General features: G+C 37.9%; 5 protein-coding genes across 10 annotated transcripts in view; 3 read left to right on the forward strand and 2 right to left on the reverse strand.

Annotated features, from left to right (window-relative positions):
- Window positions 1-14,169, forward strand: part of ttc12 (tetratricopeptide repeat domain 12) — a 24,644-nt gene extending 10,475 nt beyond the window's left edge. The window contains exons 9-20 of one of the 2 annotated variants that reach the window (XM_016670167.1): window positions 1,468-1,537; window positions 2,306-2,394; window positions 3,260-3,431; window positions 3,834-3,929; window positions 4,781-4,844; window positions 4,928-5,062; window positions 5,220-5,312; window positions 5,777-5,845; window positions 8,320-8,421; window positions 9,469-9,568; window positions 10,631-10,859; window positions 13,904-14,169. In XM_016670167.1, coding sequence (XP_016525653.1) covers window positions 1,468-1,537; window positions 2,306-2,394; window positions 3,260-3,431; window positions 3,834-3,929; window positions 4,781-4,844; window positions 4,928-5,062; window positions 5,220-5,312; window positions 5,777-5,845; window positions 8,320-8,421; window positions 9,469-9,568; window positions 10,631-10,859; window positions 13,904-13,982 — 1,298 coding nt within the window. In that variant the 3' untranslated portion in view covers window positions 13,983-14,169. Of the gene's footprint in view, window positions 1-1,464; window positions 1,538-2,305; window positions 2,395-3,259; window positions 3,432-3,833; window positions 3,930-4,780; window positions 4,845-4,927; window positions 5,063-5,219; window positions 5,313-5,776; window positions 5,846-8,319; window positions 8,422-9,468; window positions 9,569-10,630; window positions 10,860-13,903 lie in introns of both variants that reach the window. The other variant, XM_016670166.1, reaches the window with a different exon arrangement.
- A 1,337-nt stretch (window positions 14,170-15,506) lies between these two features.
- LOC107835918 (uncharacterized) lies at window positions 15,507-31,161 on the forward strand. Its single transcript, XM_016670157.1, has 6 exons — window positions 15,507-15,673; window positions 16,618-21,865; window positions 23,807-24,040; window positions 24,846-25,002; window positions 27,988-28,096; window positions 28,355-31,161. The coding sequence occupies exons 1-6, from the start codon at window positions 15,628-15,630 to the stop codon at window positions 28,540-28,542; spliced, it is 5,982 nt and encodes a 1,993-aa protein (XP_016525643.1). The 5' UTR covers window positions 15,507-15,627; the 3' UTR covers window positions 28,543-31,161.
- Window positions 31,162-34,568: 3,407 nt separating this feature from the next.
- On the forward strand, window positions 34,569-44,216 carry ankk1 (ankyrin repeat and kinase domain containing 1). Its single transcript, XM_007549391.2, has 9 exons — window positions 34,569-35,316; window positions 35,818-36,100; window positions 36,167-36,318; window positions 36,676-36,725; window positions 37,547-37,702; window positions 38,290-38,414; window positions 38,951-38,984; window positions 39,944-40,184; window positions 41,775-44,216. The coding sequence occupies exons 1-9, from the start codon at window positions 35,132-35,134 to the stop codon at window positions 42,820-42,822; spliced, it is 2,274 nt and encodes a 757-aa protein (XP_007549453.1). The 5' UTR covers window positions 34,569-35,131; the 3' UTR covers window positions 42,823-44,216.
- A 17,027-nt stretch (window positions 44,217-61,243) lies between these two features.
- drd2a (dopamine receptor D2a) lies at window positions 61,244-112,278 on the reverse strand. 3 transcript variants are annotated; one of them, XM_007549392.2, is made up of 8 exons: window positions 111,773-112,278; window positions 85,295-85,605; window positions 76,381-76,490; window positions 68,457-68,593; window positions 67,234-67,442; window positions 66,316-66,402; window positions 65,052-65,436; window positions 61,244-62,763 (listed from the first exon to the last, which is right to left on the reverse strand). In XM_007549392.2, exons 2-8 carry the CDS (start codon window positions 85,571-85,573, stop codon window positions 62,567-62,569), a joined length of 1,404 nt encoding a protein of 467 aa, XP_007549454.1. In that variant the 5' UTR covers window positions 85,574-85,605; window positions 111,773-112,278; the 3' UTR covers window positions 61,244-62,566. The 3 variants fall into 3 exon arrangements, with proteins under 3 accessions (XP_007549454.1, XP_016525729.1, XP_007549455.1); XM_016670243.1 differs by lacking the exon at window positions 111,773-112,278 and adding an exon at window positions 110,739-110,834; XM_007549393.2 differs by lacking the exon at window positions 111,773-112,278 and adding an exon at window positions 93,528-93,598.
- A 23,650-nt stretch (window positions 112,279-135,928) lies between these two features.
- scn3b (sodium channel, voltage-gated, type III, beta) overlaps window positions 135,929-144,179 on the reverse strand; it is a 10,953-nt gene continuing 2,702 nt past the window's right edge. For 2 of the 3 annotated variants that reach the window (XM_016670232.1, XM_016670231.1), the window contains exons 6-8: window positions 140,620-140,758; window positions 138,081-138,164; window positions 135,929-136,840 (exon numbers count right to left, since the gene is read on the reverse strand). In XM_016670232.1, coding sequence (XP_016525718.1) covers window positions 138,101-138,164; window positions 140,620-140,758 — 203 coding nt within the window. In that variant the 3' untranslated portion in view covers window positions 135,929-136,840; window positions 138,081-138,100. The remainder of the gene's footprint in view (window positions 136,841-138,080; window positions 138,165-140,619; window positions 140,759-144,179) is intronic. The other variant, XM_016670233.1, reaches the window with a different exon arrangement.

Raw genomic sequence — 144,179 nt, forward strand, 5'->3', positions numbered from 1 at the left:
ATAACTTTAAGCAGTCATTTTAGTTTTGTTTTGATTAAATATACTGCTAAAAAAAATAAAGGGAACATTTCACTTTAATTTTGTGTGTGGCTCCAAATCCAGGCCTCCATTGGTTAATAAATTTGATTTCCATTGATGATTTTTGTGTGATTTTGTTGTCAGCACATTCAACTTTGTACAGAACAAAGTATTCAATGAGAATATTTCATTCATTCAGATCTAGGATGTGTTATTTGAGTGTTCCCTTTATTTTTTTGAGCAGTGTAGTTTAAATTAAACACAACATGCTTTGCTAATGAATAACGTCATTATATAAATCTCCCTTTAAAAGACTGCTGCCTTTAAGGTGTAGTTAGCTAACATTAAAATTAAAATTAAAATTAGCTATTAGATTAGTATAAATTAATAAATGACTTACATCCATGTAGCCAAATAGTTTTTTTTTTTCACTTTCATACAGTATATACATTGATATTCTATAAATTAGAATATGGATTCCTTTGCTTTTTTTTGTCAGACTAAATGTACCTTTTAATAATCACAACCTTTAAGCAGGTATTAAACATACTTTTCATAATGTTTTTTTTTATATTTTGCTACACTTTATTGTTCTGATGTAATATTTTTAATGCCATTTAGTTGATTTTTTAGTGTGTAGGTAACTGGAAACATTAACAGACAGACTGTGCGTTTTATTATTTTTTTTAATTCCTGCTCATCTTCAGACAGATTGTGTTTTTTTTTTTGTTTTTGTTGAACAATAACTTTAGGCTGTCAGCTGAATAAAAAGATAGACAACAAATTATATTCAGTTCTTGAAACTGTGACCTTGAATGGTTAAAAGAAAGCCAGTTTTAAATATGGTAGAGGCATGATCAATAATTGACCGAAGCTCCAATGGCCAAAGGAAACTCATTGATTATAATGTTCCAGCTTTGTTGAACCTTCACGTTTTAAATTTCTGAACAAAGAACATTTTTCTTTTCTTTTCTTTTTTTTAAAGAGGAGACTTTGTATCTTTTTAATGAGCGAACCTTTGAACACTGGCAAAAACACACCCTCTGTTTTTAGTTAAATTATTCTAACCTTCAAGTCTTGCTGTAAGTGGGAGCTAGCCATTTTTTAAAATCTGAATCCTCTCTTTTAATCATTGCTGATATTAATATATCAAACAATACGACTCACGATCATTAAAATGCTCCTATAGCTCACAAGTTTTCCCGCTGAAGTGCTCTGTCCTCTACTTTTTGGACTTCGTGTATCATTAATAGCAGGACGGAAAGCTCCACCAGTTGTATGCTGCACACAATTTACATTCTCCTTTTCTTTTCCAACACTGAATCTCATCCAGTGAGCAAAGGTAAACCGAACAAGGAGAAAAGTGTCGTGTTTCTGTAAAGCCTCTCTGCCTCTGGCTAATGAATGGTTTTCTGTCTTCCTTCGCTATCTGCTCTTCTCTCCTAACAGGTGCAGGAAAGACTCTCTTCAGACTGAACAATGGCTTTAGTATCATCGGCAGCAATGACGTGCTGAAGAGGTAAAGAGACCACTGGGAGAGGTAGCCCTCAATTCTCAGTGGAGCTTTGACAGATGGACAGAGAGATGGGGACACACAGAGACGATGATGGCCTAAACTAGAAAGATCATTCACCTTCCCCTCTGTCTCTTTCCAGCTGTTTGTGTAATAGCCCCAGAAATAAAAGATGATCACTCAGGAGATGGAGCTGAGTGCTGCGCTGAGGAAAAGGCCATGTGTTTTTGTCCTAGAAAGTGGGAGTGTTTTGTACGAGATAAGAATTATTAGTCCCTCATGACAGATCACTAAGGATATTATTAACTTGTCACTGCTCTCCATGTTGTCATTATTAGCGCTGTCATGAATCACGTTGGAACACAGTGTCCGGGAAGTACAAAGGGGTAGAAAGCGCAAAAAATAATAATAATAAAAAAAAATATGTCGGCTTAATTTTAGCTTCAATTTGTCAGGGAGAACGGTGAAGTGAGGGAGATACACCAGTCAAAACCAATCAAAACATAACAAATGAGGCCATATTCAATATTTCTTCCAGCTATTCCATGATCTGTCACTGCCATGATGTTAAAAATGTCCAATGATTAGATATTCAGCGGAAACTGGTACAGAACTTAAGTTTCATTTCACATTGAGGTCACATGTTTCCAGAACAGTTTTCCTGGAACCCATTATTTTACTCTTTCTGCAGAGTTTCCCGGACTGAAAGTAATTTTTATTAGTTAATTTAATCATAAGAAGGAAAACTTGAAATATGAGTTGTTTTCTTCACAGCTGCTTGCTGCAGGAAACGGATGATCTGCTCAGCCAAGAGTTGTGTGTGTCAGTGTTGAAACTTTGGAGGATCGTTTGTCATGAAAATGGTAGGTGCCCAAAAGTTTCCATTGCTCTAAATAAATTGGAAATACAAATATTATCCTGTAATTTGCTGTGATTTCTCAGCTTTTCAGTGTTTAGTGAAGTCATTATTTGTTTCTATGTGGTGTTTCCTGTTTTGTACTCAGTTTGGCTTGTTGTGTCAATGCCAATGAATAATTGAAGTCACATTTCGACTACGTGAGGTCACATGTTTCCAGAACTGTTTTCCTGAAACCTTAACTTTTCCTATCTTATTTTACAGTATTTCCACAGTGAGTTCAGACTATAACCTAAAGATCTGCACCCATAACTTTTGATTAAATCCACATTGATTACATATAAAGATTAAATAAAATAATTTCTACCTGAGGGGTTTCAGAGAATTGTAATGATCCACACCTGTGCCCTATTCCTGGATGCTTTACTTTGCATCTCACAATTTAAATATCCTAAAGTGTTATTATAACATTACCCTTTTATGTCTTTAAAATGGCATGGAGGAGGGTTTAAGTCCAATTCTGCGTGCACAAACCCTGAAAGTGGAAGTCGGCAATTCTTTTCATCTGTTTAATTTATGTTTCCACAGAGGATTCTGCTAGAAGTTTATTGAATGTAAACCATTCAATATGTTCTGCAAACACATTGTGTTTGCAGAACTGAATAAACATTATATTTCATACAGTTTAAAGTTTTCAAAACTGAAAAGTTTGGCCTCGGAGATAACTGGGACAAAGCAATGTGATTGGTTTGCTCAAGGTGAAACACACCGATGTAGCAACATCATCGTGTTTATGCATTTGAAGTCAGAAACTGTCAGCTCTGGCAAGCCCATTTCTCAGCCAGGTTTTTCATTTTCATTTCTCTCGACAGTTCAAGAAAACCAGAAGATCCTGATGAAATGTCCTCTTGCCAGACAGTCTGTTGTGCAGCTGTTAACGTCAGACCATGGCGAAGTTGTGAAGGAATGCCTGGAATTACTGAGTTTGTACTCAAACACTTTGTATGGCAGACGTTTGGCCATCGACAACCTAGACCTGCACATGTAAGACTTTTATTCTTCCTATCAGTTTACGCCTCTCGCCACGGTATTTGTTACAAAACAAAGATGCAGTGCAGGGGCCAGTTCAGACGTCTGTGAAAGGAAATTAAGGTTCGCCTTGGGCTACATGTTCACCATTGCCAGCTTTTGTACTGAACTTCCTACCCTTCCAAGAGGTTTTCTGTTATTTCTCTAATAACAGTGCTTGGTCGTTTATTGGTTTGTCTTTGTATGCACTTTGCCACCTAATTAGTTTTTCAAAGAAGCAGGAATAATTAGTTGAATGTTTATTTAAATTCACAATCATTAAAATTACCTGCAAATTCCCTTTACATTAATTATGGAGAACTGCATATGGGATAGATATTATTTGGTATGATCCCCTGTCTCTTTGTCTCTTTAAAGGTTAGTGAGAAACCTCATGAGGTGCATCTCTGAACCAAAGCGGCAGCAGGGGATCACAGCAGTCTGTATTCTGGAAACCTTTGCTGCCGAAGATGGGTAATAATGCTGCACGTCTCATCAGATGTCTCTGGCTTAGTTCTCGTACTGACAATGCAATCTCAGATATTTAGAAAGAGAGGAGTCAACTGTTTTTCTGCACAAGTTATGTCCTTATACTGCATTTTAAAATTGTTTCGTAGTAAGAAGCAGTCCTTAAAGGAACACAGTGTGTGGCATTTTTAATAAATCAACAAGTGCCATCTAGGTGTTATTGCCACATAAAGACAGAAGACGTTCTCAACTTGTTTCTCTCTCTGGGATCTGCTGGAAACAGACATGAAAGTTGCATCTCAGGCTCTCAAACACAGCAGGAAATAAGTCGAGCTGTCCCGCCGTAAAATGGGTGGATCAGTTTTCCTTCACTGTAGCTCAGAGAGGGTTTTAATAAAATGTGTATCCAAAAGAAATGTCCCCTCCATTGTAGAAACTGAGCTGAGTCAATGTAGGTATTTTGTCGATGTGTAGAAAGCTCATTGAAAAAAACAAACAAAAAACAAAACACTTTCTATTTGAATGCTGATCTTTATGCACTAGAGCTCTTATTTATAAAGATTTTAACATAGGCAGTTGCGTAGGGAATTAGGTTTACATCTCATTAGTTAGACTTGCTAAGTTCAGTAGTTCAATTCAAACAGCGAAAGTCACTAATTATTGTAGATTCACTACAAACAGAGTAATATATTATTAAAAACTGTCTAAATGTTAGGATACCATAAAAGACCAACAGAAAAATGCGCTTTAATGTCCATGATGATGGCTTTCAAAATCATGGAGAAGACTTCACCGTGACAACAGACAGCCACTGTCAGAAAAAGATAATTGCTAGAAATGTTCTTGTTTTCTTGCAGATTTCGGTTGAAGCTAAGAAACATGTCGACAGATTCTGTTGTCGTTCCACTCAAGACAATACTGGCAAGGCTTTGCTGTCTTAAATTTCATTTTATACATAGTTACCTGAGTAAAAAATTAAATGGGATTACCTCATTATTTTACAGGGAAGCATCAGCAAGTCTAATCAACAGGTCCTCACATCCCTCATATCAGCCGTCGGCTTTCTGGCAAAAGATGAAGTCATTCGTCAAAACCTCGCTCATCGGCGAGAATGTTGGGAAGCCTTCCTCACTGCTATTGTAAGCACACAGCTATAATCTGCTAACATTGTTTGGAGAAGTGCAAATTGCCGTTCACTGTGTTAGATTTAGATCCTTAAAAGAATCTAACACATCAGCAAAGTGTTAATGTGAGTGTTTTTAAAGTTATTTTAGGTTATGCTCTGCTTCTCTGCAGAAGCAGTGTGGTTCATCTGAGTACAACGACGTTATTCACCTTATGCTGGGCTTGATTATCAGCCTGTCGACAGTCACTTCCTTGACTATACAGGTAAGACAGTTAGCTCGAGAGATGTTTATTTGAGAAACAGTGTTGTTATGACTTAGTCAGGAGCATGAAGGACTTGGTTTCATTTTTGTGCAAAAAGCCACTGGACCAGTGAGGCAAGTGTAGTCTAAGCATACAGCGCACCTAGAAAGTTGAAGCTACTTCCAGGAGTTGAAGATACTTCTGTAATTTATCTAATTACATCCAGGCTATCTCAAAATCAGAGTACAACTAACCAAAACACAACAAATATTTAGTCCTTTAAACCAGCTGTGCCTTTCACCTGAGTGAAAATAAACCTCTAAAAAGAAATTTTACAGCGTCACATTCAGTTGTCCGATTCGTACATCTTAACACATAACTTGAAATTGACTCCTAAATCAGAGGCCATGTATAAAATGTGTAACGTGTGACTTCAGTCATTTAAAGGTGCAGTGTGTGAAAACGAAATTTGTCCTCTTTTAAAGGCGCATGCTGTTTCGCTCTGTGACTGCTGCCTCGACCTGCTGGAAAACGCTGACGAAGGAATTGTAACTGTAAGGAAAAATTACATAAGAATCTTTCCGAAAATGGATAAAAATTCACCTAACCTAATAAAAATGAGGTCAGGTGAATTTGTCCAAGTAACAGATGCAAGTTTTAGTTGTGCTTGAGGTGTGATTTTAGAGGAAGCACCTCTTTCCTGATTGGTGCCTCTCAGCCAGTGTTGATGCAGGAATGGCATTTCTGTCCAGTAACATTGGGTTGTTCCTCAAACTCCTAACACATTTCTATTCATCAGAATAAAAAGTGTGTGTCAGATTAATAATACATTGAGAGAGTTGGGCAGTTATCTCAAACACACATACTGTAATGACTGTGTGTCACAATTTGAAACAGAAGCATATTATCTACTCAGCCACATATTGTAAGAAGTGTTTTTGAAACAGGCAGAGCAGGTTAACGTCGACTTTCTTCAAAAGTCTGGTTGGTGTCAGGAAACCATCATTCTGACAATACAGGTCAAATATTCAGGCATAGCGATGGCAGTCATTTTTGCAACTTCTCAAGTTACATTTGACCAAATATTAGTGGGGATCAATGTACAAATTTACTGTATGGATAACAAAAAATATCAAAATGATTAAAATGTGGCTTTGATGAAAATTCTAAATGCCCATATACAAGAATGGCTCAAATGCATATTTAAAATCCTAATTTAATAACATTCATTCCTAAAATTTGTGTATTTAAGCCTCTGACTGGACATGGGATTTTTTTAAAGTTCCATACTTTTGTAAATTCACCTTCATTCAGGTAACCCATGTGTCTCAGTTTTTGTGTTCATTCATTACAGGAATGTTATTTTTTATCAAAGGCATATTGTCTGACATTACTGCATATTGCACCTTTTGCAGTCAACCATCTAACTCCAGAGCAACATTCATCCAGTGACACCCATTCATTTGTCAAAATGGAGACTGGTAGGCAGCTTGTGTTTAAGTGCTTTGCCCAAGGGAATTTCAACAGGTGACGGCGATGAAGCTGGATTCCATCCTACAACTTTACTTTAAGATGGCTATTCTTTCTACAAACATTAATCTGCAGTCTGAAGATGGTAGATAGGGGTGATGATTAGCTGGGTTTAATTTTAGTGTTGATCAGAGATAGAAAGTTTTCTCAAATGTTTTTTTTTTTTTTTTTTCTCCTGTGGTCCTGTTGAACTATCTGACCTGCCCTCCCCCTTTGACAAAAGTGTTACTTTAGTTCTTGTAGAGTAGTGAGAATGAATTAAAGACGTCCTACATATTTTTTTTACGCCATTATTTCTTTTCCCTCTGCTGGAGCAGCGCTTTATTTACCTTCTTTTCTCTTTGATTCCCCGTGAAGGTTTATCATGAAAGCACAGCAGAGCTGTTTTCCCCCTGTCTGCTACATTAAGGAGATAGCTTTGATGAGAAGAATCTAAAAAGCGTGTGTGTATGCACGAGATAAGAAGTGTCAAAAAAATGTGGTGTCACTGTAACGGATCTGAACAACGACTCAAAGCGCTTTTAAAAACACATTAACACTACTCCGACCCTGCAAACCTAGCTGATTACATATCTTCCTACTGTCGTAAGAATAAGGATTTCTTTAACAGGTTACAGTTGAATTACCGGGAAATCTGATAAACGAGGTAACTTTATCATGTCGCTGGAACTCTGTCTCTGGTTTGTCATAAGAAAGATGTTTTCTTTATAATAAATCAAAGTTTTTGCAAAGGTAATTATGGTAGAAGGATTTAGAGGCTTTTTTAAAATTGTTTTTATTAAGTCATCAGTATTGAGAATGTACTTTGTCTTAACAGTTTTACTCAGATTGTCCGTTTCCTCTGTTTCCAAGAATAAAGTCTACTTTTTCACTAAAATAACACATTTGAAATTACAAATGTAAGCCATTTTGTCCTTTAAGGAATCGGGATGAAATGCATGCAGCGGTTTTAGAGTGAAAACTTTGTTATTGGACAGGTTCATTTGCATGACACACTGGATTACACATATGGCTCCAAAATAAAAATTGGTGGTACACTTTGACTGTGTGGTGCAAATGCACTCTTTGAGCCTTTTGCATATTTTCTCATTTAACAACATAGTGACTACTTGACACCTTTTTGATAGGCAGAGAGAATGATCCCAAGCTTGAGGACACCAGTAATACTAATAAAACGAGACTTATTAGTTTACCGTGTCCTTGTGGTTAAATTTCCTTCATCATTTAATCAACTATGTTTTTTCTGTTAAGTACTTCGGATTGTAAAAAAATGCATTTCTTTCATTTCTACAGCAAAGTCCTCATGCGACTGCTCACTAATAATACAGCCTCTGAGGTCTTTACAGAACAGTTTTCTTAATATTCAGGTTGAATTGCACTGAGGTGACTTGTTTCACTCCCTTTTCTATCGCCTTTATTTTTGCTTTGCTTTTCCTTTCTCTTTCTTCATCTTCTAGGAGTTTCTTTTCTAATATCAACACTCTTCTTTACTCTCCAGAGAGCCATGGGTGTGTTGAGCACCATCCTCCCTCAGTCCTCTGAAGCTGTTCAGCATGCTGTTCGAAGGAAAGTCATTCACACCATATGCTGGCTGCTGAAGGTATTTAACTGTATAGACGGTTAAGTCTGTTTTTTTTTTTAACTACTTGGAATAGCTTAATGAGGCTTTCGAATCTTGAGATGACACATTTTTAACACACACACACACTTAGGCACGTATTCTAAGAAATCTGTGCAGCTTTCAGTAAAAGCTGTACCAATATAACAAAGACACAGCTCACTTAAAGAAAATGAACTTCACTTCAGACTTTTACAAAAGAAAAACCTGATGGAAAAAATTTACATAATTTTCTATGTTGCTTACATTTTGTCTAGCAGACAGCAGGGGTTTAACATTAGAGTGGAAAATAGTGCCTAGTTCAGGGGTCAACAAGTCAAGTCCTGGAGAGCCGTTATTACGCAACTTCCCGCAATTGATCTTGTACGTAAACTCTGTCTATTACGGTTGTTATATTTGGGGATGTCAAGAGGTGGCGCTCTTGCCCCCTTTACTGTAGTTTCCCATGTGCTCAAGAAGAAGTCGTGAGATAAGAGAAGAAGTTTGGGTGAAAGTTAAATGTGATGCTCTGCTACCTATTGTGGGAAAAACAATCTAGGTTCAGAAAAAGAGTCTTGAATAAATAAACCAAGAAGATGGTGAAAAAGAAATGGTTTAGTCACGCTTCCCTTATTCTACTCATGAAAGAGCTGCACACACAGAACCTGTACTCTGCCTCTCTCTCTCTCTCCGTCCTTTGTGTTCATTTGATTGCCAAAATATGCAGAAAATTATGCAATCTTCCCACAGATAGCTTAGACTCTTTTTTTTTCAAGTGGTACCTAATATGAATATAACACTGAAGGTCAAATTAGAATGAAAAGACAGAAAAACTAGTTAAATCAATTTACAGAGAAATAGCTAAAACAATAAAATAGACTGAAAAACTGTCATCTTTAGCATTTATATAATAGCTGCTTGAAACATGTAAGATGAAAAATAATTTTATTCATTTTGTTGTTCATGACATCTGACTTTTCATCTAGAGTCAGTATAGAAAACATCCTGGTTGCTTATTCATTTTTTGTGTGTGTGTGTTTGTTTATGAAGAGAAAAGGTCAGACTGCCACCAAATTTGCCGTGAAGACATTGACGGTTTGCACTGCAGTCGGCGACACGGCAAGGGAAGAGCTGGTGAAGACTGACAAAAGTGAGGAATGATTGACATGTTAGCATTAATAGGCTCTTTGATTAGTGTGAATACTGCAGTATACCTCTGAGACTGAACTGAAATAAACACTTGTTGGTTAACTGTAGCTGTAATCAGATTTTTACATGAAATGTATAAAAATGCACACAACCTATTTTTTTTCTCATGATATTTAATCAGACTAAATGTTTACGGTTTTAGGATTTTTAGAATTCAAACAATTAGTTATATTAATTTAAAAAAAAAAACAAAGCAAGATATATTTTTTTTAATTCTCAAAAGTTCACAGACTAAGATTCTTATGGCTTTAAACAATTTGGGAAAGCAGAGACTTGCAAGCTTCTGATCAGTTAATTCAATCATATTGAAGATAACTTGAAATGCAACAGTAATATCATAACGTAACATCTCAAACATACTGCTTTGTTGTGTTTCATTATAGAAAAATCAAAAGAAATCTGACCAGATATCAGAAAAAAAACCAAAAAAAAAAAAAAAAACCTGGGGACATCCATGAGTCTAATTCGGTAAAATTTCTAGATGCTTGAAGCTTCCGAATTCGTAAACAGCATGAAAAAATGTCCAGCCATTGTAAGGTTGAGAACAACAACAAAAACTTGTGAAGAAGCTGGCAGATGATAAGACAGAAAAGAATAATGTGCGAAAATATTGAAGCAAAATTTGAAGACATTAGCCTGGAAATTGAAGCTTGGGTTAAGATAGATCTTTCAAACAAACAAACAAAAAAAAATCACCCTGAAAATACTCCCAAATGAATTAGTGACGTTCTCATGATTGGGCTAAAATTCCAGCAAACTGCTGTGAGAAGCTTGAAAGAGTCCCTAAACATTTGACCCAAGTACTGAGAAAATGTAATTAATTTTCTGACATGGAAAACAGTTTAAAGAAATTCTAAAAGTTAAAAAAAACAAAGCACAATTCTAGTTCACCTAAAAAGAAAGGAAAGGTTTCTTCTGATTTCCCTCCATCTGTTTATTAATGGTTGTGACTTTCATCATTGTATGTTTTCCTGATTTGGTTTCCACCTGTTATTTCGCGCAGAACTCTCCATTTTACGTCGTTTGCTGCGTTCCAACAGCGATGAGGTGATTTCAGGAAATGCAGCTTTGTGCTTGTCCCACTGCTTTGAGCTGGAAGGAGTTGCCACCCACCTGCTGGGTACTGATATTGTGCTGCTTCTGCTGCGGCTCGCTGCGGGGGAGCCTAAGAAGACAGCTGTGCAGCAAAATGCAGCCATTGCTCTCAGCAAACTGTGCCGATCTGAGCCCAGGTAACACGTCACCTCACAGATCACTAAATATGGTTTACATTCTGAAAGCTAATGCTATTAAAGTTTGAAATGGTCTCAAAGTGACGACAGAGCTCTGGCTGAAGAAGCTAAACATAAAACTAATGTGTAATTTTGGGCTATTACTACTTTCTGAGTGCATGTCTCTTTAATATTCTGAATTGTCAAGACTTAACACACATCTCTTTTCATGAATAATGAGTAGGTGTGTTTGAACTGTGCATATTTTTAGACCTTGCAGCTTGATTCTATTAAAACCCATCTTGTAATGAATAAAATGCAGAATAAAGATACATTAGTAGGGCTTTCTCTGGATTCCTAAAGTACATGCAGTTTGTTTGTTTTCCTAAATATAGTCAATCAAATAACAATTTCATCAGCGTTTTTAAAAAAAAAAAAAAGTTTATTTGCAGCTGAATTAAAATGTTCACAAAGGCAAGAGCATTCATTTCATTTCCTTGGATGGCAACCCACCCATTCTCAAAACGTGGAAATGTTTTCTTGTGCTTTTTGAAAAAGGGGGAAAAAAAACAAAAAAAAAACAAACAAACAAAAAAATCTATTTATTACTGCTGGTTAGCACAACTGACTGGCAGCTGTAGTTTGTTTCTCCCTTTCCAAATCCTAGCAGGCTACTGACTAAAGAGAGGGAAAGAGATCAATTAAAAATTCTGCATTAGTTTTGTAATTAGTCTCCTCTGGCTCTGTTCCCTGGATTATTTCCCCATGTCTCTTGTGTCTACTGCTAGGCTTAAACCACAACCCGCCATGTCAAAATGTCAGAGGCTTTTGTCTTGGCTTTGAAAAGATTTCTTGTTTATTTGAAGTGGAGCTCCTGCTGAGTACTTCTGAGTGGTCAGTGTCTTATCTGCAGTTAGCAGGCGACATTGTGATCTTAAGCTAGCGAGTTACTAGCATCTTACTCAAAGAAAGCAGCTCAAATGTTTTCTTGTGCTTTCAAAAACAATTGAAAAGGTTTAATATTACTTATAATGCAAGAGAGAACTGTTTAAATTGTCTTCGTTTTGACTGCCATAGAGCATCTTTGCTGCTATGCAAATGTTGCTTAAATGTATCCTGACACTTATAAGAGTCTCGAAAGTTGTCAACTAATTTCTGTTTCAACCGTAATCTAGATCTGTGGGTGGATTCTTAGATTATCCTGGCTGTGTATACCTTCAGTTCTGGGAATTTTTTTTACATTATCAGGTAGTAAGTAATTGAAGATGAGAATTTTATACAGGTTGCAAAATTTTATTTTTTGTTTTGTTATTACACAAAGTTGTCTGCTGAGCAGTTGTCTTTTCTTCCAAATAAGTAATAACCAACACCAGATGTTTACATTTATGCGGATCCAGCTGTAGTGTCGTCTATTATGGATAAAATAGTATTATTTGTCTACTGTGTTAAAATTTCCTATGCTTAGTTTTAACAGCTTAACCTGAAATCAACATTAAAACCTCATTTTAAGTGACCATTAAACTTTTGATTGCATTGGTAATTTCAGAAGAAACACTATTTTTTGATAATAAACAGCTTTACCAGACCACTTGCCATTAGTGATCGACCATACAGAGTTAATCAGTATAATGATCTTGTTGGTTACGATAATCTTGGAACACGTTTCTGATATATGACCATAAAACGATCATAAGCCAGATGCCGCAAAATACAAGTAAACAGCTGGAACTGGTAGCAAATGAAGTCTTGTCTGCACAGCGACTCGTCCCAAGTTGGCCCAGCTACAACCAATTTTGCATTCTCCTGTTGTTCCTTTTCCTCTCCAGGATTTTACCTGTCAAACACGACGCACACGTTTCAGTGGGTATGCTGTTTATTACCCAACCGAGGGCAGGAGAAGAACCCGTTACCACTTGGTGGTTATTTAGCTCAGTCTGGAGTGTCGTAGCAACCATCAGACGCAGACCAAGTGCAGTTTGCATACATTAACCATGTTTCAGCAACTCCCACTGGATGCTCATCACACACGATGGCCGCAGTAAATTCTTGGTCTAGCTAAAATCACGGTGGAGCGTTGTCTTTGGAATATCAAAGACAACGCTCTCGTTTGTGTATCTGCTAAAAAGAGTTTTCATCCTCGCAATCAAAGGAAACGGCACTGTGCATAACAATGTGGTCTCATACCTTTTTCTGACTTATTTCTCTTGCATATTGCATCGGAGGTTTCTGATCTGATCTGTTTGCTGATCACACAGATATGGTTATGCATGCTCGCATGAGTTGAATTATTGAATTTCACCTGAATTATGTTGCAATTGGATCAACATTGTATTCCATTACACAGTCACTGAAATCTGGACAGTTTTAATTGGACAATTTGGGAAGCATATAAACACGTTCAGGAAAAGAGAGATTCTCTTTCTACGAGATGAATGTGTGTTAGTGAGTTCTTCCAAACTTTCGGGGACGCTCGGCTAAGTTCCAAGCTGTTACAAACCCTTTTAGAAAAAAAAAAAAAGGCAACTTTAATATCACTCTGTTATAAATGATAAAACAGGTATGTTGGCTAAAAGGATTTCTTTGCTGAATCGGCAAAACTTGTAACAGGATCAAAGTCTTTTCGTTGTGCCTCCTAACACGTTGCTTCTGCATTGGCCTGCCTTTGACCTCTACATGCAAGCCGTCGTCCCACTTCAGCTGAGAAAGAGTCTCTCTTCCTATCGTGTACATTCAGTCAAATGTTGTGAATAACAAGGCTCAGGGACAGACTGTCAGACTTGCTTTAATGGTACAAGAGCATCGCTTGATATTTGAGAACAGCCAACACCATTCTGTGTCATTCTGTAATAAATGCTCTAATCTGATGTAAGTGTCCTTACGTCAGTGTCCTTTTTGAAGGCCCTAAATGCACCTTGGGGCTGATAGGCTTGGACTTTGTTGAGGATGAGTTGATTGCTCTGTGGCGAAGGTCACACAAGTGTTTAAATTGAATGCCAGCACACTGGACACTCTGTCAAAATATTTTCTTTAAAAAAAACCAACCTATTTTTTCTTCATATTTTCAGACATGTGCACAAACTTCGAGAGCTTCATGGTCTTGAGATTCTGCACTCCTGTGTGAAACTCATCAAAGCAGAGGAGTAAAAATACAATCTGAAATGTTTTGATATGCAGCAAAATCTCTTGTTTTCTTGTGTTCAGTATAGAAAAGCATTTTTTTAACTCGTTCATACTTATTCAAATGAAATTGCATTGAAGATGTTTTCTCATCATTAATGATTCTGATGTAAAGGTTTTATTTGTGACCTAAAGAATTAAAGATATAATTGATTAAGAATATCTTCATGCTTGTAATCATTCTGTCTACATTAGCAAGATCACGTCCATTAGCAATGCTCTTTGTTTCATGACATTTCTGACTAGACGTTTTTTGAATATATATATATTTTTAAAATCAATGTTATGTCTTTAATTAGGGAGCAAAAAAAAATATTTTGCGTTTTTTGCAGAGTAACCATTTGTTTGGAGGCTCTGTCTTTAAAAAATAAAAGATGCATACAATGCTAGATATTTGTATTCGTGTGTCTGCTATGACAGTACCGATCCGAAATTTACATAAGTCTTGAATTTCATATTAATTTGGTGCTACACCATATTAAACTGTCAGGTTTTGGAATGATTATATTTACATTCAAATTAAATTCTAAACACAAGAATTGGATTCAAAAACGTGAAATCACTGTTTTATATCCTTCACTAATTGCAGTCAGATTACACACTTGTTTTACCCCGTCAACAGCATTTGTGGTAATTGAATCCGAACGTTTGATCACAACTGTTTAGAAAATGTAGAGGAAATTTAAACTGGCAGGCTAGCTGGCATGGCCAAGTATAGGTTATACATTTTAAATCATTGTCTTTCTTGAAGCTCAATAGTATTTGGCTTTATCTTTTCTAAAGTCATTTTAACTCTGTTTGGATTTTTCATACTGTTGGAACTCCCATCTGGGGATGATGATGATGATGATGATGATGATGATGATGATGATGATGATGATGATGATGATGATGTAGAGTTGACTAGACTGTAGGCTGTGAAACTAATAAAGAAGCTAAAGTAAGGTTTCAGGTTGGGCCCTCCACCCCTTTTTAAAAAGTTATAAACCATGCTGGAAACTCAGTTCAGTGCCGGACCAACTAATTGAAATATGTGTAGCAAGAAGGATGTCAGAACCTTGTTAATGGCAAAAAAATAAATAAATAAAAATTGGTGCTTTTATGCAATAAAAAAAAAGACATTTATTAATATTTTATGGGAGAATGTCTGATTATATGAATTAAGGAAAATCCACTATAAATTCAAACTAGTCTCACAAGATGTCTATTTTTAAAAATCTCTTAAGCTGCATAGACATTTTACCTCAGGAAATGGTTAAATAAGTATATTGCAGTGGACGAATGAATGACCATCATGTTAACGACACATGTTGATCAGTCACTGAAATGCCACACTTTGCAATCATTTTTTATAATAAACTTTTGTTGTAGTTCTTTATCAGTTACTTTTGATTAATATTTTCTGAATTCATTGACGCTGTAGATCATATGTAACTGAAAAAAAAAAGCTACAGAGAAATGTGATCTTTGTGATAATGACGTTCAAAGGACAGCCACCTTGCAAGTGACGACACTATCAGGCTCCATGCGGATATATCTGCAAACAGCTGAAACCCTGTGCATAACGGACCACCAACAGCTTTATAGTGACTGCTAAAAGACAAAACCCGAAATGTGGAAGTTTACCTCCCTTCCACTTGCTGTTTTCCTGCTTACAGGTATGTAATATTTTTGATATTAATTTGGGGTGAAGATAGAATAAAATGACCTTTTGTTTTCAAATGATCTTTTTAGCCTTTGTTAAATAGTAAGTTGGTTGGTGTTGCAGGTTTGTTGAATGGTTGTTGATTGTTTTACTTGGCAGATCTAGTTCTTAGGCTTTAACTTTGTAAATTTGGAAACATCAGGAACAGAAAAAAAAAATGTCAACAGATCCAACGTTATAATTTATGCATTTATGGATTCATGTAGAAATTGTCATCCTCCACTTCCATCTAATTTACAGTGTAATGTGTAACAACAAAATGTAACGTAATCACAAAACCGCCTGGTGTTAGCACCACAATTAATAGATAAATCACCAGACATTTAATAATCAGCTAATCAGTCACACACCATCTAGTATCTGTCACCAGTTCAGTAAATTAATTTCAGTCACAGCAGGATTTAAATAATTTAATATGCTGTCAAGGCTCTTGAACGTAAACCAATAAGATGAAACGTCAAATATGAACAAATATGTCATTTAAGAAATAATTATATTCACGTTTCACATAGTTTTCTTCCTTCTTATAGAAAATCACAGAAGCAAAGAGCATTGTGATTTTATTTTTTTTAATTTACAGCTCCAATGCATGGAGGCCGTAGGAACCATTAAATTAATGTGATCAGTGATTAAAAATGAATAAAGTGCAAGTGATTGCCACTGGGGAATTTGTATGATTAAATATAGTAAATCAACACTGGAGATATTCCCCTCTGCTACCCATGTTTGCACATACCTCACCTATTTTTATAACATATTTCATAATATGTTTTTTCCTGCATCAGCTCTTTATTTCATTTGCGTTTCATTTTTATTTGATACGACTATTACTAATACAAGTAGTAAAAAAAAAAAGCCTTTGAGGATAAACTTTGATTGACATGTTTTATTTTTTAGTAGTTGGGGGAGACCAAGAAGATTTCCAAAGTTACCTCCCAGAACAAACAAAAGGCACTGCTGTCACAAACTCTAGGCTTTTGGAAAAAACAATCACAATTGTTCGTGGCACAGAAGCAGCACCTTCACAGACGACACACCGAGGCATAGAGGAGGAGCCGACTGCCGAGTTTCCAAAGGCAAACGTGTTTGACACAAAACTAAAGCCAACTAATGAGGGGATGCCAACCGCATCGTTAGCCACTACTTTACAAAGCACGGGAAATATTCTCTCCAGTAACGTGCAAAGCTCTCTAAAATCATCAACTGCTTTCCATTCAGAATCAAAAGTCCCACTGAAGTCTGATTACGCAAAGATCGTTTCGTCTTCCACACCAACTGCATTGGTGTTGAATGATACCTTTGAGCCACGTGTCCATTTGTCTGCCAAGGCAGTCAAAGCCCCTCCATGGTTTTCTGTGCCGCTTGCAACCGGGAGCCGCAGAAATGCCAACTCTGTTATTCCCACATCTGCTGATACAGGACTTTTACTTCCAATCCCATCTGCATCTCCTCCTCGTGTAATTGATAACCTGACGGAGCTGTTTAACAACAGTGATGATTTACGACCTCAAGAGAAGAGCATAAGAAAACTGGGAGAGAATGAGGATCTGCCTAGTACAATGCAGTTCATCCTCCAAGCTGATCCAACAAAAGATTCAATGAAAGGAAATGATGTGACAGACTTGTGTTTGACCTGTCTGAAAGATGGAAAAGCAATGTCCAGCGAGAAATTTGCAGCCAGCTCTACTGCTTCATTAAACAGTTCCCATTCGTTTTCAACTGGGAAAAGCAAAGAGGCCAAAGAGAGCAACATTTTCAAAAATGCAATAAATTACAACCACACATCTCTTCCTTTTACCCATAATAAGACTGAGAGAAAAACTGTTTCTTTTTCCTCTCATATTGCTGCTGAACTGTCATCTGAAAAACACAAATTCACAACACTACCACCAAGTCGTACCCATCCCAGCAACATCTTTGTCACAGCAAGTCCAAAGTTAACATCCATTTCGCAGTATCCCTCATCAAAGCCCTCTTACACCGGCCAGAAACCAGTAAAACATGGACACCAAGAGACATTTAACGAAAATGTCTCCATAAGGGAGCCTCAGTCAAATCCGATGCCTTTCACTCAGAGCGAGGAAAAGGCTTCCCACAGTCTCTCAACAAGCTTGAGAAATCAGGACATCAGCACTGGGCCAGTGAGCAATGCGCCTTTCTTTGCTCCCCTCAGCAGTTTTAACAGTCCTCTCCTGAAAGGTCGTGCTCATGGCACTGCTTCACATCCTACAAGAATGAACTCGATCGAAGCTCTTGCTGCAGTAACACCCTTCACCCTTCGCAGGCCAACTGTTTCCACAGTCAAAAATCTCAAGTCTGGTTTTCTGACAGGAAAAGCTGGGACTTTCATCTCTGTGTCCAACAGCCAAACAAAACCTAAACCTACGTCTCGGGCCGAACAGTCGATATTGACTTTGTTACCGAAGGATTTAACAGTTAGGCTTGCATCTGTCACTCATAAACAGTCTCCTGCTAATCTCCAAACAACAGCGAGTACGACAGCTGTGACCAGAGTACAAACTTCAACTTTTCCTACAAGAAAAGTTAGGCTGAAGGTCTTTGACTTTGACGTCTCTCAGTCGGCATTAACAGAACCAAAAAGTATGTCTTTCAATAAGAAACAGATAGAAACTCAGTCAAAAATCACTGAGGGGAGGGATTTTGAAGGCAACAGGCCTGATAGCAAATTAATAGACTTACACAACATTCACAGTCTGACGCTTAGAGATGAGAGAGAAAGCATTTTGAGTGTAGTTACTGAAAACAAGGACAAAGACACTCTTCAGTCCAACAGCAGCCACGGCAGAGAAATTACAAAAATGTTTCTCAAAGAGGATACAATCCTGGAAAACAAAAGGGAGGGATTATTAAGATTAGATGATCCTGAAATTGAAAAACGAGCAGCAGAGATAAAGCAAAGCAGATACAGAGAGGCTGGAGAAATGAAAGAGTTCATCAGCAAGACAAGCAGAGAAGAGCATGTACTTCTGAGACATGACAAACATACACAACACAGTGAGGTCAAAGATGAGAGAGACGCCAAAAGAGAAGGTGTGACTAAAATAAATACGCAGAATTCAACCCTGGATGCTACTGGAAAGCAGAAACAGTTTTTGGAGGAAAACGGAGCAAAGGCTGGAAGTGGGGAGGACAGAAAATTTAATAAGGATATTGGGAAGGAGGATGTGACAAATGTTCCCCCTGAACAGGCAACAAATTGGAAAGAACTTAACGGAGACAAAGAGCGCATTGTTGAAAAGCTGTCTCCCTGTCCTGGTTTGATTAAAGAGTCGGACAGCTCTGAGCTCAAGGGTATTCATCTGGGTGAAAATGCTTCACAAATAAGAGACCTAACAAATAAGTCATTTTCTTTCGAGGTGACAAGCAATCACCAGCTGCCACACCCATCTGTAAGATCACCAGATCCAAGGGAGGAGGAGCTTCCAAAAGAAGACATTATGTTACCACCGAAGGAAACAAGTTCTCAAGAGTTTGAGGTTACGCTTCCTGCCACTGCCGCGTCAAAAATGTCTGGATCTATTTCTGTGTTTACGCCACTTATTTCCCCAAGCGGGAGGGCCGCTAACGCAGCTAAACTGCCTTCACTCACAACCCGATTTCAGAGAGCCGAGTCCCACTTTACCGTGAGCGGTTCTCTCAATGCATCAATTATTCAGAGCAACACAGATCATAAGCATAAATTGAACTATCCTGTTCAGAGGACCGAAGCAGTTTCACACACAGCGATCGAGCAAGAGCATGTGGAATATGCCACGCCATCCATACACCAGCAGATGTACGATGATTCATCCGCAAAGACACCCACAGTCGCAGTCTTGTCATTTAAACCCCGCATCTCTGTGGGCCCATTTCAGCCTCACCGAGGGCAGTCTGCTACTCAGAGGAGTCACTCCTCCTCCTCATGCCCTAACATAACTCCAGGCCAGACATGTCTCTCCAGGGTGTCAGAGCAGGCATCGCATCCAGACACTTTACATTCTCCCGCTGCGCAAAACAAGCAGAGACTTCCACAGGCGCGGACCACGTCGTCGTCCGCCATCCCTGCAGCAGGAATCAATGGCTTGTCTCCCGAAAGCGTGTCACCGATGATGAAACCGAGGACGTTAAGTGGTGACAGGTTGACTGTAACCTACGGATTGCAGAAGCTGACTGGATCACAGCAGGCCCACTTTGTCCCTGGATCCAACAGCAAAGAGTCCTCGTTAGCGGCCGCTGGTGAGACAGAGGCTGTCTCACCAGCAGCAACAAGTCAAAGAAAAAAGAAAGGAGATGTTATGCTCATGATGACATCCGTTGTGAGACATTCAGATGGAGTCGCGGGTGATCAACGTACGACTGTCGGGAGTAAACATGTTGCTAATGACACTGATGAATTCAACTCCACTTCCCTTCAGACTAAGAATGAGACTAAACAGAGTGACCTTTCTACTGCTGGTGGCAAAGATGAAGCAAACAATATAATTATGACTGCGAAGCATCATCAGCACTTTGAAACAGCCGTGCCGTACACTGCGATGGCTACAAATGGGGAATTTGGGCATGACACAAATGATGCTGACACGATCGATCGAGTTGGCACCGGCACGATTTTCCAGACGGGTAATCTTCCCGAAAGGCCTAAAATACAGTCTGACGAAGAGCCTAACTCATTGTCTGATATTGAGCATCGCTTGGCAAAGACAAATGTAAGGCACGACAACCAGCCTCTGTCACAGCAGAGTGAGGGTAACAACTCAGACCTGATTACAAATATGAATTCAAGCACTGACCGTGCGATCCACAAAATTACGCGCCAGACTTTTGACCAGGCAAGACACATTGCTTCTCAATTTCAGACAAACGCAAATAAAACCGCTGACTTTGTCTCTCTGACAGAGACTCCCGCTGAGTTCAGAGGCTTTACATCTCTGCTGGTCACCAGTGGGACTCTGCCAGACAGTAGGAAGTTAACTCAGAATGCAGCTGAGCACAGATCTCAGCCCTACGCTCGTCCTAATCCTTTGACTCAGAGAGAGCTTCCCATAACTCACACTTCTGACAAGCTCACCCCCGCTGTTTTGAGAATAAAAACAATGGAAGCACATAGTGTGCAGGAGCAGCCAGAGGAGGAGATTCTTGCACGAGCTGCTGAACAAGGCCAGCATGCCCTGCTTTCTACGACTGCATTATCACACGATGTTAATATGGCAGAGTCTGGCTTTTCAGAGTCATATGTCCAGACACCTGCAGCGTCTGAACAAATGAGCTATTTATCACTTAAAGGGATTAAATCAGTTCCTCTGCCTGTGAATATTTATGGAGAGCACTCACAAGACCGGGTAGAAAAACAGAAGAACCACACGTTGCCCAAAAGAACCTCAATAAGCCAAGCATTCTTGGGTCATGTGACAGATTTTCTACCTCTTGCAGAGATCCCACCCACAGAGTTTGTTAATACAACCAGTTGTAGCAGCTCTGGCTGTACAAAGTCTGGTGAAACTACTGAGGCAGTCGTGATTGATCCCACAAAGGAAATGTTCGAAACTCGATTCCCAGAAAAAAATAATTTCCTGGCCCAAAACGCTAATAAAACAAAATCCGGAAGCAACTGGAGCTTTCATCGCTCGTTACCTGAAAAATCTGCACCCCAGGCTGTCGAGCTCAAAGTGTTGCATTTCTCAGTCACCAGTAAATGGGAGCAGGACTACACCAGTGATGACACGGCATCAACAAAGGCCAAAAGTACATCAGATGAAACTGTTCATTTGGAAAGAAAAGACGCACCTCAGTGGACTCGGTTTGTGACGACAACGACACAAAGACGCTTTCAGAACACCTTTGGAGTTGTCGCAACAGAGGGCACACTGTCTGAGTCTGGAGCGGCTGCTGTGGAAACCACAATAAAGTCCACTGAGAAGACGCTGCCTGTTGAAGGAAACACCAAAACACAATTAGACAGAAGAGTAGGCAGAGCCAGGATGCTGGCAGAACAAAATGTCAGTAGGTCACCGCGTGCCCATGCTAAGGACAAGACGGCAAGCCTGGAGTCTGGGAGCAGGCTGTTAGTGTCAGAGCCGCAGACTAAATCAGAGCTCCCAAGGCTGAACCAGAGGAGAAGGACGTCACCTCATCAGTATGTCTCTGGGTAATGTTGTTACGTCTTCTACCATTTCTATTATTAACCTGGTAACAGATAAAACGAAGGTAGAGAGGCATTTTATAGTAAGTATGCCAGATATTCTAGCAAATCCCATTGATTCATTGTATTTCATTTGCAGGTGCATCTGTAGAAATTACAGTATTGTCCAAAAATGTACTTATTATAGTAATTTTAAAAGCAAGGTGTGAATTAAAATGTACACAGTGACACATTTTACACGTTCGTCTTTATTTTGATCTTTAATTAAAAAATATTTCTCACATAGCTCAAATATAAAACTGCACAATTTTTTATTTTACAAAAAACAAAAAAAAAAGGTTTATCAAAAAATATTTTTGATGCACGGTACAGCAGTTGCACAAAATGAGCAGCAATCCAATGATCTTTAGAGCAGTTTTTGGTACTTTCTGCATTTTTGGTCAGCAGCACTAAATTGTGCTTGAAATTACAATCATCATGTCCACTAAGCAGCAGAGGGAATCATGAAGTGATTTAAAATGTGCTGTTAGACAGCTGTAGACCAACGTCAGCAGATGGCACGGCTGTAGTTTTATTTTATTTTTAATTTTTTTTAATGATTTTTATCCATCCGCTACTAAATTCAGCAGGTGGGAAAATTCTACCGTTATTGTATCAAACATCTCTGAATACAGACACAAGCCCATCACCGATGTTTTCATTTCCTCTGTGAGCACAGGAAAGTAAAAATAAATAAAATAAAAATGAAACGGCTCTCTGTGGATCCTCCCTGGGTTTACCTTGAGGGGGTTGAAATACTTGAACTTTTGAAATGGGTTTTGGTCAGACTGCACTGAGAGCTTGGTAAACATTTGGAACAGAGCTGAGCTGTTGACTATCCTATAAATTACTGTCATAAATCATTTTAACCACTGAACGCAACAAAGTGACAAAGTAAATGCACTTATCTTAGATGTTCCCACTCCTCTCTCAACCATACTAAATGACACAACCAACTGCAAAGAATAAATAAAATCTCTTAACAGGGAACTATAAATTAAATCCTGATAATCTTACATGGATTCTGCGTTCAGTTTTCACTGATTTCAGCATCAGTTGTTTTCGTTTAATTTATGAAGCAGCGACTCTGTTTTTGTTTTGTCTGAAACAAACTTCCCGCTGATACAATCCTAATGACAATGCATCTTTTGTTTATTCTCTGCTCACTTACTCTTTTATCTTCTGGTGCGTCTCTCAAGGGCAAACGCAAGAATGCAGTCAATAAAACAGGTAATTTCTGTGTTGAAATAACTGGCACGCCACAGGAAACTCTGCTGGAGCTTCACAACAAACATTATATAAGAGAGTGGAAACCGTGCTGTGAAATTGTGCACATCAAAGTGTTTTGGCATCTGCCATGTACTGGTGCATCTCAAAAAATCTGAACGCTGCATGAAAGTGTAGTAATCCCTGCCATTCGTCTCAGAAATCGAAACAGTCATTTTTAAAGGGATTCATTGGACATTATGACATTTTGTTCTTATTTCTCCTGAGTAGGTGTTGTCTGTCTGGTCATTGTTTAATTACGATGATGAAGAAAAAAAGCAACTGCTAAATATTATTAGTGTTAGCATGTTAGCTTGATGACATCGCCATTTGGGTTAGCTGCCAGGTTGTTGGTCGACTTTCTTTCTGCAAAGAGGCTTTTTGGTGGGCGCCAAATTTTAAATCCATGCACTTCATGATTACCATTCGTCCTACAAGGGTGTTTATGGTGATGGATTGTATGATGCTTTATCTGTAAAGTCAAATGTTGCTGTATGAAAGGAAATATGGCAAGATACAAACTATGAAAAAGGTGAGAATAAATGAAATTGTTTTGTAATATTTCACATAAGTGTAACTTAAAATAGACGACAAATCCCATTACAAATCGCGAACAATAATGAGATATTGATCCACTGCTAGTGTGACAGAAATTTCAGATGACATCTGTGGCAGTGGAAACTACACCGCAGAAATGAGGCTGAAGATGGGAAGAAGTGTGGAGCCTGGCGATGTGGTGCCGGCCCGAGGGAACCTCAGAGCGATCATCAATCTGAAGACAAACAACAGTCAGATCAACCTTGGCGTCACCGCCTGTTGCCTGTCACCAACACGTCAGCCGGACTTCAACGACTCCACCCGCTGCCTTTTTTTCAGGTAAGCTGGAAGGAGTCAAAAACAGCGGATGAAAAGATTTTGTGTTGGTGTTTATACTGTGAGCTTAAAAGCTCACTGAGAGCTTTTAAACTGGGACATTTTAGTCAAAAATTGTGTATATATGAGCTAAATATAGATGGTTTGATTTTCGATGGTTGTTGGAACACAAGAAATGTTGCTCATTTACAAAAGAAGTGATATCTCATAAAGGTAAATCTCTTCAGACGACAACAACAACATATCTTAATAGCTAAATATTTTTAGTCAACACGAGCTGCTTGACGTTGTCTCGTGCCAGCAGTTATTGCTATCCTGGAGACTCAGACACGTCGCTGTTAAAATGCACAAACTAGTATGTCGACGCGCCAATAAACAAAGAGTTCATATTTGTTTCAGCAAGAAAACAACAGCGTTACAAAATGTTCTCTCTTGAAAAGCAATTTTGATGTTTCATTTTAGGGTTAGTCTTAAGTACTGACCCCTATGTTGTAAGAAATCCAATTCAAGTATAAGATTTTATAACGTTTTCCAATATTGCTATCAGCATCCTTACTAAATGTGATGTTACCAATGTCAAACCATTATAACTCTTAACGCTGACTTTTGCCTGACATGATTTGTTTGCCATTAAGCTTTCACCTCTCACCACTATTAAATATTGATCATTTTTTTCTGCACTGTGTTGCCGCCTTCACGTCTGCTAGTCAGTGCGGCTTTGGCTTCTGGAGACGGCCGAGCCTTCGGTTTGATTTCAAGAGAAACGTCTCAACCAAGTTTATAAAATCCACTTGTGCTCGTCTCTCAGGCCAGGAGCGGAGCCGCCGGGGATCACGCTGCTGCCCAGCGCCTTGTCAACCAGTGCCAGCTTTACCATCAGTCTCTTCCAAATGATTAATTACTCAGTGGTGTACCTACACTGTGATCTCAGTGTCTGCCTGAGGAACCACTCTGACTGTGAAAGGGTAAGATTGCAGTGGGTTCACAGAGCACTGCGGTGCAATGAATGTAAGGGGAATGAAGGAATGAGCTGAGAGTGATTTAAATGTAACGGGCTAAAGTGTGACGCTACGGAGCGTGGAGAATGACAGACGGAGAATAAACTGGCTTTGGGGAATAAATAAGAAAGAGATAAAGGAGGGGAGACAAAGGTGGGTTGATATGTGCTAAAATATGCAAAGTTGAATAGATTTTTGTAAATCAAAAATGAAATGAAATATGTAGCTGGTATAAAAAAAAAATCTTGTCATAGCAATTCTCTGGAAGCTGATTTTCAAAACGTTTAGCAGAGTCTAATGTTAATGTTCTGTCTGACAGCCAAGGACTCAGTTTAAAACATGACAGTAGGATGAAAGAGAGCTTTGCAAAGTAACAGAAACACTTTCTTTTAATTTTTTTTTATTTTTATGAGCAGCAAAGGATGCGGATGCTTTGACAGAAACTTCTATAACTCAGTGTTGTTGCAGTCACTCGTCTGATTTAATAGAAAACTGTGAATCATCTGACAAGCACGTCTTTTAGGCTAAATGTGAAGCCGGGTGAAAAACTCTGGAGACTCATTCAGAGGTCTATTTTTAAAAGGGCGCTTCTACACATCTCAGAACAACCGAGTCTCGAATGCTGCTATGGTCTCAATGTGAATGTGATGGTTAGTAGTTATGCATGTTTCTGGTTTGATTAGCTGTTTTAAATCACTTTCACTCTTTTACACATTTAGACATTCTTAAAAATACACACAAAATTTCCTGATGCGTTAAATCTGAATACATGCAAAAATAGTTTTGTTTTTTTTGCTTTTTCTTTGATTTGCATACAAATAATTCAATATGTGCCTGACTAAACATCTATGCAAGCCAAATTTTTCTATGTGATTTTTCTATCCACTTGGTTACCTAAAGTCGTGTACATAGCTGAGTTTCTTACCCGTATGGATTGGACTTTGCCATTTATCTCCAATCTTGTGTGGTTTATCTATCAACAGGATCTCAAGGGATAGTTTTGAGGGGATGGAATCTGTTCTGGGATCCTCAGGGTCTCATTTTACTTTTTTTCGCAGATGACCTGGCTCCATCAGTGTCTTCAAACAAGATGTTAGCTGAGCTGCTAGTGTGAAGCAGCAAACATTAGTCAGCTCCTTTTCGCAAGAGGGAAAAAAAAAAGGTGGACTGGTCCCTCTGGGTTTGGGATTAGTCTCTTCCTCAAGCAGAGCAGTGCCAAGTTTCCTCTCGTGTCATTCAATGAAAGATGGAGCACAAAATGTGTAGGTAGATGAAATGCTCTGTGTATTTTTAATGATTTGGGATACCCCAGAGGAGAGAGGCATGTTTCTGTCGTAAACCTGTTTTCCTTGAAATCCCCCTGAGATAAATAAACAAGAAACAGATTGATAGAGATAACATGGACAATTTTATACGCCTGAATAAGCCTGTCGTCTACTGGAATATTTACTGGTGTCAGAACTGATATGTGAGAACAGCTGTGTGAAGATCTACTTGATAACAAAGCAAAAATTTAAAAAAAGGAGACTTCATTTTGGCTCTGAAATCATAAGAAGATCAAAAACCTTTTTGTGGAAAACAAGTAAACAAAATAAGTTAGATTTTTTGACATTTTTACAACAGAGTATTGTGCAGAGGGTGGAAATCAGAAGAGTACAAATGAGTATATAAAGTAAACCAAAAAAGGTCATTCCCAAAGCAGACTCTTGGCTCAGACCTGTGATCCGACCGCTGTTCCTGAAAACACCAGATTCATCTCTGTGATATGTTATTCTTTTCATAAAGCCATATTCCCAAAGTCTTACCTCATCTCAAAAGCAGCTGTGAAGCTGCACAATGAGGGATACATTTTTAAAACAGAGTAAAACAAACAATAAATTATTAGAAATGATACAGAGAGAAACTGGCATTTCAAAGTGAAACATCCAAGGTTTGTTTTCTTTCAATCTCATTGTTAATTTTAGTTGTTGTTTAGTATCTATTTCTATGTCTGTCATTTTCTGTGTGACTAGATCACTTGAATAATTTCTCAGACACAAACATTCTCACTGCACTTTTATACATGTCGCTTTGAAGAAAAAATATTTACTTGTTGCATTGACAGAGTCACGCCTAGAGCCCTGAGTGTTTTTTTCATGTTTAGCAGTCAGTTTTAAATTTGTGCAGTTTTTTTTCCTCCTTCGGTGATTAATGTTCACATCATGAAACAAATTTTATGAAACAAAGATAACTTGATGGGTTTTTTTTTATTAAAGTAAAATATCTATCCACAGCAGCCTGCCACTGCGTACAAAGATAATTGCTTAAACTTAATCTTTGATTAACTACATTCTTCGTGATTCAGCCAGAATGCTAGAATCACTTAAATTGCTTCTGTCTGACAACATGAAAGAGGTCAAAACATCTCAAAAAAGCAAAAATAACACATTTAACAGCACTAGTAGAGGTAGAAGGTAGGTCTTTTCACATGGTATTCACAGACATAACATATGAGAAATTACAGTTGCTGGAACTGTATGACGCTTTTCTATGGAAAGTCTGATCATCAGGAACCTTGAGGTTATTTGGGAAATGATGCAAAATGCACCAACAACCTGCAGGTGTGAACAAACAAACAAAGATATTCCTTTTTTTTTTTTTTTTTACATTGTTTCTTTAAAATTGTGTGTTTCTACTGATTCTTTTTAATAAAATTACCCTTCTATTTATAATTGCACATGATTAAAAGAAAGCACCACCTATTTTCCATGTTGTCTATCAAATAGAGGCTTCAACAAACAGCCTACTAAAATGTTTTAAAATACACACTGATAAATATTTATGTAGATTGTTATTGCATTTCTCTTGTTATTGAAAGCCAATACAAACATCCTTCTTCATGGGTTACAGCTCCTCCATCATATCTCCTACTCTTATGTATGTTTTTTTTATAAATTATTATTCTTTCTGCAGCAATGCACTTCTGAAGGTGCAGACACCGTCGCGGCCAATCTTCGAAATCGCATATCCTTTGGGCCGGTGTTGAAACAAGCAAAAAATTCAACCTTCCCCACGGAGATAGGTAATTATTAGCCGAGTGCAAAAAAAACCCCAAAAAAAACAATAAACAAAAAAAAAAAAGACAATCAATCTGAGATAACACACCATGAACTGGAGATGCTCCAGGAGAGGAAATGAGAGATGACTGTGCCATTTGTCAACGGAGTGTGAAGAATGGAGCCACAATGTTAAGTGGCTCTGTGTGTCCAAATATATACACTGCGCATTTGTGAGCTCACCAAGAAATACTTTTTGTCTATTTTTCTGTGGGACTTTTCAGATCCATCACAACTGGATCTGGTTTTGGTCTTTGTCAGCCTGGTGGTTGGCGTCTCCCTCGTCTCTTTGCTGCTGCTGCTGGTGTGGCTGGCCTACCATCGGCGGGCCATCTGGCTGCTCCGCTCCGCGGCTCCGTCGCCAGCCTGCTGCGGCTGCCTACGCCCGGGAGGCGACTTGATCTCACCGTGACCAAGGAGGAACCGCTGCCAATTATGCTGATCAAGTCCCCACCAAAATAGCTGCAAACAATTACATTAGTCAACAGACAGAGGGGGCAGTCAATCATATTAGGCGCAGAGCAGAAGCGGCCGGTCTCACCGCCCGGCGTAGGACGGAATACACAATGAGGTGCAATCCAATTCACACCTCCTCGCACAGGTGACACAGCTGTTGCAGTCAAATTTCACACTTAACCATGAAAAGTCTATTATCATCTGCTGAAAATAAACAGCAGCTCTAAATAGAAAAGCTGCTCTGATCCCTTCTCTCACTGGGTGGAAATCAATAGGCCTGCCTATAACACTTGGATGAATGGATAACTTGGAAATAATAGTTTGATATGATGTATGCATTTGTGGTTTAAAGTCGTTATTGAGCTTCTTTGACAAATCGTTATGGGAAAATGTCACTTTCAGCTTAGCTGTTGCCGCAATACTTCTGTAGTGTTTGCAATGTTATGTCATAATATGTCATACAGTAAGTGACATGGATGGCTTGTTGATTGTGTACACTTGCAACAAGTAACCAGGTCCTTAATCTGAATTCTTAAAACTAACATTTAAAGTGTTATGGTGTGAAATAGTCTTTTTTTTGTGATGTTTATTTTCACTTTTTGGTATTTTTATGTTTCAGCAGTTCTTGCATCGATGAAGGGCTGGAGAAGCCTTTCATTGATGCACCCAACCACAACCACCCAGCAGGCAGAAACACAAACCTAAAGCCTGTTCTGGACAAAAAAAAAGACAGTTAACGTAAAGAGCAATCAGAAACTAATCATACTGATTCAAAAGATAGATGGATCATATGTTTTTCATTATCACTAAAACAACAAAGGGTGTTTGAAAATCTCAAAGATTACCAAATCAGAATCTTGCAGTCCAAAAAAACTAAACAAATGCAAAACCAGACCAATGTACTGTTGGTAGCCACAAGTCAATGAGCTGGACACATGGACATGAGACACAGAAATGCAAAACTCCTGCCATACCCCAAGTTGTGGCACCCTGGGCAGTGAGCCCTACCAGAATTAGCACCAGGATGTACCTCGCCTGGTCTTAATGTTGCTTTTTGTTCATTAAATGTTTGAGGCTTTCACACAGGGGGAAAGCCTGTGTGAAACTGTGAGTGGTTTTGCGGTGAAACCAACATGTAGCCTGCAGTCGCAAATGAATACGAACAAACAGAAAACTTACAAAAAAAAAAAACAGGAGCAGGTTTGAGTTATGAGTATAGATTAGTAATGGGTCGTAACAGAAAGAACCAGTGAAGAACAAAGCAAGCCAGGGACCTTTTACATAAAGAGGAGGGAGTGGAAATGACAAAAGAACCAGGACAAGCAACTACAGGCACACAGATGTAGGTGGGGAAGGAGCTGATAAGGACAAATAAGGAAATGATCAACAGCTGGGGCGGGGAGCAGACTGGTAGGCTGAGGTGAGGTGAGCAACAAACAGGAACGAAGAGAAGTGAAAAGAATACCTGAGCCATAAACAGAAATAAATACCAATCTAATGAACCATATCTAAAAGACAAACAATGAGAATAACTGAACTAACACCAGTAACAAGCAAAAATGCAAAAAAAAAGGGAAAAAAAGGAAAAACAATCGAATCAGGAAGTTAGGGGTAATCTGAAAGCACACGGTAGTCCACCAATTTATCTGGGAACATCTGAGTAAAGGGGGTTGAATACAAAAGCCCCTAAGATTGAGATTATGTATATGCTAAATAGGATTTTTCCCATTTTGGTTGGATGTAAATCACACAGCAGCTTCATTGACTGGATTTTACTGTTTTTCCAGGCGAAGATTTATTTATTATTTTTTAAAAATATGTCTCAGATATGTTGAGAGTTACAAAAAAGTAAACAAGCCCCAAAGTCCTAGTCACGTTACACACTCATACACATAAAACACAAAACTCATCGCCCTTTTAACATTTCTCTTCATCTAGTTATGTTTGCCAACATCTACGCTCTGAGCATATGGACCGGAGAGACTCGAGTTAAGCTATTAGTGGACACGAGGGGCGATGGAAAAAGCCTGTAGCTCTACCCAGTCAGCTTAGCTAGTGTGGTGGAGCCTGCTAATGCGATTGGCTGACCCTGAGAGATGTGGCTTCCATCAATGAAGACAGACTTTCTCCCCTCAGGTAGCCTATCAGAAACCTGATCACGACTGCCTGGTCTTCATTGGAACATCAATCCGTGGGTCTGTCCTAAATAATAGTGGGAGTTAGTGAAGCATGAAACTATGGCTGTCAGAGAATGTTAAATTCATCTCCCCCCCCCACCCACCGCATACATAAGGCGAGTTGAAAGGTTTTATGTTTAAGAGTTCATTATTTTCACCAGAGTTGACTCTCAAATTAGAAGTTTTCTATTCATGTTGTGTTTTTTCTTCTGGGGGGACATTTTCCAATTCCCATTATTTGTTCCACAGTGTGTTGGTGCAGTTGCTAATCTCTAATCAACAAAAGCCAAACAGTGATTTATTTCTAACTTTTTGGGTTCTAGGTGTGGCTGGCATTCCACACGGATATCTGGGCCATAATCTCAAGGATCTAAATTCTCTCACAGTAGCATATTTTACAAAGAAAAAGCCTTATGTAAAGGAGAGTATCGAGGTGTAAACAAGGAGGAAGCTCACAGCATATCGAAAAGAGGAAGAAATGACAGGAACTTCCTGATCTGCAGCTGCTCTCTTACGAGTTTTACGCCATGAACAAAAATCCTAATGAATCACATTTGCTTCGCCGCCATATGACAGTTGGAAGGAGACAAAAAGATGTGATGAGGTGTTGCTCTGTGTAAGTGAGTTGCTCACAATTTAGAGTATAGGACAAAAGATTTGCATTATATGCTCAGCAGGGGGCATATTGGATTTAGATTTGCTAGGAATGAAGAAACCTGTAGGCTAAGTGTCCTCGTGAATGCCAAGGAGCCTCCAGGAAATGTTAATTTTTTTTGATGTACCTGTGTGGTTTCTTTATTTTACGAATGCAACACGACCTAATGTCTCCACATAATCAGGTTTTAAATGGACCTGAATGGTGGTGTGATATAAACCAGAGCAGCAGTCGGGAATAAAAGGGAAGGGTAACACAGAACATCCTTGTTTTCTCATTTTCTTTAAAGACGCTCCCTTCAAATAAAGCTGACAGTTTAAAGCTTTGCTGTCAAACAACAGGTTTCATGAATGATTCAGGGTGATGAAATGCACGGCGTCACTAAGCTGCTTTAAAAAGCGTTAAAAACCCGTAAATCTTGTCTGAACATTACATCAACAAACTTCAATTTCTTTTTATTTGGCATTATTTTTGTGATAGACAATTGGAAAAGTGGTGAATATTAGGAAAGTTGGACATGTATTTCTTTGGATACACCTTTATTCTGATAGACTTGACTTTAGGAGTCAACTAATTAGTAAACGCAGTTCCCTTGGTGATAAAGTATTCTCAGTATTGTCATAAAACATCAATAACTGTTGATGCTTTCCAATAATTGCTTTTCAATAATGCATAATTGATGCATCAAAAGTGCATCAATAATGCATTTTTGATGCATTGATTAATAATTGATGCATCAATAATGGTAAAACATCAATAATAAATCATCATTATTGATGCTTTATGACCAAACTGTTGTTCAGGCTCCTCTAGGTTTCTCCCCTGACCTGTCTGATGTGTTTCTTCGTCATCGTGATACTGTCTGATTGTTATTGTTCTTAGGCTGCCCAATAAGTGTATTGATACCGAGAATACTTCATCCCCAAGGGAACGGTATTTACTAATTAGCTGACTTCAGTCAAGTTTGTCAGAATAAAGGTGTATCCATAGAAATACATGCCAAACTTTTCTAATATTCACTACTTCCGAAGTTGTCTATCACAAAAAAAAGCCAAATAAAAATATATTTAAGTTTATTGCATCAATAATGATGCAATAATGATGCAATAATGATGCAATAATGCAGAACTCACCATCCACCTAAATTAGCAGATAGGACATGTAGAGCTTTACTGAGTGAATCAGCCAAGAGGAAACTCTGCAATTGTTTAGCAATCCACTGAAATCTGTTGACAGGCAACCACACGTACACCATAAGTCTAGTTTTTATGACAGACTGCCATTGTTGAAGGAAAGCCATAAGACGCTCTGCTTGCAACTTGCCACAAGCGATATAGAAGATGCAGAAAATGTGTAGAAGAAAGGGGATGTTCTGAAGATGAGAATGTGAGATTAAAGTAACTTTCCCCATGACCTTGAATGCACCATCCCCATGCATTTCTTCAGCGCGGTCAAAGAAATCTGGTCAGAGTAGGCAGGAAGATAGAGTGAACTAATACATGCAGAGCAGAAAAATACAAAAGACTTGAGATGCACGTGAGATTAACCATCGATCATGGAAACAATCTTAAACATGTGAGGATCTTGGGCTGTTTTTGTGTTTTGATATTTAATTTTGGTTCCATTATTATTGGGTTCCTAAGTTGATTTTGGTAAGATTGGTCTTATTCCTGTTTTTCCTTCTGTCCTTTCTTAGTGAGTCTACTTAAGTTCTTGTGTCTGTTCTAAGTTACTCTAGTTTAACGATTTTAAATGATTTTCATTCCTATTTTAGTTTTGCTTTACTGTTGCATTCATATCCTAGTCACCTGTGTACTCTCTCTCGCCCCCTGTGCCACTTTCTCCCTCAATCTCCCCTCACACCTCCACTCAGTCAGCTAATCAGCCCAGGTCTTTTGTTATTCACCCACACAGTATTCAACCCCTTCTGCTCACACTCCTTGCTGGTTCCTCCTGTTATAATATTGGCAATTCATGTTATTTTCCTCTGATTTTCGCATAAAAACATTTCTCACTTATAAGCTGCTGCTGCCCCTCTGCATCTGGGTCCTTCATCAGCCAACCTAAACGTGACTAAACACAACCAGGCAATAAACTTTTCACAGGTTTCACCTCAAGGCTTTCTGTTGGCCCGACATATAAAATCTCAATTAAACACACTGAGCTTTGTGTGTCGTCATATGTGGAAAAAATATGGAAAAGTTGAACAAAGATAATATTGCTGCACAGCTGCTTGCGATAATATGGTAAATGATATGCAATAAATGCTCAAATGAGCGTCACTCATTGCAGTCTTTCTCCTTTATGGCAACACACTTACTCTGCTTTCAGAAAAGCTTAGTTTAATCATTTTTTAATTTGCTTCTTTTTTTTTTTACCATAAATGAATGTAAGCCTTGCCTAATTGCACAGCAAGTTTTGAAATAGAATAAACAAAAAAAATCATTAAGACTGAAAAACAACCAAACAGTTTGAGGCAGAATGTACAAAAGTCCTCGAGGCACAAATGCTAATATTTTATCTTTCTGTCTCAGAGGCTTAAAGCAAATTGCCCAACTGTGCTTTTAAAGAAATTAGACTTTACATTAAATGTGTGAAACTTCACACGCTCTTAATAATAAATACCCAGAATCATTTCATTGTCGATATGCATAATTAAAAAGTAATCAATAATTGCTTTATTAAAACATGTCTTCCACCAGAATATATATTATATATATATATATATATAAAGAAGAAAAAAAAGTCTGGTACGATACAACAGCTTCCCGTCCTTACCTAACCTTGCGTGATAACAACAGAGTCATTTTGAATGCACTCCAGTTGGGGAAAGCTTTGACAGCTTCTCTAATCTGAAAGAAAACAGCTGGCTTTGAGGTTATTGTTCAATTCGTGAAGAGAATACGGAGATCTGTCTGCGAAAAGACGTCCACAAACAAAGCTGTTATAGAGTAATGCCAAACACAGGGTTCAGGAAGCTGGGAGAATAAAGTCCTGCTGAGAATAAAGTCCTGTTACACACAAAGACAGATGTCACTCATGTCCCAGTGTCAGGTGTAGCTTATGGTAGGAAGACAGATAAAGTCTCAGTTTGTCTTGAAAACAAACTGAGATTTTCGTGACGTATTTTGAAATGAGCTCTAAAGTAAGTTTCCATTACTGTCTGGGAGCATTTCTGCTATTTCCAATGGTAATCTCCCTGATTTCAAAAACAGCACTGAATCCTTCCACTGAGACTAACTGGGATTAAATACATGTCTTATTAAACTACAATGAGATAGATAAATCGTTCATTGCGATGTAAAGTCACTGTAAATATCGACTTGAATCACGATGTGCGTAGGTCCGATTTCAGCCAGAATAATTGATACTCTGTTGTTGTTGTTGTTGTTGTTAAATTAAAAGTTTATGTTATCTAACCATCAAAGTGGAGAGATTATACGTTCAGATTGCATTGCTTAGATTACAGCGTTGTCCCGTAAGAAACCGTGAATGTTGGAAAACCGGTTGAACAACAACCACAGCACAAACCAGCTCTGCACTTCAGCTCCGCCCACAAAGGACAAAACTCTATGAGTTTGCCGTGAACTTTCCTGTTCACCTGAATGAGTCACAAGTTCCCGTAGATCGGCTGGGTGAGATGGATCTGTAGGATAAAGGCGTGTTTCAGTTTAGGACTGGACTATAACGGCGGCCCGAGGATCCTTGTACTCATGGATTGCTGTGACACGTCACCGGGACACTTCAGGGACTTCAAGAGGGACGACTTTGAGGCCGAATGGATTAAGGTGGCCGAAGGTAGATTTGGTCATGTGTACCAAGTCAAAGTCAAGCTCTGGCGGGAAAAATGTGCTCTGAAAACCTTTGACGCAACCTCGTCTGCCAACAACTTTTACAGGTATGAGATACATTCAACTCTCTGGAAGGTTTTTCAAAAATAACTCTTTTATTCAATTGGACAGATCAGGACTTGCAGGACTTGACAATAACACTGCACTAAGCCACACTGATGACACTTAATATATCTATTGCTGCTCCATGTGACTGTATCCTATATACTACTATTGTACCATTATAGCTCTGGTCAGTGTTACTTATTACCTCTACAGTAACCGATTGACGGTTCTTTTCATCCTACGCTCACTGCATTGCTTACTTGTGTTTACCAGCATATGGCAAATAAATCAATCTGACAACCTAATTTTATCTTTATGCATCCAGGTCTTTATTTTTATTTTTAAAAAAACAACAAGCTTGTTTTGTTTTTGAAAGCATGTAGACTTTTGAACCACACTCTATATATTTTAATATTCTTTATAAAGTCAAAACTACAAATATTTCCTCTTTGTTTTTTGTTTTTTTGTTTGTTTGTTTGTTTTTTTTCCATTTTACTTCACAGGAAAACAAAAGATGCGTTGTCCATCATAGCCAAGCTGAAGTTTAAATACATTTTGTCCATCTACGGCGTGTGCAGCGAAGCTACAGGTGTTGTCACGGAGTACATGAGTAACGGATCCCTAAACAACCTCCTAGCCAGTCACAGCTTCATGTGGCAAAAGAAGTTCCAGATGATCCACGAGATTTCTATGGCCATGAATTTCCTTCACAGCGCGAAACCTCCGCTGCTTCATCTTAACCTCAAGACGTCCAACATCCTTCTGGACGATCATCTCCATGTCAAGGTCAGTGAAGCACCTCTCCGGATGACATTCATTAGCGATGAGTTATTTCAACCCTTCTTGGTTAAGGTTTCAGATTTTGGTCTTGTCCACTGGGAGGACGGCATGTGCAAGACGACGTTCATGGAGCGCCTGACGGCAAGAGGGAACATAAACTACATTCCTCCTGAGGTCTTCACCGAATGCTCCGATTCACCGGGAACTGCTTTCGACGTTTACAGGTGACCTGCTAGCGGCTGTTCTCAGTGTCCACAATCAGAATCTCTGCATTTCATTTTTTTTTCTTTTTTTGGATTCAGTGCACAACCCAAAATTCACACAGCGTAACCTTGTTCTCTTCTGTATTCTGGATGTTTCTGATGTTTTCCAGCCAAATATTTTACTCCCATCTGACTCACTCTCTCTTGCCCCCCTCTTTTTTTTTCCTCAATATTTTATTGGATGTCTGAAAGAAGGACAGGAAAAGTTCTCAGTGTCCTTTTTGTTTGAAAGAGCATAACTCACAAAGTTTCCTGAATGCACATAATGTAAAATTATACATCTATTATTGAAAATCCTTTTCATGCTTTGATCCGCAGCTTCGGGATAGTGATTTGGGAGATACTGACACAGCAGAAACCCTACACAGGTAGGAATGAATTACTTGAAATGAATCCCATCTCCACATCAAACAGTTTTATTACTCTTACTTTAGCAAAGAGTCATGTAACATTTAACAAGGTCAAAACATGTTTCTTAGACTAGAATTCACTGAGGCTTCAAAGATCTCACTGCTGTATTTGAAGTTAAGTCGGTCCTATGCCATGTATTCATAGAAAGTCAGTTTCATTTATAATTTTGTCATGCTGACACCAACAGAAGACAATTTAAACACGTTCGCTTCTTTTTGCTGCTTTTACAGAGAAGAATCTAAAAGTTATTGAGCATTTGTTTTTAATCCCCATCACTATGCCATCCCCAAAGCATGTAGTGACACTGACAGGCTGGGTAAGAAGAGCACAACTTAGGAGAAGCAGACAACAGGCTTTTATTTACTCTGGGGGAGCTGTAAAAACTTCACAGCTCCGGTGAGACAATAGTGGCTCTTCATGCACTCCAAAAACAGGGTTAGAGGAAATTACTGCACATTAAGCTGAACAAGATTAGAGACCGTCGAAATCAACGGCACTCATAAAATAATAAACTATGAAATTCAAGGTCCTAAACAGTTTAATTAAAGCACAAATAACATTCAAAGATAATAGACAAAAGCTGCACTAAGTTTCTTTAGTTAGTCCAGTGAGGACGCACACATTGAACTGCTGGAGATGAAAAGCTTTTGAACTTCTCTGCAGCTGTTTCATGTGTCTTGGTCCAATCAGTTTCAAATGATGTAAAACAACCTGAGAAGTACGGCTGCGTATAACAGATGAAGCGAACTGAACTGACAGACACATCTTGTGGTCGCAGGGTGCAGTGTGACCACAGTGCTGCTGCAGGTATCAAAAGGGAAGAGGCCCTGCTTGGAGATGATTCCTGAGAAGAGGCCCCCGGAGTGTGACGAGCTGATCTGCATCATGCAACAGTGCTGGGACAAGAACCCCCAGAAGAGGCCCCTATTCTCAGGTTCCAACATCAAATAATAAAAATAAATAAATAACAGTTTTAGGATCTTGTGTTTTAAGTGCATTTTCTCCAATTCATGCCAGTTAAGCTTCAACAAGTAAAGAAGGCGACACCTCTCTTGTGCTGGTCTGTTTGTACATTTATCAAAACAGCATGTGCTTACACTTCGTCTCGGTATGAAAACCGAGACACGAATAGGTCTTTCGAGAATCATCTCATGAGTGTGACTGAAAACTACACCGGTAAAATTAGATTTAATCATTCCCACAAGGTTTTTGCAAGCACATGAGTGCATCTGCAGGAGTTGTTTTGTGTGAACACAAATCGCCGTCATGTTTATTTATAAAAACCTCATCTGCCAATTTGTAATTATCCCCCATATCACTGTTTATATTACCACATCTGTGGCTGAATTTAGTGCTAAGCCATGCATGAACGTCCCATACCAAAGCAAATTTTAGACAATCCCACTGGGTTTTTGAGCTACAATCCAGTCAACACCTTCGTGCTGTCGACAGTAATTTATTTGTTCGACGTGATGTTTGTCTTTAATATGGTCTTAGTGGTTTCCTGCTTTTTGTTTGCAGACACTGTGAGGAAAACAGAGACTCTGAATGAAGTCCTGAAGATCCCAGGAACAATAACTGGTCAGAGGAAAGACAACGCTGAGCAGGAATCAAAGTATCCCTGGATGTTCTCGCCAGTACACAAAGTTAGTCCACTCTGACGCTCTCACTCAGCTTTGCATCTAATGTATTCTTCTGTATTTTTCTCTGTTAGTGTTGCATTGCGCTCACCTCAAACTTCCCAGTGGCTGTTAATTAACTTTTCTTGACTTTATTTGTGATTTCTCATCTTTTCTCATTTCAGTTTTTGTTTTGTGTTTTTTTCTTTTGTATGCCTGCTTGACCTATGGCTCTCAATCCTGTTTTCCATCCTCCGATTATAACTGTGATAATCTAGTCGTATAAATTGTTTGACCATATAGAATTGGCCTACGAAGCTGCATGTTGTTTTATATGCAGTGCAGATTGTTAGAAAAATATTGCAAAATTTAATTTACAAAGTCACTGTGTATAAGAAATCTTGTTACCAGTGTGAATAACTGAATGCCTTAAAAAGGTACAGGCCCTATTAAGCTTTTTAAAACTATAACCACCCATTGGTTGGCTTTGTAATGAGATAAACATGACCTCAAGCTTACAATAATCTGTATTATTATTTTTTTATTTATCTTTCCCCCTTTAGGTCAGTTTACCTGAGATGCCTGAAACACTTTCAGGTAAGTCCAGGTAGATGGATTCACATACACAACTGGGACACAACTGGATTTTGGCTGTTTAGGAATAGAATAGAATAGAATAGAATAGAATAGAATAGAATAGAATAGAAATGTCCTACATGGGGACGTCTGTGCAACAGCAGCAAAGTGACAGGCAATAACAACAAATAGAGTCACTCAAAGTCAGAATATAACATATATAAAACAGAATAAAGAATAAAAAGTAATGCACAGTAAGGGTAAGATTTTGACGTAATAAACCATGTAGTTATAGTGTACTCCAGTCAAGAGGAATGTGCGACTGAATTGGCTAATTAAAAACTGTGCTAACTGTGGTGAGCTGCTTTTCTGGTCCAGCTGAAGAAAAGCTTGATGCTGCCACTGACACCTCTTTATAATTTTTTTATTTCCAGAAAGCCAAAAAGTTTATTTTAAGAGCCAAAAAGTTTATTTTAAGAGTATCAAGGTAAAGGAGGCTGGATATAAATCAATCCCACACTTTTCAACGTTAAGGTCACTTAACGTTGTCCATGTTACAAATTAGTCTAGTTGCTCTGACGTAGAAACGCTTATGCATAAAGGTTTGAGCTTAAAAATGTGCTAAACATTTGCAGACTGGATGTATCACCATCACTTGTTAGCAAAGGCTGTAAAAGATTTCATTAGTATTGATTAAAGGAGTTGTTCTATTTCACTTGTTTCTGCATGACTAAGTTAAACAAGTGCATATGAACATGCATGGTCTCAAAATCGAAATGCAAACATTTCACACCTTAAGGTGACTGACCTTTAGCTCCCCCGTTCAGCAGAAAGACAAACCCTGTAGCATTTCAAAGCCTGCAGTTATGTAACAACGACAGAAAAGTTGTCTTTAATAAAGAAAAAAAACAAAAAAAAACTCAGAATTTAATTTTACAATGGAGTGATCAGCATTTCTGTCCTTTGTTTTCCTTTTGCAGATGACCAACACGACAAGAACAGCATTCTCTCTATGCTGGCCAAAAAGGACTTCAGTAGTTTCAGGCAGTCTGTGAAAGGAGATGACGTGTGCATGCAGTTTTCGGGCAATAAGAGCCTCCTTCACTTCACGGTAGCCAGCGGTGATGCAGAAAGTGTCAAGCATGTCCTGAGTCTGGGTGCTGAAGTGAACTGTACAACCGCCAGAGGTTACACTCCCCTTATCATCGCTGTTTTGCAAAGGTCTGTATGAAAGTCTGGGCACAAAGTGTTCTGTGAGTGGAGCAAGGCAGAGAGCTGTTGTTGTTGGCGCTTGAATATATTAACATTTTGTGGAGAACACTGATGAACTTTTCATGCGATACACATTTTGTTCTCTTTGGAGCTCGGAGAGAAGAAGAATGCCGCTCTTATTCAGACGTGAGCGGTAGACGAGATTCTTCTTACTTATGACCAAAAGAAACAAAAAGGGAAACGTCGGGACACAAACTGATCGTTGAGGTAGGAGAACGATCGTTCCAGCAGGGCGGGGATCCAACGCAGGGGTACGAATACTTTTCTAAGTGCCAGTTTAAGAGGAAAGAAATACGTGAAGAATCTACTGAGTTGGTGGTTTAGATAAACACACCCAGCTGGGTCAAGCATTCAGCAGATAAGACACCGGCCAGCTTATCTGTTCGTGCTTTCACAGAGGCTCACAGAGGAGATTCTCTCGCTGCGTAGAACATTAAAATTCATAATGACGTGTGTCAGTGGAGGTCCTGTTCAGAACACAGGCCAATTATGGCATACGGTGGATCAAGCGCAAGCTGTCAGAGATATTGGTAGATTTAGGGCAGGAAATGACTACCACACTATTTTAATCTCGTTTTAGTCACAACAAGGTAGAAAACTAAGGCCTGACTGTTAACGCATTGCATTTTCTGACCTGAACTGGTACTTTTTTGAGCATTTGCACCCATACACCCCCAATTACATTAAGAAGAGTCATAATGTGATTCTTCTTAATAAAATTTTGCCGATGAACCAACGGAGGTACCTCCTGAAGGAGGGATTTTATGTAAAATTGACCTTTTTGAGCTTATATTTTTATAAAACACCAGCAGTTTCATATTATATTCAATGTTGTCCATTATCGCTCCTGCAAACCATGAAAAACATCTTGCCCTAAGTGCAGCGCATTGTGTGTGTGGGTGCATAATGCTGGAAAAGCTTTGATCTAAAAAGCTGGTCAGCAATTATAAGAAAGGTTTGAGTCCTGTAATGATATAAAGATATCCATTGTGAAGAGTACCAGTAATTTTCAACATGCCGTTTGCATTTATTTTTTTTCCAAAACTGCATACATTGTTTTATTATCTCTGAAAGATGTTGGTCTCGTTTTCTGGCAGAAGTACAATTCTTGGTTGAATGTATATCAATTTAGATCTTAACTTGCCAGGGATGCGAATAATTTTATGCTTTACTAGCTGCAAATTTTACATCCCTAAACCTACTTATTTAATTGTTTTGTTTTGTCTGGTTTTTTGTCCTACTGACTTTGTCTATTTCTGATTAAAGAAAACAAAAAATATTATTTTTGAGAAGGGTGAGGCTAAGATAAATGTTGCCTTTCAACGCCCGACCTAATATACCCGTCATTGTGTTTTAAGTTTAAGGTTAACAAGCCAAGATATTTAGAAGGATTTAGCTTATTGACCTTAAAAGAAAAAAAAAGAAGAAATGATCACTTTGATGTGGCAACTTTTTTTCTGTTCTATTAAGAAGTGATTTACATTCTTCCTCAACAAACAGCAGAACATAATGGCATCAAATTATATTTTTTTTTCACAGGTTTTATGACATCACCTGTTTGCTGCTGGACCATGGAGCATCTACATCGCAGGGGGACAAAGACCAGTGGACGCCGCTGCATTTTGCTGCACAGAATGGTGACGATAGAACCATCCGCCTCCTGCTGGAAAAAGGAGCCGCGGCCGACGTGCAAGAAAAAGCCGGTTGGATGCCGCTCCACCTGGCGTGCCAGAACGGCCACGAGACGGTCGTGCGCCTGCTGCTTTCGCGGATGTCAGAAGACGCCATTGTAAATCGGGTGGAGGAGGAAGGTAGAACACCGCTCCACATTGCATGCTCCTACGGCCATGTCAACATTGCCAAGCTTCTCATGGGTCGCGGCGTGGATCCGAACGCTACGGACTACTCTTTTTCCACCGCTCTCCATCTGGCAGCCGAGCAAGGCCATAACCGTATAGTCAGACTCTTGTTGACTAAGGAGGTCAAAACTGACATTTCCGACATCAGGAGATCCACGCCGCTTCATCTGGCTGCTCTGAAGGGTCATGCTGGCATTTGCAGGCAGCTGCTTTCCAACGGGGCCAACCCGAACTGCAAGACCGATCAAGGGTGGACTCCCATGCACCTGGCAGCCCTAAGAGGACATGAGGCTGTGGTGGTCCTTCTGGAGAATAAGGGCGGTTCGGTGAACGCAAAAGGCCAGAACGGATGGACTCCACTGCACCTGGCCTGCCACCAGAGTGAATCGGAGGTAGTGCTGAAGCTTCTGGCAGCAAAAGCTGACCCAAACGTCAAAGAGGAAAGTGACGGATGGACACCCCTGCACCTCGCCTGTGCCAGCCTTTGCTTTCCGTGTGTCCTCCACTTGATATCGCATCAAGCAGACGTCAATGCATTAAACTCAGGAAAGGCAACACCTCTACACTTAGCTTGCCAACATGGCTGCGTGCCCATTGTCAAAGGCCTGCTGCTAAATGGAGCAGACAAGACACTGATGGACTCGTCTGGATCCACAGCTCTGAATGTAGCCCAGAGGTGTGAAAAATGGGAAATCGTGGAGCTACTGAAAAACGAATGTAAATTGTAAATTACATCAAATTTAAAAAAAATAATAATAATAATTATTGACTACAGTGCAGTATTGCTGACCAGGTCATTTTGACTTTGGTGTGACATTTTATTCCAGGGTGTTGAAGGTTTTTGATAAGTTTTGTCGTTTTTGTTATGACAAGGATATTTTTAAAAAGTGGATTAGAAACAGACTTTTATCATTAGGTTTGTCCAACACCCAAGTACAAATATATAAATATATAATCGAGGCCGACTTAGATTTTGCTCAGGCAACTAAATAGGCCCGGTCTCACGATTGGCTTTTCACAGATTACTCTGTTTTTTTCTTTACAAGCACATGATGAAACTAGTTGGCTGTCCAGCAGATCATATTTACATAACCAATAAACATGCGACCATAACAAAGCCTGTGAACAACACCACATGTTGTGGGGCAGTGTTTTTTTGTTTTTTTTGTTTTTTCTTGTGTGTTTATTTTGTTTGCTGAGCATCACCAGGCGCCTCACCATGGTGTGGTGACCCGAGTGGTCAGCCGTATCACAAACATCCAGTATAGATGTTTTCCATATTCAAATGTTGCTTTGGTTACATGAGAAAACCTGTTTTTATTACATTTGTCAAACAATCCTGTTATCTCAATGCGAATGACAAGCTAAAAGAAGAAATAAAACAGCACTGTCTAAAATGGTACTGCCACTGTTCCCGAAGCAATGTGTGTAAATTTAAGAGAACTGCTTTCAGGCTTGTTAAATCTGACATCAGCGGTACAGTGAAACATGTCAGAGAGTTTAAATATGGGATTCAAGGCGCATTATTCTTGTCACTGGGAGAAAAGCAAAACAAAAGGAGAGTGGCTGTAAGAACTTCTACACACCCTTATTTAATGTAGACAAAATTTTCAGTCAAAAATCTGACTAAATAAAAATTGACAGTATTTTTCATAAAAAAAAAAAAAATCCACTGTGTGCCTAATGATAGGATAAGATAATTATAAGCCAATTCCAACACAGCAATGGGAGTGCTACACAGCTTGCGCCATGCTCAGAGTGACATCTTATTAAAATGAAATGAAATGCCTGTATTCGGGAGCATCAGTGACCTACACTATGCTTTCACAGGACTCATCCTGCAACTGGAAGACTCAAACGTCTGGATGGAGAACCAAGAGTTCAAACTAACCACATGACTATAAATAGCCATAAACTGGGGTAAGATTTTTTATCCTGCGGTGCCAAAGTAACAGTGATGTGTTAAGCATGAGATTTCAGAAGACAATAATGTTTCCCACCTCTTCACTGTGATTGACCTCCATGTAATTTAGGTTCTTTCAGGTTGGTTGATTACTCTTTCACGCAGTTTTGAATGATTGTGACTGAAAGAACAAACAAAAATAAAAATAACATGAAATCATTAAGCCTCTTTCTACTGTTTTGATAGGAAAGTAATTGAATATCGATTGCCTGCCCCATTTGTATTCCCTTAATACATTTGTGTTATATAAACAATACATTTCATATCAAACCAAAATGTTGGTTATCACATTAAATGCAACATTATAAAACATTTCCCATAACCTTGATCAATAGAGAAGCCACATGGTTTCAGACTCCAGCAGAAAATTTGTTTTCATTTTTCCATCTTAATGAAATGACATCAAACTTATATAGTTTGATGTTTTTGGACTGTGGGAGGAGGCTGGAGTACCCAGAGAGAACCCACTCATGCACAGGGAGAACATGCAGAAAGACCCCAGGCTGGGAATTGAACCCAGAACCTTCCTGCTGCAAGACAACAGTGCTACCAACTGCACCACTGTGCAGCCCCATTTCATGTCTTAAATGTGATTAATCATGTACCAGTTACAGATCCCGTCCACCCTCTCCCCCACCATTTGGGTACCAAAAGCAAATAAATTAATTTGATTTTATGAATACAGTTTACTACATAGTACGTATTGTTTTGAAATATCACCTAATTGGGATGCGGCAAATTTGTTGCAATAAAAATCTTATTCAACTTGTATTGTACGACCCTAGAGTAAATATGTATCCGACTTTAAATAACATGGAGAAGACCTAGGAGCCAGAGTTGGGTCTTATTAATCCTCCAGGTCAGATAATGTATGAGCAGACATGTTACTGTCATAACATCTTTTAAATCTATTTATGGTACTAAAAATTCCTCATAACGCATACAACTTAATAACTTTAGTTGTACATTAATCACCTATTTTAGTTGTTTTGGGAGAGTTGTGTGTGGTTGTTTCAGTGTAAAATGCAGAGGCATAAGCTTAGCTTAGAGCCACATGGTATGACTCACTGCTCCCATCCTACTGCTGAGCTATGTCACCTAAAGACTGGAACCAAACCAGTTTTTATCTGAGTTTTTTTTTTTGTTATCTGATGACACGTTTCTGTGAAACGCACTGCTGTGTCACTGCGCGATCGGTCTAACAACATTTTTTTTTTTTACCGATGAAACCCATCTTTTGTTTTTCCTCATACCAAAGCTGTTGAAGCAGCTCCAGGAAATAAACAATACACTGACTTTCCCACCTATGTCCAATCAGAGCCACTTAAATCAATGGTTTTGCCTCAACCTTTTTACGCAGACATGCAACGACACATCGGATAGGTTCTATCTCAGCCAGTAATTGGGTTTTCAGGGACCTAAACTAATTTTATTTCCTAATAGGGAGACAAGCAGGAAGAAGATAATGTCATGTAAGTTGTTGTTACCACAAACAAACAAAGCAAAACAAAGACAGAGGGACTGCAAACCAGTGGCCTTTAAATTTAATGCTCATGGTGTTCTGCTATATTCTTTCTTAATGAAATAGTTTTGACTTTACTTATTATATCTAGAATGATAATTTTACCAGACTTGTATTTCTGGAGTTATAGTAGTATAAACTAGTTGGTTCTAGTTTGCCCTTGAATAATCCTTGGGTAAACCACTGAACCTCTTTTTGTTCCTCATTCTGGGTTGTTTTTGATTACAACTCGAGGTCTAGGGGCCAAATCCGGCCCCCCATAACTATTTTTCTGGCCATCTAGATTCTACAGGGTCACATAAATACTTACGGTCCTAATACTTGTTTCAGGTCACAACTGTTAACCTTAAGTTGTGGTTAAATGTTATTTTATCAGTCAAATCAATTTTCATTTTTATAGGACCAAATTACATCAATGTGAAAAGATGCCATTTTTTTTTTACATTTTAAGAATTACAAATTGAACATGTAGAAATTTTAACAGTTTGTCAAAATGCGGTTTTTTATATGTTCTATACACAACCAGCCGTTTGACATCATGATCTTGATGTGACCCCAAATGAAAATTAGTTTGATGCCCCTGGATTGCAGGGTTTATATCATGAAAATGTATCAAGAACCCTAAACAACATCACTAAGCTACAAAGTTAAACTTTTGCTAAAGTAAGTTTTTGCTTTATTTTTCTAAGTCATTATAAATCCTTATTTAACTGCATAAAAACTGACCTCTTCAACAAACAAACCTCTGTATCCAGAATGCGTTACTCTGAGACGTCGCCGAAGGTTTTAGTTTGCATAACGACGTTTTGTGCATGTTTGAACTCAAAGTCTGACTATTTGTTCTGCCATCAATGATTTCATTCACGTTTAGCCTTCTGAGGTATTTGTTGACATTCTCTAAGGCTGCAGCAAAGCTCCCGAGCCGTGTGAAAACACTGCACATGTTTGAAGATGATTTGGCAGCAGAAATTTGTGGCAGCAGTTTATAAAGACGCCCAGAACAACCTGAACAGGCTCGTTTGACTTTCAAGGTCCAACGACATACTCTGCCAGGATTTGCAAATTGCTGCGTCGTGTGCAATGACTTCCAAAAATGGTAAGGAGAAAGCACGACGACGGATCCAGTTGGACAAGTTAGCACCGCCACGCTTCCACCCGTTCCTGCCAGCAACAGTGGGAAGAAGTTACCAAAAGATCTTTTTTTTTGTTTGACCATTGAACATGACCTATGGTGCAATATTAATTATGCCATGAAGGATGAGGTGGGTTGTAGCAAACGTAGATTCTGATTCACTTGTGCGCAGTCACAATAATCTACTGCGCTGGAATGTCACAGAACCAGACGGGGTGATGCTAGCAAACAACTGGGTCATCAACAACAAACAGATATGGAAATGAATCAAATAAAAAAGTTGAATTGTGACTTAAATATTCTGACTGCAGGTTCTGAAAATGATCGCTAACATCAGCATAAGTAAATCGGCAAATTCAACTTCTGGCTCAAATCTATAAGGCTGAATCCCTTGCTGCTGGAACACTACGTCTGTCTGACAGGATTTTCAAAACGTTCATCAGAATATGTAACAAATGATTTGCAGTCCATGTCAGAATCTGACAGAAGTTGCATAATGTTTACTAAAGCCAACAAATAACCTCATAGCTCTTCTTTGTGTGCTTACAGTCCTGGTTGGCATCGGTGACTTGCATTGCTTTGAATGATTGCCTGACACTTCTTTTCCTAAGAGCAAATATATATTTTTTACAACTAAATTGCTAAACTTGCAGTGAAGTTTGATTATGTGTAAAAATGCCATTTAGATCCTACAGGGTTACATAAATAGCTACGGATGATTTTTCAGCAACATTCTGATAACATAAAAACAACATATTGTCACCTAGAAGTCAGCATTGGAGTTTGTGTTTGCCACCCACAGCTCAGTTATATTCCTTGCATCTCATTTAAGTCATCATGCACAGGCATGAAGATCCAGAAGATGCAGAGGGGCTCTCTGATATCCACACCACTCTGTGATGGAAAGGATGTAATCAGGTTGTTTAGCATCTCAGAAGAGAGACTCTCGCAAGGCCCCCCTCGTAACACACACATCATGAAGCTCAGTGCTGTTGAGCAGCTGCAGCAGCGACTGACGCAGCTGATGCTTTTGGTCCAGGTGTGCAGCCTCCGCGGCTCCAAGCAAGTATCGAGGTAAGAAGACCCCTGTCATGGCCACTATAATTGACTGAGTGAGCCCTTCTGGCTCCTGGGGGGAGGATTTCATGACATGGGAAATATTTTGGTGATCTATCACTCTTCTCTATAACAGAGAGCAAACAGCAGGGCCAGTCTCTCTTCGTCCCCACAGGGCTGATGATGGCTCTGCAATTTCAACTGAGCCATTCAGACCAGAAGTTTTTTTTGTTAGCTCAGTGAATTGTGTTGTTAATTACTTTCTAGTCACATAAAGACTTTGAATAAGTGACTTACTTAAAGAAGAAAAACTACTGAACTATTGGCCTTCTGTTCCCTTGTGCATTCTTATTATTCTTTCAGCTTCCTCTCCTTGGTGTTGTCATGCAGTTGTAAGATGATTAATGGCGGATCACGCTGCTATCTAACACAGAACAGAAACTCTCCAACACTCATTTACTATGCACTATTTCAATACTCTATAGACAGTTTGTTGCAGAGCATCATCTTCCACCCACAGATCAGGTTTGTTGGAGAACTGAGCTCACGTCGTTTTGTCTTTCAGGCAGGAAATGATCTTGCCGACCCTTTCGAGTAAATGAATGGCATTGGTTTTGCCCAAAGCTCTGTACTAAAAATACGTGGCCTTGAATGAGGATTAATGCTAGATGGACTTTTCCATGTTTTATGTGAGCAGCAGAAAACATCCAAAAGTACAGGATTTTATTTGGATTTCATCAGACAGACCAACACAAAACCGTGCAGAGCTTTGTAGAACCTCCTGGTTCTCCAATACAGCAGAATGAAATCATTGAATTAGCTCTTCAACGTGCTGTCAAGTTTGGCAAAGGCCTGGTAAAGTGCTATTCCTTTGATTCAGGTGTGTTGGAGCAGGATGCATCTAAAACCTGAAGAACATACAGTATCTCTCTGGGAATTTGGTTGGAGACTCCTGTTCCAGATCAATCATTGTAGCTCTGTCGGGTTCTTGGTTTGTGTTTTTGAGTGCTGGTGAGACCTCTGAACAGAGGATCTGTGCTGCAGGGCGTGGTTAACCTGCTGCAGCTGCTACACCTGACTGTGATTATCTAATCACCTGCTGGGGTTTTAAGAAGCTGCTGGATGATCCCTTGTCAGTTGATGTTAATCCTTTCTGTGTAGAATCAAGCCACAGCGTGCTGCTGTCTGACCAGAATGCTTCTCTAACCTGAAGCTGTTTATGGCTCCTGTTTCCTTGATTGTGCTAATTCGTTGTCTTTCTGTACTTTCCAGATTTAAATTTTTTATCTGTATCACACAACAGTCTTCAGGTCATACCACTACATCTGCTGAAATAAAACATTCACCCTGTTTTTGTGTTCATGGTGTCCCCCCCTCCCCCTTATTTTCTCCACATGTTAGCCATGTCACCTTATGGCACAGTGCATGCAGAGTTTGCTGTAGTTTGCCATTTGTATTGCCTATTTTGCATAAAGACCAGATTCATGAAATACACAATTAAATGTTGGGATGTCTGCAGAAAAATTCAGGGGTTTAATCTGGACTGAATACATTTGCATACCATATTTTGTAAAATGTGAAAGAAAAGTGAAAACCATTTATTACTTTCCTCTCACTTTGTGAATGCGCATAACATTATGCTGGACTATGACAAATAATCCAAAAGAAATACGCAAAAGTGAGCTGGTAACCTGAAACAATGTTAAACAGTTTGTAGAACATGAATGTTTTTGAAAGGTAACAGATATGTTATTTATGTTAGAGGGTTAAATACTTCAATAAATTTATTTTAAAAAAAAAATGAAGAATAGCCTTCGGAACTGTCTTTTCAATTTGTGCAAATTAGAGTAAATTCAGTGGATGCTTTTAGCCACTTTTGTTTCTTTCTTCTTCAGAACACATTTAAATGAGTCCACAACGCTCCGTGTGATAAATAGATTTAATTAACTGTTTAAAAGGGCTTGTACAAAAAATAAAAACAAGTACAACTGTTCAATATGAAATGTGCAGCTCCTTGTTTGCTGCACAATAATCTGTGATTCAAAATCTTTCCAGACTGCAGGGAGGATTAAAAACAGAACAAAGCGTAGGAAGCATGTTGTCAAATCAAAAAAGAAGTTTGAACCTGATCAGAATAAAAATAAAAAATAAATAAGATAAGCAGATCTCCAAATGTCTGTAATATTTATTTGTTTTGCTTAGAGTCTGATGCAAGAATAGTAGATGAACAAAGGTGTTGACGTGAATAACAACAATGTTTTTATTGAAAATGATGAATGTATGAAGAAACATGGTCCATGAGCTCAGATGGAGATTCAGGGAACAGCAACAAGAGAAAAGGCAAAGTTTAGACTTCCAGCTAAGTTGTATTTTGAAAATAACTTTTCACTCTGAGGAGGTGTGGGTCATTCAGAGACAAACAAAGTCTAGTTAATGAATATTATTTGTGTTAATCATGTGAGGTTGGAGGACAGACAGGCACAGTTAAGCGTCAAGGTTTTAGAGTAAGATAATTTTTCAAGCAATATGTGTTATTTTCTAATTTCAAATGAATCCCTTTTGTCTAAAAAAAACAAATTTAACACTCCTGTTAAATTTGGGCAATTTAACAGGAGTGTTAATTTTGAAAAAGAAAATGTGGTTCTGCTAATATTTTTATGAAAAACTCCACAAATAAGATCAGATAAGAATAACAACTGATAGTGGACAATCTTTAATAGAAATAAAAACATTTAAAAAAAAGTCATTTGCTGGCTGACTTTCTAGATAACATCCTAATTCCTGAATTTCTCTCAGTTAATCAGGCTTGCTCTGTTCCTCTGGACTGATTTTGCCATTCCGGCTACAATTTTAGTTACAAATCTAAACGTTTCTGTTTTTTGTTTCGAGGCACATCAGTGAGCCTTATGAAAGATTACTCAACCTAAACTGCTCTAAATCAGGTAATAGGTTCAGTGTGTTCCACCTCGGCGATCTAACCAGGTTAAAAAGTAACACCCATGTAAAAATTTGGCTCAGCAAAGCTGGCTGAGTCATTATTCCTGCTTCCTAATATATCCCCCCCGAGGAGATATTCTGTCACAGCAAAGCCATTTAAAAGCATTATTTGTATTCCTGTAATCTAGTTTTTAAAGTGCAAGAAGAAGCACTTTAGAATGCAACTTACGTCAAAAACTAAGCAGACTTCCTGACTTGTCATCAGCAGGACAAAAGAAATGACTCTGTATGTTGTTATAAGATTGAAAGGACGGCTGAGACAAAACCTATTTACACTTTTATGAATTCAGCATTAAGCAGAAATAAACAAATGGGGGGGAAAAACACTTTTCTTAAAGTTAAAATTAAGCAGTTTCATATATTGGTAACCATTACTTGCTAAAGTGTAAAAAAGAAAAAGAGAAGTAGAAAGTGGAGGAAGTTGCCATCTTGCTCCACTTTAAATTAAATGGAAATGTTTTATTATAGCCGTCAGCCAGCATGACGAGATTTCTTTATCATAATATTCTCATTTGTTGAATGATCGTCTTTCATTTCAACTCAAATTCCTGAGAATTACAAATTCCAGCAGCTCTGTATTCAACAGTTTCATACAAAAGTGAATGAAATTCATTAATATGGGCTAGTGTAGACTTGAAAACATTTGAGTTTAGTCTCCTGTAGTCAGACTGACAGGTCATTAGCATTCATCCTGCAAGAGAATTCCCCCATCTTTCCCAACTTTGATAAAGCGTCAGTCTAAAATGGGTGAGGTGCTGAGTACAGATAAGTACTTCACAGAAAACCACTTAAAAAACAGAAGAAAATCTAGCTATCCATTGAATTCACTTGAAAATAGGAAAACAGTGCAATCAAACTGTGGAGACAAAGCTGTCTCAAAGGAACAAAAGAGTAACAAGTCCAAAGGTAAAAGTGTTTGGCATAACAAGAAAATAGAGGCTTTGTGAAATTGAAAAATATGATTACGAAGGGGGGGAAACATAAACAACTTAGGTGTGTAGTTGAAAAGGCATACATGGACACATGAAGAAAATTATAAAAAGACAGACGAGGAAATACTTAAGAGCGTTTAGTTACTCCATAGCAGCACAAGAACGATAAAAGAGACGGGAGGAATCTGTCAATCTAACAGAAGGACACTGTGATGGTGGTTTATGTCGTTTTTCTATTTGCATCCGCAATTCACTTTAACTATTCCCCTCGTTCAGGTCAGTTGAGTTCACAATGCTTCCACTTTGCATTTACATACCATAAGGGCAGAGGGAAAGATGTTAACAATTAATGCTGGATTTTCAAGGCGAAGGACAAGAAAATGACGAGGTCTGTGTACATTTAAAGAAAAGTCAGCATATTCCAACAAGTTTCTGAAAGGCAAGTACAGAGAACCGTAATCGCAAAGGAATGGCAAAAACTGAAATCTGCCAAAGTATTTAATAAAAAAAAAAATAAAAAATCTGTTTATTGAATGATAGGTGGCAAACGTTGAAAATCGAAGTCATTTTTCCTCCCACTTAAATAAAACACTCAATGCATAAATTGATTAAAAGAAACATTATTTGACACTTGAGAAAACTTGTACACTTTTAGTGCATAAACTTTTTTGCCATGCTAATCTTATTTCAGTTTATAAAGCAGTTGTTTGTAATTCCATGGCATAAAATGAGCAATTGCTTTGGTGCTAAAGACTTTTGCAAAAAAAACAAAAAAAAAAAAAACAATGATCACCTAAATGACAGAAATGAAAAGAGAGCAGTCATGGAGGAATATATCAGTTTGAATGAAGCACTTTCTAAACATTGCTAATGATACTGCATCATTTAGACGTATTGCAACTGTTGAACAAATGGCAGGGAAACATAATACAGTAATATACAAACGTCTGCTTTGACAAGCTGCTGGAGGAGAGGAGCCACATCACATCGATCGACTCAGATCTGTTTCATCTCTGTTTCAGTTCTTCGCTCCTGCTCGTGTGTTATTACCTGTTTTTGTTGTTCTTGCCATTCCTGTCACTTTTTCCCCAAAAAACAATTCAAACAAACTTTTGTCACTTTCTTATTTAACTTTGTTTTGCCTTTTTCAGGGTTATTTATTGCCTCATTTTTATCGTTTATCTTAAGCTTATCTTTTATCGTTTATCTGCTGCAGCAGCGATTTTTGTTTATTCTATTGAATCTAAGGTACTTTATCTAACTGCTTGTTTAGCATTTAAATGAAAACTCGTTGCCCGCACTTTTGAGTGTAGTTGGATTATTAGAAGGATTCATTTGTCTGTTGGCGCGTGTAACGTGAAGTTGTTCAAAATAGAGAACACGCCCCAGGATGCCAAAGTGTTGTTCTGCCAGACGGTAGACTGTGTGGACGTGTTTCTGACAGCCGTGAGCTTCAGCTGATGTTTAAAATGCATAACTTTGAAGAAATGGGCACTGTTTAAAGTGAATGTTTAAAAAATAGCAATGTAAAGTTGGGATTAAATACTACAGTGATAAACAGAATAGAATATTATCCTAGAGTGGGGTAATTAAGGAGCACCAACAGTAAGTTGAAAGGAAAATGGGAGAAAAGCGCACTAAGATAAAAATAAATCTGCAATTTTCCTGGTGTTCTTGATGGGATTGTTAACCCTGGACTGAATCGCTATAAAGTGTATGTATCAATGATATAACTTTTTTTCTGAATGGGCTTTGACAGAGTAGGTGTGCTGGCATTGCTTAGCTTGCGCATGTGAGGGAAAACATAAAATATTTTAAGACCAGATTCAGGATTTTGTGCATTTGGAAGTTAGAGCAGATTCCTAATATCAAGGCAAGAGGTTAAGTTTGAAAAAAATACTTTGCCAATAAAAAAAAGTCCTCGGTTTTGTTTTGGTATAGTTTTGAACAGAAAAGGTTCAGAGTTTAGTGTATTAAAATGGAATATTTTAACATTCAGAAATAGTCTCCTGCATTACGTATTTCCACCATTAACTGGACATAAATGTCTTTAGATTTAGATAAAATACTAAAAAACTTTTAGTAAACTGATGACTACTTAGTATTTTGCAGTTTTATTTAAGGACTGATTCATTTTCTTATTTCATGAGCAGAAGGAACAGTCAGGGTGTTAGTCTCCCATCAGTAGTAATCATTTTTTTTTTAAAATTAAAACTAAGCCTTTTTTAAAAGCTCATTAAAAATCACATCTAATTATTCAAAGTCCATCATGTCATTTTTCCATTTAAGTTACTGATTTAAACAGATAAAGAACAAATGAAAGCACTTTCTTTCACATCACTCTGTATTCACAGGCCTTGTGAATCTGGTTAGTAATATTTTACTGAACAGGTCTCACTTTAAAACTTAATTACAATTTTTTTTTCTAACTAGCTTGTTCATTTCTTGTTACAAATTTACTAAGCAATTTTTTTCAACCTTCATGACAAAAAAAATAAATAAAAAATGTTGCTGACACGGTTGCTGTTCAGCATCTCGCGTTGTGCTCTCACTCCTCTTCATGATAGAGTAGGACAGCTTTCATAACATTCTTGCCAAGGCTTGCTGGGTTGATTAAGCTTGTCGCTTTTAAAAGCAGACATGTTAGGACTCTGCTCGTTTTTAACACTTAAGCGCTGTTCAGGGGGACTGAAACAGTGTTGCCTCTGCCGTCAGGAGATATAGTGCTCGTCTGATTATTGGGGGGGGAAAAAACAACTAATTTGCATAAAATGTGCTTCGGCTCGATGTTGTGGGGGCAAGAAATCACATTTAGATGATAAAAAAAATTGTAAACTACATTAAACCATTTGAGAAACATATGGCTTTATAGTAGTTATGTTAATTCACCCCAACACTGCCTGACGCACGATGCTAAAAGTTTAGGAATGGATTTTCTGGCTTCTGAGCTCACACATATCACTGACCATAAACCAGATCATAAACCTAAACAGCTGGATAAATGAGGCTATTGCGGTTACTATCCCAAACATTTCTTGTGTTTTAAACTCTGGAGTTAGTCTCACTTTTGATATGCTTGATGAAACGTAAAAAGTACAAACACCAAGATTTGACGGTAAGAAAAAGTTTAATTAACATTGAAATACTGTGAGCTTACTGTCTCTTCTCAGTGATTATTTAAATATCCTACGACAAAGTTTATTTCTACTCAGTTTATTTGCAAAGCGCCAGTCAAAATGAAACTCCAGGATTGTCTTAAAAGGCTCCAGGCTGAAGAGAAGGGAAACATGTAAGATCACAACTTCATTTGATACACAGATTTAAAGAGAAAATCTGTGGCGACATAGCAGTCCATCCATACTTTATTGGAGAGTTTAAACATTGTCCCTAGAAAGTCCTAAGACAATATGTGCTTCTATATTGTCTTTATCTCTCTTTTGTATCAAGATGTCACTTGCTCACATAACTAGGTGACATTTATGTCTCGGTAAATCCCACATCCTTAATAAGTGTCAGGCTTTTTCTGTGAAGGCTTGGCTGCAAGGACGTTGATGTGGTCTCATGGGTCAATAGCTGACAACAGACCAAACACTCTCATAGTGTGTCTAAGAAGCTGGAGCGCCATGACAAAATCCTAAAGTATGTCATTTTGAAACTGTGGTCATGACTTTCACTTTACGTACACTGAAACACCCAAACACTTCTGCGGTCTGATTTATAAATGTTGCGTAGGATCTACTCTGAAGGTGTATCGCGCCAAAAAACCGAAAACTGCGTAAGCAAAAAACGGAAAAAAAAGCATTTCCCTCCTTTCAAATCACTACTGATCACTAAGCGCTTGTGTACAGAATTTCTGCCCTATCGCCAGGGCTCACTGTGAAGGAAGCATATCTGCAATGTCGGGTCATCGACTTCAGTCGGTCATTAAACGTCATAATCTTACTAGCATGTTCACCTCTGAAATGCTAATCAGAAAGTATACAAATTAGGCTTAAATCCTTTTGGAATGCTATGCTATGATCTTAAATTGGTTCTACAGTGTGGTTGAAATAAAACTCTTCTGCAAAGAAAATCGGGACAAAATTCCTCAACAGTGATTTAAAAGTTACCTCAGCTTTTACTTGTTTGGAGTTCCTGCCACTAAAACTGGCAAAACCAGTGACTAGGTTTATAAAATGATTACTTTTTACACATAGAGACATGCTGGTCTCTATGTACCAGCATAGAGACGTATCATTTATTCTTTACTTATTAAGATTCTTTACTTATTAAATAAATCAATTGTTTGACATTGTTTTTGTTTTTTTTACATACATTCAGGTGGTCTCTGATTTTTAAAGTTGGTTGATCATCTGAAACATGCTAGCATAATAAAACGGTAAAAGCTGGAGAGTCTGGAAAGGGGAAAAACACTTGAAGCACTTTATGTATTTCTGAACCTGTGATTGTTACTGTATCATTCTGCTGGCTGAAATACTAGAAGAAAAAATCTTTTGGTGATAAAACGTTTTGGAGACAGGGCCATCTATCCGAATTCACTCTTATCACCATCAACTCAGAATAAATCTAATTTAGGATTTAGCACCACAGTTCAGTCTGTTTTCTCACCTCCTCCATCTTTTGCACATTAGTAAGGAATGCAGCAAATGTTTTGGCAGGGGCCAAAACATTTCATTTAGGAAACAGAGAAATGTTTGATTTAGTAACTAGAGACAGCTACAGTCTATGTTCTGTATCAACAAACTTTCTCTGATATCAAGATGCATAACTAACTAAAAGCTGCCAGATGTAACTTTTTTTTTGTTGTTGTTTTTGTTTTTTTGTTTTTTTACAAAATCCTGTCCGTTTCTGGTGCGATGCTGTAATGTCTCCCCTGGGAACTGGGAAGGGTACAGTGCAAAAGCAGGAAGAAAAAACAATGGAGCACATTAAATAGAAGTGAAAAGTGAATGCAGAGAGAAGACATGGCCAATTTCTCCAAGAATGTGATTAGAACTCTGCTCTGCTACTTGAGAGCCCTTCTTCAGTCTCCCAGTTTCACTCTGAGCCCAATTAGGAGCCCACCCCGCTGCTCAAACACCGTCCTCAGGCTTCTGACCTGATGGATTGTGCTAAGATTTGGATTGATACTCTGCCTTGGGGAATAAATAATTACCAATGTCGTGGGCCTCTTCCTGTGCTTCTGCTCTTTAGCAGGAAAGAATCGAGAACTGGAAAAGAAGTTTAACATCTTTGTGGTTTTCTTTGAGCCTCTTGTTGTCAAGTTCAGCTCTGGAGTGAGAGAATTTGCAAGGCGCGAAATGCGTTAAATCAATCAGGTTTGCTGCACTTTATTTCTTGTCTTACGATGTTTCCTTTCTCAGACACTTTTTTGAGAAAGTCTGAAAGCATTACTGAGATGTTTGACACTTTTAACTTGCTTTTAGCAGTTTTGATTCTTCACAGACGTTACGAATGACGGGTGAAGCTGATTCATCCTTAATAGAATTTATTTTTAACTTTTCTCAACAATATGGAAAATGTCATTTAGAAAGAGTTGCTGTTTATTATAAATGTATCAGACGAACAATGAGAAACTCTTGCTGTGAATAAAATCAGCAATTATTAGATTGTTATTTCATTAATATTTAGAATTTTGTTCAGCCTTTAACTAAGAATGAAGCAAAGCTTCTCACTTTTCTGCATGTTTTAGCTTATGTACATTGTTGCATAATGAATAAAGATGCGCGTCACAAGCAACATCTGGACGTTTTGGGAAAAGTTTTGAGGGCACATTAGATCAAAAATAAAACTCTTTAATAGGAGCAGTGTGTCTTCTACAATATCTGGGATTAAATCACACAACATTTAATAAAAAAAAAAACATTAAACTGATTACATGACAAGCCAGTGTTATCATGATGCTGTTAGGCTCCTTTAGGGCTCTGATGACTTCCTGTCATTAATAGAACCATTAAAACTATTGAAGGTGACCTTATGGCATACCATGCAAGTTATGCTTGTTATATTATGCAACGCAGTTAAACTAAAACAATTCAATGAAGAGGAGAGGGACAAATTTTTACACATTAAAATATTCCTGCCTAGTTATTAGTTAAACACTTGACTACAGTCATTTCATTTTGTCTCTCACTAAATGAAATCACCGTTTGAAAACTGATATTTGTGTTTACTGAGTGTATCTGTGCCTACTATTTGAATTGGTACGACTAAAAATATCTAGTTGTGAAGAAAAAAGGGCAAAAGGCAACTGAAAGGGTGCAAATACTATTTTCATCAGACTGTAAACACTTTTGAAGCTCTCTGTCTCCAGAGTAAAGAACAAATAAAGCAACTCTGCTGTAGAGAAATTCAAGAACAAAGATTTAAAACAAATAAACACAGCTCCATTGCAAGCAGTAAGGCTGCACTCATCTCTACATTACCGACCAGAAGTGCTTCTCTGAGCCTCTGGTCGTTTTCTGTTAGAGCCTGACCTTTTCGAAAGGAGTATTAAAAGCATTATTCTGAAGTGTCACATTTTCTATCCTCCTGTGCAGCTTCAGACCTTTTGCCTAAACAGATACTGGGTTATGTAATGAGGATGGACCAGTGCAAACGCTTTTGACATTGGCTGGGATAATTAAAAAAATAAAAATCTTGTGAATGGAAACAGTTAATGAGAGGGAAAGTTATTACAAAGTACTGCAAAAATATCAAGCAAAAGGAGAATGCATTTGTGCCATACAGATGTCATGAAATTGCTGAGTTGATTTGTTACCTTTTTTTTTTTTTTACACAAGAAATGACTTGTCTTGCATTTTTTGAGCTCTTGGCTTCTTTCACAATCTCACTCTCTGTGGTCAGTATATTTCTGTTCCCTGATGCATTTTCCTTTCAAAATTACTCTTGTTGTCATCTTTTACTTTCTTAAAATCTGTCTGCTCCCTAAATTAGTTTCTCAGACATCATAAAGATTTGCTGCTTTAGTTTATTGTTTGTTTGTTTGTTTCTGAGTATTTTAATATGAATTAATTTCTCTGAATCTCATATTGCATTTATTCCTTATTGGATCAGAACAAAAATAAAGAAAAATTCAGATCAGATATAAACACAATTGATTGCAATTACATAAGTAAACATGACGGCAAAGAGATACTACATTTTGCCAGATCAAGATGTAAAGACTCAAAACACACACTTCACTTTTTTTTCTATTATTTTCTCTTTTCTTATCATGTAAAATATTAGCAAGACCTTTTGCAAAACCTATGACGTGAGCAGTCCGTGAACTTTATAACACATCATATAAGTCTGTGCTGAACATTTTTTGAAAGCTGTAAGCCTTTTTTAAAGTGCATAAAATAACTTAACTATTTAACTAAATGTACAGAGTTAACAAAAGCCTTTATCCTACTCAGAGTCCCAGCAGTTTTTCTTGACGTGTCTCACAGTATGAAATGTACTGTGGGGATGAGGGGGAAAAAACTGACTGGAGACTAAAGGCAGAAGGAAAACGGATGATTGGCATAACAAAGGCTTTCATATGGACCCCATGTTTCAAGCTGCAGCCTCTTACTTCGTTCACAGCAGACTGACAACTCTTCCATCCTCGTTTCTTCGCTCTGTCTTTGATATTCTGCTCAGAAGACCCGGCGATGCAGAGTGCAACATCATAAATGTTGTAGAGAGAAGTATCAGAGTCAGGTCATGTGTCATTTCAGCATGCAGCATTTAAAACTATATTTGGGGCACGTTGGGTCCAGAAAGAGGAGGTGTGAGTGCCATAGCTAAAAACACAAAGAAAGGAGCTTTAGTAATCCTTTAACTGGAGCCCTGAGGGCTTAAGGGGAACTGACGCCTGGAACTGAATTGCCAACGTTCTACCGTTTCCCTAATACGATCAGAAATTCAATCAGAATCACGGCCAGCACTGCGGCAGCAGCAACAACAGAGGCGTCAACAACCAGGCTGTTGATGGACAGAAGAAAAATGAGCAGAAAATGATCGAACTTCTATTACACCTTCAATAAGATTTAAAGAGTAATCGCTTAACCTAACTAATACTACAGATTTATATTCAACACACTAGAATATTATTGAAAAATGTTATTGTTTCATTATCTCAGTTCACTAAATGAAACACATTAAATCCACATAGTGTCTTTACATTTGTTAATTTTTCACTAATAAAATGATTTAATATATAAAATTACAGTATTACATCAGACCAGTGCAAAAGGTTGGCTTAATGCAATACTATATCAAAGTCTTTTCAAAATGTATTGTTAATGCAACAGAATGCATTTTCTAATTTAATGAATATGGCTATACAATATATGTGTTGTCTGTCTGGTTTTGTCAGTATAAACTGCTTTTAGTTATCACTCACATGGTTACACTAGTACTATTGTTCTTTGTACTTCCGTTAGGGTCTCCACTGCTTCTTGAACGGGTGCAAATGCTAAGAAAATCTAATAGTTTTCTGACAATAAATTAATATTTTTGGTCCCTGTAAAATTAACTGTTTCGAAAACATCCCAAATAATAATGTCACGGTTGGTTAGATGGTTTAATCACTGCATGCACTGTGCAATGGCTGCTGGAAAAGACAAGTGTTTGTTGTCGACTTGCCACTCAGAAACTGCATCGTGGATAGTTGTGCAGACGGCTGTCATTTTTCTGCTTCTGAGTCAAAGCATACCACCTTGCACCAGGCCCTGCATGACAGACTAAAACCACTGCACTAAGCTTTATATGTTAATTTTAGCTTTATATGTTCTATAACATAAAGACTGAAATATTTTTAGCATTTTTAATAGAATATTTATATGCATTTTTATATTGCTAATTTTTAGCATAAGAACGTTGGGTTCCAACTTTGGCAGGCCCTGTTTAAATTTCTTCAGAAGTTTTCTAGTATGTACTCCTATTATTGTTTCAAATTGCAGATACCGTTTTTCCTTAAAAATATAATTTAACCTAGGATCATTGATACGTTTGTTATTCTAGATAATATTTGGGAAAGTATTCCGGGATTTTTATGAGAAGCTATAGTTTCTATATCAATTCTTGAAGTTGGGTCTTGATCAGAAAGGAAAATTAAATTGGCATTTACAATTTTTAATGGAAAACTCATTTTCATACTGTGCAAAATATTGTAAAATCACATCATCTTAAATGCTGCCACCTCTCTTAGCACAGAGATGCTTAAATACACATTGGCTCTTACTGATAGTGTCTTTAAGGCTGTACTGAATACATTGAAAATGTGTCACTCCAAACAGTATTCAGTGATTTATTGCAGCAGCTTTTGTTTCTGTTGCATCGACCTAACCTCATTCTTCGCACTTGCAGAGGCCCTGGGGGGCCACTTTGGAGTTTACACACATCCAAATAATTAAACCTGGGAGCTGCAAACTCCACATACAGGTCATTAGTTTGCCATAAAACAACTCAGCTGCAGCAACGCAAAGCCAGCTACATTAATCAAACAAAGACTACCAAACATTGACAGTTTTAAATTATAATTTAGCTTGTATTGACACATACAGCAAACAGCGACATTTGCGTGGCACTTAACTATGCATTTTATTTTCATTTATTGGAGATCTTTTGCTATGTCTTGTAACATACATCTCATGAAAAGTCAAGTAGAGGAGCAGTGTAGCATGCATCACTTTTCCATTGCAGGCATATATTCACAGGTAATGTGTTATGAAAACTATGTACAATACAGAAAATGAAAATAATATTTATGGTAATAATAATAATAATAATAATACATGCATCTCAATAAATAAAATATTATCAAAAGATTAATTCTGTCAAAATATAAATTCAAAAAGTGAGACTCAATTATAGTCATTACAGAAAAGAGTAATACAACCCCAACATTTATTTCTGCTAATTAAGATGATTATGGCTTACAGCTAATAAAAACATAACATTTTGTTCGACAAAATATTTAAGATTGACCATGTAGTATTCTATCCTAGCAAACGGAGGGAAAGTTGTGTAGAAGGAGAAAGTGTGTAGCACTTGGTGTTTTACTAAAAATGAATATGGCATCCCTCTATGTTATTGAGTTTAACCTGACAGAGTAACCGCGTAGTAGCTCAGACAAAGTATTGTGGACGTTACTTTTTTAGTAAACCACAATTCTTAGAAAGTGAATTTCAGGTTTTTATCAGTTGCAAACCATAATAATTAAAATGATCAGAAATAAATACATACAACATATCACTCTGCATGTAATGAATTTATAAGTTTCACTTTTAGAACTGAATTAATGAAAGAAATTAATTTCTCAATGATATTCTGATTCATTAAGATACAATATCAGGTTATTTATAAAATGCAAAATTGCAAATATTGGCATCGTCACATTGTACAGTAAGTAAATCCTCCCTTTTCCCGACACATTCCCAACCCGTAAGAGATTCCAAGAGTAAGACCAGATGCATCGATATCAACACTGCGATGAACACTGACGTCGTAGCTTTTCCGTCGTGGAAACATGGAGTACGCACACAATAAATAGCAGTATGCTACTTGCATGTGTGTGGTATACACAGATGGCTCCTTACATAACACACACAATGATTTTAGAGAATAGTGTTAGTTTTTTTTTTGTTTGTTTTTTTCTCCATAAACAGATCATTGTTACAGACTTTTCTTGTTTTACATTCAGTTATCTGGAGAACAGGACTCCACAAACAACTCACACACACATAATCAACGCGCCTTCCAAAAAGACACTGCCAGTTTTTTAGTAACTTTTCAGTTCCCCCCCCCATGTGGTGCATTTTCCTTTCACAGGATGAGGTATTTGCCAGACCCTTTATTTTGTGCCCTTTCCCTCAGTCTGATCTGTAAGGGATGCGGCAGCTTAGCAGTGCAGGATTTTAATGAACGCCTTCCTGAACTCGATATTAAAGGTGGTGTATATGATGGGATTTACAGCACTGTTCACGTAGCCCAGCCAAGTGAAAGCGTTGTACATCTCAGCGGGAACTTTGCATTTGGTGCAGTGGGTGTTCAAGATATGGGTGATGAAAAATGGCAGCCAACATATGATGAATACACCTGAGGAGATAATAAGAGAGAAACAATGTAAGTGAGAGAGAGAAAACAAAGTCAAGGCCTTGCTGTATATTAGACCTGAATATGGGTTTGCAAACAAAAGTTGCTCTCAGAGCACAGAAATCATTACCGTTTCTTGCATCAGTTTGATTTCTTTTTTTTTTCTTTCTTTTTGTATTATTCTACAACATGCTCACACAGGCAGCCAACTACATGTTGGAGACTTAGACAAAAATGTAGAACAGCTCAGTGACAGAATGTCCTGTTGCTAATTAGAACCTAAATAACAATTTAGCTATCAGTTTCAAGCTGTGTTCCCTAAGAGGTTTGATTAGAACTGCTTGAGTCTAAAAAAAACATTTAGTCACCATTATTTTTGCTTAATACTGAAATCACGACGACTCATCAAAACAATGTTATGCTTAGAGATCACTACACAACCTTAAATATGAAGTTTAACAAGATACCTCCTAGTCGAAGTCATATTGAATATATACATTAAGATAACTGATAAAGCTTTTTTTTTTATTCAAGTAAATATAATATTTCAATTAAACAAACAAATTTGTACTAAATCTAGTTTAATTAATACATTTCTTCTAGGAAGTCTTTCCAGAAAGTTTAAAGGATGTTTAAAGACATTTTAAAACTTTTAGCCAAGATCTTTGCTCTACTTCATACCAAAGTTGGTCAATCAGGTTGTGGTCAGGACTTTGTGAAGGCCAGTTAAGTGCAATCCAAACTGGGACATCCATGTCTTTATGTACATTGTTTGCAGACATGTTACAGGAATGAGTCAGGAATGTCAAGATATGCTCCACAATATAACCCGTCCTGCACCAATTTTCAGACAAGAGGCAGCGCATCTACCAAAGCTAATAAACCTGACCAGTGGATTGCCAGACAGACAGCTATGATTTGTCCAATTTCTCTCCAGCCTGAAGGACACCTGAGTTTTCAAGGTCTGTAGATATTGGCTACTGAAAGTTTGTACTTCTGCTCATGCGTTCACACTGCAGCCTAAAGTGACCCAATTCCAATTTTTCTTTTTGACGTAATGCGACCTGTATCTGATCTTTTCATGACAGTCCGAACAGCACAGGTTGGACTATTTTCGAGTGCGACCCATATCCAATACATATCCAATTCAAATGCGACCTAACGTCCAGGTCGCATTCATCCGACCTGAACGTCACTGATACTCGACAAATGTCACTATTCTGCGTCATAATATGGGCAAGCGGGAGAAAAACAACTACGTTTTTTTTTTTTCAACTATAATGAGGATTAAGTTGTTAATATGCTGCTCCGGTCGGACAACAACTTCAAATGTGTAAGCTAAGCTCCACCGTTAGCCTCCTCCATGTTTACTTCAGCAAACACTGAGCACTTCTTCTTTTTATGACGGTTGGCAGAACACTGAGAACGCTGACGCTATTGCGCCCTCTAGTGCGCAGGCCGGTCACTTTCAGGTCGTTTGCTCGAGAACACATACAATACAGGTCGCATATGTTTGGCAGTGTGAACGGTCACGACAAAAAAAAAATCTGATTTGACAAAAAAAAAAAATCAGAATTGGGTCACTTCAGCTACTGCACAGGCAACAGACACAGATATATTTCTGTAACTTCACAGTTTTATGCCTGAAAGAACTTGAGCAGCAAGAAGTTGATTAGCAACATAAAAATGTAATGTCTTCCAATCAAATAATCCACCACTCTTTAGTGTGGAAGAGATTATTATGGGAAGAATAAAAATTAGCTATATTTAGTATCATGAGGTATTAAAAATGAAATAGGAGGGGGGAATTTCTGACAAGACTTGTCATTCAGACTGACACAGTTGGGTGGTAAGGCACCTGTGGAGCTGCATGCAAGACTGCAAGATGTGTTTGATCCCTTTGAGCCAAACTCTCTGGTGGTGAGAAATGCTGGCAGTGTTTCAGAAATCTCAGTTAAAGTTAAATAGTCTCTCCGTACACAGAGGCGATTGTTGGTAAGCTCAACCATGCTAATTACGCTTAATTAACACCAGTAGAAAATGGTGAAGAGTGATTTGTTTTGAAATATCTACGTAACTGCAGGGCTGTACAAACTGATTTCTCACATACACAGTATGACACGCTTGTTGGATCTAATCTAATTAACATCTGATCATGACAGCAAGGCTGCTTAACATTAGATTCAGTAACTTTAAAAACTCTGACAGCCCTACACAAAAACTGAGAATGTTAGCCCAAAACAAACAAACAAAAAAAAAGACCCAAAAAACATGAAGTCGATGAAGCGTACCGAGGACAATGGCTAACATCTGAGTGGCTTTCTTCTCTTTCTGTTGGGAGATCTTCCTCTTGCTCATGTTTTTGACAGAGGATTGAGTCTTGCCATTAGGTAGCGCCTGTGTCTGGAAGGCTTTGGCTACAACTGGTGCTGGGTCAGCCAGGGCCTCCTTGGGCTCGCCGTTCTTTTCTGCTTTGTGGCCGTCCTCGGGGGGTGTGGGTGGCGTGGAGGTGGGGCTAGCGTTGGCCTTGTTGGGCATTAGCTGCTGGTGGCTAGTGGCCGGAGTGTCTCCAAGGGCACTGTGTGTCTGATGTCTTTGCCTCTGGCTGCTGCCGCTGTTGTTCAGCTCATCCAGCTCCAAGTCATCCCCGTCGGTGGCAGCTTCTTTGATGAAAATCTGAAGTTCAAGACAAGACAAAGCAGGACGTCATTTATCATTAGAAGAAAAGGGTAACATTAAAAATAAGATATAAAAAATATCTACTGCTTTGTGCAAAGGTGTGGTGTCATTTTTTTTCATATTTCAGGTCCAAGAATCCAGCCTTCTTTGTCACATTATTAAATTAGCCTTGAGCAATATTTCATGGAGCTTCTTGAGGTGCTTGGCCCGGGGCCACAGTAGATAGCTAGTCAAAAGGAATAACTAAGGGAAAAGTTTGGATTTCTGGGATTTATTTCTTCATATCTTGTTAAGAAAAATATGCTGCTTGAGATGATTTAAATATCAAGTCAAGTCAAGTTTACATGCATATCACGTTTTAGCAGAGAGAGGTACTTAAAGTGCTTCACACAATAAAAGCAAAATATAATAATTAAATATGTTGACAACAGCAAAAAAGCAACAAGCATTAAATTTAGACAAATAATGTTATGAATCAAAGGCAGCTCTAAAGAATTGGGTTTTTAGGTTATTTTAAAAAGTGTTGTATAATAGTCAATATACTTTATCAGTATCTACTGGGTCTACAAGTGTCATATAAATAATGATTTTGACCACAGATAATTATTGATGGGTATTGTTTGCAATGCACTGGAAGCTGTTAGCACAATGTTGTCTTCAGGTACGCAAATTAAAAATGTAAACATGTTTCATACAACAGGTAGGCCTTTAGAAAGAAGAGTTGGACTAAAAAAAATAAATGCTGACTAATTAGAAACATATTGACTCTCACAACAGCATTAGTTGCAAGTCTAGAGATTTTTCAAAAAGAAGAATCTTGAACAGAAATGAGACTCAAGCAATTTTAAACAAAAGTGACAGAAAAAGAGAAGATACCACTTTTTTCTTGTTGGCAGGTAAGCTTCCATTGGACTTCACAATCATGGTGCACAACCTTACATCTTCTGGATGAGTGCACTTATCCTGCAACAGAAACAGCTGTGTGAGGCCAGGAGAGGGTACGATGTCAAAACCCCGACTAAAGGGCTGTCTAAGAACAGACAGGCAAATAATAGTGGATGTGAGGTCAGATATGATGACAGTTTTTTAGTTTTTTTTGTGGGGTGAGTGGGAAAGAGAGGGTGTTGTTTCGCAACAATAGGATCTTTCAATTGATTTGAAAAAATGTAGCTTCACAGAAAAGTGACAAATTTATTTTATTACATCTTATATTCATATATATTATCTATATTTGATTGGCAGCGCATAATGAGAATCAGACTAAAGGTTTGTTTCGAAACAAGAGTTTCTGCAAGTTTCTTTATGTTGAGAAAATCAATAGCCACTAAATGACAAGGTACATTACATTTAATCCATTTTAATAAGTAACAAAGCTAAAGCACATTTAACATTGCATCCTCATATGCATAACATATACCACAACTTTTGCTGAAAATTTAAGTTTGATGTAAATAATAATAATAATAATAATCTGGTCCCACGTCATGTTTTTATTTTTGTGAATTGTTGCAATTTAGCTAAATGCCAATTGCAGACACAGCCTGTTTTAAAACTGTCAGATGTAATTGAGCTGAAAAGATTATTGATTTGCAGAGGCATGTAAACTTCAAGTACAGGATATTGTCTGTACCCGCATGTTTACATTAAATAATGTGTGGAGAAACTGTTGTTTCAAAGCGGTAAAATATCACATAAAAATAAAGAGCTCTCGCGTAACAAAGGCGTAACTCATTCATATTGAATCAATAAAGCTGCCAAGCTGCAAACAGGAGCCATAATTTCGAAGCCGCTCACCCTCAGTGAAGTTGCTACATCGGTGTCAGCAGGCTGACACACACGCCGCTTTGGCTTTGTGTTCACACGTTTCCTGCGCTTCCTCAGGACCACGTAAATTTGCACATAAACCAGCAGAGTAATGATGAAGGGTACGTAGAAGGACACGATGGAGGAGTACACCACGAAGGCAGGGTTGGCGATGACACAGAGAGATGCATCGCGGGTTGCTGTGGAGACAAGCTCAAGGTGAATGACAAACTTCAGGCTGCATGTCCTGAAGAGAGGAAGACATATTTGCTTAAACTGGGGGTTGTGTTTTGGTTTTGAAAATCAAATTACTTTTTAAACACTTGTCTCACTCGCTGCAAAGATGCTGCAGCTTATAATTGTTGCAGCTTGCTCAAAGCAATGGACAGACCAAGCACATAGACAGGTTGTTCCCCTAATTTTTTCCTCATAAAACTGGACGTAGGTTTTAGGTTTGTATTGCGTAGAGCTTGCTGCCACTGCTGAATTGCCAATTTCACTGTCGTCCGGGGTTTTGCCAGCAAAGAGGTTCCAAGAGTCCAGCATGCGTGAACAGAATTAAACATGCTGGACCAACTGGTGGTGTTAAAAGGCCAAAAAAATTATGAAAACCAGGAAATAATCTAATCTTTTGTTTAAATTTGATCCTGGAATCTTCAAATATGTCCGTAAAGGTCATGAGTTCTAAATATGCTTCAAATGAATCAAATTATGTTAAAAAAAAAAAATTCAATCCATATGTTATACAATTGAACCCACGACTTAGACCTGATTGTTTCTATTGACTGAATACAGTAGCATACACACACACACACACACACACACACACACACACACAAGCCCTATATTGGCTTTTCTCTGTTCTTTTCTTGGGAGATGGGAGTTACATAAGTATCTATAGTTAGTTAATGCATGCGAGCCTAAAAGTGCTAAATATTCGGCATTTTCAGACTTATTGTAAATAACTTAACGTTTAGCCTGGTGAAACAAAGGTTTGACTGACTGCAACTAAATATTAACCAACCTGAAGGACCGAGGCTCAGACGACATAAGGTGAATCTTTCAAGTAAAAGCTTATTAAAAAATGACATTAGTGTTTCTATAAATGGCACCTGAAGCCACGTGGAACTATTGCTGCCTGCGTAAAAGTCAGACAAATACACAGAATGTACGAAAGTGACCGTAGAGAAGATTTGTATTCAACTCCCTCTTACCTGTGTTATTGAGGCCAAACAGCAGGGGACATGATATAGCAAAGGAGAGAACCCAGACAACAGAGATCATTACGGTGACTCGTCTCCTGGAGCTGTAGCGCGTGTTGTACAGCATCGGCATTGCCACCGCTGTGTATCTAAGATGAAAGCAAAGGGGAAAAAAAATAACACCATATTATCATGTAGCCAGACACCTTTTTTCAGTACAACATTAATAGCCTGTGGGGAAAGTTAGTCAGCTACTTTGCTGCGAAATAAAGTATGCATATGAACTACCACAACAAGCCCCCTTTTTTTATTTTCTTTACAGAAAAATAAAATGCTTGTACACACACATACATGACCTTAATCTTCCTCTTATCCTTTATTGTAAGTCCTCCAAGGTAAAACTGAAACTAAATTTAAATTTCTTGTTTGTGCACGTAATCTGAAATTCTTCATTATTTTAATATGTTCATCCTTCTGCTACCTGCTTGTGCTTGTTTTTTGTTTTTTTTTCACTTGGTGGGATTTTTTTTTTTTTGCCCGAAGCGCAGTAGAGAACATGAAGACTGCAAGTGGGTTAAACTTGAAATGTTGCCTGTCATTTGTGATCAGATCCTTTTGGATGTCGGACTGGCCCTTTGGAAACAGTCTGGTGCTGCAGGCTTCAGTTCACATCAGAATGAGAAACTGTAAAGCACAAATTTGTTTTTTTCATGTCAGAAGAACGACCTTATCATTTAACCTTGCCCCGTTATTTGACCTTATTAGTGCACTTGTTGTAAATACCAGGAAATGAATAGCATTTTACTGTGTGTTATTCACTGATTTGTTGACCAGATAAAGAGTCTTCATGCTTAAAGTCAAGTAGTTTGGGCTTTTTGGAGACTAAATACCATTGATGTGATGCATAAAATAAATAAATGTTTCCTGCTTTCATAGTTACATAATTAAATAAAAATGGAACAATATAACAATGTTTCATAGGTAATACCATTAGAAATTGAATAAAACAAAATAAAACATAAAAAAAGTTGATAAATTGCTTACCCTAAATGATATAGTAAGGTATTAATACACATTTTAAGATTATGCACACTTAATAAAATGAAAGGAGAAATATAGCTTCAATATTACTTCTCAGCTACAATCCATTTAAAGATGGTTAAAGAAAAAAGTCCAGTAAATTCATTTATCCAACGGATTCAGACCCATCATTTATTAATTCAAATATTAAAGAATATGAACGCTTTAAGAGCATCAATATCGTCTCCTTCCTGACAGCATGTGGGAGTTCCTAAAAACGACAGGGTCTTCGCTAATCCCATGCAGACACACCCATCTGGAACCCTGACACCTCGAAAAAATCTGATTCACTTCCCAAATTTAGAGGTGTAAAGGATGGAACTTGCAAGAACAGATTTTATCCAATTTAGCAAAAAATAATTAAACAACACGAGACTGACAAGAATACACTCTTAGAATAGCAATGAATTAAATCTAAAGTAAAAAACAAAAAAAAAACATTTAGGCTCAATAAAGTTGGGTTGTTATTGCTAACAAATGTATTATAGTTCCTTAATCTCTGGTTTTTGGTAATTCTGTTTGGTTTTTAAAAGCTACCGACCCCTGTAGTAAGACTAAAATGTTATTAAATGCTTATGTGCAACATCAAAACTACATTAGGTTTATTTTGAACATATATAAGGTGACATGAGAAGGAAAGCTTCATGATATGGTTTTTAAAGTACTTTTTTGTTGTTGGTAATTGCCTTTCATTGTATCAACTTATATACTTTTGGCACACATTCCCGTTCCCCACTCTTCCCCTTAAATGTTAAAATGGCACATGTCCTCTACTTGTACAGCGCTTCATCTAGCCCAGAGGACCCCAAAGCTCGTTACACAACATTCAGTCGTTCAACCATTTACGCACACATTCACACGCTACTACACTGTAGCCACAGCTACCTGGTAGCATTTTGATATAAGTGACCATTAAATACTTGTCTCCACTGATTACTGCACACCAATTTAGATATTTCTAGGTCTTTTAAATACATTTATAACATAACATTCTTTAATTAAAGATCACACGCTATTTGGGAATTTCTGGTTGTTTTTTTAAATAAAATTTATGACTGATAAGAAAAAAGAGCATTTCATCTACAGTAAGGGACTTTTTGTACATTTATATTAATATAATATATGTACAAGGTTTTTAAAAGCAAACAAGATTAGAAATATGTCCCGGTATTGCAAAGGAGAAAAGGCTGAATGCCTCTTAAAATATTTTTTGAGTGTGTATACAATTTAAAAAGAATTAAAAAAATTATAAATGAACTTGTACTGAACTTTCATTCAGTATTAAGTCATAAATTTGTTCTATTTATATAGTAGCAACAGAAAAAAGGATAAAAACACCACTAAGAAATTAATTAGTCTTATCATGAATCATACTTTCTGTGTGTGTGTGCGTGTGTGTGTGTGTGTGTGTGTGTGTGTGTGTGTGTGTGTGTGTGTGTGTGTGCTCTTATCACCTCCTAAATTAAGACAGTTTCATCTTCTGTTTCTAAATAAGTGACCGGTCATTGTTAGAGAGAGCAAAGACTCAATTCCCCACTAATGTCCTCATCCTTTTTATGATTGCATTCACAGAAGATTTAGCAGCAAACAGTGTTTCGGCGAACAAGTTTCATTGCTTCCCAGAGCCGCTAAACTGATAAAAGCACACCTATTTATCCCGAGCTATTATCTGGGCTTTCACAAATCAGTCTCCTATGGGTGGAAACAGAAATACACGGAAGCAAGGAGAGGAGACTTTAGATCAACTCACACTCAACCCTCTTCTTCTGTGTATATTCACAAATATGCAGCAAGCTTACGCAGTTCAGTGGAAAACGGCCAACATGTAAATGCTGAAGCCATTGTCCTCCTACATGTTAGCTTGCAATATGCACAAACAGGAATCAACCATGATATTATTCAGATCAACCAGATCTTCCTCCAAATGCGGGAGTCATCCTTCATTCTTATTCACTGCTTTCAATAAGAGCCGGAATCGTCTCCATGTGTGACCGTGCTAGACTTTTTATTTGCCATGTGGACTCCAAACATGCAGCCAAGCAGAAAATAATGCAAAATTAAGCAGGGTGGAAATTTATAAAAAGAAAATATGGGGGATGTCTTGCACTTGGAATTGTAATACATATTCTGGAAGTTAACTTAGCAAAAAGGACAACGCAAATTTATTCCCAAAAAGTCCAACTTGAAACGAGCAGGCTGCTCGTGATCTGCTTTAATTTACTGGCACTACTTAATTAAATTGGATAATTTGCAACAACACATCGGGTATCTTTGCCGAGCAGAATTCAAGGACCGCACACACACACCGTTTTTTTAATGGCTTCGAGGCTGTTGTTTCAGACGACCGTTATATTAAAACACATCCAGCCAGAGATGTTTAACAACTGCAACTGCTAATTTTTCAGAGACAATAAGTCTGCATGTCGAGACAAAGCCATGGCAACTATCGCTACTCCCTCGGCAGCCGGACGAGCCTTTACCAATCAGTGTGAATCCAGTTCAGAAAATGAAATGGACATGTTGGTACGTGGAGCAATATTTCCCTGTTTCAGCATAGACAATCAAAAAAGGACAAAATAATCTTCCCACTTATGTTACGATGTGTTTCGGTTACGTCCTCAGACACTTCTGGTTTAGATATAAATATCTTACATCGCAGTATGAAATTTGGTAAGTGGCAACAGCACAAAAAATCTAAACTGAGACCAAGATCTGTAGTCCAAAATCTCAGAAGAGCTCATGAGCTCTGAGGTACAGGATCTTGCTTTTCTTTTCACTTGTATTGACAAGGTTAGGACTTAAAGTACAGTGTCACCGTTACCCAAGGTAGAAAATGTACTTTAAGAACTGCTATAATCAGTATTGTTCAAGCTCTAAATTTAATTCACCCAGGCCAGAATCAGTTCGTTAATATTCACAGTTGAACATCTAAATGGAAATCAGGTTTACACACTACCTCCATGTCTACAGGGGTATGAAATCCAGCACCTTGACATGCTGCTTATGCAAATATTTGTGAAAGAATGGATCACTCTCCGGAGCTCAGTGAATGGTGCTGCGGTGAGTTTCCTCCAGTGCAACAAATCCGGTTGTTCAATCTTCTCACAACTAACTGTGTGTTAGTTTTAGTGATATTACGACGAAGGGGAAGGGATTTGGAACAGCAGCAGCCTAACCACAAATTGGTGTGCCACCATATTCCTTATTTCAAAGAGCACACTTTTTTTTATTTTAGTAATATTATACTTTAGATTACTTTAGATTTAAACTTGGGGTTTTGCCTTGAGCTTGATATTCTTCACTATGTTGTTTTTTTTTTCTGTATTCCAATTTTCTACTGCTTTTCTCTATTATGTCTCTCCGAAGTAATGTTTGTCTGACCTCCTTTGTTTTCATCATGTAAAGTATTTTGAAGTACCCTGTCGAGGAAACGTGCTGCACAAATAAACCTGTCTTGGCTTCATCACCCCAAAAGCAGGACTTCTGCATCTTTAGCAGAAAGAACTGCTTGAAAACATTTGTCTCTGTGTAATTAATCCATATCATGTTTGAATTGCTGAACCAAGCTACTGCAATAAATCATTGTTTTTAATAAACCACATGTGACTGTGATGCGAGTTCCACGTTTGTGATCTTCCCACTATATCCTAGTAGTTCTCTGAAGGATCTCAACCAAGCGTTAAAACTGAGAAAAAGTCTTAATCTCACACACATCTCTGCTGTTTCTTCATTCCTGCCATCCATTAAAAAAACCCAAAACAAAAAAACCCACTGAGACCAGATCTGATCTCCGACAGCTTAGGATAAATGAATCCAAAATCAGCACAACAGGAGAAAATTATGATATTATTAAATTGTTTTTCTTCTACTTGAAGAGAAAAAGAATATTTAATGTAATTTACTAATCACTAGAAATTCGTCATTATATTTCTGATGCTCTTCCTTACACAAACCTGGTCGTGTCAACCTGGTTTTGAGCTATCTTGAACCACTATCTCAGGAGAATTGCAATCAATAGTTGAGAGTTTCTCTTAGTTTGTCTTATTCAAATAAAACAGGGGGGAAAAAAAACACTTTTGAGCATCCACTCAGGTCTTCATCTGAGTTCCTGGATGAATTCCCAGATTTTAAGAAGTAAAAACCATAACACAGTTGATGCTTTACTGGGGCTGAAGGAAATGGTTCATATATTTATTTTTAGTACTACGCTTTATTATGACTAAGGAGAAGAATCAAAATACTCTCTCCAAGTCAGTGACACAATTTCAATGTGCCCACAGTGAATAAGAGTGAAATGTCATCAGTTATTTTGTTTACTTCAGAACCATGTACCGTATTTTTTAAGCAAATAATACAAATTTTGAGTAGTTTAAGATGATTAGTTGAATAATATTAATTAAGAGGATAGGTGGTATATCGTGCTACAGATAATGACTGATATAATCGTCTGGAGTCACTGTAAGGGAACACTGTAGTTGTTTTTGACCAGGCTACATCCTTTAACATGCAAACAAAGCAAGTTTCTAAGACGTCCTTCTTATCCACATTTAGAAACTTGCTGTCTCAGATTGATCCTGAAGAAAATAGCCCAAGCTGTTTGGAAATTTCACAATGAAGAATTATATTAAGTCTAACATAATCAATAAGGAGGCTTTTCTTAGTTTTATTGACATACAGAATGTCATACTAAAAGGACCTTTTGAAAATAATAACCTTTGAGGTTGCTATTGCACATACTTATTAATTTAAAAATATGCTTAACATCTAGTATTAAACATACTTTGCTTGTTTAACTGCATTAACCCCACATTTCTGTATTAAGTATGTCTTTTTAATGGTCTGATGTAATATTCTAATTTTAAATGTCACGTTTCCGTTTAAGTGTAAAATTATCATTATTAACATATATATGGGTTTCCAACATTCGTTTGTGTGTAATTAATCTATATAATGTGTTTCACTTAGTGATAAAGTTCCTAAGCTAAACAGGCTTTTCAGTAATATTCTAATTTATTGAATGAGTCTGCATGATGGCTTCAAAGTATTAAGTTGTTGTATGCCATATTATGTTTTTAATCTGCATCCCTATGGTAGAATTCAGCAAAAAGGAAAATACATTCAGTTTCATTTCGTGTCTTTTCCTTAGATTTTGAAAATGTAAAAGAGATGTACGCTCTGCGATGAGGCAATTGGAAATCACAGAATGTGTACTGATGCAATTGTTGATGCAACTTGCATGGAACAGTTGAGCAGGACCAGACAATTTAATGACTTTTTAAGACCATCTGGCTAAAGCTCTGCCATGTACAAAAAGTGTAAATTTAGCATAAAATTACACAAAACCGTGCCAGCTGTTCACACCCTGAAGCACTTACCTTTTGTTTACTACAAATAATTATTGATCGACCGCATAAAAGAGGGTTTCAAAATCAAATTTTAAAGCAGCTGCAGCCAAACACAACATGCTTCGCTGTGTGAAATTTACTATTGACAAATTCCAAATCAGTGAAAACACATAACTGCAATAAACAAAGCAAAAAAACAATGAACATGCACAATAAAAGCCTACACGACTCTGCTCTGCTAGGATTAAATGGCAGAGAGAAGAAATTGGTTTTAAATGGTCTGACCAGCTCTCGTTAAAAAGGCAAGACAGTTCCTCAGATTAAAGGCCACCAGAGAAAGGATTTTGTCACCTCTACCTTTCAGTCTGAATCCACAAAAATCAATAGAAATAGATTTTTCATCCACTGTGTTCTGGTGAGAATGTGGGACTTTGAAAGTTCAGTCATGTAAAGAGCTGCCCTTGAATTAAAAGTCTTGTCAAATCAAGCAATGAAATCTTAAACACTACCATAAAATGGGCAGTATACTGTACCAGTGAACTAATGCATCTGAAATTTAGCACAGAAAAGGGCGTACACCAGAAATACATTTAATTATAGCGTTTCTACATGAGGCAATCAGAGCAGTGTTCATGTCAAAATAAAGGAGAAGAAAGCAAGGCTTTAATGTGCCAGGTAGCTTTGACTTGACGTGGCATTTTATAGCCTGTATTTGTTCTGCTGCGTTTTGTTTGTCGGCTGGGTAGCTTTAAAGTGACCCGGGTTTTAGATTAAGGGTCTTTTAATTTGGCTTTTACTTGTTATGTTGCTGGTTTGCAGCTATCTAGATTGTTTGCTGCTATTTCGGTTAGATTTTGTTTTATAAGCCCTAGATTACAGCTCTGCTTGAAAAAAAAAAACATTTTGTATTATAATCTATGTTTTAGTTAATGTATTGTTTTCTAAAGCTCCTGGTGTGACTTTTGATTTCAATACCAAAAGATTATGGTTTAGGTTTTGATTGTTGTGATTGGCTGACAATAAAGTTTCAAACTGAAAACACAGCTGAACTAAAAATCGTGTATTAATATTTTTTCTCTTTCCCGAAGTTTGAACTCCTTCACATGATTTTGTCTACAATATAAGATCGTTTTTGTAAAAAATGTTTTTAAATTTACTGGTAGATACTCTGTGATACCTGACATTTTCACTGGCTTATGCTGTCTTCATAGTTGAAAAAACTTTTTTTCTTTTTTCTTTTTTAAAAAAAAGGTCTATTCATGTTATATCTGTGGGACATCTGGTGGTCCCTCATTAAAAACAAATGTTTCATTTTCAGATTGTGTGCAGAGTGAAATTCATGTCTGAAAAGGCCATTTACTCTGTAAATAGACACAACGGCCTGGCGAGTCATGCGCCCAGAGGTAGGGATTTATTTTTTTATTATGCAGAAAGAAGCTAAATATTTCCATTGATTTCCATCCTGCAATTATGAGTGACCACACTTGGCACATCTACAACATCAAACTTACCGATCGATGCTGATGGCACATAGATTGAGGATGCTTGCTGTACACATCATCACATCAAGGGTGACAAATATGTCACAGTGGATCTTGCTGAAGCGCCACTCTCCCACTACCTAGTGGAAAAAAAGACATGAAGCATTCGCAGTTTACTGAATGTCAGCAAAATACATCCGCACAAATCTAACGCAAATATTACACCCTCTTTATTTTCAGAAAAGCAATTGTTAAACATTTGTACATATTTTTGGTGTATTATTTCCTCCCTGGTAAGTGGAAAAGGACCAAAATCAACTATTGGTGAACAGTTAACACTTTGTATTTTTATTTCTGCTGAAGTACAACCCAAGCATAGTTTCTTGAAAAAGCAAAGAAGTCACAAAAAGAGGAGAATTATAAAGCAGGGTTGACTAAAGTAAAGCCTTTGGCCCCTTGAGATCATTTTGGTGTGGACAATTCTAGAGTCTTAGAGTATTTCAAAGTCACTCTATCAAAATCATCTAATTTTGAATCAATTTTATTTTATTTTTTTGGGGGGGTTAAAGAACTCCCTTGTAACAAACTCTTGCATGGCTTAAATGTCCGTGAGATAAAAATCCTACAACATACATTACAGTTTGTACAGCCTTCTCTCATGAACAACATTGCAACCTATTTATATCTATACCAGAGTTGGTCGCCATGGTTTGGTCAAATGATGAAACCCACATCACCGGTGATGCGCTGACAGCTCGGATTACGCCCACCCCAGCTGGCACAAGATCCTACCTGCTTCCTCCCACAGCTGCGTAAAGGGTAAGGGGGATGCAAGTGTCACGGGGCACCTCCTGCCTCTCTGCTGAAAATTAATCTTTGTCTCAATGATCTGTTTTCAGATCAGCTTTTAAATAAAAGCTGCACGTTGATGCGGGTGGGATTACACTACGGAGAACCGTCCAACGAAGCCTTGACTGCCTCACTTCTCAAAGGCTCTTTTATGCTCTAACATCAGACAAGCCGTCTGCACTTGACATTTGCCTCCTCTGCATCTCAAAACAATTATAATGCCCTCTGCATTGATTGAGAGTGTGCACTTTTCTGTCGTCACCTGGTTTCCTACTCTGGAACAGCAGCAAGCAGATATATATCAGGACACACTTCTCTCAAAACCCCTACAACGCAGCTGTTTAATCTTGAATTCTCAGTAGTCCTGGAGCACAAAACAATATGGATATTTAAAGTCGAAGAAGTTCAGAAGAGCATTCAGGGTGGTTTAGAAAGGTATATTTTAAAATTAAGTGGCATTTTACAACGTAATTGCTAAAAAAAAAGTAGCTAAAATGGCAGACGATGATGTTGCTTTTCCAGGGAAACATATTTTTTGATAAGTAGAAATTGATCTAAGTTTATCAGTTTTTATTTAATTTTAAAAGTGCATTGGTATATCAAAACTCTTGTGTAAAGATGGTTGGGAAGTTGTCAAGGTCTTTTGGATTCGCTGATTTTGAACATGCAAGTAAATAAAAAAACAAGATTAGCATATCTGGTTATGGATGATGGTAAAATACCATCAGTGCAGTGGTAAAAAGGCTCTGCCTGCTACATAACAGGGAGGTTGGCAAGGCAAAAAATTTCATCATAGATATTTGTCAGTAAATTAAATGTCAACTGTGTTTTTAGACATGCCAGCTCCAGTAAAGCTGACACAATTGATGTTTAATCTCTACGAAGTGTATCACTTTGATAAATACAATTGAACAATCTAAAGCAAAATGAAAGGGAAATCCTTATGCAAACCCATTGAGAAAATGACATTTAAATAATGATCTGGCCAACAATGTTATGTCTGAGAGAAAAGTCATAAAGTGAGGTCTAGAACTTAAAAGAAATGTCATTTATAAATAATGTCTGTCCACGTTGGAGCTGGATGAAAGAAGTAACTCTCTCATAATGGTTAAAGTTTATTAACCCTTTCATTCATGAATTGTGATCCTTTGTGTCAGGATTGTTTTCCAATTTCTTTTGATTGGAAGCCTAATTTTGTTAACCATTCTTCAAAATACGCACACATCCTTATCAATAAATGTGGAGAGTGCTGTAAATGAATTTGACCAAAATTAGAAGTCTAAGTTGGCAAAAAATAATCTTTTAAATTTTAAATACATTTACTGCACAATCCTGAAAGTTATTTATTTCTCAGTTTTTTGGATTTACTCTCTGATCATAAAAGGAAAAAAAACAAAACAAAAAGAGAAAGTCAAAATTTTTGACTTAGTCACCTTGATGATTAGTAATGTTTGTGCATTACTATGATATCGAAGCTAGTTGCTTCGATATCATTGGTAGAATAAAAGATTTCACCCTCTTCAGTAAGTTTACTGATTAGGTTTTGTGAATTCAGACTGACATTAGCAGTGCACTTTTTCTTTGCAAATGTTTGCCCAACTGCTTGTTCAGCTAGCCAGCTGGCAGAAAGAGACATGTTAATGAGACTTTAAAAGGAAATCTATTCAAAGTCGTCCATACTTGTGATGTACGGCAGGCTGCTTTTAAGCAAACCGTCACTGTAGTTCTCTGTCTTTGAACACTAATTTCAAAACGTTATTCAAATATGCATGAAGGAAGGAAATTATATATATGTGGAGAGTTTTTCTTTACTTTAGAAGCTGGTGGGTAAAGATGGTGGTTTCTCACTTGTATAAAAATTGCTTGCGAGGCTCTAAAGCCAGAAAAACTGTTTTGGGTTTGAGTTAAGCCTTAGATGTTACAGTCCACCGCACATCCACACCGTTTGTTGTCCACCCTAAACTCTGCCTGTCGACTTCATATTGCATTTCGCCACACAAAACTAACAAGGCTGCAGGCTTTTCTTGGATTTAAGGATCATAAACTTCCATGTTTAAAAAAATAAAATAAAATCCTGCTTGCAGTCAGATGTGTCTCTTGTAATACAATATGCTTTATAAGGCATAACTTTTGATCTATGGGGAAACGTAAGAACTTTCTTGTTTTACAACATAAGGCCTGAGAGGAAAGATTAGGCAGCGGGCCAAATCCAGCTCTTCTGTTTCCCTCACACTACAAAGCACATCTGGGATTACAACCTTTGCACAAACACTTGTGAGAGAGGACAGAAAAGTGCAATCTCCTGCTTTCACATTAACAACGAACAATGTGAATTCAGACACAATACCAAAATACCATTTGCGACATTCAGGACAAAGAATGTGGCAAGAGAGAACGAAACAAAAAACAAACAAAACTAAAGTAAGAACTGGTTGTTTTGCTGTCTCTGGTCATTTTCTCAGACGTGAAAAAGGGAAGTTTGCTGCTGGTTTCTAAGGTGATTCATGACATGGTCACTTCAGGGCTATAGCTATTGCTGTCAGTATCCAGGATTGATATGCAATTAGAATTTCAATTTGCAATTGGGAGGTGATTGATAGAGCAGATTGATGGCTCTGGATATAAACACATCCTGCTGCTATGTTCATGAATATTACAGCAATAAAAAATATGTTTAGAGTGTTTTGTTACAATGCTGTCATCGCTAGTACAAGTTTAATTTTTACATATAGGGCAAAGAACGTTCATATAAGATATAGGGCAAGTTATTCTAAGAATCATTTGTCATTCATTATCCCATTTGATTTAAAAGTGTAAACATATAAATTCACCATTTTCCGTAGATCCTTGCCAATTGGACACGCGGCAAGTTACAGCTGATCATGCTATATTAATTCATAGAGTGTGAATTAATATCACTCCGAGTTCAAACAATGTAATGATGTTTTCTAAATTGCAATCATAAAGCTGCTCTGAACTCAAAAATAATACATCTCAAAAAAGTCAACACTGATACGAAAGTAAGTTTATCCAAGACAAGAGGAGCAACCAAAATGATCATTTCCCTCTGATAATAAGATATAATGAATCCAAATAGAAATGTGAATGTAAATTAGTTTTTACTTTCTCCAGGAACTTACATAAAAAGCTGCACCACTGTGTGCTGTAGCAGATGATAATTGACATTTATTCTAAGTGTCTTTCCACTAATTCAGATCACGCATAATTTTCCTTCCATGGGCTCCAAAAATCCGTCACACATGGAAAAAAAAAAGCAAAAACTGTGGTAATTAATGCAAATCTAGCATTTAATAATAAAGGGCAAGTTGAATGCTCTGCCCACCTTCTGTGACTAAGTTATGCTAAAACATTATTAACACGAGAGCCTTGGTCACAGACATGGACACCAGGATGAAAAAAAATGCAGGCGAATGATAAAAGAAATCTGGTCTATGAACCAGGAGTTACCAAGATACTCTAAGAAATTTGAGCTTAATGTCAAAAACATTAAGCTCCAACAATAAGAGACTGAAGAAATCAAAAACATTTACTGGAGGAAGGTGTGGTGTTGGTAGATCTTGACCATCTACCAACACAGTGTCTCTTTGTTGTTGTTTTTGTTTTTTGCAGATGAACTGTTTACCTCTATATGACACATGTAGAGCTCTATACACAGTTTCCCTTTTCCATTTTGTCTTTTTTTCTATCTTCCATACATTCACATAAAATTATATTCTATCCAAGACATACTAACGAAAACAAAAGTTCATGTAAAGTGTTCTGAAAATGTAATTGTATTTGTTAAAGAAAAAGAGTTATCCAAAACAACCTGACCATATGTAAAAAAAAAAAAAAAAGGTTAGCTGTAATTAAATACATTTTTTGATCTTGTCATTCTGTTAGGTTCAAGAAAACAGAATCAGTCTTGTTAAACAAAGTACGTTAAAAAGATTTAAGAAGTAAAACATTATCCTTAATCAAAATTACCACAAGAACAAATGAAAATAAACTAGTAAAATATGTCAGCCTAAGGTGGGTTAAGAAATCATAAGTAATTTGAAACATTTAAATGTGACAAAAAAGGCAAAGAGATATCCAGGGAGGTAAACACTCTCGTTGAACTGTAGTTGAATAAATACTTGAGGCTGGTCGGGCTGTGTGTTGTTGGCTTTGTGTGGAGAGTGCTTGTCTCTGTCTCACCTTCAAATTAAGTACGCCACCCCATCGATAGGCAAACCGTGACGTGAAAAAAAGAAATGGGACGTGGAAGAGCATGGTGTTGGAGGCCAGGAGCAAAGAGCAATAGAACAATAGAGAGATGGATTCAGACGGTAGCATCTGAAAGCTGAGAAAAACTCCTGAAAAAGTGGTAGCATTAGGATGGATTTCACTGACACTGAAGGCAGTAAAACTGAGAGCAGATTATTAAATTATTAAACTATGCATCAGGGTAGGATCAGCAACAAAGTAGATCATGTTTCTCTCTTCAGTTTTCTGATGAATAGTTTAATTAAAATGTTCAATAGTATAAAGTATTTCAAGGTTGTTGTTTTTAAAAAAAAAAAGCAAAAAAAAAAATCAACTAGCACAAAAAAAAAAACCCTCATAGCACTTACAAGCCAGTGGGAATGATACAGAATAAAGAACCATTTCAAAACTCTTAACTTTTCTAACGGAGCCAAAGCAAAATCTTTGAAAAGCGCAAAATGTCTCATCCCTAGTTTCCACTGTTGACTGTAAGTCTTCATTCCGGTACAGCAGAGAGGAGCTGGGAAAGGAAGCTGCATTCTCAAAAATAAAATGTCTCTGTTTGATCATATCAAATGCAGAACCAAAAAAAAAACAAAAGTGTAATGGTGTTGGTGCAAATGTGACCTGCAGTTCTTTAACAAATTTACTTTGACTTACGTTTCTTGCTAAGTCTCCTTTTTTAGACACTGAGCCTCCGCCAGTCAACGTGACAGCCTTTACCCTCTCTGGCTGTAACGGTATACATTGTTATATCGTGCTAAAAAGGCAGAGCATTTTTTAATACTTAAAAAATTAAGTATTATGTTCGCATTTTATCATATCTTGTTAGCTGCAACTTGAATTACTCTTGAAAATTTTTCAAACTTTTGCTCTTATGTGTTTGTTTTGGTTCGTAGCACTGCTATCCATCTTGTCTGGTTAATTGGCTGCATCCTGAAAATAGACGGAAAAACATTTAGCCGTGCCCTTCATGTAGTGACCAAGGGAACAACTACGGACTGGATAGTTGTGAATTGAGAAGCTGTAAAGACAGGCAATATGCTTAAAGTGAAGTCAAAAGGACAACTCTGACCCACTATGAGAACTGTTTTGGGCTGCAGATATTTAATTTTTAATGAGCACTCCCTTATCTCCCCCTACACATACTCCAGCTCTTCAAGTTTTATTAAACTGGCATAACAAAGTTTTTATGATCCTGCCAGCAGAGAAACAAAATTGGCACAAAAAGGACAGAAACCTTGAGGATATATCGAGCATTCCTGTAATTTGATGCCGTCTATGTAGGAATTACGCTTGTCAAACCTATAGCCAAAAGTTTGCTGTTCCTTGTATTTGATAAATATTTCAAAGTGATTGCTTTCAGCACACACAAAGTGCCATCCTTAAACAAACACCTATGTGCAATTAAACCACTTTACACCTTCAAAGACTCTCCTTTGAGTCTTTGGTATGCCATCAAGTACAATTTTCTATTGAGAAAGTGTTATGGTGTAATTTGGTGCTTTGAAATGCGTCTGGCAGCAAATCAGCTCCAACTTTTATGGCATGCTTTGATGTGCCCCCCTCTGTGAGAAGCTAGCTGCCCACAACAACAGAGAGAGACGTAAATAACTTTGATAAAAACACAGTGTGAACACTCTGCCCTGTATTACGGCTCACAGCAATTACTAAAAGGTAGTTAAGAGCTGTTCTAATGGATCATGGAGAACAAAAAAAAAAATAGAGTCTGATAGGTGTGTTCCGAATGTTGTCTATGCCACGGTAAAATCCTAACTATGTGACTCAAAACATCCCCCCCCCACAGAGCTTAATTTCCTGGAGACCTCTGTTTTATCTTGGACATCAGTTCTGTGTCTTTTCTATGGTGGTTTACAAAACTGTGCGGTTTAAGTAAATCATATCTGCTGGAAAGGTCACTGCTCCTACTACAGGGGTGTCATAGCTTGGGAAAAACTAAAATAATAAAAAAACTAAAAAACTAAAATAAAAAAAAACTAAAATAATAAGTTTGCCAATTTTTTGTCAAGTTGTTTTTTTTTAATCAGGCTCATAATGTATTTCGTCAAAATAAATAAATTAATTAAAAAATCTCATCTCGTCTGATTCCCCTAATCCCTATGTCTGTTATAAGTTCAAAGGTTGCAGCTGGAGCAGAGTGCAGACGAAATATTCAGGGACGAGGAGGACAGAACCAGGTCACATGTATGTTGAAGAAACCAGCTGGAAAATGGGAACCAAGTGAGTCTAATCAGGGGAAGTCGAACAGCTGTGGGAGAGTATTTGGCAGGGAAATAGAGAGAGAGAGAGAGAGAGAGAGAGAGAGAGAGAGAGAGAGACTAACAATAATAAACACAGGTAAGATGGAGGGAGCTAAAATAGACACAAAGGGAAACATGTCTAACACTAACACAAGAAATATAAACTAAATGCATAAACAGAACAAAATTTTAAAAGACAAGGAATTAACTAATTAGGTGAAATCTTACCGCAATAAAGAACAGAGATGAATAAACTAATATAGTAAAAAAAAACAAAAACAAAAAAAAAACAAGCAACCGAAAAAGAAACAAATGCACTAAAAAACTGCCTGGTTACACATGGTCTAATGGGCTACGAGTATACTCAAGTTAAAAATTGTTGTTTTCCAATGTCACTGTAGGCTGGTGAGCAAAGACAGATCTCAAATAATAAAAATGGAAATCAAAACCAGAGGAGTGTGGAATATAATGTCAACGTTTTGACGGATTGCAAAGATGACACAGAATTGTCTAAATATGGGGTAATAAGAAGATTTATGGTTAAGTTATTTATTATTTTATTTTTATTTATACAGTACCAGGAAAAATGCAAGCATATTTTCTCGAATAATTATTTTCCTCACTTTCTAGAAACTTGACTGGGTTTTTCATGTTAATTTGGAGGGGCTCCAACATTTTTGAAACATAGAAATTTGTATTATTCTATTATAAGAATTTAAGCTTCACATTTTCACACAACTGCGTTTGGATTTACTTAGAAAAACAACCGAGTACAAAACACACACAGAGGTTTTCAAACAACGTAACCTCCCACTGATCACTGATTAGACAATTTTACGCTAGAGCAAACATTTTTTTGTGGGCTTTTAGGAATCCTAAAAAAAAAAAGATCAAAAAATCTCAATTGAGCTACACTGGATTAAAGGCATCCAGGAAAATTTATTCATAAACCAATGACCTCTAATAAAAATGGTTGGTCTGACATTTTGCTGTTGTCACATATCTGCTAAATCACAGGCCTCTGACCACTGCATGGCTCCTGTTTACAAGACTGATGTGAACATGTTAACCTTCACTCTTGTTTTACCTTGTCCCTGCGACCCGACGATACAGCCGCAGCGAGCTTTATCGAAGCCTTTTTCCGCCAGTGTTTCACCAGAACTACGTTTAATCTAAAAGCATTATCTGCCCTGACATGTTTTACCCTCCAGTTGTGAATTTTGTCATTTAAATTAAGTGTTGTGTTTGGATCTTCGTCATTTCAGTGCTGTCCAAACGTTCCAGTCACTTATAATACTGGAAATAAACACAGTTGTTGCAGGGATATTGCTCTGCTGCAGATGCCTTAGTTTTCTAACCATTACTCTTTTTAATCTTGTGTTTGTTTGTTTTTATTTATTTATTTTACAGATGTAATACACAGAGAGAAAGTATAAAATGAACAGAGAAGAGAGAGAGAGCATGTCTCTGGGCTAAGAAATGTCAAGTTTTATATCTCATTACAAAGAAATATGGGTGAAATGTGTTTTGTTTTGTTTTTGTTTTTTTGTGGCTGTGTGTGTGTTTGTGCATTTCTATCATCCTACCTCCAGGTAGACAACCCAGGGCATAACCAGGGTGGCCACCAGAAGATCAGCAACAGCCAGGCTGACGATCAGGTAGTTGGTAGTGGTCTGCAGAGCCTTTTCCCTCGACACAGCCATGCACACCAGAACGTTGCCAAAGACAATGACAAAGATGAGCAGCGTGAGGAGCATGGCATAGTAGTTGTAAAGATGCCTCTGTTCTTGCTCTGTTTCGTTGAAGTGCCACGTTCCGTTATCGTTGAAACTGTCATTGTAGGCATACTGGCCAAAGACATCCATTAGCTGTGAGTGATGGAGGCCAGGGAGTGGCCCTGCAAGACAGGTGAGACAGTATTTCAATGTTGAATTCAGTGAATTGTTGGCAAACAGGAAGATAGTCCCCGGATAATCTTTAATCCTTTAGTAATTGCAGAACAAAAGCAGCTTCTCGATTGATCTTTTAAACCCTGCTGGGCCTGGTGATGGGATTGGACTTGATTTCAAATTGTGATGGAGATTGGAATCAAAACCATGACAGGTTCGATAAAGTTAAAGCGACAACAAAGCAGAAGATTCAGAGATTATAGATGTGGCTTTGAGCAAAAGTTTGCATTCCTCACAGGAAAATGTGACATAAAGGAATATTAGTAGTTGGACTACACTCATATGTTCATGTGTATATTTACACAGCATGTGAAACAAACAACAACCACTAAAATATTTCCTTATATGCACTACTTTCTGGTGCTCAGCTGTACATCATGACAGTAAAAAAATATTGAAAGTGTGACGATTGACAGCACTAAGACCCTCCCTCTGGCTCTGATGGGTTTTTTCTGTATTTCTGTATAGATGGCAGCAGAGTCATAGGGAGAAGGCAAAGGAGCTCGATTTTTTTTTCCACAGATTATCTGTTGCATATTATAACATAGTGATAGTTTTATTTTTAATAAGTTACATGTAGAATTACACAACTGGACACACAGAATGTGGTTAAACCAATGACCAATCACGTCACCTCTTGGACGTCTGCAGCTATTTAAATGCATCTAACAGCACAGCTGTTTGGATGAACACGACTCCCATGCAGGTTGAGCTCGCTTTTGTTCTGCCTCTACTATTCATGTGCAGGTTTTCTGCTGCCCTCTTGATATTTTTCCCCCTGAATGAATCAGATGCCTGCTACGAGCAATTGAGGCTTGATCATTTTAAAGCATGTTTGCAGACAAATAAAAGCCACAGTAGCCTGCTGGAGAGCCTGAAGCATGCCTGAAGACACGAGGTTTCCCGGCAGAGCGGAACATTTCAATGACATTGTCAATACTTGTCATTTTCCCTGTTGGTAGTTTTAACGCCGAGGCCGATCAGTTTATATTGACTGACTGCTCATATCACATCAGTGCATGTCTGCAGGATGTTTTTGCCTTAATGGTCCGTGTGTAAACTAAACAGCCAGTCATCAGTGCATCCCACACATTAAATATAGCAACAACAATCAAGAGGTGGCCTTCGGTTTTCCTCTGCCGGCTCTAAGCAACAAGCAACACAAAGTCACGATTACTTTGAAACTGTAACACATGAAAATATAAATTAATGGGTTAGTTAAACACAGCTGCTGAATTAATTGCAATATTTTAAGAACCGTGGAAAATGGATGATATTGCTAAAGTCGATGTGTGACAATAAGATTCCGTCCATAACTAACACCAAATTAGATTTAGCTCTTACTTAAAACAAAAGCAATCTTAAACATTCAACACCACAGTATTCTGAAGAAGATAATAGTTGTACAATATATGCCTTGGTGCCTACGCTGTGCATCAAAACCCAGCCTTTGCATGCACAATCTCAGAGCCCCCAAGAATAACCTCATGACAATCACTTCTGTTTTCTTATCTTATTTTTCCCTGGGACAGATTTTCTCAGCTTTTGATGTAAACAAAACTGCTTTACTGCTTGTGCACTGTCTGGGATGTGACACATACCAGATGGTTATGGGCTATAGAAACAGTCAGTTTACCTTGATGTGTGCTTTGCTTTTTTTTTTTTTTTCTGGATCAAAGTGACACTGCTGCTTGATAAAAATGTGATACATGAAGCATAGAACACTCCTTTCCCCGCAAGTCTATCAAAGCTGTATGACATTGTTTTGTAATAAACTTGAATGAAAATAAAGAGTCATAAACTCCCCTTGTGTCTGTGCATGGCTTTATGACATGCTCCACTCTTTCAGCTAAATCTGTTCTTCACCTTTTATCTGCACTTTGATTGGAAAAACAGATTTGCAGTCTGACGCCGAGGCAGAATCAAAATGATTTTCCATCCTTAACTTGAGCCAAGCCATTTTAGCTTAGCAAATTTAAATTATTTCATAGCTAAAAAAAAATAATTGTATTACTTGTGAAAGTGTTCCTGCAGTTTCATTATGGCAAGACATAACTGTTATAGATAGTTGCATTCATTTTCCCTGTAAAGGTAGCAAATGGCAGGATATATTTGGCTTAGTAAATTAAAATTCTGTTTTCACAATGTGTGTTTTTACATAATTCATGATCATTCTAATTAGAAATCTCTTCTAAACGTTGAGCATATTTGATCTGGGTTTGCTTTAAAATAACAGGTGGAAAAAACAAAGCACTTTTGTTACATTAAGTTTTACTTAAGAAGAATTTAAAATAGCAATGTTTCTTTCTGATTTCCTTCATGTTTGAGTGAATTGTTTTTTCTTTCATGCATCAAATGTTTTATTTATCACCATTTGGAAATTGGCTGCAAATAAACATCAAGGTTTTTCCAGTTGAGGTTTTATCAAACAAAAAGCTACTTAGTTCTTGTATTACCATTCTTTTACTCCTACTTCAGCACAACCCTGTATGGACTCTAGTTTTAGGGATAACTCCTGTTCAAACCCAAATTCCAGTGAAAAGCTTACACACACTCAGCACTGACATGGATATCACATTTGGCATGTTTATGTATTTTAAGTGTTATTTTAAACGTGAAATGATTGTGGAAAATCGTTTATAAATTACAAAAATAAGAATTTACGGCAAAACTTTTTTATTGTAGATTTTCTTTTGGATTCTTTTTAGTCTAAGTCTTAAATACAACGTCAAATATTTAGGAAAATGGACTGATTCAGAAGTCTTTTCTTGACTTTATGAATTGTGATGTGATTTGCAATCTCCCAGCATAAATCTTTTTGACTATTGTATGTTTCTTCACATCTATCTGCATTGGTTTCAATACTCTTATGCCGCTGGTTGAGGAATATTCTTCCGTTGCCGCCATTCGGGACTGGGAGCCTAATATCAATGGAGAAGCAGAGTTGTGATGACTCGCTAAAGGGGAAGTATTGGGCAGGATAGGAGGTTCTTAAAGAGACAGAGGCCAATTTAAAAGTGTCTGATAAGGCTATGATGCTAAGTCAAACTTTGTTTAAGCTGTTTTTGATATATATGCAACATTTCATAACAACTGAAGGTAACATAGTTATTATATTAATGTTGCTATAAAATGAATAGCTAAATGTGACCGGCAAATACACAATACTCCAATTTCAAAAAAATATTTATTTCGGGGAATATAAAACAGATTTTAAGGGAGCATCGATGTTATAGTGGCTGTTAGAATAATAAAAAAGCAAAATGCAGTGATGGATTTTACCGCATTGTCATCTGCCAATTCAGAACCAACGTTCAACAGAAAAAACTATAATGATACCTACTATGCATTTCTCTTAACAGGCCCAACACTATCGCTGTAGAGTTTCACAGCAGCAAAAAACTCGCTAGCAGAGAAACTTATATCACCGTGGCTACCAAATGTTAAAGCTAAAGCTCTAGTCTTTGGGACAACAACACCAAAAATTGGACATACTTACTTCAATAATTATGTACAAAGTTGTTGCAAAATACAATAAACAAAGCATAAGCTATCCCACAACAATTGAGGAGCATTTCAAACTGCTTGCATCTGAAATGCATGAAGCAATTTGCTGTAATGTACTATTTACATTAGGGTAAGTGCAAACAGATGAGTCAGAAGAGGACATGGTTTCTCATCAATACTGCTTTTGTTGAGGTTGTAATGTTCTTAAATCGCCACAAGGGGGTTTACAGCCTCAATGCCCAGAGACTTGCACAAAAAAACAACAAAAACTCAGTTCTATGTGTTTACGGTGTCATTGCTAAACATATTTTATTCATTTCACTTCTATGAATTCTCTTGTGAGTTGTAGGGAGATTGGTAAGTGACCTGAGCTGCATTGCTGTGAACCATTGACTTGTAAAGGCCAGAACTTTATGTATTCTTGTGTGACCTTTGCAGCCATAATACAAGCACCCTTTGTTTTTATTTTTAAGGTCCTTGAAAATCCCTACTGATCACAGCATTGCAAAGGACAGACAGTTCCGAATAGTGTCTGGTACATCTAATCCACAGCAGACTTTAATGTCACAGAGCCAATGAGATTACTCACATTTTTGAGAGGCTATTATGATGTGTTTGGCCTTGAATATAACTGATGAATTAAGGAAAACTATGTTAGAGTTAAAAGTTCATTTATTCAACCAACTCTCTTTGAGAACTAATTATTTAGCTCCATGCAGGAGCTGCTCTGGAAGGTTAAAAAAGCCTTGGGAGGACGAAGAAGGATTAAGTGAGGGGCAGTAGAAGAAGGAAAGGGAATTGGAGTAGGGGAAAAGCATGTTCCCATTAGGGCAGGTAAGCAATGCTCTGAGGCAGCTGCCTGTGTGTGTGTGCCCTGCAGATGCTCTGCGCTGTCTAATCTTATTTGTTTGCTCAATCTACTTCCTTCGTTGCAATATTTGAAATATCTCTCGCTGCTGACCTGGTAGGTAGTGCTTTCCTGAGCAAACAGCATTGGCTTCTATCTAATGTCTTGAATCTCTGCAGAGTGCAGCAAAAGGAAAGACAGAACACTCTCCCTATTTTCTAGGATTTTAAGTACTACTACCACTGATGAGCGAAGGGAAGAACACTGAATATCTCTTCACTGCTCCACTAATTGGTGGTATTAATAAGGTAAAAAAAAACAATTATACTTTGTTCTAATAGTAGATGAAGCAGGAAAAATAGGCAAGCTTGCCATTCACTGCAGACCTTATGAACAGTGGATTAATTCTGCATGTATTCACCAGTCGGTTGCAGAAGAAAACTACAGAATGTGTTACTTTTTTTGGAATATTTATTTATGGAAGTCTATTTTAGATTTATCAACATTTACAATACAGTTTATATTACACTTTGTATTAAAAGTGTCATAATTTACCGAATGACGCTTTATGACAACAGTCATAAATATTCATGAAGGCTTATTCATGTTCATGACAGGTGTTATGTCAGGTTTATGACGGTGTCATGTCAGTCTTATTCACCCCCCTTCAAATAAAGTGTTACTGATCAAACTGCTGCAGACCAGTTAGGATGCTAATGCTGATCACTGTCCACTAAAACTGCTCAGAGCAGAGATGTATGTGACATGACTCGCGCTTTCTCTCACATGACAAGGATAGTCTACCAAATGTGCCTGACTTACTGAAAGAACTAAAGGATAAAAGGCTAGTGGGGAGAGGCTGTGCATTGATTTTGTTAGGAAATATTCTACTGAGAAACCTTGGGCGCCAGTCATTCATGTGGATGTTACGCATACCACTACCCTGAGCGTTGTGGTTCTCCTGGTACGCCATTTCTCTAAGAATAATATTTCCTGACTCCCATGGCCTCTTTCAGCAAAAAATCGTTCTGACAGGGTTTGAGATGCAAAACAATGAGCTTAGAGTCAAGCAGGTGGTCCTAATGTTATGCCCCATTTTCTTCTTTTTTATATGATAAAATTATAACATGGCAAAATCTGTTTTGTCTGGTTGAAGACGGATGTAAATCATTTCTGAACCTGTTAAAAATCATGTAATTTTGTGCCTTAAAACAGACAGATTGTTATTTTCTTTGACTTTCTCCTTCCTTATTTATTGTCTTTGAAGACTTGCATCAGGGCCAGACCAATCTGAGGGACAAATCGGAGGTCAGGGTAAGTCATCTAAATGGGAAAAACCTTTTTTGCATCACAGTTTCTAACATGCGTGTTGAACACAAAGTATGATCTTTCAATGCTCATTTTTTAAATGCCAGTAGTCTTGGCTTTGTTTTTACTGGTGAGATTAAGAGGCTTTTTTACTCAGATTAATGTCATAACTAAAATTCCTTGAACTGAACATAGAAGGAAAATCATTTTCTTCTCTTTTCTACATCTATTTTGTCTTCCACAGTCACTTTTTCCCACTCAAATGCATTTCTTTTTCCGTCTATGAATGCAGTACTCCAGATAATATTGGGTTAAACATCTTCCTTAAAACGCCACTTCACCGTATGGACTGTGGTTACAAGCGATCTAAAGCTTTGATTTTCAGACTAGCATATAATGCTCCAAGTCAGCCACAGTGACCCTCCAAGTGACCTCTGAAATCCAGAGTATTGGGCTCTGGATTTCAGCCAGACGTCAAACATTCAGACAAGCGCTGCAGTTCCTCTGAATTTACTGAAGGAATTAAAGGACTCGGGACTGCTGTGCAAACAACTAAGCGCTTGGTGACAGATTTAAGATATACCTGCCGTCTCTGTAAACGTTCTCAACTTTGTGCTGCATTTCTCTAACGGACAGACGACGACAAGCTGGAGAGCTTACACCTTCAACTTGGGAGCCAAAGTTTTCAAGCCGCACAGCTCAAGCATTAAGTAAAATGGCAAAGTTGTTTATTAAATACTTTTAATCAATGCAAACGTATTTTCTAAGAAGATGTAATGCAATTCAGATTTACTGTTGGCCACTGTGTAATTGAAATGGCATTGAGCAGCAAGCTGTGTGAAAAGAACAAGATTACATTCTGCATCTTAACACCAGGCTGCCACCTGGACTTTGTCTGTGGTAATCTTTTTATTTATGCAGTGCACTAAACATTTATTGACACTCGTAGTAAAGGCACGCCTTAAAATAAGAGTAATATTTATGGCACTAGTAAATATCTGCACATTCATTTTATGGGGGAGGGAATTATCCAAGGCTAGAAAAAAAAAAAAAGTCTGATTGCCAGTGCTGTAATTATCGGAATCCCTAAGGATACAAATTAAATTGAACTAAATCAAATTTTACTTGCAATTTATTCTTAATTAAGAAACAAGTCAACTTGGCAGATCAGTAGTCAAATAGGTCTAAAAATAAATACATAAATGCAAAGTACATTTAATTCTGAAACAGAACATTTACTATAAACAAAAGCAATGAAAGGTATTACATGTTGAATTATACCTTTCCTCCTGGTTGAACATTGATTCAGACATTACTAATGTTCCTGTTATATTTAAGTAACACAAACAATAAACTGGAAAAAAAATTACATTACTGTTATTAATGTAGCTTACAAATTAAAGCAATATTGTCAGAGTTCTAACAAACAGAAGTTCTCCTATCTCATATGTGTCTAATCAATACCAGTTTCTCTGTAATTATTTTCATTTCCTGCTTGCACAACATCTTTCTTTTTTTTCCTGTTTCCTTTCAACAACAATGACATTGTGATTCTCAAACAAAGAAAATGGAGGTTTCAAAATCAGCTAACCTTGTCACGGATCATTATTTTTGGCAGCTTTTATGATATTTAATCCTTTGAGGTGCAGCAGCAATTACCACCTTTCTGCTTCTCTTGTTTGACACTTAAATGCATTTTTTTTTATCCTGCCCATTTGAGGGCACAGCAGGCAGCAGAAGACACCCATTATGGGTATTACAGTCCTCTGTATTGTGTGTTTTTTTTCTCCCCTCATCTCAGGAGCTGCTGGGTATTTGGAGAGCATAAATAACTAAAATAGTAAATATGGTTTTTGGTAGGAAAACACACATAAACTAAGAGTGACCAGGGTACAACTATATCTTCCCTGATAAAAACTGAAGTAGCCTGGGGGTATTTTCCATCTTCGTCTATGCAAACCTAGCAACCAGCAAATAAAGTTTCACATTTATTTTAGCAAACTAAATGTGAAAGCTATGATGAAACCCAGTGGAGCATTGTTGATGGAATTATACGAAACTGTTGCACCAGTTATGTAAGTTATTACTATCTGACTTATAAAGTGTTCAGTATCTTTAACTGTAAGATATTGGGACTTTAAAATAGGCCTATAAAAATGCACACTTTGAACTTTTTAGATTTGCATGTAAAAGTGTAAAGTCCCTCACCTTTCCACCTTTGGCTTTGTTATAACCTTAAACTTGAATGTATTTTCTCTATAATGATTCACATGTTTTTCCCATGCATATTTCTGCCAAATCCCTCTGCTCTAATCAGCCTCATTCAGCCCACCTGTGCCATGTCTAATTGTCTCCCTGCCTCACCTGTGCTAATCTCTGCCAGCACAAATCCGGTGTTTCCTCCACACCCTCATGCGTCTCCAGCCCTCCAGTCATTTGTTGGCTTATTGGGTTATTGCTCTCCTTCCTTCGCAGTGAACAGTGCTAAGTTTACCTAAATTGATTAGGCAAACTTTTTGGACTTTAATCCAGTTAGAATTCACTCAGTTCCTTTTATTACTGCTGTTTGCTACACAAACTTCATTAGGTATCAATGTATGATACAATTTTCTGTCATTTCTCATAAATTCTTACCTACAGGCCATATACATAAACTTCCTTCCTGGCAGTGGTCAGCAACACATATATTTTCTCCCTGGATTAAGTATGCACAAGGGTTTGTTCATGAGTGAAAATAATCTTCTTTCAATTACCATAAATAATAAATCGATTAAAGCCTATTACAGGGTTTAAATAGTGTCACTCCAAACTTTGTTCTATGACACAGTGGCTACTTTTGGACTTTTACTCCAATTCAACTAATGAAAACACTCCTAATTTACTTGTTTTTTTTTCTTTCTTTGTTGCATTTTGTTGGAAACATAGCTAGACTTATTATTATTATTATTAATTATCCTGACCAAGGAAGCACATGCTGAAAAATTGCTTCCTATGATCCAGGGTTATATTTTTTTTTACATTTCTGACTATAATCATTAACATTTTTAAATGTATTTATTTATATTACTGACTTATGATAAATGCCAAATAAACAATAATATAGAAAGCTACCAAAGATCCAACGGGAATCGCAATCTGCATGCTTAAAGTTACCCCTTGTACTGGGTTTTATAATGAAGTGGAATGGAAGCACAGATCCCCAACTAACAACTGATTGTGGTATGTTTGGCAGCAAGAAAAGTTTAGCTGTGGACATTGAACCAGCTGCATCCAATTCCGGTTGCCCATTGGTATTTACTGAGCTCCTGAGACCAACCCGTTCTTCCAATGTTTGCAGAAGTAGTGTGCGTGCCCATGTGCTGGATTTTATACACAAGCGTCCATGGAAGAGGGCTGTATTCCTTTCATTTCAGGAGTAAATTGAGCCAAAAGTATCACCTGCAGCAACACAGGACCACGGAGCCTGAATCAGCAGATCGATGAGTGGGCTCTAACCCCTTAAAACAGTCAGTTTGGAGTCTGCAAATGCTGAAAAGATGCACAGCTGTTCAAAAACCATTTTGCAGCCAAATTCTGCATTGCTTTCGAATCTGTGCCATTTGAGCACAATGGGATGAAAATGGACCACCCGCCCGTATAGGTTTGCCTCCTTAAACGACCACAGACTCACTCTGCAATGTAGAATTCATGCTCTTGCTTAGCATTTAACAAACTGCACCAAAGAAGCCCAAGGAAGAACATTGTGTGAGAGTGAAAAGATGGTTGGCATAACGTAGCTAAAAGACTGGAATAAGGATAAAGAAATGGTTAAGGCTGGATCCTCACTATTGTCTATTTTAATGGAATTGCTTCAAACCCTTTGAATTGATATCCAAAGCAAGCACCGGCATTTTGAAAATGTCCTTTTGTTTCCTTCCTCTCAGCTACCGTCCACAGAGACCTGCAAAGATTTCATATTACAACCAAAGAGATGTTCAACCATGAGACGTTCCTCCTACATAATAATAATTGTAGAGCAGCTTTACATTATTAAAGACGTGGCTCACAGAGCAGCAGCCACAGCGTATCCACCTCTCATCATTAAACAGGTTAAATGGCACAATACCCCAGACGATGACCCCTGGATCATGAGCAGTTGACCTCTCCTGGATGAAATCCTTAAATAGCTTGAGTGCTCCTCCTTCCTAAAATCCTGCTCTCACATCTTACTGCGTATTTTTATTACCGGTCGACCCCAGCACTGATCTACGAGAGCAAGGGGGATATTATCAAGCTACGCTGGATGAGAGGCAGTTTAAAAAATATTTACATTAAAAATAGCATTTTTGCTTTATGTATAATTGTGGCATGTCTTGTGGAGTGGGAACTTTGCTCTATCACCTGAAATAACTCCCAAGTTACTGTGTGAGATCGTAACCAAAAGAGACTTTAATAAAATTAGTGGGGAACTTAAAAAACAATTACAAGGTGCAATTATTCTGCTACAGTGGTTCAAAACAGGTATTAATTTACCCAGCAATTATAACTATCCATTATCTAAACACATCAACCTTAATCACTTCATAATCCGCTCTTGGAAAATAAAGATGTTTTGTTTTCTCTGGAGCTCAACTAATTAACACCAGTGTACATTTTAACTAAAAAAAACAACAAAAAATATGATTTCATAGTTATCTTTTGTTAAATTGAGCCAGATTATGGCGAGGAGATTAACGCAAATTTTGATTAATCTCTTCTTTGATCGATTTACCAGTTAAAGCACCGTCCGATTCAGCACGTTTGTGAGTTGCGAACTGATAAAAGCCAGAGAAAACCAATTACCAATGTGTCTGTTTGCTCCAGAGTACAGATGACAGTTCTTTGTCAGCTTATTAAACCACATTACAATAAAACCCCCCACAATTAACAGATTGGCCTTCAGGTGTGACCTTATTTCAGGTAGAATTTCCTTTTCTAAAGCACAAGTAGTTGTACGACTAGAGATTAATATATTTATATAAATGTCTTTTTCATACTTTTGGCAGCTTTAGGTTGAAAGTAATATTCTAATTTTACCAACATGTTTCTTCTGAATGTAAGTTGTGAAAAATCCCCCGTCATTCAGAACATGATGCTTAATCAGAAGACCACTAGACGTTTTGGAGAAGTTTCGCTTTTTGTAAAACATGTTCAATGATATCATTAAAGAGCTGAAGTACACTGTGTCTGACACTGATATAATGGAGTCAATAATATTTTATTTTACCCTATGACAGCACGACAGCCTTTTCGCTCATCTGTTATACTATCAGTCAGAATCTCAGGTAAGAATGACTGATTTTGGTCAAAGTCAATGACTGTCCTGTGTCCAAGCGTCTGTCACAGAGACATGGTTCTGTGTTCCTGGAGAACCAGACAAAAATCAATGTAAAAGTGTAAAGTCCCTGTCTGCTGGCTGGCTGTGTAGGAGGTGGCTGCTATGACTTTTACAGAGCTGAAAATAAACCTGCTCATTCAGTGTACCAATTACTGTGTCATTATCCTGCCACTGCAATTATGGGTGCTTTTTCTCTGCACTCAACATCATGAAGGTGCCCCCCCCAAGTAAAACCCATAAAGGTGCATTTAGCTTTAAATGGAAGATGAATCCCTGTTAATTATATTTTCAGAGTGATGATTTTTTTTGTTTTGTTTTGTTTGAAAGGGACATGCAACGATCACAGTTTTATTTGACTGTTTTTGAGATAAATGTATTAAAAACTATATGATTGTAAAATATTTAAAATGTGCAGTGCTTTATCACCCTGATTCTGAAAATGCAAAGCAGCTTGTTTTTGAGTTGGGAAACTATTTGTTCATTTTACTGCTTTTCTCTCACAAAAAATGTCTAAAATGAGCTACAACCAGATTTTATCTAAAAAAAAACAATGTTTCCTGTGGGTTGGATGAATTTTAAAACTGGCCTGAAAAAAATGGCTTTAGAGTATTGTTGGATATAATAAGATGGAATGAAGAGGGTCAAGTGATCTAACACTAGCGCATGGCTGAGCTGGCAGCGGAGGAAGTCTCAGAGAGTGTGTGTGTGTGTGTGTGTGTGCGTGCGTGCGTGCGTGCGTGTGTGTGTGAGAGAGATAAAATGGCATTGAGCTACAAGTTATTACAAATGCACAGTTGAGACAAAATAATTCATAACCCTGCCAGATTAAGCTCCAAAATTATTTCTGTTGAACCAAGAAGATTGTTTTTTTTTCTGACGGGAAATAAGACATCTGTTTTTCAAAACAATCATAAAACACAGTAGTAGTTTTGAAACCAAGCCATGCAGGTTTTTGCATGTTTTAACTGGTATTTTGATGATGAACTCCAGGCCCACTGTCTCTCCCTAAGGATATTTTCTGTCATCCTTGTTGTACATCCTTTACACTGATCGCTGCAGGAGTTTCCATGACTACAGGCCTCTGCAAATTTAAGACTAAGTCCTTAAATTTGCAGATGATGCAGTTATTGTTAGTCTGCTGAATGGTAATGAGGACAAGCACTGATCTGTGGTGGGGGACTTTATCAAATGGTGTGATGAAGCCTAGTATACTTAATCACTGCAGAAAACAAAAGCTTCTCCTCCATTGGAAACCAAAATTGACAGTGTAAACAATGTGGAAGAATATAAATACCGTGGAACTGGTATAACGTAATTTTACAGCAACGTTTTTGCCTTTAAAGTGCAATTAACCTCCGTCTGAAAGCGAAGCAATGCCTCCGGCAAATGTTGCAAAATTCCAGCAAAGTGGGCGGAGCCAAGCGACACGGCCAAGTGCGGGGATGAGCGGGGGACTGTGATTAGGATAAAAGAAGCACTGTGGTCAACTTTTCCACTTTGTTGCTGTATTTATCGATTTTTCACATTCCTCTTGTGACTTTTTTTCAAAACAACTCATGACAAAACAAACGACTCTTATGGCAACAGCGCTCTGCAGCTCGGGTGCAGGCAGCCTGATTTAGCGAGCAGCCAGCCATTAGCCGCCATTAGCTTCTTCGGCGATTAATGCTCACCAATCTCCACAACACCGTTCACTATGCCAACTCCTGATGCGCCGTAGGATGGTCAGGGTAATTTTATACCCAAAGTGACAAAGTTGTACCAAGCTGTGTCACTGCAACCAACAGGAAAATTCAGCTGCCTAAGAACCATTTGACCGAAGAGGCTTGTGGTGCGATGGTGTAGCGATGTCCATTGTCTTACTGTTTCCATTTAGATCCACATAAATTCGACATCCATCCAAACAGCAGTAGAAAACTGTTTGCCTCTGCCTATTAACAACACCTGAACAGAATGATGGTTGACCTTAAATAACCCATCCCCCCCCATCAGACACTCAGAACTCAAAATTAAATACGCCCCCTGGTGGCGATAAACACCAAAAAGGATAAATGGCTCCTACAGATGGTTTTAGGCAAAATAATGCCAAACCAAAAGAATTACACAAAAATGTCCAAATTTGCACAGAAAGATAAAAATAATAACCAAAATGACTTATTTAGACATTATATCAGCAAAAAGAAAAAGTTGATTTGGGGGTGACTCACTTTAAAAAGAGCCTCCAAAGACTGTTGTTAAGTTGCAGGTTTTTTTTAGAACTTATTGTAACATTTTCCATCATCGCCTGGTCTGGAAATGTCACACTTAGGAAATAAAATGAAAAATAAATAAATAAATAACATAAAATAGCCATGTGTTTCCTATGCAATATCTTTATTAAATATATAAATGGGATGTTATTCTTCATGGATACTCGTGGACAGTGGCTTGCATATGAATGTTTGTCTTTATCTGAACAGACAGGAGAGGATTTCTCAGAATTTGCTTTGGGTTTATTGTACTGAAATGCACAATGATGAAATGTGATTGACACAGAGATGGAAAAGGGGGACAGAAAGGGAGAAATGTGTGGGAAATGTTTAAAGTGAAAGTGGGAGGTACGACTTCTTCAGCTAGAAGAAGCAGAAGGAGGTCGATGCACAGACCAGGCACCCAACTGTCTCCTTATAACTATGTTAGAAATAGCAAAATTAGAATTACAGTAATCAATGTTGTGTATTATTTCTGTAGCAGTGGGAATGTGGTGCTTTTCTGTATCAATTGGACAGTTATACATTTCTTACAGATTTTTTTATTATTATTTTTATTTAGCAAACACATCTCACAGAACTAAACATGTATCGCTCTAGCTCAGATATTTTTTTTCCCTAACAATAGGGCATATCACATTTTTTTATTGTAGGATGTGGGTTTGTGAATCTGAATGGAGTAAATCAATGACAGAAAACATGGTAGTGATGCCACGCATCCTACATGAATATTAGTCTTCACGCTAATATTAGCATTTTGGCTTATGCGTTAATTTCAACATACTGAATGGTACAGGTACAGTTTAGTCAACATGTTTCTGACTCACCACAGGTTATTGACTACATTGCAGCTTTCTTTAGCATTAATGCTAATTTTTTGCATCAGAAGGCTTGATTAAAAACCGACGGGCATACTTTGGCATGCCCCTCAAAATTTCTGCAGGAATTTTCTAGTTTTTTTACATACTCTTCAACAAGTTACAGTCTGTGGATGTGCAAACCTACCAAGAGGATAGGATATAGTGAAAGACTGGATCTCCACAGAGCTTTAATTTATTTCCTTGTTCCCAGGAGCTGGACTCCATAGAAACATTTCCCTTACAGGAAGTTTTTCCACTCCAGCATCAGGAGCTAGTTTACAAACAATGCAGTCAGTACTTTCTGTTTTAACCGGCCCCCAACATATCAACGACTCTAAAAGCCCACTTCACTTGCTTGGCAAACAGCTGCTTTTCTCTGGGGCCAGGCAGAATAACAGAAAACAGCCAGATTAATGCAATTGAAAATGTTAATGTTAGCTCGATGTTTCGTCTCAAATCAAAAACAATAGGACGGCTTGGTTCAATATTAAAGTTAAATTAGAAAGAGCAGGTGAGGAAAATGAGCTTACTGACTTTGCGCTTTCTTTTCTTGAGTTGCATTCCACGTTTTATTATTTTCAACCGAGGGTAAGAATGCAATTTGCAATGTTTTTTTCTGGATGTTTGAGACTCATTGACCATAACACTGAGCGGAGCAATCTTTGATGGACATTTCAGATTAGATTTTACGGAAACAATAAAACTTCTCAATCTCTTGGCATTATCTGGCAGCATGCTTCACTGATTTACAGATTTTACAGAGAGCTGGTTGCTATTATATCTTATGATTTCCTTTGTATGTCAAATTTTGGGGGTATTTTTTCAACCTAATAGAATAGCTTTGTATCAGGACGAACTAAGTGAATCTCTCCCAAAGAGCACTCTATGTGAAACTTGCTAATTAAAAAAGTTTCAGGACAGTTTCATTATGCAGAAAAGAGTCACAGCATTTACCCTTAGAGGTATTGCTGTTTTTGCACAATAATGTTTTATTGTTATAATCTATCTCTCACTGTAAATCTGGCACTTAAAACTAAAGGCTGTTTGTCCTGAACCATAGAAAATACCAAGGGTTCTCAAATATTTTTGTACTGTTCTTAATTATATGTAAAAGAACTTAACATTTTATGCACTTTCTGTAGTTTGAATAGCAAGGCAAACATTTGGGGGTGCGTAAACGCTTGACCACACAAAGCTACTTTCTAGAGCTGAAGTCTCCAGCTGGAGAACCACTCCTCTGGGCTTTCCCAGTCAGCTCCTCCAGACTAGCAGCAGCAACCTGGTAAATCTGCTGAGCTTATCATACAAACCACTTCTTAGTCCAGCGTCCCTAAGAACAGCTGCAAACGGCATAACGAAGGAACACTGTAGTGGTGACATGCTAACGGCGCAGCATCGGAAAAGACCAAGAACTTCTCAAAGAGGCAGAGGCCAACTTCAAGGCATAAAATTGCAAAATCAAATTTCTTTTGTCTTTGATGTACGCAGCACTTTTATAACAACTGAAGGTAACATGACTGTGCTATAAAATGGCACTATGTGCCAAGAAAATACATAATATATTCCTAAACCTGCACCTCAGAATTTTCATTTAACACATTTCACACATACATTGGAGCTGTCACATTGGAATGCAGGTGGAAAATGGTGAAAACAAATGGGATTAAATTGCGTCCAACCACAGCCCACATGAAGACAAAAGAAATGGATGAAAGAAAATAAAAGTCTAACTTAAAGTTTGAATCAAGACCGCATCAGGACTGACTCTGGCCTTAACAGCTGCAATAAAAACATCCACCCATTAGGATATAAATTGTTGGGCATTCACCCAGTGGAAGGAGAGGACAGGGATATTGGTAACAAGCCTCCATTGACCTCATTAGGTTCTAGAGAATCTCCAACTAAACAACGAGGTTTGTCTCTTGTGCACAGGACCTAAACAAACAGGCAAACACACACACACGTTCACACACCCACTCAGACAAACCCCTTGCCAGTTTTCCATTGCACATTGTGATCCACAAAGACGTGCAGGCAAGCAATGGATGCAGGTGTGTGGAAAAAGTAAATCAGCATGCACGGTGGCTCTGCCTCTGCTTTTTCCTCAATACTCAGAAGAGGCTCATAAGCTTCTTTAGCTCTCACGCTATCTATTTGGCTGCGGCTGTCTTGTGTACAGAATAAGTAAATAAAAGTAGGCTTCAAGCTTTTTTTATCTGTGTCTCAACTTCATTCACAGTCAAATCAGGCAGTTTATAATCTTGCAAGAATCCTAGTCGTAGCTTGATCGGGGCAGGATAAAATGTACGGAGGAAAAAACATCACACTTACCTTAAGTAAATGTCAAGAAAGAGGTGATTACACTTCCTCTCTGTATTTAATATGATTCAGTAATTGTCAGTATACCAACAATTTGTTATTTTATGCATAAATAATTTCAGATTAATGTAGTTTAACAAACTTCATAATGGAGATGGTCTGACCTGCATCAGTCCCAATATTGGGTGTTGATGTCAATGTGCCCAATCCATAAGGGCAGATCTGTTCACTCCAGTTCTATGCTTTGTGCTCTGACCAATGTCCTACTGTATTATTTATTTAAATTATATTTAGAATTCATAATTGCACTTTCTGAACCATTTGAAAGAAGAAGGTATGTTGCAGTTTAATTTTACGTTTGACCAAGGCAGTCAACCTACTGTTTCTGTCAGTTTCAGTTTCTTTATCATTTTTTTAACTTTACATTGTTCAGTCAGTGCAATTAGGAATATAACAACCAAATCAGAATTGTGATGGTTTTACATTTGACCTAGCTTATGAGGCTATTGGTGCATTTAAGTATGCTGTACTGCTGCAGAGTTATCAAATAAATTTATAATTCAGTACATTTGTGTCGGTGTTTAGAAAGGGAAATCTTTTAAGTAAATTTAGCACGGTTTTACTGCATCAGATAGAGATCTGCCATTACTAACCCTCAGATATCTGCATCATGTCAACACTACTAAGTGTATACATAAAACATCTCAGAAAACTGAATTTATGTCATTAAATATACTCAAATAATGAAACTCATGCACTCATCTACTACTTTGTTGTGGAAAACCTATTCAATTGCTTGTCAATATATACCATGAGTCCATCGATCACAAGGCAGTGACTCGTTGTGTAGAAAACTCCTGATTTAAGCGACTGAACTCACCATGTTTGTTGCTACCAGACGGGATCGTCTCAGTCTTATAGAAACTGTTTCTGGGCAGGTATTGTATGTGGGTTGGAATTTGTATCTATAATTATAAAATTTTATAATATCTATAAAATGGAGATGATGAGATGAGGGGAAAAAGGCGACAGGAGATAGGTTCTCTTTTAGCTGCTTGTTAGCTTATTTTGTAGCATACAGTGGGAATGGACAAAGCTACACTTTGGGTAATTTTCTCAAGGGGGCAAGTAAAGTCTAAGAAAAAACATGTGCCCCTTACTACCAAATGAGCATTGAATCAATGCCACAGCCTACCTGAGTACTGTTGCTAACTATGCCAGCAGCTTTATGATCACTTTACTGCTTTCATACCCATTAGGATTCTTGAATGAAGAACTGTGTAACCAAGGGTGAAAAGCTTCCGGTTTTTTATGATACAAAGAGTCTCTGATTATGTTCTGGACAACTGTCCAGTCAATAACTTTGTGAGCTAAGCTATGATAATAAAATAACCTTCTGTTTTAAAATTGTGTTCCTATTGTGAAACTATGTTGCATTAGAAAAACAATAATCTGGTTTATTTGGGATGTTTTTCGACTACTCACATGGGAAACGGCTAGAACTAGGGATGCAAAAGGTGTGGGCTGAGGAATCTTAACACTCATAAGAGGTGGCAGACCTGGAGGACAGTGCAAAGACTACTATCATAGCAGTAGAAGGAATAGACCCTTAGAACCATATTATCAATGTAGGGTTTACTGCAGCAGACATTGCCCAAGGCGTGAGCCATGCAAAGATCACCCAGCACACTGTAGTAAAGCGTAAGACAAACACCGAGATAGTGCACTCTGACAAGGCACAACCAAGTAGCAGGGATATGAGGGCCTCGTACGGCCTGGAAGTCCCACAAGTCCCGATAGGAGCTCGCCACAAATTAGCTGACAACAGCAGAGCTTAAAACCCTAACAGAGTTCATCTTCCAGACTGACAAGTAGCTGAGGGCAAACCAGCCAGACACAATGATGGTTGACAAGGAGCCGAAGAGGGCAGGTAAGACAGATGTGCCCATCCAAGCTTACAACAACAAGAAAGCTCAGACATAAAGTAGATAGAGCAACAACAACTGGGATGTGGATGAGAAATAGTTTAAATAATAATAATAATATCTTTAAGGCTCGTGAAACCAAGCAACACGTCTTTTAATGAATCCTATTGCTTGTTGAGGTAAACACATAAATGTTTCTCAAATACAAAGCATTGAGTCACAGAATCTGGGACTGATGCATAGGTTTGGGTCTGCCTGTTTGTCAGTTTGTGTATTTTTATTTTTTCAAATGTTTTTTTTTTTTCCTCTTCATTTGAGTGATTCTGGACTTAAATCCAATTAAAAAAAATTCAAAATCAATCAGAACAACTGAGTATTACATCAAACCTGCTGTAAATAATTAAATACAGAAATGCATCTATGTGAATATACTGTACAGCATATGCTCCTAGTGTTAGGGGATCCTTTTGGAAGAATTACAGCATAGCATGGATAATTAACCTCAGGTTGCTTTGAGTGAATCAGTCCACTGACAAACAGTTTGATGTAAAGAGTCACAATCCAACACGTCACTTAAGAGTCCATTTCCATTTGGTCTGACCAAGTAGGATGTACATACAAAAATGTTAAAAACAATTGTCATAATAAAGTGTTACGAAAGATCCATCTTAGAGTAATAACTTAGGGACACATCGTCCATCCTGGTCGTTGATCCAGATCTCATGCCAGTGTTAGCCAACACCAAGTCCTGCTGGAAACTGAAGTGATCATTTTCATAGGGCTTGTCAGGGGAACCATGAAGTGAACACCGTCACATAGACGACTATGTGACTTTGGACATGGAAAAGAAAGAAACACAGCGGACAAACACCAGCAGCTGACATGGCTCCACAAATAATTATTGATTGTGGAAACCTCACTCTGGGTCTCAAGCAGCTTCAATTCTATTAGCGTAGCACAATTTTTTTAAAAGATTGTGAAGGCTTTCGTTGCCTTTATTTGAAAGTAGCCTGACAGGAAAGAGGGTAATGAGAAAGGGGGAAGACATGCGGCAAATGTCGCCAGGGTGGGAATCAAACCTGCAACCACCACGAGGACTAAGGCCTCCTTATGTGGGTCTTGCTTTGCCCCTGCACCACCACAGCACCCCATCAGGGTAGCACAATTTCAGGAAAATATAATCATTTCAATAAGTTTGTTAACATGGCGTATTAAACATTTCTGATCTTGTTTCTAGCTCAGGAGAAGCTAAACACGGAGAACTTAACAACTGTTTATGATACATCTGTGTGTCAGAGACTGTCTGCTGGAGAACTATCAAATCAGCATTGTCCCCATTATTCTGGCCATAATATACAATCACTTTATTTCTAATTATTGGTCATCTAACTTTCTATAAAACTGAATTTTGGGTATGCATTAGCTGTAAGCCACATTCAGAAACATAAAAATCAAAGTTTGAAATGAATCACTCTCTCTTTGATGACTCCAATAAATATAATGAACTAGATGAATATGAATAAATTACAGGAATATATTCAATAAGCTAGGTTACTCTCTAGCTTATTGAGATGCACAAATGTTTTGGGGGGGGGTTTGTCACTACAAAATTAACAAAATTAATTCCTGCAAGAAATAAACTAACAATGAACCAAAACAGCTGTTTCCACCTCCATTTTATTACCTCTACCACGAGGAAAAGCTCAGTTTTTGGTCGCCAGGCTAATAAGATCACCTGAGAATTTATTTGTCATTGTCTCTAAAGCCACCAGAGATAACTATTTTAGGAATAAAACTACACTCAGCAAGCTAAAAAATATATGTTTTTATGAACCACTCCGGTACATAATGGATCTTTCTATCTCTACAATGAAACAACCCGCTAACAAACATGTTACAGAAAATGCCCAACTTCGCATACTTCTAGTTTTTGCAAACTGAAATAGTTATTACAGTTCTAATTGTTTGGAAGACGATATCTAGATGTTTGTTCGTCTCCTGAAGCAGCCATGTGTCCCTTCCTTCTCTGCTCTCTCACTAATTCGGCGAGCAACCATGAAATCTATATCAGACAGACAAAGCAATACGGTTAGGCTGTGCCAAGCATGAAAGCAGAAGATTGGTTATTTTTCAAAGAGGTCGAAGCTACTTCTGTAACCAGGACTGATCGACTTGATAAAATGTATCGAATGTGGTTTTCCTGATTGTGATTGATTGTGGTTCTGTTAAAAGCTTGGCTATATTCAGACCTTAGTGAAGCAGATACAGAAGGATATGTTGAGAAAATAATTTATTAAAGCTTGGACCAAAAGGTCATAAAGGATCTTGGATTGCTCTTAAGACATGACAGTCACGGGTGGTTAGGGAAAATGTCACGGAAGGAGCTGTTTCCTTTTTCTTTATTATTATTTCACAGTGCTTTTGAGAGGGGAACATTTTTCATTGTGATGCATGTTTGTTGTCACGCTCCTATGAAATCTGACACATCACCATCCAGGAGGGTGGTCACTATTTGACCCCCTCCTTAACCCTTTCATGCATAGTGGTCTCTTCAGTGGACAGCTGTTTAAAAGCTATTTTCTTGTGCTTCTTGTGGATTTTTATGTTATAAATGCACACAGACCACTGAAGTGGACACTAATGCATCACAAAATACACCATCATCTACTGGCCATCAGCTGCAGATGCAAGAAATTGTTTTTGTTAAATCCAATATGGCCGACAGACAGAAAAGCATGCCAACCGACCCGGTCCCTCCTTCTACTGTAGACGATTCTTACAAGTAAAAAAATATATTATGACGTCAGATAACCCCTAAAGAACAATACTACTGATGTGTTTTTCAAATAACAACTTTGTATTTGGAGAAAAATACAAATGATGACCTAAAAAAAATAAAGTCTATATATATTTTTTTACTATTTTTTTTTTCCTAACTTTTTTTATGCCTTAAGAAAATAAAAAAAAATTGGGGAAAAAATCCTGACACAAAATATCATAATTCATGCATGAAAGGGTCAAATTAATCGTTTGATTTTCACCCTGTGATGGATGGAGCAGGAGATGAGCTTGTAGCCCATCTCCTGCTCAACGGCTGACATTACTATTAACTTTCCTAAAACCAAACACTTTAACATAACTCTATCAAGAGAGCCAGAAAGGGACGTCAAAAACGCAGTCAGAATTATGCCAAAGCTTGTTAGTGGCAGCAGAAAGCATCTGTTAACTTTTCACCAAAAATTGTTGGAGATGTAACAGAATTTACAGAAAGTATTTTGCCCTTGTATATGTGAGTTTCTTTTTTTTACTGTTTATGCTTTTTTCACATTTGAATTGAACTGGTTATCAAACTTATTTTAATACCAGGCGACCTAAGTAAACACAAAAACAGTTTTCTAATGATCACAGTGAGACCATGTCAAACAACATGGCCCCAATGTGCCAAAGTAATTGCCTCCTAAAGGTATTGCCTGGTTCTTTCATCCCTGATGGAAACAACTGCCAACATTTACAATTTGGTTGAATAAAACTACTTCAGTGAGAAAACCTGAACCAAAATTCCTCCACACAGATGCATTGTGTTTATTTGTTATTGATATAACAACTTCCCTAATGCTCTGAAACATTAAAATGTGAAATGAAAAAGCAAAACCAAACAAATGTATAAATGTCAATTCATTTCTTCGTGGTACTGTGAGCCTGTATGAATAACTTTGGCCTTGTAAAGAATGGAAAAGGCTAAATTAATTTGTACTTGTGCGTTCCATTATTGTTTTTTAAATCAGTCATGATCATTCAACACAGAGCAGAAAGCTAAAAACTAATTTCTGACGACTATTCATGACCCTGAGTATGTAAAGTGACACTTCTAATGAGTGGTCATTTCTACCTGTAAACACTCGCTTAGAGGGATTACGTATTGGGTAAACCTCTTATGGACTTCAGATGTTGGGGACCTGCTGGTAAAATTGTTTTTAAACTATTCAGATAAAGTCTTGAATGGTCAACGTCTTCATGTTTCAAGGCATTCAGAGCCAACAGCAAGATAACAGGGAAGGATTTTTACTCTCCTGGGAATTTCTGTTCCTTCTCTCTAGGTTTGCTATTAATCCTCATCCCATCGCCTCTGCTTAATACTCATCTCGACACTTCCACAACAACGCGTCCCTTTTTATTGGTCCAGATTGTTCATTAGCAGTTCCCCCGGTGGTGACCTCGGACGAGTTTTTAAGACGTCACCTCTGAATTTATATGAAGCTCTTTCGTGTCTACAGCCAATTAGGGCATTTTGAGCTTTCCTGTGCGCGTCGGCGTTGTGTTTCTGCATTTAACACACACGTGCAAATATGATCGCAGTAAAAGCTGTGATGTGTACCAACAGAGACACTTGACTGTCAAACATTTTCACACTTCTCATGAGAAAATTGGGTGGATACCAGTGTTCACCTTAGCAGAGGACTGTTACAATAGAGAGTAGGCAGGTCTATTGTTATTATAAGCACCTACAGTTTTAACTGAATTTTAAATGGGCTGTTTGTGTTATTGTTTTTTCACTTCGGTAGCGCACTGTTGCGGTAAAAGCTATTTTTATCTGTTTTAATGGTTAGTCTGTTTCACACATGTGTGTGTCACACTGAGGAACTGTTGTGATAAATTCTATCTAGCAACATATGCTCCACAAAAAGTGCAGAAATGTAAGAATAAGAGCAAAAAGCACCTTAACAGTAGCATAAAATCAATCCTGAACACTCCTGAGGTGGCAAAGGTGTTTTTGTACACTAAAAAGAGCAACATAAGATACTTGTAATAAAAATATAAAAGTCGACTTTCCTCACCACACAACTGTTATGTGCAGCACAACAAGCTCATAATAGAAAGTTCACTGGCTTTTTAATCTAGCCATTCATTGTCAAAGTGTTGTGCAAAGAATCCCAGGAGCAAACACACAATACAAACTTCAGGAAGGAAGACACCAGGTCAGGATTTGAATCAAGGACCTTCTGAAAGACATGCAGTAGTGCTAGCAGCTGCACCACTGTGCAGACTTCGAGGAAGTCCATCATCCAATAGTTAGAAGAGAATGAAAAAACTGCAAACCAAAAGATATCCACCTTTAGTGGCATGCCTTGCAAAGAAACATTAACCAGTAAAGCGTTTTTGCAGTGAGACATCTTTTAGCTAAAGACGTTTGAACAAAACAGTGTGACGTCGCGTCACTGGTGACAGAACGGGCTTAGGCAGCTTTCTGTTAGCTTGAAAAACAGGCAAATCCGAGTACATATTTTATTTGCTCCGGCAGACTGCAGCTGGCCCTCACTCGGTTCAAACGGATTTCCGCTTTGTGCTGGGCAAGCAATCACGGCGGTTTATCTAATACTTGAGGGGGGCTTGAAAAGATAGCACTGTACATTGAGGCAGTGCTGAAGCGAATAATCCTGCGCTTCATCGCACACGTTGTTACTCTGATTGGCTGCAGGTCTTTTCATTTTTGTCCAAAGGAGTTTTAGTCGGCAGCAGATACCATCCGCTGGAAATTGAAAATTAAGACAGAGGACGTCCAAGCTCATTTTGAATTGTCTAGTGATGCCAGGCAAGCTTTCTGGACTATTTTATTCTCGAAGGCTTATACGTCTCAACTTTAAAAGCTTTACTTGTACCAGCACAAACCTGACCCAATTTCTATCATACACAACTGTTTGCCAAGTCCATTTGTGATGTACATGAAGCTGTTCATGTGTCAATTTAAATATTAAAGCTGTGTTAAAAACCAAAAGCCCTTTGAGCAAACACCTAGTTTTTTTTTTGTGTGTGTGTGTTTTGTTTTTTCTTTTCAATGAGCTGGCCACTTTTAGGAACAATAGCTTGTCACTGTGGTTTGCTGGAGTCCCAAAGCTTTAGAAATGCCCTTCTAACCCATTCCAGAATCTCAGAGGACAATGCGTTTGTTTTTCATTTGTTCTGCGATTTCTTTCAAACAGGGTGTGATGTGATGCTTTTTAAAAATATTTTAAGGGAACTTCACGCTATCTGACACTTTGTGTTTAAGTGGCTTAGAGATTTCACCTGTTAACAGGTAATCAAGCCTGACCTAAAATTAAGCCAAACAATGTGGTTAATCGCAGTTACCTCATGATTTGTCAAGGGAGGCAATTATTTTTTCTGCAGAAGGGCAAGTCGGTGCGGAGAGCTGGTTTCACTTAAGAAATTAATCATCATTTAAAAATTGTACTTTCCATTAGCTTCCTATTACCCTCCTCAGACACTAAATTGTGTTCAAAAACAGAATAAATGTGTAGCAGGGCACCTTTTATAATGTTATTTTACATGGTTTAAAAGTACTTTTGTAATCAGCACTGGGTCGAAAACGTAAATCCTCTATAAGGGCAGTAATTAACAACTCAAACAGAAACTGAATTTTTACCCTCTCTTTAATTCTTCTTCCTAAGAGGGCAATTCTTGAAAGCATTCATGTCTTGACAAGAACTGCATCAGGCTGCTCAGTTGAAGCTGTTTTGTTCGCAAAGGAGAGTAACAGATAAGAGACAGGAGTGGGTAGAATTCAATATTTGTCTGGGCGCTGTCACCGGATAAACACCGAACACACGCACGCACACGCACACACACACACACGCATATACACACACACACACACACACACACACACACACAGGGCGCAAGGAGCCAGTCTCAGCTTATCCCCTGGTACTTACCTGAAAATGCTTTCGCTGAGATTAGAAGATGAATTCCCTGTGTTCAGAAAGCATTGAAATTAGGGTTTTGTCATTTATTGGGGGAAGAAAAGTCTTACAGCATCTGCACTAGTTTCCCAAACTGGTTCTACTGCAACCTAAACTGTGCAGACCAGAATACTGGCAATGGACAAATTCTGCTCAAAAGCACATTCCAGTTTTAAGGAGCGAAGGGGGAGGTGATGTGGGTATGATTAGAGCCTTTAAGAGGATGGCATAATTATGGAAAAATATCTAACATAAGAGCTATTTTACTGTTAAGAGAAGAACCTGGATGTAGGTTTCCATGCAATTAAACATACTCAAATGAAATCAATTAAAAAAAAATATATATATATATATATATATATATATATATATATATATATAATCTTGACAGTAATCACAAGTTGTTCTGAGGGAGCTGCAAAATTAAACTATCAATTTATTTCCTTCTCATTTATGTAGCCTTCTGCCTCCAGCCTGTTAAAACCTGCCCTCGGCTCAGAGTGGGCACCAGGGGGGAGGTTGCGCAGTCGGAGCAGCTCTCACCTGCCCGCCGCAGAGTCTCTCTGTCTCTGCGGTGCTAAGGACCCGCTACCCCTGTAGTAAGAGTCCAGCTCTGATTGCCAGCTGGGAACAAGCAAAGGGTGGGGAGGCAGGCTTAGGAGAAGAAGAAGAAGAAGAACAAGAAGTAGAAGAAGAACAAGAAGAAGAAGAAGAAGAAGAAGAAGAAGAAGAAGAAAAACCCTCGAAGTCCTGGATCAGCACAGAAAATTACCTAAATGTTTCCTCTCGGTATCGCATCCAGCAAGAGTCTGTCTTTGAAGCAGCACTTTCATCCAAATTCCCACCTGAACCGTCAGTGCGCTCACTCATTCACAGAAAACGGAATTTTGCAAGAGCAAGATGAAAGGTTCATCAAAGCAGCCTTTGTTAAATGTATGTTTGTTTTTTTAAGTTTTGTAGCGACAACAACGTTTGGAGCACAAGAAAAAACAAGAAAACTATCTTACCTTCACGCCATAAGTTTGATCGAATCCTTTATAAAGGCACCGAGAAATAAATCCAAAGAAGTCCAGTTAGCTCCCTCTGTATCTTCTATTTGCTTTGCACATTTTTACTTTCAACTTGAACGACCCGGATCGGTAGTGCGTCAGTTTGAGTGCGATGCATTTAGTTCAAGCTGATCCAAAAATGTGCCAAAAAAAAAAAAAAAATGCTCTGCCGACAATGTTTTCAAATTGCTGGAAAATTGGTCTCTCTTTTTTTTTTCTTTTTTTTTCTTTTTTTTTTGTTACGTAAGTCTAATGTCAACCGAAGATTGTTTTTCTTTAATCTCGGAAGAAGTAGAGCAGACGTTGAAACTGTGAGCGCGATGCGTGAGTGTCCAGGAGCTTTACGCACGCAGCGGAGTTACCTTCGGTACTGATGGAGGCGGGAGACGAGGGGACTGTGAAGAAGTGTGGGAAAAAAAATCAAGGCGGGGTTACATCTGTTTAATCCACCGCGGGGAATCATGCTTCTGTGAATGTCACCGTCGTGGGAGACTCTGTTCCTAATGTTTGTTTCAGACTCTCCAAGCTGGAGTGTGCGCCGCTTTTACTCCTCATAGATAGGAAATTCAAGCATGTATTTAAAGCATTTTCTTTTTTTCTTTTTTTTTATAGATTCTTAATACACTTGTGCTGACGGTGTGAGAGCAGCTCCTCATCAGGGTCACAATTAAGACAGATCAGCCAGTATCTCAACTTCTAAGTCCTCAAGAAAAGGATATTCGGCCAGTATATTCAAATATTTTTTTGAAAAGTTAATTTATTTCAGCAGTTCAGCTGCACAGATTAATTACATATTTTCAAATCTAAATTCCTGTTGTGAGGATTTTCCATGTACATCAAATGAAAACAGCATTTAATATAAGAAGACTGTCAAATCACTAAAATAAACATTTTCAAAACTGAAATATATGTTTGATTAGATTCAAAGCTTTTCACAGACTCATAACATTAGGTCTGGATTTTGACTTCTCCGTTATTGTGCATGAATCTGATTTTAATGATTCCACAGTCGCTCTTACAGTTTGTCTGAAGGTACAAATAATTTGCAACCCCTAACATGTTTTTTTTTTGTTTTTTTGTTGTTTTTTGCTTTCACCATCTTCCTTTCACGTTTACTGCGACTTAAGGCAAACCTGTTGTGTCTTTCTTTCAACAATGACATTCTTCTTGTCACTCTCCCAAACCCTGTTGAAAGGCTCCTCTACCTTAGCTTTCTGTAGCTCCTCCAAAGTTACCAGTGGTCGCTAATGGTTCCTTTCCTCGCCTTGCCTTTGTGTCAGCTTAGGTGGACGGTCACGTCTTCGTACGTTTGCAAGTGTACCGTACTTTTTACAAAATGATATTAAATGTCACTCGGTGAAATGTTCAGAGCTTGGATATTGGTTCGTAACCCAACACTGACTGCTTTGTCCTGTTAATTACATTCCTCATTCTTCATGATGGTGTTCATGTATTACTGTTCTTCATTAACTTAATGAAGTTTGTCGTACCGTCAATATGTTCGGCCTTTTCGAGGGGTGTGAATGCTTGAGGAAGGTCATCGCAGTTACTCGGCTGTTAATCTTTGTTACTGCGAATGTAAATGACAGACTGCAGCGTGAGAAAACCAGCTGTGTCGTCCGAGTCCAGCCAATAAAACAACACAAACTTGTTTTTCATAATCACATCATACATGCATTTGAGGACAAATTTGATACAGACACCAGCTTTGCTACGTGTTGATGTTCCTTTTTTATGCCCCAGGCAGGTTTCATCCCATCCAAGGTCCTGCTTTCCATTTGCTGGGTGAAGCTCCACAGTTTTTGGCTCTGCTTGTATAGATGTTTGAAAAACAATTAAATACACTGATATTTTATTGCAGAAGTATAATCTAAAAAATTTGAGAAAGATTTTGCCTTAATCTTGGGTGCCTTTTTTACATATTTATATCAGTTAGAGCCACATTAATTGAAGCCCTTGCTGTGATTACTCTGTGTGACCCCATTGTGCCACCAGGACAGCTCTTAGTGTTCTCCTATAACCTTTGAAAGCTGGAGCATGCAGCGAGAGGAGTCTTTGACCATTCTTCTTTGCACAACCTTTGTCTCGTGTGTAATTTAGTCCACCCCACAGCATTTCCATAGCATCCACACCTGCATGGGCATGAAAAAATGTTGATTTTGTGCGTTTCTGTGATGATTTGTTCATATATTCTGGATTATTACCCAACTACCAACTTATAAGGCCAGAACTCGCTACGTATAGTTTTATTGACGTCTGGAAGTAAACATGCATTGTTCAGACCCCGTCTCCCTGATACACACTAAATGAATGCTCTCAAATGAAAAGTAGTTTTTGTTTTTCAAAATAAATGTGACAAGATTATGCCACTGACTCATTGTTTGTCTTTTCCAAGTATGCCAATATTTGCTAATGCCACTGAACACAGAGTGTCACGCCAACAAACACAGTCGTATTAGCAAATATTCTTGTTGGAAAAATGGTGGGAATCAGGATCCGTTTGTGAAATGTCTTCAGTAAGAAAGAACTGACGAGTTGTAAATTACAGGACACGTGTGTAACATAAGGAAAAATTAACCACAGAATGAAGACCGAAGAGACGGATAGACCATAATGATCGTTTTTCTCCTGATGAAACATCAGATTAGAGACACAAGCGGAGCTCTGATAATTGCCTCTGCTGGAGGCAGGTCTCACGAGGACCAGCTTTTCTCACTTCAGTGCTCCTGTAGGGGGAAATTCAGACAGAGGACCAGAGTTCAGTGCCTGCGTACGACTGATGTACACAAACATATCCTGAAATGCATATCTGCAACTGCACAACTAATCGTGGGAGCCACAAACATATACATCCGCTAAATGTCACAGAATGTAATTGTTTTTATGTTGCTGCCAATAAGTCACAGAAAATGTATTACTACTTAATTTGTCCTGTTCTGCACAACCAATTCCAGACTCTAAAAAAAACAAAAAAAACATTGCACTCCAATGTACTTATTTATTCAAGAAATGATCCACATATCTGTATGCGATCTCGATGTTCTCTGTTCAACCTGGGATTGTAGGTGCAAGCTAGAGCGATGCATAGAGAGGTAGAGCTGCCTGCACTCTGAGGCTGTCTTGAGGTTTCTGGCTTGACATGAAAGCAGACCTCACTGCAAAAAAAAAAATTCACAGTTCCTTCTTTTACACAAGCAGACACACACTCCAGACAGTGGTCCTGGAAGTGAATCGCATTTTACGCACCAGCAGTCAGCGCTCTAAAGCCGGCCTTATCACATAAAGAATTTATAATACCACGACTGGTTAGCACCAAGTATGGCTCTGTGACATCTTGAGTTTGAAATTTTGGCGTGTTCCCTGGCTTGAGCTTGTACTGTAAGCTGATGCGCAGTCGGGGGAGAAGAAGAGGTGAGGACAAGGAGAGTGTTGGCATGAGCGTCTGTTTTAAGAGGACAGCCGTGACAATCAAGAAGGACTTTTGAGTGAGACTCCCAGGGAAAACTACGGGAAAGAACGTTCAGCTGTGGCTTACGTCACTTTTCTCATCCAAGAGAGGACCTTTTTTTTTTTTTTTTTAATTTTCATAAATTTCTCTTTGTGGGAAATTCCATCATCATCCATCATCCTCTACGTCACCCGCTGCACTTTTTCAAACGCATAACTGGAGCACATCCACGCGTCGTGGCAAACCGCGGCTCAGGTGCTGCTCTGTGATTTATTCCTCCAAATCCTCCACATGCCAAAGCTGTCTTTGGATAAAATGCTGGAGCTGCAGGCAGGCCAGCACTTTGCATGGTTACTGTAGCATTACAGTTTGTGAGTGTGCGCATGAATGGATGAGTGAGACCACAGTGAAGCGCTTTGGTTCATCTATGGTAAATAATAAGAAAGAAAAACATCACAACTCAAGTTACTTTCTGGTTTCGTATTTAGCGTAAGATTAAACCCAACTGCAGGGCAACATTCTGTATGTATTTTGTGTGGATTTTTAACATTGCAGTGATTATTGGACAGAATAATACATTTTGTCAAAGACATCTCTACTACAATTTGTTAAGGCATAAATATTTAGTGATTCCCTATTGCTACAGTTCATGTAACATTAGAGGCATTTGGTTTCCCTTTAGCAATACTAAAAATTAAGAGCAGAGTTCACCCACCATGTCAAAGCGCAGAGATAGCTAAAGTGATGCTTCAAGCCTCTTTGCGTACTGACTTTAAATGAAAATTATTACAGTGGAAATGAACCAAAAACAGGAACAATGGTTGCCATAGATGCAGCAGCACCAACACTGTGTTAGGATTAGCTAACGCAACATAAAAACAACAGGAAAGTCAATTCAAGTTATCAACTTAATCATAGACAAGATAGGAACCAAACCATAAGAAAACACAACACAAACTCAAGATTCGTCAGTCTGATTTATTATTATTAATAATAATAATAATAATAATAATAATAACAATAATAATAATAAATTTAATTTATAATGCACTTTCCATTAATAGAAATCTCAAAGTGCTACATGGTTCATCTAAAAACATAAAATCAACAATCAAAAACAATAAAAAAAAGACTGTCAAATAAAAGTGGAGAAGGCTTGTCTAAAGAGGAAAGTTTTCAAGCCAGTTTTAAAATCGGACAATGATTGCGGGGCTCTCAAATAGTCCGGGAGAGAGTTCCAAAGATGAGGAGCAGCCACAGCAAATGCTCGATCACCCATAGTCCTTACTTTTTTTTTGTTTCAAAAACCACAAATTTAAAATTATTATATTTATCCACCTTCCATCATAGCTTGAGCATTGGAAAATTTAACTGCTTAATTAGATAAGTAGATTATCATAATGTTGATGTTTCTCCGTTTTAGCACACCTGATTTAAATGAGCAGGTTCCAAAGAAATGTTGAGATCAGCTGCAGAGATTAGTCGATTTGAATCAGGAGTTGAAGAAGGAACTCGTCTCCCACACTTGAAGATGACTGGATGAAGAAAATACATGGAGTTATCCAGATCCTGTTCCTTATGGTTGTGAGTAGATCAAAAAGAACTACAACTAAAGTGTCAAAAACATTTGACACCAAAATGTACAGAATTGTCATTTTTATAAACGGCCCAAAGTGAAAGACCCGTTTTATGTTTTGTTATTGTTAGCTACATTAGATATTCCAGGCTAATTAATTGGGCAGCATGACAAATGTAAATATTATTTAATTTGTCTTTGAGGTTACTTGAGTATTTTTTTTAAACTGAATTGAACTGAAAAGAAAAAAATCTGATGAAATTATTCCTACATTTTTCATTTTTATGACTCCTTTTGGTTTTGGTTGAAATGTTTGAAAACTCATGACAGAACAGGCTTGGAAGCCATTTATTCACCTCATCCACTTCTACACACCGACACATGCCGGTCTTTCATATAAAATCCCTATAGAAGAAATTTCGGATTGTGGTTTCTGCCATGGAAAAATGTGACCCAGTTTTGTAAAGTGCTGCGGAGACGAGGCGTGTTCTTCATTAATAAGAACGTGAGGAGCTCGAAAAGATTGCTTGGTTCTGCTTTCTCAGTCCTCGCAACATTAATTTTGTGATGCAGCTGAATCACCTCACGGCAACCAATTTCAGTCAGACATTTCTCAGCGTGGAATTACAACAAGAAAACAGAAGAAATCATGTGACAGCAACATTATGTCTCATAGAATAAAGCTGGAAGAGAAGAAGTGAGGGGAGACAAAACAGAAAAAGCCTTGAAGTCAAACTGTGGTTGTTAGATTTTATGGTAATTTAGAGCAAAATGGATTTCCTATGTGGACAGGATCAACTTTCAAACATATTTCAAATGCATGCATAAACTGTGTTTGATTCATTCTGGTGTTTTGTGTGTGTGACGTGCAACTTGTACATTAAATCTGAATGCAGCCACAACCGTCTGTCTGTCTGCCTTGTTTCATTGCTTTTTTTTTTAAAGACCACTGCACAGCAGGTGTGGAAATTACACTGGGAAGACAAACAGATGGAGAAGAAGCTGTGTGGCAAATAATTTATGGCAGAAAATTCTTAAATATTATCAGGCCTGGTTTTTCCTTTACGATGCACAGCGTTTTGTTTTTTTTTTTTTGTTTTTTTTCTCATAAAAGAAGAATGGGAATCGTGTGGTACGGGGAGAACAAGCTGTCAAAGGTAAGGCAGAACACAGAGGAGAGAAAGCTGCCTTATAATTTGAGCTCAAGGTCACACACGCTGCTGGATCTGCCAAGCTAAACAGCACACGCAGACAGTACTACGGAGCAAACAGGGTTTCTCTTTGCATTCAAATACATGCTTGTTATCCCGCTGGCCATCCATGACTGAACGGAGACGTGACCGTCTCCCTGACATGCTTTCATGTATCCTTTTTCCATCTGCTTGCAGACGATTGCAGTCGCATCCCAAATTGAAAAGGGGCTTCTCCCTTGGTAAGTTTGGAGTGATCATGCACAAGCCAGGGACTGAGTAGAAAAGTAGCAGATTGTGGGATGATTGAATCCAATTCCTGTTTTTTTTTTGTTTGTTTGTTTGTTTGTTTTTTGGGGGAGAGTTTGTTACCTATTTTTGAATCCCTTCACTGCTTGCAGTTTCTGCTGTAAATTCAAGGGTAAGAACAAGTGGATCTCAAAAGTTCTTTGTAAAATCCTGGGTGTAGATGGTAAATCTACAGGAGATACAGCAAACATTGCTGAAAAAGCTGCAAAGAAAAAAAAACCCAGCTCATTTTTGTCTGCCATACTGACACTAATGACAGCAAAGCTCTGGCATGTGACTCACATATGCTATATTGGGCGGCAGACTGGAACACGTATTCCTCCGCTGGCTTTGATAATTCTTAATGAACTCCGGTTTGACTCAGTGGTAGACATGGATACATGTCATGTTACATTAAATGATTCAAAGTCACAATGGCTGTTTCACCTCCTCTTACTGCTCACAGACAGTAAGAAGACATAAGAACATCATTTTATAAAATATCTTAACATCACCCATGTCAAGATATGTGCCTGTTCCAGCTAAAACAGAAGTAAAGACAACATTATAGGCAGCATTCGGTTGTTTTACAATAATTTTCAGTGGAAGTGCCCTCATTGTAATTCTTAAAGAAATATACTTTTCATTGTACCTTTTAATTTGGCAAAGAAAGATTATGATTAAGAAAAATGTTAAAAATTCAGAGAGTTGTTTTTAAAGAAAGTTTTATGGGAAATCTAAACTTTAATTTATAGTTTCTAATTTAATGTGTTAAATGTAAATTAATACCAGAGGAAAGAAGAGGGAGCATCATGATCCACATGTAATGACCTACAGAATAGAAACCAAAAGAGCCACAGCGATTCCACAAAATGTAAAAAAAAAAAAAAAGGTCATAATGTCATAATTTACTCAGTGTGACACAATATGTTGACTTTTATCAAGATTTCGACAAGATAATAAAAGTACATTACAGGAAACCAAACCAAACCTGTTGATTGTTAAAGCAATTCTCAAGATACACAATGTGGTTCCTTCACATTGTATTAAAACAATAAATGCCTTCATGAGAAGAATTAGAGAAGTATTATAAATTATAATTTATAATTATAAATCTAATTATAAGTATTAGATTTATAAGTATATAAATCAGACTTATAAAATAAGTATGATTTATTTTATAAATCATACTTATTTATAAAATAAATAAGTATGACCTCTACATGTATCTTTATGTTTTAAAAAAAAATAAAAGAAAATATCAAATCTGCTACTTACAGTCTATTTTTTGTTTGTGAACTTCTTCACATTTTTAATTACTTTGTACATTTTTCTTGTTTTCAGACAAGAATCGAGTGTATCTTCAGACTTGCTAATGGGTTTCTTTGTTTGTATAAAAAACAATCTGTTCCCTTTAGAGGTTTCTAGTTTTCTCTCAAAGTGCAACACAACGGCTGCGTCTCATGAGCAGAACTTTATGGAAATGTGAAAATAAAAAAACGACTTCTGATATTTTTTTCGCAACTCTTCCGTCTTTTGACAGTTTCGGTTCTTTTTCAGCCTTTCAGGATGAGGCCTTGTCATAAGACCTTTTTATTATTCGGGTTTTTCCACACTGAGGGCTGGGATTCCTGCTGGTTGTTGGCCACAGTGTGGAAATTTATTTGAAAAATTTTAGGTTTTGGATGAGAAGCTGCATCTTCAGCCTTAAAAATACTGTCTTGTCATAAATTCTGCTTTGATCAATTTAACAAAAAAAAAGTGAATTATAGACTTACAGAGGCATTTATTGCACTCCTTAACCTTGTATTAACTGTAGAGAGAAATTGTTTTCCTTTCAGGTTTTTGTATTGGCTTGTTGCCCGGCAGATGTTGATTAATCACAAAACATTTCATTCCTTTGTCAGTCTTCCTCAACGCCCGTCGCCCTCTAACACATTGCAACCTTTTCTCCTGCTAAGCAGTTAATGATAGCTCACGTTTTTCTCAAAAGAAACAATAGGAGTAAAAATAGGACATTAGCGTGACATTGTTTGCATTTAATCTGTGATTAAAAATCAAGTGAAATCCCAATCCTTGATTAAAGGAGCACAATAAATTTCACAAATCAACTGCACTTGACAACTTCTCGACTTGAAGAACAGTTTGGGTTTTAGTCTGGATCCTACTACTGTGAGGATCAATTAGGTGTAAATAAATGGATGAATCTTGTGAGGTCCTGCAGTCACTTTTTCGTTGACACCTGTTTCATTTTCTCCTGTGATAATGTATTGCATTGTGCATTGTGTATCTGTTTTTTTTAAGACTTTATTTCCATCAAACTGTTTACCTCCCGTCTTTATTGGGGCTCTTCACCAGCCCACAGCAAACAACCGGCGGATGGACAGTTTTCCAGACGGCCTCATTTGCATAATCTAAGAGAGAATTATGCTGGAGAAAAATGTGTTGAGTCTTTTATTACAGTTCACACATTATGACCCACTTCAGTTTGAACTCCCAGCAGCGATGATTAAAATGATGAGCTTCAAACTGCTTTAATTCTTCAGAATTGCTCAGCTCCCATCTGTGGCCCGACACATTGGTATTCCTGTTTAGTAGTTCCAGTGCTAAATCTAGGGTTCTGTTACATTAAACTATTTCTGTCATTTGTAGCTAAGGTACAAAACAATCCCAGAGCACATACATTCTTATAGAACTTGACTATCAAGAGGTTTACCATAAAAGGCCTTTGACCTTTATGATTGGGCCACTACAGAGCTCTTCTCTAATTAGTTTCAATAGATCCGCAGCTACAGCCGTGGCTGTTTCATTTGGTAGTGAAGGTCATGCTGAGCGCTGCGTAGAGAGTGCTTGTAGTGGAAACATTTAAATTTACTTTTGCGGTTTTCAAAGCTAGAAAGTGTGACCAAAAACAAGAATAATTCAACATTGATCATTGTTACTGGTCACCCATTACTGCTGACTCTGCTAATGAAGAGAAGTTTATTGTTCTTGGGAACATAAACTTCTGTGGATGTATCGGTAAACACAGGAAAGGTGGAGAAGGCAAACATACCCAGAGTATTTGTGCAGCAAAAGACCCAACTTATTCCAGCAAGATCCCAGAGTCCAAATGAAGCGCGGTCCCTCAAATGAAAACTTCTCACACATTTTCATAATGCTTTACATGCACACGCTATAGTACGTTTGACCTTCTCGCTCTTTCTGGAATTGCTCATTTATTTGCCAAGTTATCCATTACTTTTTTTTTTTTTTTTTTTTTTTTTAGTAGTTTTGTAGTTTGCAAATGGATAAAAATGCACAGATGTGCATGCTGCAGGCGGAGGTGCAAGAAATAACACAGCCTACAACTGAAAGACGGCAGTAAAAAGCTTTAAATGTTGTTAGTTTTAGCTGGAAGCCTGAATGTTTACTACGTTGACCTGTGGAGATTTTTTTTTTTTAGGCAATAGCAAGAATATGACAAATGATGTGCATCTACCCAAATGAGTATTTTTGATCCATGTATCCTCTACCATTGTAAACCCCTTGAGTGGAAAGGTTTTGGATTTCAATAAAAAAAAAAAGAAAAGAAAACACAGAAGCAATTTGTTTACTCCAAGAGAATACCATAACAAGCTAACTTTTAGTCACTAACAATGATTAATTTGCTTTAAAAATCCCGGCTGCAACTAAACCAAAGTGCTATTTCACATGTTTTAACGAGCCTGGGTTGCATTTGTTCAACACAACTCAAAATCTAGAATGCTTAGGTCTATTGAACCGGACTGGACCATTCTACACTAGACAGTTATTTGTTAAAAATCATATTTGAGACTTCTGAATTTTTTTAATTATTTATACAGCTATTGCTATTATCTCATTTTCCCATTCTCATTTGAATGTACTGAATATCAGGCAGGCATCACATCTCCATTTTAGATTAAGTTAATCTCAAAACGCTCAGACGCCGTGATTTGTATTTACATAAGGAGTGTGAACCAGGAAGGACTGTCTCATTGCCCTGGGAGAGCTGACATCCCCCAGGGTTGGCTTCTTCGACTCCAAACCCGAGTCCCGAGGCAACCTGTGAATGGCCTACATTCAACCACGGGGCGTGTCAGCTTCAAAACCGTCACGCTGTCTCATTCCTTTTCTTTGTTTGAATCTCTTCTTCTTGTCTCTATCCATCATGGCATACTCACTCTGTCATAATTATATTGGTGCAGAACTCCTCATTTTCTTGGTACGGACTCTCTTCTTTCCTCTTTTTGTTTTTACATTGTACAAAACCCCACAGTTACGTTAGAATATCTCTCAGTGGAGACTCAAAATGAGCTGTTTTCCTCATAATTTAGTTTCACTGACAATTTCTTTTCTACTTTTGCATGTGGCTGCAGCTTGGGTATTAAAATTTATTGGGGGTTGTTTTGTTTTTTTTTTTGTTTTTTTTTTTATCAGACCCAGTTGCCATAGCTCTGTCTGCTGCTATATGAATGCTTTAAGATGGGAGACGATGGGAAAAAGGATGCAGAAATTGGACTTGAAGGAGTTGGGAGGGGAAGAGGGAGCAGGAGACGAGACAATGGGATGGGCAGGGGGCCAAGTGAGGCTGGAGGGAGGCCGTGAATAGTTAAGAAATAACACCCAATAAAAAGACCATGAGAATGTCGCTGCCTCAAAAGCTACAATAAAGACCGAAATAGACAAACATTTGTTTTTAATTCAGACATTTACTGTTGTGTAACAGTAAAGCAGGAATTGCCTGGAGGAGTTGGTACTGTTAGCATTAAACCTCCCGACATCCCTGCTTGTGCATGAAAATAAACTTTGTGCTTTGTGTTATTGGAGCTTGTTTGCTGAGTGCTGCTGGCCATACGGCACTTTGAAGCGTTTAAAAATGTGTCTGGTAAAGGATGGAGTGCAGCACAGCGGTCTGAGGGAAGGCACAGGATCCAAAGTGTCTGTGGCATTGCTTGCTCAAGCTGACCCTCTGTGATAGAGCTGTTTGGGCACGGCCGTGTCAGTGTACTCCTGCTTGAGACTGCTCTAAATTTGGTGGAGTGGTGGGTGACAGAAGTCCTCACTACGTAATGTGCTATTGGCTGTCACTCGGCCGGGTATTCACAGCCATCACGGTTAATTAACGTCTTATAATAAAGCCAAAGAAGTGGGCAGAGATGTTACATGTGCAGATTGATTTCAAGGGCAACATAAGGGAAGTTTGCATTTTAAGATCCCTTTCTGGGAGTTTTTTTTTTCTTTTTTGCCTCTTTATTGATATACTTTATGCGTCTGGTGTTGAGGTAGCCCTTTTGATCCTGAAATAATAGCACGGGGCTTTACTGTTTCAGATAGGAAGAATACTTTGAGGAAAATGATTCAGTGATCCTGGTTTGAACGACTCTCCAGTTGGTATTTTCTGCTCTCATGAATTGTAATAGTACATATACAGTCATTGTTACTTCTATTTTCGTCTATTGTAAGAATCAAACCATCAAAAATAAATATGTTAGAGATTAAACAATCTGTGTTTAAATGTGCAAATAACATCAACCACGAATATCCAGTAATGTGGATAACTGCAATCTTTTCTAGGGATACATTGTTGGCTTAATTTATTAAATATCTGTTTATGCTACATGTTTGATTGATTTGAAGTTCTTTTTAAGTCCTCAGGCAAATTAATTTTTGAGGCACACATTCATGACTAAATTTAAACATTTCATATCAGACGCATGCTATCTAGTCTGCCTAAAACATACATTCACATAACTAAATTTTTTTTGCTGAATTCCCACATGAACATTTGACATATTTATCTGTTTTCAAATCATTAAATGTAGCTTCTAAACAAACTGGAAGAAATGACCACGCTCCAATTGATCAGGAAGTGCTTTTGTTTTAAGGAACCACTGGCGCCTTTGTGATGTATTTTCATAAATACACTGATATTTTTTTGAATAAAATTCAGAGACATAATTGCTTCTTCAGCTTCCATCTTTCAGACGCAGACATTAAATAATGCAATTTACTCTGAAGACACAGCAGCCTCATAAGACTCATATTTAACTCAGCCACTCAAGCAAGGCAGTGTGCCTTATTAAGTCCTTTTACTTAGCTGCAACCAACTGCACAGCGCAGCGGTCAGAGGTGTGGTACTGGATGATGTGCATTAGTTCTCTGCATTTCACTTTATTATGTTTAAGGGGAGAAAAAAAAACTAATCCAAACTTTGTAAAAGAGGGTTATAAAATAACAGAGACGATATTGCAAGACAGTCAGTCATACTGAGAAATCTAAAGTCATGTCTTTACCCTTGTCTAACTTTCATGGGTTCATTTTTAGTATATTTTTACTTAGTATTACTTTTGTCTGTTTGATCGTTGTGAGCTTTCGGTTCTTAGCACAGGGGTCACATCAACTCTCTCTGAGCGTGTAGGCTTTAAAACATTTTTATATGTTGAAATTTCCACTCTTTATATATTTTGTTTAATAATAAATTATATCTGAAGAACATACATTATTAACCCATATGATTAAAGTTTAGTCTGAAAGCACACGTGATTTTAATTTAGATCAATAAAGGTTCTAACATTGTGCATAGTAAATAATGTGGTCATGTGTTTTTTATTACCATGGTTGTTGTTGTTGTTGTTTGGACTCTAAATTTTGCTGCAAATATTTCTATGGAATTCTTTTCACACATTCAGTAGATCAATAATTTAACTCCCAAGAAATGAACTTTTCTTTTATGGGTAAAGTTTTTTATGAAGCGTACTCTCTGTCCGCACCTTAAGAGGTGTAATGTTTTATTCCACTGAATTATGCCTGAGGATGAAGCTCCAACTGAAACTGGCCAACTAATTAATCTCTTGTGCCTGTAAAACAAAGCATGGAGCTTAGAGATGATGGACAGGGATATGCTCAGTTATGGTTACAAATAATTTGATGTAAATGATTTCAATATCACTGATAAGTTATAGTTTTGGACATTCCTATCTGTTTGCTCAACAGACAGCTGTTTGCAGCATTTTACCACAAAGCAAGCAAAATGACAAAGCAGAACAAAAATTAAACATGATAGTTTTCATTTTTGTTTTGTCTTTATGATCAAACTGGTCCTTCACATTAAAAAACACAAGGTTGATACTCATAGATCGATCGATCTATCTATCTATCTATCTATCTATCTATCTATCTATCTATCTATCTATCTATCTATGAGGCTCGTTGCCAGATTAAAAGCACCTTTTGGCAATAGCCTCAAGAACAAACTTTATTAAGCATATGTTTCTGAACTGAAAATTGGTCTGTTTTAATGTTCTAATTTTCAGTATAATGTTTTCATGAACTGTAAGCAGACAATCTCCATAGAAATACAGGCTTTCGAACCTCCATCTGTGTGTAATCAATCTATATAATGTGTATCACTTACTAATAAAGTTCTTGAAATAAATGGATTTTTAAGTAGCATTCTGATAATTCAGTGGGTCTGTATATGTGATTTGTCATTAAAGCATGCCTTCACTACAAACACGCATGGTGCGTTCAATACAAGTACACAGTCTCGTTATTTCACTTTCTTTTATAAGTTTGAATTCAAAAGTGATGGCCTGATAATGCCCCTCCTCCCATTAACAGCTACTTTGCATAAAAGGCACAACGATTAGATTTTTTGCTCACTAAATTTCCAACTTAGATGCATTATTTTGTGCCTCATTTTATCTATTTTGTTAGGCGTCTGCCAGAGTTGACACCTATTAACACAGATTAAACAACACAGGAAAGACAAGAGAGTTAGATTCGTTTTCTTACTCGCGAGGAGAACAGACAGAGATGTGCTTTCAGTTACAATCTCCTACCGCTCTGAAAGCACATTTGCCTGCCCCTCTCTTTTTATTGTCTTTAGGATCCCTGATCACAGAGAGCGCTCTAACTCTAAAGGGAAGGGGGGAAAAAAACACATCACATAGTTGCAGCGCCAATGATTATCACTAACTAACAACACAATCTATCTCACACTAGACTATCCAGTTCCTGACCCAGGGTCAAACAGAGCAAGTCGTACGTCTTCACGGCGATGGTTTTACAGCTATCTAACGGGTCAAAAGGCAGCGCGTTCTGCTGAACGATTACTGCAGAAAGCTGTTGTCACTGCTCTTCTTCAGAGAGGCCTTCTGAGAAAGGAATCAGAGTAATTTAACAATACAGGAACATTTAAAGAAAGATGTAACTAAACAAATGAAAGCATATGAGACAAGAACATTATAAAGGTATAGAAAACAATTAACATTTGATAATAATACAATTTACCTAACAGTGTCGGTTCATATAAAGTATGATCATTTCTCATTTTTAAGAACATACGAAAATAATGCAGTATTTTCAAATTCCCAACATCCGAGCCCTCTTCTTCAAACCATCTGTCCCACTGCCTACCTAGCAGAGCTGTCTTTATTCCGATAGATTTCTTAGAACTGAGGTTTGTCAGAAAGCTTCACCCTAAACTCCATGACATTAATTTATTTAGGAATTTAACTCAGGGTTACACACTACAAAGGTCTTATTGTGAAACCTAGTAATATGAAAGACTTAGCAGAATAATGTCCTTTGAGGAAACTGTAACAAACTTATAAGAGGTTTTAAAACTTCTTAAGTTCTGGCTAAAGCAACCATCTGTATTGTAGACAATTTATTTTTAAATGGATGAGGGTTCCAGAAGGCGCCCCACATCACTTCAACATTTTCTGTAATTTTCTTCCAGCTATGTCATTTTTTCCTTTCATTTCTAGTTGTTAGATTGTCAAGAAAAATAAATAGTAAAAAATTAAAAATAAAAAAAAGCCTGAAACTGAAGCTGTTTGTGAAAGGTATTTAATTTACTCACATAATGTTCTTTCTGCAGAGAAACTGCAAAATGCATATTTGCATTTTAATGTCTAAAGGTTAATTACTACAGAGTAGTTGCCTAAACTCAATTTGTTTACCCTTTCCTTATCAGGAATGCTTTTTTTTTCAGTCATATCCTGATTGAGCTGTATTCAATCATGCCCCTTTTCTCTGTATGCTTCCACAGCAGCATAAAACGATGCCAATCTAGCCTGTATCACATCCACTTAGTTGAGCAATTTTTAAGGCACAACAAGGGTCAGATTTACTGGGAGTGAGAAAATTTGATCTTGCTGTCGGCTTCGAGAAAACAGCAAGTATCTGCAGCGAGAAACATTAATACATCCTTTCCTTATCAAGTCAATTTAATTTTCTATTTCACCTCAGCATTTATATGGAGTTCACATAATTCCACTGCAGGATCAAATTCCTGTTATATGTTTTATACTTTTTTTTTTTTCTGTGACATTACCTGGGGTTTGGCATCCCGTTTCCTCTCCTTCCTGCTGAGCCAAAAGTTGTGGTTAAGCCTGAAGAAAACCAAAGTTTTGCTTATTCTACTGAAACCTTGTGCTACAGTGATATCAAGGGTATTCAGGTTAAATTTTAGTATTTGTGGTTACTTTTACCATTTTCCCTCTTTTCCATCAATGATTTGAGTTTCCTTTACTTATGATTGTGAGTGAAGAAATACCCAATTAAACCATCGGTGTACTCGTTACTTCACTGGCAGGTATCCGACAAGAGGCCTGACTTAAAATCTAAATAATTCAGAGAAGGCTCGGGAGGAAGTGATGCGGTCAGATGAGATGACTTTCAAGCTCTTTGGCATCAGGTTGACATGATGTGTTTGATGGCGTATAAACCACAGAACACAGTCACAAACATCAACCAAAATATTTTGCTTCACGTCCTCAGGATGAAGTTTTTCTGTTTTCAGTTGTACAGTACAGCCCAGGAACCGTTTCTTTTTCCTTCTACTAAATATGATCAGTGAGTTAGTCTTTCTAGTAAATTAATTACCCAACAAATACCAAAAACACGACAAAGGCCTGGCTGCAAACGTGGAGCTGGAGCACGGCGGAGCTCGGGGTGAGGTCCTCACTACATCCACCGTCCCATTAAGCAGAACAAGACATGATTAGCCAGCAGCCATTGTTCTCTGTTCACTTTCTTCAGGGTCTTCACATAATCTCAGCTTAGCTCCAATTATGGGTGCTCTCACTTCAAGGCAAGGATCAGTTTTTTAACAACTCATCTTTTGCTTTTTTTTTTTTTTTTTTTTTTTTTTTGTTCCTTGCCCAAGATGTGAAACTATGGCTTTAGAGAGTGTAACGTTTCATGCAGACGAGGTCATTTTATCTGCTTTTAGTTGTATTTCTCTGCCTCTTCCATTGTGTTATCCTACCAGTCAAACTGTGTTAATGAACCACGTGGTGCTTTCCTTCGGCAGGGACGCGAAAGCTGCGCAGAGCTGAAGGAAGACGGATGGAGCTCGATTCACGGAGGGAAGCCTGTTAGAGTTTGTAAAGGCTCACGACTTGGTGGGTTCACCGTCCAGCAATTATTTTGTACAGCAGTTCTCGTGAAATAATTTCAGAGGACAGCAGCTTTCATCTCTGCTAGAACCCCTCCGTAACCTCATCCTCCACAGTTTAAGTCCATTGGGCTGAAAGAGAACTGGAGAGTTTAATTAAATAGGTTTTATTCGCTCCATCACCGAGACTATTATCTTGCTGGGATGAACGACCCGATATTTCCAATGATCGGCTTTTGACGAATCGTGTCTGTTATCACCGACGACTGGCTTAAGAGTCTCCGTGCTGAAACATCATCTATCAAACGTGATGGGGCTTTCTCTGAGCTGGATCGTCAGTGGGGTATCTGTCAGCCGCAGCAAAAAGGTAATAAAGCAGATGGCTTTTCATTGATCTAGTTATCCTTGACAAAGACTATCCCCTTTTCCCTGATCAACTTTTGAGAGAATAGCATCAACGCAAGCTGCTGGAAATGCGCAGCCATAACTCCCTCTGCTCAGGTTTGGTATAACCGCATTTAATAACGTTTCATTGACAGCAGTTCTGCTCTGAGGAAATAACGTTTTAGCTTTTAATAGAGGAAAACACAACAGACACAAGTTATTTTGAACTGACATGTAGTTGATGGATTAGAGTTTTTTTTTGTTGTTGTTGTTTGTTTTTTTGAGTATCGCTACATTTGAATCCACGCAGCCTGCAATGTAATGTTCTGCTTTGTGCCAGTTTTTTTATGACCAGCCCGAGGTGTGGCTGAACGCACGGCAGTGATGTAGCACTTATCCGGCAGCCAGGTGTTCATTTTACTAACAATAGGCCCTGCTGCGTCATTGTGCTCAGGCCAGCCACATCCTCTCATCGCGAATTAAAGAGCAGGGGCCCTTACTCATCGTGTCGTTTTTGGAGTCTGACTTGTAAATGGTCTTTTTATTTAAGGCGCGCTCTTTGTCTTGCTAATCAAAGATGCCTCTTGTTTAAAAAGCAGTTGAATGAAATGAGGGACGGGAAAGCGGATAACAGAGATGGATCGGGAGGAGGGCTTGTGAAGGTATACAGTGAAAAGAGGCCTGTTTAAAACATGGATTCAGCTTTAAACGACTGTGGATCCCCACCACCCCTACCACCCCAGTTGTTTTCCAGCATCGGCCAATGCACGACCGCAAAAAAAATAAAAAAATAAAAAGGTTTTGAAGGCTTTTATGTCTGTAGATTAATATTCCTGAGAAGATCAGCATCTCATTCAGCTGTCTGAAGCAGTTCTTCATTTGTCAGACACTTTAACGTATTTCCTGCTCCTTATGCTAATGAACTCCTCAAGGGTACAATAATATCTCTATAAAGGCAAGGTTGATAAGCATATACAATAAAGGCTCAGGATTCATTGGTATGGCATACATAAGTTCCCTAAAGTTTAATTACGGTAAACCTAAGTGGAAATTAGGTATTTCAAAGTTGTCCAGGTATAATTTAGCCGCTGATCAAGATTGTATAAGTGCCTGAATGATGTGTTAATCTGTCTGAATTATGATTTCATAATACCCAATGACTTTGAAGATGATGTGGGCCTGGAGTTGAAGGTAAGTCTCTAATCTAAAAGTGAGGCAACGTTCATGACGCCAACAAATAAGCAAAGTGCAGCTTCTGAACGAAGTATCTAATTTAAATTCAAAAACTGAGTTAAGTTAAGCACTTGAGTAACACTCAGATGTGAAGAGTCACATAGCACAAAACAATACAATTTTAAAACTTTTTCCGCCTACAGTGACACATTCTGCACAGTTATTGAGTGGCAGCTGGTCGTCGTCGTTGGCAGGAGTCTTTCAGCGTGTCATCTGAAATTATCCACTGGCTTCTTCAGCTGACCCCACAAATATTTTGCAAAATAAAAAAAATAAAAAAATCACTCCAGTGAAGTTATCTTTTTTGCTTGAATGTTAAATTCAATTCCAAAAGCAACTCAAGGCCATGTGGCTGGTGCCACCATAGTGTGGATGTGGTGTTCTTTTGAAGATTGAAAATGCCTCTGTGCCAAAACTTGGAGTTCAAAAATGTAGTTAATCGACTCCTGATGCCTCCTCCTACATCCTTTGGATGTTTTGTTTGGAAGAAGAGGCTTCAGCTTTCAACTGAACTTCCATTACAGATTAACCTGGCCATCGCCTTCCTATGCCAGTCCAAGGATTTCTCCCATTCACTTGGATTCCTGAGGTAACTTTTTCTACTGGGTCAATCGGCAAACAGAAGGAGATTTGTGTAAACATTGATGATGATTTTCTGCACTGTTTTAAAATTGTAATCTGTTTCAAGGTGTGTTCAGAGATGGATGTTCACTCCTTTTTGTAGCAAGTCACCTCCATCACAATTAGATTCTTAAATATGCTGAGAAGCTGCCAAATAATTGGCGGATTATCTATTTCTGTTAACAAGCAGTTGAACAGATGTATTTAATTAGTGTTTTGGGGTTTTTTTTACTGAAGTTTTCAAAGTACAGATTTACGCCAGAAGTGAATGCTGCAAACCGTTATTCCATTAAATGTTTTACATCTGCAGGTGCATTTAAACTTAATCAATTAACAAAAGAAGAGTGCAATGATCCGTTCTACCTCAAAATTGGTTTGACTTCCCAATTTACTTTTCTCTGCTTCACATCATTTGTTTTCTCTAAAGGTGAGTCTAATTATTGGTGATATATTATCAGCACAGCTTGATTCGGAATAGAAATGCCTGCCTTTAGTCACGCAAGGGATTCAGTTTGCTGCTTTTGTAAACTAAAAGAAAGACCCGTCACAATCTAAAAATATTTGTCCTTGGCTTGAAGTGTATCACCAAGTTGGTTGAAGCTTGCACATTGTAGAAGTGGACTGGGCATTCTTGTGCGGGGCTAGTCAACAACTCTTCCCTGTAGAAGCATCAAATGTGTGAAGATTTATAATTATGAGTGGGCGTCGTCGGTTGTCTCAGGGTAGGAAAATGAAAACGCTCCTCTTAGGAAATTATTCCGATTCTCTGCGCTCATTTTCAAATGTTCACATTTGTGTATTGAGCCATTAAAATGAAACTGCTGGGCAGCAGAATTACAATGGAAACACCCTCCTCTAGCTGTGCTCCGTCCCTCTGTGGTGCAAAGCTTTGAAAATCCCTTCATACTGTGCTGCACAGAGGAACTTCGTGAAGTAGAAGCGAGAAAACAAGAAACACAGTTAAGAAGCTGAAAAGCCGAGCAGGAAAATCTGTCTCTTTACTGGCTCATTATCAGCCCATCTTTCAAAACAATTTATTGCCCAACAGACCAACCTCACATCCTGCAAAGCAGCTATTGATCACTAATCGATAGGCTGGGTTTCCATGTGGCTGTGATTCACATCATTACAGAGCATGCTTAATCTTCCTCAGTCTGCCGCAAAGCAGCTGTTACCAAAACATACTGTCTTAAAATATTTATGGAGCGAAGGTCCACTGCTACCAAAAGGAACAAAGTGCTGCAATCAGTAACTTACACTTAAAGCTCAACTGTAGCTCTGTTTTCATTACAAATATGAACGAATATTTATCGATATTCTGCTAATGTCAAGAAAACACAATTTCACATATGTGGTGTTTCCATAAAAAAAAAAAAAAAAATAAAACTAGTGGCTATGTGTGGAGGCTTTTGTGGAAATTATAGATGGCGATTTCATAGAAGAGTTATGGATTCGACGTGTTCGAATGACACGCAGCTTTTTGTGAACTGTGTGATGCTTTTAGAGCTCAGGTGGATCCAGCTGCACTTTGTCCAAAAAAATAAAAATCTGCAACAAACAATTCTCCTCCCGCTACTTCCTGCTATCTTCTTTGACGTTTTCGCCAGTAGCAGTACGGGTCATGTGTCGATCACATGACTTGTATGATGAGCAGAAAAATATTTCCATTGCAGTTTCAACAAAATATATCGATTTTCATCACAGAGCAAAAAATTACCGAAAAACGTGAGTTGTTTGAAACTGATCAATTTATTTTTGTACTTTCAATTTACACAATTTTATGTTGGAAATGCAGCTACTGTCAAGGTAATTACACAGCTTTGTTAAAGCATTCGTAACTTTGAAACCCTTTCAGAATTTGTCACGTTGCAATAACTTTACAAGTTCTACGTATTTTATGGGGATCTCATGAAATAGACTAACAAATCATAGTGCATCACAGGAAAATGAAAATAGAGTCACATGTTTTTCTTAATACTTTTTTTTTCACAACTAACATTGTTTTGCATGCACTCCAGGAAGATTAATTTTAAGCTCTAGTAAAATAGCTGGCTTATGAAAACTTTGGAAAGAACGTCTTAAGACTAACTTTCAATTATCAGGTAAAAATTAATTAAATAAATAAAATTACTTGCTGCTAAAGCCCAGTTTGTTTGTGGAGTAAATGGATAATACACTAAATGTTGCTCCAACAGAGGTTTTCTCTGCTGCATGTATGATATTTTATTTGTAATTTACTTGCGTTTGTGCTGTTGTATCGTCTGAAGATCAGTAGGGGGAGCAGATCTTATTGTGTCTTGACAGGCCCTCCCACCTGGGTTGTGGATCTCTGCAGCTCCTCCAGTGCTACTATGGAGGTCTTCACTGCTTCTCTGAGTAATGCTCTCATTGCCTCCGTCCCAGGTTGGATGGACAGAAATGACTTTCCACTTTGACGATGGACGATCAGCACTCTGTGAAGTTAACCGTTTACAGATTGTCTTCTGACGGTTGTGCTGGGCTTTATCAAGGAGCATCAGCGTAGATGAGATTTAATACATGCCGACAGCCCACCTTTCAGATTGTATGTATAAATCCATGTAAAATGTTCTTTCCACTTCCATTCTGCTCATTTTTTGCCCATCCAAATAAAACACAAAAAAGTTTGGGAGACGGGACAAACAGTAAGAAATGTTGCAGGTGTTTCGATGCTTTTGCAACGCTCTGCACACACTTGGTGGTGTGAGACTTGTGTGTCATGTTTGACAGAAACAGGAATCACACCTTGACTTTGATTGCATGTAATTTGATGACAGAGTGGGCTTTACACTAGGGGGAGACAGAGACCCTTTATGGACATACCATCATTGTTGACTAACGATTGCGTGATTAATAAATTCATGTGATAAGTAAATAAAAGCAGAGTCGTCTCCTGAAGATGTTCTGCTGAGCAGCAACTGTCTTATTGGCAGCAGACATACAGGTCAATGCCAGAGGAGTATTGCTGTAATGTGCAGATTGTATTATCCACAGATGTAGCCTATCAATCTCTGACTACCTATTTGTTTTTATTTAAACATCAAATAATCCATCCAAAAAGGAAGGTTTGGTGTCACGCTCTTGTTACGGCGTGTCTTAAAATGCTTAGACAAACGTCGAGGCAGCTGGGTCCTTTAACTGAACCATAATGTAGTGAAATGTGGGCCACATTACTGGGCTGTATCCTGAGGGAGACTCATTGTAACGGCAGCATGGGAGAAAGCAGAGACGGTGTGAGGCAGGGAGAGAGGAGGAATAGAGCGTTGTCAAATTGCCCTTTCACAGTCTATCTTAAACCCATAACGCCATGCTCCCGGATAGTTCATAGGATGTGTTGGGCAGTCAATAACCAATTTATGTGAAGTTGATTGAGGAAAAGGAACCACTGCCTGGTCATTTTCTGTGAAGTGCGGAGTCATTTCTGCCGAGCTGCTCCTTTGTGTGAACCCTCCGAACTTCCTCCTGGAGCAAGGTTTGCACAGATCCTGCAATTATTGTCCTTTTCTGAAAGAATACCAACTTTTAACCCTAATGAATGTCTCACAAATTACATGACGTCGCCTGCTTTGCTACAAACATGCCTGAGTTGCTATAACAACAGTCGCTGCTGTAACTCTCTGGCTCTGGGTTAAGCTAAAAGAGCAACGTACGTTGCATCCTGTACATAATATGCCGCAGCTTTTTGCCGTCTTTGTCTTCCATGTCTGCCTTTCTGTGTGAGCCGAGGCAGTATTCTTGTTGATGAAAACAGGAAAAACAACAACAACAAAAAAACCGCCTTGCTTACAGCGAGACGACTGACAAAATGCAGACAGTCAAGCAGAAACAAATCGAACCGTGCTTTGCTTGCCGCTTTTCTGCAGCGTTAATGAGTGTCGAAAACAGCAGGGGATTTCAGTGTAGTTGTTAAATCTATTCCAATGCTTTGAATCACACAACAGTCATGTATAATAGTGGAGAACATGGAGGGGATGGGGGATGTTGCAGAGAGTCAATATTGTAGCATATTTATTCATAAAGTAAATTTACTCAATTCAAAAAGCTGGATTTATTACTCGGAGTGATACGTATACGTCAAGACGTTTTGCTCATTTTGATATTTATTGATTAGAGATAACGAAATCCCAAACCTCAGTTCCTCACAATTAAAATAATATGAAAGAGCGGTATAATAAAGTATTTTTTATACAGACACTTTCTAAAATACAATAGAGTATGTATACTCTGTCTGCAGAGACTACTGCATCAGCCCAGCGTGGCATGGAGGTGAACTGCCTGGAAGAAAGCCAATGTTGATTTCATATTCACCTTCAGCTGTTTGGACGCTGCTGCGTCTCTCATCTTTCTCTTGACAACGTCCCATACATGCTGTGGGGTCGGGCGAGTTAGACGGCCAATTAAACAGAGTGATAGCGCAGTCGTTAAAGTAGATTTTAACAGTACGAGATGGCTTAAAATCCTGCTCGGAAAACAATCGCCGCAAAGCTTCTCAGCAGACGGGAAACATGAAGTGCTATAAAATTTTCTGCTTTGACTTTGGACTTTGGATAAAGCAGCAGTGGACCAGCGCAGACAGATAACATGACACCTTAAATCCTCGCCGACTGTGGAAACTTCACACTGAACCTCAAGCAGCTCGGATTTTGTGCCGCCTCTCCACTTTTCCTTCAGAGTCTGGGACCTTGATTTCCCCCCCAAAAAAAATGCTAAACGTACTTTGATCTGCAAAATGGTTTCGAGACCACTGAGCCACAATCGAGCACTTCTTCCCTTCACTTCAGGAGGAGCAGCTCCAACACTGACTTTAGTTCAGCAGAGGCTTAATCAGAGATAGTCTCTTCTGTAAGTGTGTAGCTAATGTGCAATTTATTCATAAAAATAATTCTTGCCATTATTATGTATATAAAGATTTGAGGGAATTTTCTGGAAATAACAGAGAAGTGCCAAATCACGCTGTGGAATGTATATTTATTAAGTTAAAAATGTAAAATTCACAGATGAATTATTGTATTTGCAACAGAACGAAAATGGCCGGACATGATGGAATCAAGTCAGAGATGTTTCTACAGTTTCGTATCGTTGAAGGAGGCACACACCGGGTCTCGACAGCAACACTCAGGAACAGTCAAAGCTTCAAGAATACATTTAAAAGCACTAAGTGCAGTACCACTTGACCTACTGAGTGTACGCTGACATCAGAGCCGAATGCGGATTAAAGATTTATACAGCGGCGAGTAAAAACCTTCAAATAAAATTCAGCTGAATAGACAGTCTTTTTCTTGCAGAATATCACGTTCATAAGCGTTTAACAGAAAGCAGAGAGTACGCAGACACGTACGAGTGTAAAAGCTTTTCAGTTCGACCGTCATAGAAAGACTTCTGGCCAGTACAAAGAACTCTGTGACCTGAAAAATCACAACAAGGTCTATAAAAAAGGTTAGAAAAATAAACATGGCAGAGTAAGTTTAAGAGCCTTTAAAACAGCAGACTCTCTCCTTGGGTCAAGCATTAAATGTCGAGGTACAAAACTCACAACGCTAGCTGTTTGGAAATGGGTGGTACATCAACACATCAGCAGGTCCTTATAGTCTACAGTATGGCTATATTGATTGGATAATAGGCGCATGACAGTTTTACCCTCTGAACTACTGCATGAGTAAAAGCACTTGATGTCAGAGCTTTCATAAAGAAGAGGGAAAGGGGGGAAAAAATATATATATAGCACTTTTCTGTTATAAGACACAGTGGATACACAGGGAAGGTTGGCTGGCGGGATTCACGTCGCCGTCTGAGAGAAACATCTTCATGGTGGCACCGATGGGACTGTGCTGTCTGTACCATCATCCTGAGTGGTTAATATCTGAAGAGAACAGAGAACATGGTTCCCTCAGTAAACCTGAAATGGTTCATTACAGACGATAGCATGTGTTGTTTCAAATCATCTATCGTTTCCCGATTCTTTGCTTCCACTGAGCCAGATGTTCAGTAAACGCTTAAAAGTCTTCGTACCAACTGATGGCAACAAATTGTTCAGACCTTTAGTGGAAACTGGGGGAAATTGCAAATGTGTAAAACAAAAGGAGAGGTGTGAGGTCTGAGAAACTACCAACAGCAGATCATAGTCATGTCTTTACGAAACAGGAAAATCCAGCAAGGATCAACACGACCAGTGAGAAGCATTAGCCTTCTCACTTGGTTTTCACAGAACCAGTGAGACTAAACATAAATAAAGAAAATCAAAAGAAATACTTTGAAAAGGCCTCCAGGAAGCATAATTTACAAGCTGACCAAAAAAAAAAAAAAAATGACTTACTGGAAGCAAAATATAAATAAATGGGACATATAGTGCCTTGCAAAAGTGATATCTTGAACTTTTTTGAAATAATAAAAATAAAAGTTTTCAAAGTTAAAAATAACTATGTTATGACCCCATTGCAAAGCTGGAGTCATTTTTTTTCTCCATTCTTAAATATCTTACAATTGACTAAAAGCGGCTATGAATATCAATTTTGCCAGTTTTTTTTTTTGTCCTTTTGCTTTTCATAACCATGTCTATTTGTATTTCACTTTATAATTACAGATTGATCTCCCACTTATAATCCCCATTAATACAATAAAGTTTGTGATACAAAATATGATAAAGTTCAAGGCGTATAATTAACTTTTCAAGGCGCTGTATCTCCAAGGTTTTGCAAGGTTCTGCACTACTGAATGCATCTAATTCGCCTGAAAACAGTATGGAGCACTACTTAACATGCAAACATCACATTCACTAGTTTGCTATTTTTACAATGTTCACACATTATAATCACAAAGTACTAAAAAACAAAATCATGCATCATGTCTACTTATATACATTAGATATTAGATATCTAAATAAGAATCAAAAAGAGTGACTGAAAAATAGATGAGTCCAAAAAGGACAGAAATGAGTGCCTTTCAAAAATGTGTGTGAAGGATGAGACACAGTGATGGTTGAAGCAACGGGAGTCTACAGAGCTGCAGAGTTATGAGTGTTGAAGCTACAAACAATGGATTCAAGAAGGAAGGGGATGATTTTACTGATCGGGTTCAGGCTGAGGAAATCACATGTGAAATACCGTGTCACTGAAAAGCGCTTTTATTCGGTAACCGGAGCGACTGGATTGTCTTTCTGCTCAGAGGGAACGGCTAGGTAGTTTGTCCTGCAGGAAAACAGAGGAGCGTCTTAAAAAAAAAAGAGTGCCTTGGTTTTCTCCTGTTGGAAGGCAGAAGTTTTCTTTTCAGTCTGGAACAACAAGGCTGCAACATACATTTCCCTTCAAGTCACACGCAAGTAATTCCTCACATGTCCCATGTGGAGTTCGAAAAAGACAAAGCAATCAGTGCAGCATTGAGACAGCGAGTGCACATCCAGATGAACTGACACACTCATTCAGTATTTATCATCATGCTCTTAGCCTCTTAAAATCTCAGCGCTAAAAATGCTTGCAGTTACATGCAGTGCACCTTCACGACTTCTCTGCAGACTAAACACGATTTTTATTAATGAAATGAACTTTGTTAGCCAGTCAGCAAAGTACCATCTAGCTTAATATGCTTTACCCAAGGTTAAAGTAATTATTTGGAATGCAAATATCAGTCATGGTAACCTTACACAGCAAGGCTCACAACTTTAAAATAACTGCTGACCTGGAATATTATAAGAAAGTCCTCCTAATAGTAATCATAGCAATACAACTACTCTGCTCACTGGCAAGAAGAAGAAGAAGTCACTGAAATGTTTGAAAACCGTAAAACAGGCTAACAACAAGCTCCTAGATTTTTCACCTTCTTGGCCTAAAGCCAACCTTAACACTATGCAATGAGTTAAAGACCAATAATGGTTAATATATCAATCATATCTGCAATTATGTATATACCGTATTTTCCGGACTATAGAGTGAACTTCACTACAAGCCGCACCCAAAAAGTAAAAAAAAAAAAAAAAGAAAGAAACTGGAAACATGCATATAAGCCGCACCGGGCCATAAGCCGCTGGTATCTCCGCAGACGGCTGCCTCCTTTATAAATTTGCTATTAAAGACGCAGCCCTCCATCTCCAAAGCCGAACCATGGTTTCGTTCACGCCGAGTTTACGTGCAGCGGCTCCATTTCCCTCCTGTACTGTCAGATCGATAACATTCAACTTAAAAGCTGCATCATATGAGTTTGAATAAATTTCTCCGTTGTGCCTGCTGCTAGCATGTACTTGTTCTAAAACTGAAAATTAGCGCTTTCTTCTTTGATTTCCAATTTTGACTTCCAATGATTCACTTCCTGCTAAAGAGCCCCCTGGTGGTTGAAGAAAAATCCACAGAAAAGCCGCACTGGCCCATAAGCCGCTTGGTTCAAAGCGTATGAAAAAAGTAGCGGCTTATAGTCCGGAAAATACGGTGCACATTTGACTAAAAGGGGCTCAGTTAGTGGAGTATACATGTACAGAGGTTTTTGTCTTTAACATGTGGGTTCAAGCCATTTGCTCCTTGTCTTATTCTTATTTCACAGCACTAAGTGCAGCACCACCTACCATTTACTTTTGAATAAAGGCCATAAGAGCTAAAAAAATAAATAAATAAATTAAAAAAAAAGAGTTCTGGGGAGGTTTCTACGGAAGAGGATTAGGGCCACTGGGGGAAAAAAAAAAATCTGAATTCTGAGAAAAAAAAGTCAGAATTGTTTTGGGGGGTTTTTCCCAGTGGCCCTAATCCTCTTAGGTTTCAGACTTTTTTTTTTTTTTTTTTTTTTTTTTTAAAAGAACCTATAGATAGATAGAAACTTTATTCATCCCTTTGTGATTTACCCTCAGGGAAACTGTAGACATTATATGACATTTAACCAAAGGTACAAACAGTGACATTAGATATTTGCCACCATTTTCACAGTCTGCGATTGCATTGCACATTTCCTCCCCCATGAAATAAGGAATCTTTAGAACATACCGCATTTTATTTTGCAGCTGCAGGACTCTATTCACATTGCAAGAATGGTGAATCAACACATGGTGCTGTGTATTATCTGTTACTTTTCAGAATGTGACTCAATATGACTCATGATTTTCAAAAGAAGAAAGAAAAAGCTGTCAACAGACATAGGCTGGCAGAGTCAATGTTGTGGAAATCCAGTGGGAGCTGAGTACATAGGTGGCTTTGAGACAAGGTGACACAAAAAGCCAGTTTACGATGGAGCTGAAAATCCAGCTTGGATGTTAAAAGGTTGCTCAAAAGACGAACAGTCAGCAGAGCTTGCAATAATTCAGGTGTGTCTGTCTGGCTGGCTTCCGTGGAGAAAAAATAAATAAAAACAGATTAAAGATGTAAGAGGGTTAAAAACCAGAGCAGGGAACATACTCAATTTTCAATTATTCCCATATCTGTCTGTTAGTCTGACCTTTTCAGTCTGGCTCTCTGTCTGACAGCCTGCTAAATCTCAGCCATTGATGTCTGGAATTGTAATATGAGCATAGAGTAAGAATACGAGATTCAAGGATCCACAGGTGCAAAACATCCTTTTCAGATTAGATCAATTTGATTTGCTATTAAGCAGATTGCACATCAGAACACATCAGTGTTTCTCGTCAGCTCGCATTGATCTGAGCGCATGGAAACATGCGAAACTCACGCCGTGTCCTGCACTTGCTCATCAGATTTCGAGATCTTCCTGTAGCAGTAGACCATTTCCACCAGCAGCCACAAGGTCAAGAACACCAGTAGGACATACATCATGATCTCAGAGTAGATTGCGGTGGTGTCATTGGAGGCTGCGGAGCACAAACAGCAGATAGGCACATGCTTTATTTAGCACACATTCATTTTCTGCACCATTTTTTGTGAAGAATAACAAAACAGACTCTGCTGCAGCTCTGAGGAAATGTCCTGAGTTCGTTGAACACAGCTGGCACAAAATCTCGCATCGTTTATGACGAAGAGGATGAGATATCAGCAGGATACTTATTTGACTAAATAAAAAGTTCACTTTAAGTATTACGTATTCATGTTTAGTCCTTGTTTTGTATTTTTATTTATGCTTTTCTTGTTAACATTGCTATTAACATAGAGCATTTTACACATTGGATCTTTTAGCTTGGTGCTAATTAGAAAGTGATTGAGAAATGAAGGTGTTTGTCATTTTAAAGAGGCAGTGGGAAGAGCATAAAACATCAATTATTCATTTAGTAAAGTGGAGGTAACAGTAAAGGCTGTTTTCATATTCCACTAGCCCCTACTGATGATGACAAAATGATCTAAACCTGCTGTCTCGACGTTCTTTGCAGCAACTCGGCTCGATGAAACTAAATTTCCCACTAAATATTCTGCTGCCAAATGCAACCCGGTCTGACAGCAAAATGCAAAAAAAAACAAAAAAAACTGAATTTACTGGAAACAGTTTCCAGATGTTTTCCAGGCTAATGGCCACAGAAATGAATGCACTAGAAGAGGACTGCTTGTCAGCACATTTTCGTGCCATCAGCACATTTTCAGAAACACTTGCAAAATAACCACTGGATGATATTCAATGAAGAAATCTGCACTTACCAGGAAAGGCTGGCAGCCTTGAACGGCTGAGCTACACACACACACACAACTTTGTTGCACAACAAACCGTGTTTATGTTCTCTTACTCTGAAATTTTTCACTTAACTTTTATAGCTTAGCCTGGAACAGTGCATTCTGTCTTGATTTGTATTTTGGTTTATTCAAAAATATATATTTTTTATTTGTCTCTATACACGAAAAACCCAAAACATGATGGTTTCCATGCAACATACATTTTGTTAACAACATGAAAAATCCCACTTTCTGTTAATCTACTAAAAACTTCTTTTTTTTTTTACATTTAGGAGTAATGAGATACTGTCTGATTACCAATTACAGTAAGTACTGTTAAAAAACATTCCTCTTATAAGTTCATGCTTTTAGGATGCATTATGTTTTAGATAAGTCTAACAATATACAGGTAAATATGATGGGCATAAGTACTGAGTGATGATATTAGAATCTAAAAACGTGAAAGGAAAGGTGCCTTGCAGAGATTTCACAAAGTTACATGCAGGCAGAGAGCAAACCTGCCTATTGAACTGTGAAAGCTCCACAGGGTACCTCTATGTATGATATAAAATGGAGGTGCAAACTCACAGTGGTTCTTGGCTCAGACATTTCTTGTTGTTGTTTGAAAACAATTATAGCATCAAATGAAGAACGTTTCTGCTTACTCTTGTCATTTATTATCTTTAAATCCATAAGAAAGAGTGTTTTCACTATTCTATTTGTTTATATTTTCTAAAGTTCATCGCTTAGCTGTAGTAAAAGATAAGAAATTAAAAAGTCATTGGAGAATGAAGTGCTTCGCAAAGGTATTTATACCCCTTAAGCTGTTTCACATATGACCACAAAATTCAATGTATTTTTGGGTTTTTATGTAATCCACCATCAGAACATTGTGCATAATTCTGAACTGAGAAAGAATTGTTTTCAACTTTTTTGGTGTTATTTATAAACAAAACACTGAAAAGTTTGACCTGCTTCCTCAGCCCTAATCCTCTAAGCTGATTCACAGCTCAGGTGGGAGAATCTGCCAGGAAGCCTTTATTAGCCATAAACTATCCAAATCTGATCTCTAAAGTGGAAAAAACAACAAAGCCTTCCAAGAAAAAAATACGCCATTCGCCCAGTTTAAAGTTTTGTCACAAGGCATGTTGAAGCCAAACAGGAGATGATGGAAAACTAACATCACACATCACCTTGAACAGCGCGTTCCCATGGCAAAACATGGCATAGCCTTATCATCCCATGGGAACATTTATCTTTTTTTTTATTTTTTGACAAGCAGGAAAGTTGAGAATAGATATAAAACAAATATTTGCAACACTTTCAATATTTCAGCTGGAAGTGTGCAAACTGTGTATTACTTTCCTTCTACTTAACTGTTTGTGAATTGTTTTGTTGGTCCATGACACCAAACCCTAATAAAATGCATTGATGCACTGACAGTTTTAATGATATAAAAGAAGCAGAAATGCTTTTGCGAAGCACTGAACGTCAACCATCAATCACAATTAAACTTCGTTTGGAGGAGAACCTTAACAGATGATTTAAACATGAAACTGGACTTTGGGAACCAAAATGTCTTGGGAACAACAAACTGACGTCTGGAAATTGTATATAAAAGCTTAACATTTTTGAGCCACTGTGAACCTGTTTGTTTGTACCAAATTCCAGAAAACCTTCTCAGAAGAACTGTGTTCGTCCAGCTTGATTTGGCTGTTTTTGTAATATGATCCATTAGATGAGAAAGCACAGATCCACTGAAGGCAAGCGTTTCCACTTTGTTACCATGAAAATCATTATCAGAACATATTGCATAATGGTTGCTGCAGAAAAGGCTTTCTGGAACTCGACACCGCTGTTGTATGAAATATGAAGGAAGATTTTTGATATTTGTGCAGAAAGAAATCTGACTGCAACATTCTGCGTGTATATGCATCTTATTCAACGTTCTACCAAATGCAGGCAGTAAAAATGAAAATCTAAAGAAATGCAACAGATTTAGGAACTTCCAAATATACACGTTGATTTGTATATTCGACTGAGGTGGAAGATGAAACATTCAGCAGGCCAAACATCCAGGAAGCATAATACATTACCCAGTTTTAAACAGATAGCAAAGTAGCTGGTTTGAATTAAGGCCTTCACAGACAACAGAAGAAAGCTTTAATGGAAAAAAAATAAAGGCAGACAAAACAAAACACAGTTGTTATTATTATTATTTTTTTTTAAAACCAGTCACAACATAGAGAAGAGTGGGGAAAGGGAAGAGGTACTGTTAGTGGCAGAGTGCTTTCACAGTAATGCATCACTTAGCAGAGACAAAAAGTTGGGTTTATAATTACAAAGCAAGTCATGCTGGCATGATAAACATTTTAAAATCACATGAAGAGGAGGCAGAGCACAGAGACAGGGCTACGTGCACAGAGGCCAGCAGTTTTGCATCTAAACAGTGCAGTGTTGATTCAGGCAGCTCTAAAATAAAATAAAATAAAATAAAACATTTAACTGCTTAGCAGCTTTCAGCAAAACACCAGCGCCTGTATGCAGAAGGATTTTCAGATCCCTCAGGGAGCTTCTATCTTAGCCCAAAAATTATTGCCAAGAAGTCTTAAGAATATCTTAAGAGTGATTCAG

Source organism: Poecilia formosa, unplaced genomic scaffold (genome assembly GCF_000485575.1).
Source record: "Poecilia formosa unplaced genomic scaffold, Poecilia_formosa-5.1.2 Scaffold31, whole genome shotgun sequence".
In the NCBI taxonomy this organism is placed as follows: Eukaryota; Metazoa; Chordata; class Actinopteri; order Cyprinodontiformes; family Poeciliidae; genus Poecilia; species Poecilia formosa.

Bases quoted from the DNA above. Each gene is read 5' to 3' on its own strand.
- LOC107835918 (XM_016670157.1), top strand. From the start codon at position 15,628: ATGTGGAAGTTTACCTCCCTTCCACTTGCTGTTTTCCTGCTTACAG. The intron at 15,674-16,617 runs GTATGTAATATT...TTTATTTTTTAG, and splicing joins TGCTGTTTTCCTGCTTACAG to TAGTTGGGGGAGACCAAGAA. The intron at 28,097-28,354 runs GTAATTATTAGC...GGGACTTTTCAG, and splicing joins AACCTTCCCCACGGAGATAG to ATCCATCACAACTGGATCTG.
- ankk1 (XM_007549391.2), top strand. From the start codon at position 35,132: ATGGATTGCTGTGACACGTCACCGGGACACTTCAGGGACTTCAAGAGG. The intron at 36,319-36,675 runs GTGACCTGCTAG...TTTGATCCGCAG, and splicing joins ACTGCTTTCGACGTTTACAG to CTTCGGGATAGTGATTTGGG. The intron at 37,703-38,289 runs GTTCCAACATCA...TTTTGTTTGCAG, and splicing joins GAAGAGGCCCCTATTCTCAG to ACACTGTGAGGAAAACAGAG.
- drd2a (XM_007549392.2), bottom strand. From the start codon at position 85,573: ATGGATGTCTTTGGCCAGTATGCCTACAATGACAGTTTCAACGATAAC. The intron at 67,443-68,456 runs GTAAGAGGGAGT...TTGTCTCCACAG, and splicing joins GTTTGGCCTCAATAACACAG to CAACCCGCGATGCATCTCTC. The intron at 62,764-65,051 runs GTACGCTTCATC...TTATCTCCTCAG, and splicing joins GATGTTAGCCATTGTCCTCG to GTGTATTCATCATATGTTGG.